Source organism: Labrus bergylta, chromosome 10 (assembly GCF_963930695.1).
Source record: "Labrus bergylta chromosome 10, fLabBer1.1, whole genome shotgun sequence".
Classification (NCBI taxonomy): domain Eukaryota; kingdom Metazoa; phylum Chordata; class Actinopteri; order Labriformes; family Labridae; genus Labrus; species Labrus bergylta.
In genome coordinates, this window is record NC_089204.1 from 1,724,757 (window position 1) to 1,868,289 (window position 143,533).

At 39.6% G+C, this 143,533-nt stretch overlaps 8 protein-coding genes across 14 annotated transcripts in view; 5 read left to right on the forward strand and 3 right to left on the reverse strand.

Moving 5' to 3' along the window:
- Positions 1-202: 202 nt before the first annotated feature.
- LOC109994480 (calcium homeostasis modulator family member 2) lies at positions 203-3,868 on the forward strand. The gene is made up of 3 exons (XM_020647835.3): positions 203-458; positions 621-1,230; positions 2,133-3,868. Exons 2-3 carry the CDS (start codon positions 679-681, stop codon positions 2,544-2,546), a joined length of 966 nt encoding a protein of 321 aa, XP_020503491.1. The 5' UTR covers positions 203-458; positions 621-678; the 3' UTR covers positions 2,547-3,868.
- A 1,297-nt stretch (positions 3,869-5,165) lies between these two features.
- ncapd3 (non-SMC condensin II complex, subunit D3) lies at positions 5,166-33,327 on the forward strand. The gene is made up of 35 exons (XM_020647817.3): positions 5,166-5,278; positions 6,620-6,792; positions 7,463-7,625; positions 7,766-7,932; positions 8,339-8,503; positions 8,592-8,653; positions 8,733-8,820; positions 9,089-9,222; positions 9,354-9,426; positions 9,780-9,905; positions 12,397-12,649; positions 15,839-15,877; positions 16,786-16,878; positions 17,026-17,099; positions 17,284-17,418; positions 17,779-17,999; positions 18,132-18,323; positions 18,440-18,537; positions 20,244-20,353; positions 21,996-22,103; positions 22,906-23,020; positions 24,022-24,117; positions 24,209-24,447; positions 25,310-25,389; positions 26,291-26,428; positions 26,554-26,687; positions 26,942-27,150; positions 28,142-28,252; positions 28,878-29,045; positions 29,218-29,327; positions 30,035-30,099; positions 31,288-31,335; positions 32,653-32,715; positions 32,886-32,934; positions 33,070-33,327. Exons 1-35 carry the CDS (start codon positions 5,227-5,229, stop codon positions 33,137-33,139), a joined length of 4,221 nt encoding a protein of 1,406 aa, XP_020503473.2. The 5' UTR covers positions 5,166-5,226; the 3' UTR covers positions 33,140-33,327.
- A 2,956-nt stretch (positions 33,328-36,283) lies between these two features.
- calhm3 (calcium homeostasis modulator 3) lies at positions 36,284-41,627 on the reverse strand. The gene is made up of 4 exons (XM_065959713.1): positions 40,753-41,627; positions 39,704-39,831; positions 39,475-39,602; positions 36,284-38,442 (listed from the first exon to the last, which is right to left on the reverse strand). Exons 1-4 carry the CDS (start codon positions 41,037-41,039, stop codon positions 37,993-37,995), a joined length of 993 nt encoding a protein of 330 aa, XP_065815785.1. The 5' UTR covers positions 41,040-41,627; the 3' UTR covers positions 36,284-37,992.
- Positions 41,628-47,407: 5,780 nt separating this feature from the next.
- edaradd (EDAR-associated death domain) lies at positions 47,408-63,936 on the forward strand. The gene is made up of 6 exons (XM_020647838.3): positions 47,408-47,585; positions 55,884-55,942; positions 56,328-56,370; positions 58,065-58,135; positions 61,244-61,292; positions 61,713-63,936. Exons 1-6 carry the CDS (start codon positions 47,552-47,554, stop codon positions 62,099-62,101), a joined length of 645 nt encoding a protein of 214 aa, XP_020503494.1. The 5' UTR covers positions 47,408-47,551; the 3' UTR covers positions 62,102-63,936.
- si:ch211-125o16.4 (neuroblast differentiation-associated protein AHNAK) lies at positions 63,679-70,898 on the reverse strand. Its single transcript, XM_065959682.1, has 5 exons — positions 70,784-70,898; positions 68,492-68,570; positions 68,222-68,342; positions 67,936-68,111; positions 63,679-67,459 (listed from the first exon to the last, which is right to left on the reverse strand). Exons 2-5 carry the CDS (start codon positions 68,495-68,497, stop codon positions 64,094-64,096), a joined length of 3,669 nt encoding a protein of 1,222 aa, XP_065815754.1. The 5' UTR covers positions 68,498-68,570; positions 70,784-70,898; the 3' UTR covers positions 63,679-64,093.
- Positions 70,899-83,449: 12,551 nt separating this feature from the next.
- exo1 (exonuclease 1) lies at positions 83,450-96,616 on the reverse strand. Of its 2 annotated transcripts, none has more exons than XM_020647837.3 (14): positions 96,509-96,616; positions 94,446-94,620; positions 94,226-94,345; positions 93,033-93,156; positions 92,673-92,810; positions 92,324-92,536; positions 91,859-92,046; positions 91,619-91,721; positions 91,316-91,532; positions 90,579-90,765; positions 88,565-89,114; positions 88,285-88,374; positions 85,752-85,930; positions 83,450-83,705 (listed from the first exon to the last, which is right to left on the reverse strand). In XM_020647837.3, exons 2-14 carry the CDS (start codon positions 94,604-94,606, stop codon positions 83,594-83,596), a joined length of 2,382 nt encoding a protein of 793 aa, XP_020503493.2. In that variant the 5' UTR covers positions 94,607-94,620; positions 96,509-96,616; the 3' UTR covers positions 83,450-83,593. The 2 variants fall into 2 exon arrangements, with proteins under 2 accessions (XP_020503493.2, XP_065815908.1); XM_065959836.1 differs by having other exon boundaries at positions 94,446-94,636; positions 96,509-96,559.
- Positions 96,617-97,658: 1,042 nt separating this feature from the next.
- On the forward strand, positions 97,659-105,768 carry yipf4 (Yip1 domain family, member 4). Its single transcript, XM_020647839.3, has 6 exons — positions 97,659-97,886; positions 98,859-99,012; positions 102,007-102,178; positions 103,660-103,737; positions 103,858-103,971; positions 104,845-105,768. Exons 1-6 carry the CDS (start codon positions 97,829-97,831, stop codon positions 104,980-104,982), a joined length of 714 nt encoding a protein of 237 aa, XP_020503495.1. The 5' UTR covers positions 97,659-97,828; the 3' UTR covers positions 104,983-105,768.
- A 21,897-nt stretch (positions 105,769-127,665) lies between these two features.
- The window catches only part of birc6 (baculoviral IAP repeat containing 6), a 116,927-nt gene continuing 101,059 nt past the window's right edge, over positions 127,666-143,533 (forward strand). For 4 of the 6 annotated variants that reach the window (XM_065959846.1, XM_065959850.1, XM_065959848.1 and 1 more), the window contains exons 1-10: positions 127,666-128,045; positions 132,254-132,435; positions 136,099-136,236; positions 138,605-138,798; positions 139,231-139,342; positions 139,633-139,715; positions 139,800-140,025; positions 140,146-140,315; positions 141,355-141,413; positions 141,544-143,226. In XM_065959846.1, coding sequence (XP_065815918.1) covers positions 127,835-128,045; positions 132,254-132,435; positions 136,099-136,236; positions 138,605-138,798; positions 139,231-139,342; positions 139,633-139,715; positions 139,800-140,025; positions 140,146-140,315; positions 141,355-141,413; positions 141,544-143,226 — 3,058 coding nt within the window. In that variant the 5' untranslated portion in view covers positions 127,666-127,834. The remainder of the gene's footprint in view (positions 128,046-132,253; positions 132,436-136,098; positions 136,237-138,604; positions 138,799-139,230; positions 139,343-139,632; positions 139,716-139,799; positions 140,026-140,145; positions 140,316-141,354; positions 141,414-141,543; positions 143,227-143,533) is intronic. The other 2 variants (XM_065959849.1, XM_020647827.3) reach the window with 1 other exon arrangement.

The following is a 143,533-nucleotide window of genomic DNA, read 5'->3' on the forward strand; positions in this document are numbered from 1 at the left end:
ACGAAAACAAACAAACAAAAGTCTAATGCAAAAATAAACTTTCTTGTTTACCTCTAACTGTACAAGCAAGGCTACTCAACATGTCCCTAAAGGATGTCAGGCATGGTATGTGTGTGTCTGTAAGTGAGACTCATTTGTCTGACTTGTCGGTGCTGCCCCTTTTGGTCGCCATATTGCTCTGTGATCTACAACACATGTTTTCACTTAGACTTTTTTTCTCCACTGGGGAGGAAACATGCGGGTAGTTCCTGACTGTGAGTCATCACTGGTGCCCAGACTGACAGACTCAAAGTTGTTTCTAGAGCGAGGGATTTCTTTTTTTTCAGTCTCTTTTCCACCTTTTGGACTCAACATATATATACATTGCCGTTTTTTTCTCGAGATATCACTTCACACGATGTCTGTTATGGAATATCAGGGCTGAGTCACATCCTCGCCCCAGGACACTACCAGAGAGCGTGAGTTTGTATGACTGCATACAACAGTCACTCTTTGTTTCAAATGAAAGGATTTATTTTTAGTTCTAGCTTTAATAATCAAAAGCCATATGTTTGTCTCAAACAGTTTGTTTCCTCAAACTCTTTCTGTGTTTAACATTTCCCTTTTTATTCTCTCTGCAGCCTGAATTTTCTTTAAATCAAACACACTGCACTTCAGTCACACTTTCACCATCAAAACATGGCAGCTACTGCTCTTGTTACAGAGAACTTTAAGTTTGTGTCCCTCTTCTTCAAGAGTAAAGATGTGATGATCTTTAACGGTCTGATCGCTCTGGGAACTGTAGCCAGCCAGACTGCATACAACGTGTTTGCTTTTAACTGTCCCTGTTCCTCTGGGAGAAACTACCGCTATGGCCTGGCTGCCATCGGCGTTCCTGCACTGGTACTTTTCCTCGTAGGAATAATGATGAACAAGAGCACCTGGGATGTGGTGTCTGAATGTCGGCTCAGAAGGTGCCGGAAGTTATCTGGAGCTGCAGGTTTTGCACTACTGGGAACCATCATCGGTCAAGCTGTGGTCGCTCCATTAACCTGGGTGGTCATCTCTTTGCTGCAGGGTCAAGCGTACACATGTGCCCTCAGTGAGTTTGTAGACCCCACTACAGTGGAGGGCTTCCCCTCAGATAAAGGGTCAGAGGTCATGGCAAAATTATCATGCAAAGGAAGTGTTTCGGAGGAGCTGCAAGGCTTCTGGGCTGAAATTGAGCGAGGACTGAAATACGAATCTCAGGTATAGTGGATTCCTTATCTTTTGTTTTGGCTTGACTTGGTTAGTTAATCTATTGGTGTTGTCAATAATGCTGCGTATCATAACTGTGCTCTGATAGAAATTGTTGAAGGAGGATAGTTTTATTCATATTACTGTAGGTCAGTGCATTCAGAACATTACAAATAAATAAAAAATGTCTACAGTACATAATATTAAAAGAATCTGAGAATTGAAAGAAATCTGTGAATGCAGGGGACAAGGCCAAAATACAATATATTGGGTTGTTGTGATTCTCTCAGACGGCCCTGCATTAACAACAGAAATGATACTGTAGTGGACAGGAACACTTCTAAAAACCATTGTCTGGTAACACAATCCATCACTGTCTTCTCAAAACCAAGTTCAATCTCTACCATGCACCTGGGCTAAAGCGGAGAGAAACCATTTGGCTTGTTATCAATACACAATTCAAAAGCCATCATCCCTGATGCTGTGGGGATGCATTAGTGCACATGGCATTGGTAATTTGCACATTTGCAAAGGCTCCATTAAATCTGAACCATGTATACAAGTTTTGGAGCAACATATGCTGCTGAACAGACAACTTCTATTTCAGGGAAGGCCCTGCAAGACAATGTCAAATTCAGCATGACACTGTAGTAAAAAAAATAAAAAAATTCTGGGTGATAAACTGGACTCCTGGGGTCACTAATTGACTTGTGTGATGTCTTATCTATTAAAAAAACATTCCACTTTCTTTTCATTCAAATTACAGAAATGGATCTCCTCATTTCCTAAAATAAAAAAATAAAAACTTTAATTGATATAAAGACATGAAGATCAGACAAAGGAAACAAATAGCAAGCATCCAAGACTAATGCATCTGACCCAGTGCCTTAACCCACAACTGTCCTTGTTTTCAGCTGTTAGGCTGGCTGCTGGTGGCCGGACTGTCTCTAGCAGTATTCCTGATGCTGTGTATGAAGCGGTGCTCTTCTCCACTTGGCTACCAGCAGGAGGACTACTGGTCTCAGTTCCGATCTCAAGAAAAGACCCTCTTCCAACGCACAGCAGCTGTCCACGCCCGCCTTCTGGCTGCAGAGAACATTAAGAGCTTCTTTGGCTTTGTAGTTTTAGATAAGGAAGAGAAAGAGCAGCTGGCTGAGCACCAGAGTGCCAGTCCTGTCTGCAGCACTAAATGGAACAGAGTAACTGGAGTCTACCTTTACAGGGAGAAGAATGGACTGCCTCTGTACAGCAGGCTCAACAAATGGGCCACGTACAGCCTGGAGAATAATGTGGAGGCCATGGACAAAGAGATGGAGTTGTTCAGCTGACAGACTTTGTTGTGTACGGAGGAGAAGAGCTGCCAAAATCTAAAATAAATAGTTATGTGCCTTAATGATTTAAATGTACCAAAAATTTCATTTTTAATTGTGTTGGCATTATTCTGTTTATAAATCACAACATATTATTAGTTTGACCTTGGTCCTTAGGACAATCCCTTTTGAAATGTATATTTTCTAGTTCATTTCCTCTTTTAACTATTATTCAATCATTTTAAAGTATTTTTAAATTTATCTTGAATGTATTTTAAGTTTATCTCTTGAAACCTAATGTTTTTAGAATGGAAGTATGTTAGTAGGGGTGCTGAGGTTGTGCCCCCTTCAATCAGGCAAAATGAAAACCATCAGCTTATGAAAACATTTAAACTCAGCAGTTATGAGCTTTGAAATCCTTTTTCATTGTAACCAAATTCTGATTCTAAGCTTTGAACAGTTCAGAGCTCACGTCCACGTCGATGTGAACTTTGGATGTTGAGTTTGTTGTACGTTGAAGTGTAAAATAGTCTATTGCTCAATTTTTTAAAATTAATACCATATGACTATTTGCAGCAGGAACTATTTTGTCATCATATAGGCCAAGAAGGACTTCTAACTATGACTGACTTTTAGCACCCCTGATATATCAAAATAAAAATAGTAAAAAACAAAAATGAATTCTGTAAAAGGGGTATGGGAAAGACAATTAATTATTTTATTTTAGGGAACATTTAAACTTTCCCAACTGCCCCATTTTATAAAGATTGTAAAGGTAAGAAGTTATAAAATAAGAAAACGTCAAGTAGAAATGTATCTATAAATGTATGCCTACATTTATTTTTAATGCGATTATAGTACACTTGATGTCAAATCACTTATTTAGTTATTTTGACATGTAGCTTTTGTCCTCAGTGTGACTCTGATCAGAAAAGAATGGTGGGATCATCATTTTTAGGAAATATTTCTATGAGGGGACAAGCAGATTTATTTCTTTATTTTCATATGTTTTTTAGGTTTTACTTTTAAATCTTAAATGTTTTGAGTATCTTAGTATTTTCCTGATCACATTTATATTCTCTGAAAATAATATTCCAAACTGTACCCAAGTGTTTTAAGTGTGATACAGAATATAAAATGTATACGGAGAATAAGTGTGGCAGGTTGTGTTTCAGCACGTCCCCATTCATGGAAAAATGTTACATGGATCTCCTTTACACCTGTTTTCTTTCTTTACAGGTGAACTCATCATGAAAGGAAACTAAGGTCAAGCTTATTGGTACCAAATGTAAATGGAAAAAATAGATTTTAATAAAATCACATAAGATTCTTCATCAGAAGTGGGACATCTGTTTAATATTTTCATTTGACTTACTGTCTGATAAAATGTTTTACTCCAAGTTTACACACATCTTTTATTACAGGACATAAAACTATAATGTTGTCTTTTTGTAGGATAAAATATTGAATTAAAAAATATTTTGTTTTAGCATGTAAGCTGTGGATAAATACACTACAAGACCAAATACAACCTGTTTGGTGGTGCATTAAGTACAGATTATGTTTGCATGTTGAAGAAACACTGATAGAGTCTGACACAACAAGTTTGATACATATTGTAATATTATATTAGAAGTTTAAACTAAAAAGAAACCTAACTGTGTATTGTTTGATTTTAATGAACTATGACTTCCATCAATTGTTTTTCTCTGTTCTTCCTTGAAAGGTGACATGACACGCCTCCAAATAAAACAGTATATCAAAAACACTTCCCACCTTGATAATGTTTAAAATTTGGACACTCTCAAGACATTTTCCATGCTTTCCCTGCCACAGCACTAGACAATCAAAGGAAACAAGATAATGTCATCCCACTGTTGTCCCACAGTAACCTTAGCAATAAGTGAAGCCAGTGTCTCTTTGCTGCAGCTTTTCCTAAGTCCTTGAGAATTCTCTGACACATCTTTAGTCAACACGACCATATTGTATTTTCTGTTGATGCCATGTAAAAGTGTTTGACCCAGCCCTTTGTTTGGCCCTCTATTCATATGTATTCCTCTAACAGCATATGTATAAAAGCAGACTAGTACCTCTCATTCTGAGCTAAAACAGTTATGAAGTCTTTTTGCTATTGTTACTATATAGCAGAAAAGGAAGTGAAGCTCTCGTGTGGGACCCATAAAGGAAGTGGTACAGCTCAGGCGTATGGGACCTTCCTCACTTCTCACTCTTTAGCAGAACTGGGGTCCCTATGCGTCATAAAAATCTCCCTGTTCTAGTGTGGAAAATTTTATGATATAACTTCACTCTGCATTGTTTCAATCTTTCATGCAGGTTGACTTTCAAAGTATAATATTTGCAGTTTCTTTTGTTAGTGGTAGTTTAAAATGACTTTTCTTGGTAAAGGGCAGCAATGTAATGTTTTCTTAGTGATTCATTCTCCTAAAATGAAAGTTACAGATCATATGGAAATATGGAGCTAAAGCTTAATCTATTCTATTCAGTACAATGATGACCAGAATAGTTCTGCTTATTCTGCTGTTTTACACTTCCCTCCAGTTGGTGGCAGTAATGCGCCTCTCAGCTGGTTCATAAACCGCAAATAAAAACTGAAGAAGATTTCTTTCTCTGCGCAAGCGCACTCGAACAAGTCTGTAGCTCCAGGCGGGCGGGCTGATTCAAAATATAACCACACAACATGGATTTAATATCTGCGCTGCAGTTCTTGAGATTAAATGAAATCCCAAAAGGTAAAATTATGTATTTTGTGTACGATATAAATGAGAGTTTCGTTATAAACTGAATGAATCGAGATATTTTAGGCTGGCTGTTTATTCTCTATTTCGCGGGTTTTGTGCTCTGCCCTGATGTACAGGGGAAAACTCTGCATTTTAAAAGAAAACTTTTGTTGGAGCTACAATCTATGTTACATTTCCGAGGCCTTCAACCCTTAAAATGACACGTTTGTTGCAAAAACTCACAAGAAATACTATGCAGAAAATCTATGCTCTGCTATCCACTGTATGTTGTTACTGTATGTTGTTTATAACGTTTATTTTATTTATTATTTATTTATTTGTTAGGGACAGTGCATATTCATGAACAGCTGTAACAATTACAGCTGTAGTTTCCATCTGTTGTCCCTAGGCAGGTAACATAGAAAGACAAATTACAAATAAAATACAAAGGCACAAGTGACACAAGACAATAATAGAGGTTAAAGGTGGTCACAGACTTGGTTTTCTTTTATCCACTGTTTGAGGTGTGTTTTGAAGGTTGCATATGTTTGTGAGTCTCTTATTGTGAGTAATATTTAGTTCCTTTGACTCACAGAACAGTTTGTCTGAATGTAGTGCGTCTGTATGGGACCTCACAGTCTCCTCGGGCTGTGGCCCTGGTGCCGATCCCATTGGCAGACTTCAGCTTTATAAAGTCCTTCAAAGGAGGAGGAGCAAAAGTCAATTATCTTTTTCTAAAACTGTGCAATGGTGAAACGAAAATGGCTTTTGTCAAAGATTTTTATGGCCTTTTTAAAAAGAGATTGTATTGTTGGGCTTCGCCAAATACAAAAAAAACCCCAAATCCTTAATTTGAGTTGTCATACTACGGATTGATTGTGTAGAGCTAATAACGTGATTTATCGATAAATGAATCAACTCATAATATTGTTTATTAATGTTAAAATCATTTTTCAAGCAAAATGCGTATAGTCTAGCGATATGACTGTATTCTTGTTCATATTTGACAGTTAAGTAAATAACCAGACATTTGAAGTCAGCCTTTGAGACAGATGGATTCAGTCACATGCTATTGCCAAATAATGTACAAGGAAATCTGACAGGGGAAAAAAAGAGAAATGATGAAAGCAAACACTAGTTGCAGACTGAACTATGCATCAATAACAACATTTAAACCTCACCGGACTGCTGATGCAGCTTCTGAAATGTTGCCTGGTCTTTCTACAACTATTGGGTAGTATAACTTAAAAGGGTCCGTGTGTCATTGTTCGGAGTGAAATGATGTTCTCAAGCTCCACAACATTATCAGTTACCTCAGGTAATGTGATGACTGATCACTGTTGTGATTTCCAGCCTGGGTGGATGAAGTGTGGGACTTGGAGTTCACCGAGAGGAAACAACTTGATGACACCATTGGAGAGGAACTTGTAGTGATTGGAGACAGGGACTTCAATAACCTGTACCAGTGTTTATTGGCCCATGCTGCTGATCAACAGCAGTCTGCAGGCAGTGATGGAGCTTCACAGGTAAGACTGATTCAGCACAGATTCCATATTTACTCTGTTTATTTAATTTAATTTATTTCAAATACTCTATGGGTCTTGTCATTTGAGTGGTCTTGTGCTGCTATCTTTTAAAGTATATGTGTAAAATACAATTTTGAATTGACTCTAATGCTTAATATTAACATGAAATAGCATACACACTGTTTTCTATTTACATCTTGAATGTTGAATGCCGTGCTGACTGCTAACAAAAGTGGCCTGTAAATCAAAGCATTCTCACATAAAGATCTATGTAGAACAAGCACTATACTTTAAGCAGATGATAAACAAGTTCAAAATGATTATATCATGTTTGAGTTAAAAGTTTATAAAAGTGTCATAACAGTTTGCATTTTACACCTGCTGTGCAGAATTTAGTTTACTTACATCTCACCCCTCTTGATGTTTATGAAGGATTGAGTGTTTTATTATTATTATATTTGTAATAGTTGCCTTTCAAAAGTGCAAACAAGTAGAATCACAATTAATGATACTTGTTTATTGAAACTAGTGGCTACCTCAAAGGTAGGTTATGAACCTGAAAACTTGATGATGGCTCCAATATTAATTAAAAACACAAGCCTGTAGGTATCTGTTTTCTTGTATTTGGTAGCAGCAGTAAGAACAGGTTGTCTCCCATGTTGTGCTGCAGAGTGTCTGGGCTACTCTGGGGGAAAACGGGGTGTCTGTTAAGACCTTGGTGGCTGTTTTGTCTCTCTTTGTCCTGGCCGGGAAAGTGAAGGCAGCCAACGTCCAGCAGAGAGTGAGCGGTCTGCGTGCTGCTGCCCTCTACCTGCTGCTGCTGGGCATCCCAGGTGAGTCAATCAGCTTCACTTCTTTTTGAGTTTAGGTCGCTTGCTGGGGGCCTTAGTGCAGTACACTCATGTAATGTTTAGTTTATTTCTTATATTAATAGTTCACAGTGATATATAAAGGTATGCCTTTCTGCATCCAGGGAGCATCGCCAACAAAGTTTTCCATGAGGTTTTAATGGACATGTGTTCAGACATAACCTCTCAATGCTGGCCTCAGGACTCTGGAAAGAAGCGCAAGAAAGATGTCCCAAAGAGTTCTCAGGCAGAGGGCAAGCGCTCCAAACCCCAGAGGAAAGACACTCCAGAGGTACAGATCACTCAAAGCACAGGACCGTTATAAGATATACTGCATTAAATATGGAGGTACAGAGCTTTAAACATCGACTGCACATCTAGACACATCAGGTAGGATGTTTTTTTTTCTTTTTAGTTACATTTTTAATGTCTTAGATTTTCCTTTAATGTTCATTCATGGAGGAGTTTTCACAATAACCCTGGTTTTGCATTCTAAAGCAGAGTAAATAAATATCTCTAGAATTAATTATTTATCAACACTGGACCAAAACACATTGGGATTGGTTAGGTTAGGTTTATATTTTATGTAACACAAATGGAGATGTGTGAAATAGTGTATCATCAAAATGAGTTTTGGTAGAATAAATCGGGTGTAAAGGGTGTTTGAAAATAATGTCTAATATCACTGTTACCCTCAGATGGAAGTAGATGAAGAAGGGGAGGAGGATGAGGAGCTTCACTTCTCTGGCCAGGATTTGATGAAGATCAGAGATGCTGTGGTTTACTTGGTTCAAAGCCTCCTCAGACTCCTGCAGACTTTTCCTCTCAAAGACAGACCACAGAGCGCCAGTAACTGCACACAGGTACCGCTAACTAAATAAACATGTCTGCCCACTTTACAGCACTCTGCAGTGTCTCCAGTGTTTGAACCTGTTTCCTTTTTCAATGCAGATCTTCAGTAAGCTGCTTTCCTTTGAGCCAGTTGTTGGAGAGGCAACCTTTGCTGCTGTGCAGTGAGTTGTCTTATTTCTCTCTAAGAGTGTTTTTCCAGGTTGTAAAACAAAGCTGACAGTTGATGTTGTTTCTGCACAGAGATATCACCAAGCTGAGGAGTGTTCCTGAGATGGCTTACTACGGCCTGCGGCTGCTCTGCTCTCCGAAACATGGAGACCAGAAAGAAGTGAGATCCTTGAGTAGTACTCTATGATTTAAATACAGGAAAAAAATGTAAAAGCTTTCATCGTTACAGTTTTCCTTCAAGCATCAATGATTGTGGTTTTTGTGCCTTTGGAGCAGAAGAAATCCCAGAGGAGGATGAAGCTTTAGAAATCTATTTGTCTGACCAAATGATAAAACAGCAGTGGTTCAAAACCCCCTGAGATTAACGGTATTGTTAGTTCAAATGCCACAAGAGAAGCATGTTTCTAATCCAAACTGTTTTTTTCCAGTCCCTCCGGAGGGTTTTCCACCGACTTCTCTATGTCATCCTGATGATGAATAAAAACAACACAGGGAAGCCTTCCCTCCTCATACCCAGCCAGTCTGTCCTCTCCACCCGCAACCAGGCCATCAGTTTTGTTTGGTAAATGTCATTTCTATCATTTCTTTTTATGTTGAACAGTCCCTTCTTTGTTATTAGTTATCGGGGATCTATTAGCCATTTAAGAATGGCATGTTACATCATGCTTAATTTCTCTGTTTGTGTGATTTCAGTCACCTTGTGGAGGAGCTGAAGGAGCTGGCGCTGCCTTTCCTGCAAATCCTCCTGCAGCATATCTGCTATCAGGTGAATCTCTCAGCAAATCTTCCATGCAAAAATATAAACGTATACTTACTATCTGTGTAAAGTTCAAAGACTCTGTGACAACTGTTGTGCCTAAAAGTTATGAAGGAAGTATTATTCGAAGCTATTAGCTGAAAATTACATGGGAGGGTTTTATGATGAGAATCAAACAAAGGACCAAGGAGCTCCCGTTTAAAGGATTAAGCGGATTCTGTTTGCTCCTTTTTAGCTAAGTTTTTTTTTTGATCCAGCAAATTCTTAGGAGTGTCCTTGTATTTTTTAGGATCACTTATACTTTGTTACAAGTTGATTCACTGGTTAAGTAGTGAAACAGTGTTTCTTCTGCTGACGTTTAGATGGTGGAGAAGAGTGATTTTCGTAGCCACGGAGCCCAGGCTGTGGGTATGTTGACGTCACAGATGGCAAGTCAAGACTACGCCCGCTTCATCAAGTGGCTGTTTAACTTCTCGAGACACTCAAAGGTAAGACACCCCCAATTTCACAGGACTCCTTCCTTTAATGTAAGATCCAAACATGATGATCTAAAGTTCAATCATTTATAACAACACATTTTCACAAGATTGATTTTTACCACCTGATTTAAAAAGCTCACAATCATAACCAAATCTTAAATGTTTTATTCAAACTCTACAGCAAATAAGCAATCTGTCTTACATGCCATGCCACAAAATAAAATATTATACTGGGTTGCTGAAGACACTTTTCTGGAGAGCTATCACAAAAGTGATTTTCCACCTCTGACCTTGAAATATTGGTTAAACCTGATGTGAGCAGTTTTCAACTTGATAAACAAAATATGATCAATACTAGGGGTGTAATGGTACACAAAAATGTAGGTTCGGTACGGTTCCAAGTTTTGAAGCTTCTTTTCGGTACAGTAAAGGGACCTGATGCAACACTTTTTTTTTCTCTTTATTAGGAACATTTAGAATTTACCATTTACACATTGGGCTAAGTGCAGCATTGACTGTTCACACTTGTACACCTGCTCAGGTTACTTTTTTGAATGCCCTTTGAGCACATAAATAAATAAAATAAACCTAATCACATCTGGGACAGTATAGTTTCATTGCAGAACTATTCATATTTCCCTCTGTCGATATAAGAACTTCAGCAGCATTTGTTATGGCTTTGGCCCGTTCAGAATTACTAGCAAAAGTCTGTCTGTTGCGGAGGGAGGGTGTTCATTCTATCATGCTGCAGGTTATGCTTCCACACTTTCATGCAGCAGCGCTGTTGGAGCGGGACCATCGCTGAAAATGAAAACAAAACTTGAGAGTCAGGCCGTAAAAAGAACTCCATCCTGGTTATATGCAACTGTCCAAACCGACAGGGCTCGAGGAACTAGTAATCTGCACAGTTTATGTTTGAACTTTTTAACAATAACAGCAGCCTTCCTTCACACTGAGGTGTGCTGCCGCTTTGCAGTCCGTGTGGGAACACAGATTAAAGCACTTCTGTTCTGTGCGTACTCGGATCGGTCCGTGTGCGGATAATTAGGAAAAGGTTGATCATTTCCGCTAAGTGCTTTGAAGTGCCTGTAAGTGCTTCTAAGGGGTTGGTGTCAAACTGAGTTGCAGCACACAGGCTGAAGTGCCTTTGTTTCCACAGAACTGATTCACAGTGAAGGATTGGTGAGACAGTTACAAAGAAGCAGGGGGGGAGACTTTTCATCAGAAAACACAAATGCATGTAAAGGATAGGACCAGCAGATAAGACATACCACCGATATCGACACAAACCAAAAGTTCCTCCACAGCAGCTCTAAAGACGAAACACTTTTAAAAACAAAACAAAAGACGAAAATATAATCATTAAGTGGTTGAGAAAAGATAGGAGAAACTGAAACAGAAACAAAAACTCTGCTCAGAGATTTTGTTCTTCTTGATTTCCTCCAGTACGTAGGCAATAATCTTCAAGACATTCAGACTTGCAGGAGCAGACAACATGTTCATATTGAGCAGGTTTCATTTTTAAAAGCAAGACCTACCTTTTTAGTAGAGCTTTTAACTGAATCTCATTTCATCTAGTTTTATTACATTTTGAACCTCCTGTGTTTCCTCATTCAGAATAAATGATAGCGTTTCCTCAGTACATGTTCTTATCTAGTTATTTTTACCTTAGTTTTTGGATTGTGGGATAGGGGCGGGGGAGGGAGTCATGTTGTTGTTGTTTGATTAAATGTTGATGCAAAGCACTTTGGGATACATTTGTTGTGTGAAAAGTGCTATACAAATAAAGTTTGATTGATTGATTTTCTCAGCACTCTTCATGACATGAAGGGACACAAATTAAGAAGAAAGCTTCCCAAGTTGCTACCCCTAGTGCGATAAACAAAATGGGGAAACTAAAAAGACTTAGATCTTTGAGTGGGTCCCTGTGTGACATCCTCCTGAAGCTCTTTCTGCAGCTTCTTGCCCCCTTAAATCTTTTTTTCAAATATCAGTATCAGAATCGGGGCTTATTGCCAAGTACATTTACACATACAAGGAATTTCACTTGGTGTATTGGTGCTAAACAATTAACAAGGAAATAAAGCAGAGCTAGCAACAACTTAAATAATACAGTATAAGAAGATATTACAATATATAAAATAGAATTAAAAAATGTAAAATATAAAACATAATAATAAAAAACACAAAATGTACAAAAGGTGAAATGTAGGAGCTGTGCAGTGGACTATGAGAAAAAAATCTTAGTGTGTGTAACTACTCACAGAGTGCATGTAAGGAAGATACATCTTTAATGTCCAGTGGGCGTTAATGTAACGCATAAAGAACAGTTCAGTTCATATTACTTATACTTCAGCCTTTAGAACAGATGAACAATCAACATTTGACTGTTTAATCTCTATGAAATGGTTGCAGATGTTGGATATAGTCTGAGTATCATTCTGGCTTCATTCTCTGTAAGTTGCTGTAATCCCAATGTCTTTTGTTGTGCTTTCTGCAGATGGTGCACCGGCTCTTCTCTGTGGACGTGGTGATGGTTTTACTGGAGCAGCCAGAAAGGAGCTCTGAGGATTGTCAGGATCCAGAGCTTGCTAACTTCCTACCACACAAGTTCCTGATCCAGAATCTGCTTTTCACTCGGCGGATGGACGACTCCCCGACTGTCCAAGGCCACGCCCTCTCCTGCCTGGCCCAGTGTTTGGAGCTGCCTTCATTTAACGTCACCAAGGCCGTCCACAACCTCTTCTCGCCCAGTGAGAAAACATTCCTTCACACTAGTGGGGAGCAACTGAGTTTGAAAAACAGTTTTTCATTTGTGCTTATTTTGGAGGAGACACTGGGACTACTTTTAGGAGAATATTTACTCTTAAAGGTCCCATATTCTTCTTTTTCTGGTTTTATATGCCCTTTAGTGTGTTTTCCATGTGTCCTGTGCATGTTTAGGCACATCTATTTGTGTCAGGAAAACAGGAAAGTGGGACACAGGTGCGGACCCAGGGGTGTCTTAGTTATCCAAGAAGGATAACCACAAAAATCGCAAGCGATAGATTGGAGGGGGGGTAGGGAACAATGAAAATAGTATAGAGCCAAAACACCGCTCTAATTAATGCACCGAAAATTATCCACTAAACCACTGCTGCCAAGCAGCTGACTCAAAACTAAATTGTCAGGGAGACCCAGAAACAATTCACGAAAGTAAAGGCTGCTAGGGAGGCCTTAAACTCAACACAAAAGGCTGGGGTATATCAACTACCCAGCACCCCAAGTTATTTTGGCAATAGACACAAATACACAAAAAGTTATTTGTTTGTGTTTATGAACACACAGACAACAAGAGACAACACAGGGAGAACCTCTCACTACCTCTGAAGGTGAGATAATGACTCAGCACAGAGCACTGAATTCCAGCAGTATATATAAGCTCCCCACACCTGGTTTTAATCAAGGCCAATCAGCCACAAACACACTTGACTCTGCACTTAGTTGATTCATTCACCAACCCCAGTGAGAAGCCAGAGTGTGTGTCCTTACAATTTGCAAAAATTCAAAGTCCTCGTAAACGCAGCTTCTCCTACCTCCTCCTGTTAGCTGCAGCATTAGCTGCATGTAACGCTCGGTTCTAGCCCCCCTCGATAAAAATTTGTCAGTCCGACGTCAGTGTGAGATCACTGACCTAAGCCCATTGGCTCGTTGTGGCAAGCCCAGCAGCTCATGTTGCACGCCCATTAACTTCTGTAGCACGCACACGATATGCCGTAACCTGCGGTAGCACATTAGTGCTAAGGTGCTAATGTTTATGTTCTCTTCGGACGGAGCCAGTGGCTGCATTCCCAATATGGTAAAAGAGGCGGGACATTTCCGAGAACCGTGCTGAGCGACTGACCAATTACGGCAGAGCCAACAGGCCGACCAATCAGATCAGACTTGACACACGTGGGGACTCTGAAGGTGGGCACTTCAGAGCCTTAGAGAGAGTCAGAAGTGAGCCGGTGCATGGAGCGGCAGTTCATGAAAACAGACACTTTTTAGAACTTTAGCTATTGTGAACATACTTTAGTAGGTACATAGATTAAATATATGAACCCCAAAAAGGGCATAATATGGGCTCTTTAAAGCTAGGGGAATAAAAACATGTCGAATCACTGGAGAATCTCAATCTTAAATGAGCAAAATGAAAGGATAAACGCTCATCCCAATTATTCCCATATGATTTATCAGTAAGTTACATAACTGCCACATGGCCCGTAGTTGCTACTTCAACCCAAACAGCCACCTTCAACAGACCCATGCTCCGTTAATGCAAGCTAGCTAGGCAGTGAAACTCGATGCTACCTACCCTACCACATTGCTTTAAAGGGATACTTCACCCATTTGCATTAAGCTTTGTATCATTAGAAAACTGGTAGTATTTTTGAATGGTCGTGCATCCCGCCCTCATTTTCAGGGATATCTTTGTATTTCTATTACTATTCTATTTCTATTACTTTCTAAGTATGAAAAGGAACTTACGATGACGCAAAAAATTTCATTTTGCGTCACTGGAAGCTGTTGCGGTTAGCGGGGTGAAACTACAACGCTAGTTCCTCATATTTTTGACCACTGAAGCTACAGACCAATCACAGATCAGTGGGTAGGATCTCACTCCCAGAATCAAAACTTAACGTCCGCCATATTGCTTGGAAGTTATGCTAACAGGCTCTATGGAGAAAGCGAAAATAATAATGGCGAAAAAATAAACATATAGCGGTGAGACAGTTGCTGCCGACAGGCCGGACTGTTTTGGCTGCTGCGTCCGCTGGGTCACCTCCAGGTCCACCGCTGGCCGCAGCAGCAGAGTCACAAGACCGGCCTGTCGGCAGCAACCGGCGGCCACTGCCAGCTCAGCAGTCGAGACATAAGGCCTGTGTGTCGGCGGCGGTGAGGACAAGGAGCCGGGGCCGGCTCGAGCTGGGGCGGACTGGTAGTGTCGGTGCTCTCACTGTTTGCCTATGGACACAGACATAGAGTCTGTTTTCTGCTAGGAATTTCCAAGATCAATTCTGGAAGAAATCTCTGAATCAGTTGAGGAAATGGTCTTATGTGTTGAAGTAGGCCTAAATATGTCTGTCTCCCTTAGTGGGATTGGCCTGTGCTGTGTACTTTGGTGTCTTTCATCCACATGAGCCAAAAAGACACTTTCTGCCTTTTCTCAACCAAGAAGGCACGCACTTCAAAATGTATATCACATTTCTACTATGACCCAATGTCAATACAGATTCATGTTTCAATGGGTGAAGTATCCCTTTAATGACCTCCACAACCAATATGGAAATCTTCCTAGTGAAAACATCACACGTAGAAAAGAAAGACTAAAAGAATACTATCTAGAGAGAATACTCAACTCAGCTTTATTTACAGTTTATAGCACCTTTCATTCATAAAAACATACAGCCCAACAAAGGCACAGACAGAAGAGAACAGAAGTTGAAAGGAAGAGATATAAACCAGAATTAAATAAAAGGAGAAAAAAAGATCTATACAACATCGGGAACAGATATCGGTAAATTAATAACACATGGTAAGAAGGTGACTTAGATGAAATAAAAGACATGTAAAAACAATGATAAAGAGAAACGTAAAAGCTATAAATCCACTCCTTATTAAAAACAGAAAGCTCTCTCCCCGGTGCTTGTGTGGGCTGGAACATAAAAGGAAATAAGATGAGGTAATAAGGTGATATATTGAGGAGCAATGCCATGTAAAGCTTTAAAAACGATGACTATCTGTTCAACTTTGAAATAGAAAGACAGATAATTCTGACGAGAGAGCTCGGAAAGAGGATGGGTGAAGTAAAAATTTGAGTGAGGGGAATAAAAATATAATGTTGATAGCACTGTGTTTGTATCATAAACTGCTTATGGACACATTTCTACTAACTTGACCTTTCTACTGTCTCTGTTTAGCTGCAACCCAGACAGTGTTGGAGAGTGAAATCACAGAAGGTAACCTTTTTCTTTCCCTTCATTAGGAATCTTGATGTTGACTAACCACAGAGACAAATGATGACAAATGTACCAGATGTTGTTCACAACAGTAGGAGGCCATAGGGGCTTCAAGAGTTACATTTTCACAGACAAATAAGATGTGCCCTTTTATTTCTTGTTCTGGTTTATTTTTTGGTATCATTCCTAATGGTTATAAACACCTTGTAGTCAACATGAAAATGTGGGGGAAATGGAGGTCTGACCAGTCAAGAAACACTTTAAAAAGATCAACAGAAAAAAGATTCCTCAAACTGACTGTTGTAAATGTATCTTACAGTGTACATGCCCACTTCTATTTTCATCTTTGACATACTTAATCTCCAGTTAAGCTTAGTTTTTCTTTCCCATGAGGAGTTATTAGAAGTATTGTTAAAAATGTGCTCACTTTCATTTTTACAGAAGAAGGTGTAGTAGATGGTAGGGCTGGGAAATATGGACCAAAACTCATATCTTGATATTGTTTAGCTGAATGGCGATACTCGATATATATCGATATGTATTTTATTAACAGTGAAAACACATGGAAAAATAAACTACCTGTTTGTGAATTTAAAAAGTAATATTATAAAATAAAAATGTTCCTTAAATACAATAAAAGAGAGAGAGAGAGGAGGAGGAGCAGGGTTAAGAGGGACAGACAGTCAGTCATCATCAGTGAGATGAGAAATAGGTGAACTGGCACCTCCGTAACATTATTTTAATGCAACATGAACTATATCCATATTAACGATATTGTTTTACCCTATATCTTGTTTGAAAATATATCCATATATCTTAAAAACTCAATATATTTCCCAGCCCTAGTTGACAGTAGAGCATGCTGTATCAAGTGTTGGTGTTTCAATAGACTTGCCTGTGTGTTTCAGAGAGTCACAGTTCCCAGCACACTCAGAAAACCTACCGCACTCTGCCCTTCAGGACCGTGGAGATCAGCAGCACTGACAGCTCCAGCCTTGATGGTAAGACATAACAGCATCGCCGTGTTACTCAAATCATTTTAATTGCATGCATTTGGGACTTGGAAATAGATGTGCAAGTTCACACATTTGCACTATTTTCATGATAGATTGACTGGATATGTGAGTTATTTTATATTGTTGATGCAGCAAAAGAGAACGTGGCTCTTCTCTTGCGGCGTGTGAAAGACTCCAAGGCCAATGTGAGGAAATCAGCCCTGCAGGTATTTTGAACTCAACTTGAAAAAGATATTGTCATGGTCCAAATTTTAATTTTAAAAAGTGTATAGAAACTGATCAGTCAACACTTCATGGGTTTTATCCTAGATTTTTCTCACTGCATGTTTTCTGGTGAATTATTGATGCACAGATGACCTTCCACCTCTGTACTTTGCCGTCACTCCGCAGGCTCTCATTGGTCTTCTGAAACACGATGTGATCCCAGCCAGCTGGGAGAACTTGTCCACGCTGTCAGAACGCTGCAGAGACCCCGCTGTGTCTGTAAAGAAGAAGGCCCTGCAGTGTTTAGGAGAGCTGCTTGCTGTGAGTCTCAAAAATCAGCTCAGTGAGGCTGGACATCAGCAGAACATAGAGAGCTTGAGTATTGAAAAAACACTAATAGGATGTTTAATACCAATAAATATCAATATCAAAGGGAGTTATTTTTCTCCTGCATTAACAGTCACACCTTCTCCAAAAAAATATACAGCTGACTTAATCTCTAAAAATAAGAAGAGAAAGAAATGGCCACACAATTTTGGATACATTTTATTTTATATTTCAAAAGTTGTGATTTTTTTTCTTTTCAGAAAAACAAACATACACTTTAAATTTAGCCTAAAAACATACATTCCCATCTGTCCCCCAAACCTCCTCACATCAATAATTGATTTTCTCCACCAGGCTAAACCTGAGTGCAGTGCGGTGCAGAAGGCGTGGCTGCAGGGTGTGGTACCAGCAGTGGTGGACTCTGAGAGCTCAGTGCAGGTAAAGGCCCTTGAGGCTCTGGATCAGGTGCTGCTTAGCCGGATCAAACCTTACTCTGCCGACCGCTATATGGATGCCAGTCAGAGTCTGACCTGGGCGCTGTTGGACCTGCTCTGCCAGGAATGCCAGAACCTCAGGTATAAATAACTACATTCAGTCCAGAATGTGTTCTGTACAAAATACTACAAAACAATGTTTTACTTATTGATCTTTAAAAGGCATTGTTTCTAAATCATAATCACCTCACCAATGTTGTTCTCTCTCTCTAGCCGATATTTCAGCAGGGCTTTCACCATCTGGTCCAAACAGAACATGTTCACCCCGACATTCATCACCAACCTGATCTCACACACTGAGGCTGATCACGCCGCTGGGGCCTGGCTGCTGCTCTCCAAGGTGGTCACTTCGTCCTCAAAACTTCCTTATGGAAAGATCCTGGATGCCTGGAACAACATGATCACGTGAGATGGACACATTCATATCGAGCATTTACATTGAGATTATATTTTATTTTCAGATAAATAAGTGTTACCTAGATGATTTTTCACTTTTTTTATTTTTTATTTTTTGCTCTCAGATCAAAGGGCGTACCAGTGACAACCTGCTGTCACATCCTGTGTGTAATGGGAGACATCGCCGCTCATTTGAATGAAGACACCAAAGACAGGATAGTTAGTAAGTGATTGTGGAAGGATTAAAAGGGGGGCAAACTTGTCACCTTTTGGCGAAATTTGCCGTTTTGGATCCCAAATAGGTCATTTGTGTGATTCATTTATATCTGCAATAAAAATATTTGGAGGTCTATGACGTGAGCTGTCACGCTTCTTGCGGCTGGCGAGCACGGTCCCTGCAAACGTTAAGTTGTTTCTGATTGCGGTCAGAGCGGTCTGATTGCTCAACACGGCACGAAGAAAGTACTTCCGGGCCCTGTAGCCAATTATTGCAACGCGGTCGGCACTGTTACAAAATCTTGGAGGTGCGCGGCTGGGCGCTCAGATCCTCCGTGGACCATTCTCGCACCGACCGCGATTGCGCAATATCGCCGCGCAAGAAGCATGAAACCTGATTCAATGAGTCGCAATGTGCCACATGGCTAATTTAAATAACGTTATTTTTCCGTGAAAACACTGTGGAAAGATTTGAAGTCTGGCTAGCAAGCCAGCCTTTCTGTTCAACATGCTGTCTGATCAAATTTACTGTTTGGTAGACATAGGTAAAGATGTTGAGAGAAATGTGCTTGAAGGTAACTTCATTCAGCTTTCTGGTTCTTTATTATCTCAGGCAACATTAAAGTGACAGCTGGTCAACACAGCAAAACATCAGGTTAATATATTGATAATGTTACATATATTATAGAAAAGATGGGAAAGTATTGTCATACTTGATGACTGCATTATGATGCTTTCTCAGACTCTGCTCTGAGAGCTACTTGCATAATGACTGCCCTTCACATCAGCCCTTAGTAGAACATGGTAAGCTCTGTTCTGCAAATTCATCCCATTTATAAAAAGGGACTGAAGGTTAGGAGCATGTGTTTTTCATGTTTCACTGAAGCTTTATCAAAAAGTTAGAACAGAACATAGATATAGACAAGCAGTTGTGTTTTTCTTATTGTTTGCGCTGCTTCTTTTGTCTGAATGCTAAAATTGTCTGTAAATTCACATTTTAAAGCTGATATTTAAAAAAAAAAAAAAAAAGCCTTGAACTGTCAATCTTTCTCTCTCCCTCTCTGTCTTTATCGGATTGGCAGGGAAGCATGGCTGCTGCTTGGCTGGGAAGCTTTGCTGTTTAGGCTTCTGGGGGTGCATTGGGCAGCTTTTCTATTTCATGAAAATTTAATGTGTATTTGTGTATTCCTGGCATGTGTGATTGAAGCATGTCCAAACCAATAACAGCGTAAAGTAAAACAGGATCAATAAGCTGATTAAAAAAGCTGGCCCTGTGATTGGCATTACCCCAGACTCACTTGAGATCACTGTTCATAAGAGAATGAGGACCAAACTTAAAACTGTTTTGATCTTTGAAGGCGATCCTCTAAACTGTGTTTTTAACGGACTCCGAAGCTCCTTCAGTGAGCAAATAGTGATGCCACAATGTTCCACTGAACGGCTGAGGAGCTCCTTTGTTCCTGCAGCAGTCCGATATTTTAATGAACATTTTTACTTGTGTTTCTGACTCATGGCTGTACATGATTATTCAAATGGTTTCAGTGGTGTTTGTTATTTATTTATCTGTTTACTGTGTACTGTCAATATTGTTCGTTGTGTGTATGAACTGACCAGGTGACAAATGAGTTACCCCGCTGAGGATCAATAAAGTTTTCTAATCTAATCGAAGTATGTCTTCTTCCTCTGTTCCTCTCTCCCTTTCCTTCTCTCCAGGTGATCTGATGTCTTGGTTAAAGACCTTCACTTTGTCTCTGGAGGTGATCAGTGCTGCTGTTGAGACTCTTCATCAACTTGGCCACAGTGAGGATGTCAAACAGACCCAGGTTGGAGGCCCCGGTTTCTCACTATACAACCTACTGATATGCAGTGTCTTTCTTCCACATACTTTTGTGATTAGACATACGGTACTAGTGTGCTGATAATAAATCAGTGGTAAATCTCTCTTAAAGGCTTTATATGCGATTTTTCACACTTAAATGTAATAGAAAAGATGAGTTAAAGTGAACTCTAGCCATGCTGTGTCGGTTGATGTTTCACCCGGACATTTGATGGAAGTTTCCCCCCTGTCCTTATTAACTTTAAAGGCTTTCTATGTGATTTTTCACACTTAAATATAATAGAAATCAAATATATCCTCTGAAAATAACTCTGTGAGTCATGACTGTCTACAATGGGTGTAACACCCGAGTCCCACTGTCTGTGATGTTTTCAGAGTTTTCAGAGTCCTATCTTCAGTTTGTTTACATCGCCAGGACAGCCGGCTGACTCCTCCCCTTGAGTATAAAAGTTGTTTAATTGAGGGACTAGAGAAAAGAAGAATAACATACTGTACTCACTGTTTAACTGTGTTTCTAGATCACGCTCATTTCAGGTAAATTTAAATGCAGTGTGAAGATACGAGCATAATAAAGATCGCTAGCATTAGCATGCTAACACAACAATGCACCGCGAGTTGTTTTGGTTTCATGCTGGTGCTCAAGGGCGACATCTGCTGGATCAAAAAATCGCATATAAAGCCTTTAAAGTAAAAAAAAGTGGTAGAACTGAAACAGATAACTAAATAACTATATTTCATGTATACTAGTGATATTTGCCTGAGTAGCACATAGTTGAACCCATGTTTTTTTTTTCCCTCGGGATAAATAAAGTATCCATCTATCTACCATCTGATTGATTGGCCAGCCGATAATAACGGCCGAAATTAGCTTATCAAGTGACTATCAGTATCAGCTAATTTTTAGGTGTCAATATTACTAGATTTATTCACAAGTCGAGTATCATTGTATTAAACTAGCAGTTCTCTTTCACCAGCAGAGGGCCCTATATGGATTACAACAATTATTATCGCTCTCCAGAGTGTGAAGTGGTGATGCATGTGTACATCTTGTCTTCATTATACTGTAAATCTTTTCCACAAGTTTTTTTTTAGCTGCATTTGAGGGATCAATGCACTAAGTGTTTGTATCTATAGCTATCTATCTCTACAGATCAAAGGTGGATATAAGAAATATATCGGTTGATATGTCGATATCAGATTCTTTTTCTCTTCCTAAAATTGATGTCAGTATGGCCAACAAATTCCATATTGGTCAGGCCCTTGTACATAGAGTGCTAGTCTTAAATGTTAACTAGAAAGCAGATGTGTATACAAAATCAAGTAAAGTGAGATGTGGGGGTGTTTCTAATGACAGTTTGGGCCTTTTTTTAGAAAAAAAGCTGAACACGGCAGTCTTAAACATTCATGGTCTGTGACTTGACTAGAGGTCATTATGATGACTACATTTTTAAGTTATTGCTCAGTGGTGGTGACATTATCAAGTTCAAAGCTCCCTAAAAAAGGAATCCTGTTAGTTTTAGGGAGCAGTCAGAAACTGTAAAATATGTTCTCCCATTGTGATCACACACCATCATCAAAATCTGTCATTTCTTTCTTATTGAATTGAACTTCTTTTGTTGTTTTTTCAGGCTTTTCTGAACCAGCACTGTGGTGAGCTGGTGTCTGTGTGTGAAGCTTATCTAGCTGCCATCATCCTGAGTGAAAAGGGAAACGAGAACTTGAATGAAGAGCTTATGGTGAGAGCTGACCTTCAGCCGGAACATGTTCACAGTTTGTTGTTCGATAAACTTCTGCCTGAAAAAGTCTTCACCAGTTATGTGTCACTAATTTGACATCAACAACATCATGCAGAGACATGCCGTGTACAGCAGGTGATACCTAATTTACAACCATCTGTTGCTCAGAAACATTATTTACCCTCTTCTTTAAGTCATAACACAACAAAACACCATCACAACAAACGTCCGATACAGACAGCTGTAGATTAAATCATTCTTTTTTGGTTGTCTTGTCACTGACAGAGAATCAGCTTTGCCAATTTGCTTTGATGTACAGTAAAAGTAATTTTAGAGATGTGAAATATGTCCATTTAAAATTGAAAAGAACAATGTTTCAAATAAAGAAAAGAAACAAAATCTAAATATTGACCACAGAATGGGAAATATTAACAAGATTCAGATTCTTTATTGTCCCACAAAGGGAAATTAGTTTTGCAGCAGGAGCACAAAGAAGAGAACATATACAGGGACAACAGTAACAGTGAACAGTAAACAGTTTTTAGGTTGTTTTGGCGAAACTCATTTTTTTGTCCAGAAACAGGCTATTTGAGGCATCTATTTAAATGGCTGTATTTGTCACATTACCCTTTAGTTGACCGAGACATGAACCCATAGGTCTACACTGTCCCAGTGCTTGAAAGCTGCTCTTGTAGTGTACTGTGATTGTGTATGAATTGAACAGTTGGCAAATGAGTTTCCCCGCTGGGGATTATTAAAGTTTTCTAATCTAATCTTGATCTAAAGATGACCTCTGTTCCAGATAAAACACCTCCACACTCTGGGTGTGGCATCACTCCACTGTCCTTTAAAGGTTGGCAAGAGGACGGTGCTGCTTGTGGAATCAGTCCTGACAACACAATCTGACAGAGTGGCAGGTAGGAGGGATGAACAACGACCAGACAGAGCTACTGTGTCCTGCCTGTACAAAACATCTAAGAATGTCTTTCGCCTGACATACAGACTGAATGCTCACAGAGACTGAGTATGACAGAGTTATGTTGGCTTCTAGTTTTTGTTTATTTGTATAATTTTATATCTGAACAACAAATGATGAAGCCATTTAAAAGACTCTTTTAAGTACACACTGTTTCTAATTAACCCTCAGACCTAGTTTAGCGTATGTACCACAATTTCTAGCAGCTTCTTGCTCTTGACTTTTACTCAGATACCAGTGTATCAAGAAAAAAGCTCAGTTGAGCTCTTATAAAAACTTGATCTTTAACATTTCAAAGTCTCTTAAATGTTTCTGTATAGTGTTAACTCATCTTCACTGGCACAAAAACGACTTGAATAATATTTAAGTCAAAACATATGAATCCTACAACTACAGACTAAATTATTCAAGATTTTACCTTTGTGAATGTATATTCTGTATTTGATGGTATATTGTCCAAACGTTGTTTGATTATAGAGAGGATAAATATCTGTTGATGTCTGGTAGTGTATGAAGAAATATTGGAGTTTGTTAAAAAATAAGTTATAAATACATGAGAAAATTCTAGTTATGAAACATTTTAGGGCTTTATTAATTTATATTAAGATTCTGATTATTAAACATGATTTTACAACATCTGCATCCCATGCTTTTATAAAACTTAAACACTCAACACTTTAACAATCTGAACACTTTGAAAAAGAAGCAAGAAATGAAAAAAAGTTACCAAAATATAACACTTATAACACATATCACAACACGGCATGTGGCACAGTAATCGTTTAATCTCCATGATCTTGTTGTCATGATCGTGGGAAGCCAAAGTCATAACTGAAATCGAAACAATTAATTGTCCAGCACGAGGACATTATTACAGTAGAGATACATTTTTGATATATACCGTATTTGTAGCTATTTATGTTTTTTGTTTCTTCCTGACAGAGTTACAGGGAGAGTTACCGGCCTCACAGCCTCTGTCTCAGTTCAGAGCAAACTCTCTGCCCACCAGAGTTAGAGCGCACGGAGTCATCACCTTAGGTAAACTTTCTGTCTGCCTTTATGAGTCCTTTTCTAATAATGTTTGTCATCTTCCAGACCCTCCATTCATTTCTGCATCTGTCTGCATCAGGTAAACTCTGTCTGCAGCATGAGGAACTAGTCCAGAAGTACCTGCCGGTGTTTGCCAGAGAGCTGGAGGTTGGCACAGAGGTTGCCGTGCGCAACAATGTGGTGGTGATCATGTGTGATTTGTGTGTTCGATACACCAACATCGTGGATCACTACATCCCAAACATCTCCGCCTGTCTGCAAGATAATGAAGCTGTAATCAGGGAACAGACCCTCATCATGCTGACCAACCTGCTTCAGGTGAGAGTTCTTCTAACTACATTCTTCTCTAGGCTTCTTTCTTTGTTTTTTATATATGTACTCTATCCTCTGTAGATAGGGCATGTGATATAACCTATATTCAAGCTATCCAGTGCCCTCTTTAGGTAACAGTTTGAAAATGTTGGTAAATATCTATTTTGGGTGAACTTAAATCGAATAAATTAGGTAATTCAACATATTTAATTGGTAAAGGTCACACATGATCCTCCTTTTCAATCAGTTTAAATAAGTCTCAGAGCTCCCTAAAACGTGTGTGAAGTTTCTTGTTCTAAATCCACTCTGATCCTGTATTTGATCATGTCTATACACCCCTCTATTTTAGCCCCGCTCAGAACAGGCTGTTTCTGTGTCTGTACCTTTAAATATGTAAATGAGCTGTGTCTGACCACGCCCCCTCTCTGGAAGGGGATGTGGTGCAAGCTTTCTCGCTCCATGTCCTATTGTTTACGGTGAGAAGGCAGACTCAGGGCAGAACAAACACCTAGCTGTGGGAGTGTCACCCACCTGGGGGAGGGGCTACTGCGGAGCGTCACTGAAGAATTTGTTGGAATCATAAATTCATGAACTCTGGTGTTCCTTGAACTCATCAGCAGGTGCTTCAGTGAATTAGAGATACTAAAAGTCATCGGCTTCAGTACATTTAGGTAAAAATCGCTGTGTGTGTTTCCATGTTCGCTTTAATAAAGATATAAACTGCTATGCATCACTTTTTGTGTGACTTTTAACACTTTTTCAAATAGTTATTATCTTCACTCAGGCTTTTTATTAGCAGTTTAGAACTCCACATGATTTCAGGTGGATGGACTTCTACCTTTTACTAATAGCTTTTTTTATATTCAAGGAGGAGTTTGTGAAATGGAAGGGGTCTCTCTTCTTTCGCTTCATGGTGGCCTTGGTCGACCCAATCCCTGCCATTGCCAGGTAAAAGACAGTGTGCATTTCTAGGAAGACCAGACCAAGTAAATAATTATAGAATCAAAAACATATCTGAATATATGATCTGTTTCTCATTTTTTTTATTTAACCAGGGCTGCATGATGCAGGATTTTTAAAAGTAGGCAGTAAAGGGTGCTAATATTACATTTAAATAACCGTGCGTGACATGATGAAAGGAAATGCACATTTGAGTTGTCATTTGGGTTTATGTGTCATATACAAAGACATGGTGACATACATTCAAATCTTTGTACTGCCATTATCATTTTCAAGGCAAATGTCATATATCATAGTATACCTACAAGAAAACGTGTATACTATAATACGATGACACAGTTTCACATCGTACATAAACAAACTGAAATCTAATATTGCTTTAAAGGATTTCTATGTGAGTTTTCACACTTAAATATAATAGAAATCAAATATATCCTCTGAAAATAACTCTGTGAGTCATGACTGTCTACAATGGGTGTAACACCCGAGTCCCACTGTCTGTGATGTTTTCAGAGTTTTCAGAGTCCTATCTTCAGTTTGTTTACATCGACGGGACGGCCGGCTGACTCCTCCCCTCATGTATAAAAGTTGTTTAATTGAGGGACTAGAGAAAAGAACTCTACTGTACTCACTGTTTAACTGTGTTTCTAGATCACGCTCATTTCAGGTAAATTTACATGTAGTGTGAAGATACGAGCATAATAAAGATCGCTAGCATTAGCATGCTAACACAACAATGCAGCACAAGTTGTTTTGGTTTCATGCTGGTGCTCAAGGGCGACATCTGCTGGATCAAAAAATCACATATAAAGTCTTTAACCAGTAAAATTTTTAAAAAAATCACAATTATTATATCAAGTTTTGTACCTCCTGTTTCTCTTTTTCACAGTTTGTGTGAATACTGCCTGCTCCACCTGCTGCTAAAGAAGAACCCAGAAATGTTCAGCATGCATTTCATCGAGTGCATCTTCCACTTCAACTCCTATGACCAACACAAGACCTACAACAAGTTCACTCAAAGTGAGAGGTAGGACGCAGGGGAAAACTATTTCTGACGTCTAGTTCATGTTTTGCTTAACATTTTATTTTTATTTTTTTTAACAAAAATGACTTTTTTCAATAAATATGAGTTATTTCTTTAACTTTTTTCAGAGAAAGGGTTAAGTTTTCACTGAAAGGAGCACAGCACCGTGAGAAGCGTTTTAGGATCTACCGCTTCCTGTTGGAGCACTTCACAGACGCCCAGCGCTTCAACATTGTCAACAAAATCAACCAGTCTGTCCTGGGTAAGCATGCGTGTGGATTTAGAATCAGAGCTTTGCGAGAAATCTATCATACTGCATATAGAACAATAATTTAATTTTCCATCTCTGTCTGACATGAATAATAAAATCAGCCAGGGGTCTCTATAATTATAAAGTTTTTTATGAACAGGAAACATCTTCAGGCATCTTGACTCATTGTCTTTGTGGATTCTGAACTATTAGCCATCACTTTTCTTTGCCTAGGAATAAACTTCTTAAACCTTTCCCTTTTCCAGCATGCTTTGCAGACGAGGAGCTGCCACTGGATGCAGACAGTGTTGAAATTCTTTCAGAGACCTTTAAAATTCTGAGTCTGAAGGAGATGAAGCTGCAGGCTGTATCTGTTCCAGCAGGAGGCCCAGCAGAGGAGGAACCAGAGGAGGAGAACATGGCTAACATGGCCAAAGCTGTCCTGCAGGCTGCACAGAAGAAGGTGGTATCACAGGTGAGCTACATGAAAATAACTACAGGTAGGTGAAATATGGTACAACTGTTTTTAAACAGCAGTCAGTGAGGTCAGTGTTTTGGGCTTGATCAACGTCACTCTGCTGCTGAAGTAAGGTAGGCTGGAAATAGCGGCTGCAGGGCAATATTTCAAATCTGAGGATGCATATTTATGTTTCAAATCAGATGTTAGGCAGAGGAATGGCTTCCACCATAAAGTGTGCAAATAATGGAGAGACTTACAAACTGCAGAAAAAGAATGCAAATATAATAAATTACTCAAAACAGCACCATTACGAGAAGCTGTTTACACCACAGCAGACTAAGCCAAGTTGAAAATATGTTTTTGCAGCTTCTTCTATCCCCAGTTTCTTTCCTTCACAGCTGCTTTATCATAGCCGATTTATTTGGCTGTTTCTCTGGTGGCTGCTAGCAAGCAACAAAAAGCTAATTCAATAACTGTGGCTGAATATGTTGCAGTAATATTGCATAATACAGATTATTTTTTACTCACCACAGCTAACACAAAACATCTCCTTCACAATCATTGTACATGAACCTGAGCTCATCTGGACACTCGTTGACTTCTTTAACAACCCATGGAGAATACCATGTTTTCTTTCATATTTGACTCATTTCCTATAACAAACCAGCCTAACTACTTCACATACATATGAACCAATAGGGCCACTTCCTTTATTGGGAGGCCAGGTCAGTAACCCTGGGATAGGTCTTACAGACACTCAGTCAAAGGATAAGATTCATATTTAGGTTTAAGGTGTTTGTAGTACTGAAACTAGAAAAGTTGGTTGACTCCCATTATGGACAGACATCTGGTTGTTTACTAGGGTTGCACCCCTAAATGACTGTTGGATGTAACAAAGTATCGTAGTCCTGCAGAAACAATAGGAGTTGACATTTTGTTTCCTACTTTCCTAAAACAGCAGTTCAGTATGATTGGGTAATGATTGGCTTTATGCTTCGGTCCACAGGTCCAGAAGAAGGCCTTCATAGAGAACACAGTTCCTCTCATCATCGGCCTGAAGAGTCTGCTTGAGCAGAAACGCTCTCCTGTCCTCAGAGACCTTATGGCATACCTCCAGGTGAGAACACAGCTTGGAAATGTGCATCTGCATCTCTATGCAGTCATGATTTCTGTAGTTAGTGGTGTGCAGTTGAATGACTTTCATCATTTGAAAAATAAGAAACAAAGATCTTCCATTGATGTATTTATAATAGCGCTGTCAAGCAATAACAATTTTAATCGCTTAATTTAACTACATTTATAATCCCATGTTTGGAATTCCATTATTTCACATTTAAAAATCTAAATACTTAGGCTTTTATTTTTTACTACCTTAAGCTAAGAGTACTTTACTTGCTGTTTGAATTCAACCCTAATATTATTTTGAAATAAAGTAAGAACTTTGTGGTAGATTGAAGGCTAGGACATTAAAAGCTAAATAGAAACAGGTCAAAGGAACGGTAAAAAGTGAAATGTTTGACTTGGCAGGACTGCCTGAATGTCATTAGATTCTATGGATTTAATTTATTAACATCATATAATCATCTATCTCTAGAAGTAGCTAAGGCAGGTGGAGTGCTAAAATGGAGAGAAAGTCCTAGGAAAGAAAGTCATGGCCCAGAATGAACAGCCTTTTTGAGGCTACATCACATTCTTAGTGTGACTCTAACTCATGTTCCAGTTGAACCCCTTGTTTCCATCAGGTGACGATGCAGGATTACCGTAACGAGGTGAAGGAGTTTTTCTCTGGAGATGAGCAGCTGGCGGCCGAGCTGGAGTTTGCTTTGAAGACAGCTGAGAGGGAGAGAGAGGTAGAGCAACAAATAGACATCTGCAGTCTGGAAGGAGATGCCAGAACTCCCACTGCACAGGTACGATCACACCAGAGATACTCTAAATCTTTTGGATTAAAACTCGCTTCTTCTCAAATGTATTCATCAAAAAAAAAAAAAGATTTTAGATTCACTTTTTTATTATGTTATGGACAAAAACAGGCCAGTGCCTGTGACTCATTGAATGTGTGATGGTATCTGCTCTCGTCAGGCTCCAGTCCTCGGCTCTTCCAAGTCCAAGCCCCTCCTCCCATTTACTTTTGCTACTCCACAGCCACGGCGGCCAAATGTCCTGTCTGCTAGACTGGCTCACACTGACAGGTAGGCTTCCCTCACTGCGGCTGATCAGTAAAGGGTGTGGATTTTTCTTTTCTTGGCTGATTTGTTTTTCACAAGTTGGTTTGAGATGTTGCAGCTCCTGATTATGTCCTGCTGTGTTCTCACATCAGCTCACTCGGACTATGTGCAGAAAATTACTAGGGGGCTGCCAGGCCTGTTTGCATTCACACTGAAAACTTGTGGAGTTTTGTGAACAAGACTAGTCTCAGTTTGAAGACCCTTGTGAAGTATAAATGCTCCAACAGCTATGGCCCCAGGAAGCAGTGAAAAAACAGGTATATGTATAAATCTGGTTTAAGTAGCTGGCTTTGAGACCCATCCCCTTTTATTGAGACTCATTGAGGTTTGACCTCTTGACTACAAATACTCCAGATCCTACCAATATTCTGAGTTGATATAATCACTTTAGTATAGAGGCACTGCCATGCAGTTTTCAAAAATTTAATTATTAAAAGGACAGTGCAGTTCATTCAGTGCGATTCATGTGGCTGTTACAGACCAGTAACATGTCAAGAGGGTAAAAAAAAGTAATCTTCTTGCAGGATGCTTCAGGTAGGCATGTCCACAGTCATTCAGTCAATGTGCCTTTCTTTCAGCACAGGCTGCATACACACTTACATGCATGTGGCATCAGTGTGAAAATAAAAGACAATCATTTGTGTATGTTTCTGTGTGTTTCTGTTTCTCAGGCGTGCTCAAAGATCCAGGCAGGAGGAAGGTGTCCAGTCTAAGTCAATCACTCTGGAAAGAACAGGTAGGACAATAAGTAAAATCAGCAAAATGTCTTGTGAACTTGAAGGAGAATACTTTTTACAGTCTGTACGTGCATCAATGGGTACGATCCTTCTCTGGTTTTTTTTGTTTGTTTTTTTCACAACAAGCAAAATATTCATTTAAAAAAACACAGTGAAACTTTCAGAATTCACATTGTTTATGTCTTGTGAAATAAATACATTTGGCCATTGGTGGCACATTCACCAACCGTTCTTAAGAATTAATTAAGAAGTTTTGAAGAAGATTCTGTGATTCATCAATGTTTTCTTTTTTATGAGGGGTTAGTTCTTTGGTAAGAATAGAATTTACGAACACTCAAGAGCCCTCTTACTAACATTTGAGTGCTGACCAGCTCGGGCAAAATGACTGGTTATTGCATTTCTTTTATACCTACAGTTGTCTAACAGCCTGTCCTAACAACACACGACGTGAGCGAGCGTCAGTGACAAAATCAGCCTGATTCTATAGTTTCCACTTGGAGTTTCCTAACTGCCTTCTGACCTCCTGCAGTACTTCCTCCACTTCACAACTGATACTTTTCTCTTCCGTTAGGATTCAAGTGCTCCACCAGCGCAACCTTCAACCCTCCATATAGATTTCTCATCAACCTTATTTTTTTCTATCAGCATTTCTGCGTGTCTGTAGGGCCCTGTACTCATGCCCTTTTATGGGCATTAGAGGGTGGTTACCTAATATGCTAATTGGGAACAACAGGCACACGCTTTCAGCTTACCAACACAAGAACACAGCTGCAAACAATTCAGTCATTTAAGAAGAGATTTAATGAAACAGAATTTAATGATGAGTTAATTGACATGTTTTGCTGATAAATTAATGTTATTTTTTGTATTTTGTTACTGCATCAGAGCACTGTGAAGTCCAAGGCAAACTTCCCACTGGGACAATAAAGTTCATCTTATCTTTTTTTCTGAAATCCTTCAAAATGCATTTGAGAAATGACTTGGGAAGATTACTGTACCAATAGAGTAATTATTTAGTTACAGGAGCTGTATAAACCTGAGTTCAAGTGTAACTGAATTATCTGATGTATTATTGCTAATTTAATTTATATGTAATCAAATCTGATGGTTTCTATATGCAAGACATTACCATAAAGATATCTATTTCCTGATCAGCTGTTGACTGTCTTTTGTGACTTTGTTCTTAGTGATGCCTAAAGGAGTCGTGAATGACCGAGCCATCAGCACACCAAAGGGTAAGAGACCATTTCTCTGTATTGGCCTTTCCTCTACTTAGCACATCACAAACACCTGATCAGGTATATTTCAGATCGATCTGGAGACTTGACACGTCCTATCAGTTGTCAAATAAAAAAGCATACAAGCATCCGTCAGTATTAACTAACCACTTATACTCATTCACACACCGCTGAAGCTGCAGGGGGAGCAATTTGGGGTACATTTTCTTTTTGGGGTAAAGGACACATCGAGGTTGGTGGAGGTAGCTGGAGATACATCAACATGTGACTGCAGGAGCCGGGGATCAAACCCCAAACCTTCTGGACGAGAGACAATCGACTTTTTCCTACATCCTCAAGCTTAAATAGACTGAAGAGCCCATACTTTAACGCCCCTTGACCTCCTGAGGCAGGGTTTACATCTCTGGCAACTTTTTTCCTCTGATAAATGTGCTTCCTGGTGTGATATAAACTGCATGATGTAATGCTCATAATCATCTAGAACAGAAAGTGTGTATTAGTGGTGTGGTTGCTTATTATTGGAGATGTATTAAAGGTTACATATCATAGACGTTTCCACCTTTTAACACAGTCTCCTGTGGTCTAAATGAAACGTCTGTGTCATGCTTTGGTCAAACTATAATGTGCATCAAGCACCAGAGGAGGTTTCTGACTTTGTTTAAACCAGCTCTAAATAGCATTTCTCAGACAATTTCGATTTGATTTGTGTCTCTTTAAATGCAAAGAGCTCCCTTTTGACCTTGCCCCCTCTCTTCTGCAAAGTGTGCCTCAACGATAACAGCTGCGCAACTTGTCGGTGTGCCTCTAGGGGGCACAAAAGTGTTTCTGTCTGCCGATGTAGAGACAGAGGAAGAGCAAAACATGCTAACATTGCTAACCCTACTACATGAATGAAACAAAACAACAATAACCTTGTTACAGACCAAAGGCTAATGTTGCTAACCAGACCGCATATATGAAACAAATTTGTATGGAGGCCAGCTGCTCACGTTGTAAGCTTTAACTTACCATACAGAGTAACACAAAACATAATGCTATTTAAAATACTTACATTTCCCTTTGATTAGATTTGCCACACACAGTCAGTACATAGGCAGCTTCAATCAAAGTGGTTTTGTTTATTATACATTTGGTAAATGCATTAGGGGGGCCTAAATTTATGTTTGTGTTTACAAACAGCACTTGACAAATACCTTTCATTCTGTTTTTATGTCATAAATGGTGTGCAAATTTAGTCAATTTAGTAATCTTAGATAAAATGTACGTCTTCCCCTCACACCATGAACTCAATCCGTCCTCCTCCCTGTTATCCAGGTGTCAACATTAACCTAACATTTGATGAAGGACTGAGTGCCATCTTCAGTGACCAAGGAAGAAGTAAGCTATCAAGATTTACTAAATGCCATTCACATGGTGTTCAGGCTGCAGTTTATGATTATGAGAGCCTTGTTTCAATAAGAAACCAGCTTTAAGTCAATCAAAAAGTGCTCAATCTTTGATGTACTCAGCATTAGATTTCCATTCATCAGTCTACTGTGTCCTCACAGCTCCTGTCGGGGAAACCAGTGTTCTACATGTGAGGTCAAATGAGCAGCAGTAAGTCCATGTTCCAGTCACAGTTGTGCTCCTGCAGGCACTTTCACATGTTGTCTGGAGGATGGTGTGTAAAATCTGTTAGAGAGACGGTGTCTGCAGGGACGCTTTGATTTGAATCTCTTTTCTGTGTTTTAGAGCTCCTGGACTGAGGCAGTGGAATGTGCAGTCTCCTCTCCGCCAGAAGAGACAATCATCTAAACATTAGTCGACATACTGTTTCATTTCTTTTGATTCAGGTATTTGTCTTCAAAACAACTTATTCTCTTCCTACTAACTACAGTTTAACTTCCATCCCCCTATTGTATGTTGGTGTGTCTTTGTCTTCATCTCTGATATGTCTGTGTCACTGCTTGTCTTTTGTATTTCTGGGTAATAAATTGACATGTCATATGATGTGAGCTCTATGGGAAATTTCTATTTGAGATGAGTAAATATAACAACTGAAGGGGTGTCGATGGCCTAGTGGTTAGGTCTCACGACCCATGTATGGAGGCTAAAGTCCTCATCGCAGCGATGATATGATGTATATATATATATATATACAGTGGGTATGGAAAGTATTCAGACCCCTTTACATTTTTCACTCTGTTTCATTGCAGCCATTTGCTAAAATCAAAAAAGTTCATTTTATTTCTCATTAATGTACACTCAGCACCCCATCTTGACAGAAAAAAAACAGAAATGTAGAAATTTTTGCAAATTTATTAAAAAAGAAAAACTGAAATATCACATGGTCATAAGTATTCAGACCCTTTGCTGTGACACTCATATTGAACTCACATGCTGTCCATTTCTTCTGATCCTCCTTGAGATGGTTCTGCTCCTTCATTGGAGTCCAGCTGTGTTTAATTAAACTGATTGGACTTGATTAGGAAAGGCACACACCTGTCTATATAAGACCTTACAGCTCACAGTGCATGTCAGAGCAAATGAGAATCATGAGGTCGAAGGAACTGCCCAAGGAGCTCAGAGACAGAATTGTGGCAAGGCACAGATCTGGCCAAGGTTACAAAAGAATTTCTGCAGCACTCAAGGTTCCTAAGAGCACAGCTCCATACACAGCTCCATAATCCTTAAATGGAAGAAGTTTGGGACGACCAGAACTCTTCCTAGACCTGGCCGTCCAGCCAAACTGAGCAATCGTGGGAGAAGAGCCTTGGTGAGAGAGGTAAAGAAGAACCCAAAGAGCACTGTGGCTGAGCTCCAGAGATGCAGTAGGGAGATGGGAGAAAGTTCCACAAAGTCAACTATCACTGCAGCCCTCCACCAGTCGGGGCTTTATGGCAGAGTGGCCCGACGGAAGCCTCTCCTCAGTGCAAGACATATGAAAGCCTTCATAGAGTTTGCCAAAAAACACATGAAGGACTCCCAGACTATGAGAAAGAAGATTCTCTGGTCTGATGAGACCAAGATTGAACTTTTTGGCTTTAATTCTAAGCGGTATGTGTGGAAAAAACCAGGCACTGCTCATCACCTGCCCAATACAATCCCAACAGTGAAACATGGTGGTGGCAGCATCATGCTATGGGGGTGTTTTTCAGCTGCAGGGACAGGACGACTGGTTGCAATTGAAGGAAAAATGAATGCGGCCAAGTACAGAGATATCCTGGAAGAAAGCTTCTTCCAGAGTGCTCAGGACCTCAGACTGGGCCGAAGGTTCACCTTCCAACAAGACAATGACCCTAAGCACACAGCTAAAATAACAAAGGAGTGGCTTCGGAACAACTCTGTGACCATTCTTGACTGGCCCAGCCAGAGCCCTGACCTAAACCCAATTGAGCATCTCTGGAGAGACCTGAAAATGGCTCTCCATCAACGTTCATCATCCAACCTGACAGAACTGGAGAGGATCTGCAAGGAAGAATGGCAGAGGATCCCCAAATCCAGGTGTGAAAAACTTGTTGCATCATTCCCAAGAAGACTCATGGCTGTACTAGCTCAAAAGGGTGCTTCTACTCAATACTGAGCAAAGGGTCTGAATACTTATGACCATGTGATATTTCAGTTTTTCTTTTTTAATAAATTTGCAAAAATTTCTACATTTCTGTTTTTTTTCTGTCCAGATGGGGTGCTGAGTGTACATTAATGAGAAATAAAATGAACTTTTTTGATTTTAGCAAATGGTTGCAATTGAAACAAAGAGTGAAAAATGTAAAGGGGTCTGAATACTTTCCGTACCCACTGTATATGTATGTCACTGCTGAGGTATGAAACTTTCGCAGCAGGATTGAATCTTAATATTGCATTTAACATAAACTTCAGATCAAATAAAATGTGATTGCTTTGCGTACAGTATATTAACATAGAAATCCCATAGCTAGAAAGAGAGTATACATCACATTATACAAACATCAATAAGAAAACATGTGCCTTTAAAAAAACATGACAGAATATAAGATGGAAATGTTGGATGCTCTTGTGTAACAATCAGGAGTACGTGTTCCTCTGTTGCAAGGACAGTTCAGAAAAGTAATATTATAATGGAAACCGCTGAAATCCAGTTCAATAAGTGATGAAGTTGAAGGCTTGGGGAAAAAAAAGCAGTCTAGACACCATTGGGTGATGCGATGGTGGCGACTTCCACTTGTCTGATTAAATGGAACCAATACAAGAGTTCATATACAGATGGGGATATGGGATACATAGGGATGCACTTACTCCAAACAACTAGGCTTTAAAGTTGAATTAGGATACATTTAAATGTTATCTTACACTGATGTGTAAAGTAGTATCTTTGTGTTAATCTGTAAATTCATTTGGTTCCAAAAGTACAGTGGCTTTGAAGTGCAAACCAAAATTACAGTGTGAAACACTTTAAGCTTGAGAAAAAAAACACAAAAAAAAAAACTACCAAGGACAAAACAGATGTGCATAATGCAAAAAACTTTTATGAGTGCTGACACAAATTTTCAAGTGGCAGACATTAACCAGTCATACAGCCAATTTACAAAAGCAGAATCTTGCCAGGTCCGGAAGTACAAATACCGGAAGTGATTGAGTGAGCGGTTAATGAGTTTGTTTTGATGGAAAGACTGTGTGATATCTGTCTCTGGTGGCTTGAACAAAACAGACACCATAAACTCTGTATAACACATTTCACTCAGTCTTTTTAAAACATTCATTTGTTTTTGCTTTTGTTAATTTGTTTTAGAAAATGTTTTTCAAAATGTAAATTTGTCTCAAGTTTTGTAAAAGTGTGTCACACTTTGTAATTTAGTTCTGCACTTCCCGACCACCATACAAATGTACATTTTGCATGTTTCCATCAGTCAGTGTGGTTAGAGCTCCATGTCAACAACCTGTATGCAAAACTACCAGCCCAAACCCTCACAGTCAAATGACCCTCTGCTCCAAAGAAAAACTTTATTCCAATAGTCCAGACATCACAATTAAAAAATCAAATGTATTAGATACAAAAGTATATGAGCACAATATGTATGTATTGAAACAAAAACATATCCATGAATATGTGACTGAACAATAGACTACATACTTTGTTAGAGTATGTAGTGTTCTAAGCATCAATTATTGCTGTTGTAGTCACGGCCAGAACTTACTGTACCTGTGTTCCCTCTCCTGTTAGGTTACCTCTAACTTATTTCCAGTCCTATATGATGTAGCTGGGGGGCACTCTAAGTTAAAAGTCATACAGATCGAATCTTTAAAGTCCTTATAGATTTGAATTTATTGTGAGTATTAGATTGAGATGTTTTTATCAAGTTTTTAAAACATGGCATTCAGTTACAACCAGCCAGTTTCCTATCTTCACACTTAAAGAGAGGGGCATCAAGCTACAAGGAACCCCTCAGAATCCATGTGTTTTGGTTTATTACACACCTCTCAATTTAAGTCTGATAAACTCATTCATGTTCTGACGATTAGCCTTTGCAGCCCACGAAGGCTGGGTCCTTTGAAGAATGTTTCCCCTTGAATTGAGGCGGTTCAGATGGTTTCTGAAGAGACGTTTCGATTCTTACCCATGGCAGGTCGCCATATTGGAAATACTATCTTCTAAATTTGGCTGTGTCCAAACACCATACTAACATACTGCCTACTACACACTCAGTTTATACTGCATACTAATCCTCTAGTATGCTATTGGCATCATACTTAACCAAGGGTCACATGGCGTATTTCCGATTCGAGCTACGATGGATAATCTAGCATCAAGCTATCGTTACGGTCAGTCCGTAAAATAATTCAGCAATTTGCATCCATTTATTACTAAAAACAGCTTGGTATCAACATGTAAAACATATTGCAACACGATTACTCTGCTATTGGAAAGTCTGAGAGCCGCAATGCATTGTGGGGTGGTTTAGTATGACCACTGTGCTCCCATTTCATACTTAAAACTTCTGGCCCGTCGAGTAGACATTCATCGCATACACAAAACTGCATGCTTTGATTTTGGATCGTACCACATACTCCATGTGACGTAGTTTCAGACACAGCCTTTGATCAAACTAACAGACAAGCAGGTGGAGTTGAGGCGGGCCTTGAGCCTCCTGGCTAAGACATGGCCATCCTAAAGTGGACACTTAAAGGAACTGCAGCATTTTCCATCACCTTAGTTTGCCACTTGTGCTGTACATAACCTCATCTGGGACCGGTACATCTCCCCAATATCAACTTTGAGTTGCATAAAAGTTGATTGAACACTACTTGAGTAAAGTAGAAACAGACCGAATGAACACTGGAAAAAGCTAACCCTAAACACCTCTTGCAGCATCAAACAGGAAGAGTTCAAAAGTCTGTGAACAGCTACATGAAGGACACCCAAAGAACAGTGACGGGGGTTACCGCCTCTTCCCAAACAGATGTTGTACCAAAAGCTCATGATAGGGTCCTGTGATAAAACCTTTGGCATCTCCATTTGCTTGACGAACACCCTGAGATGCAGCTGAAAGCTTTAACTGATTGGGAAGTGAAAATTGGTTTTATGACCTTACTGCTACCTCTGAGGAAAAGGAAATCTAACATGCTGTAGTAGATTAATTTTTGTGAAATGATCTCCATGTCATGATTCATCCAGCAGATAAACACCACTGATTGTGTTCAGACATCAGAAAATAAAGGCTTCCCATCACGGTCCTCCCAAGTGACACACGTCCGGGGTCTGTGTGCTATCCTAGTGACGTCCAGTTCAGGTTTACTGTAGTACCACTTGTTGAGCAGCCGGTCCATCTGCTCCTGCTTCGAAATCCCATGAAGTCTCTCCTCCTCTTCATCCTCCCACTCGTCTTTGGTGTTTGTAATTAAGGCTGGGTAGGGAAGGCGAATCACAGCGTCCTCCCTCATGTCCTCAAAGAATTGCACTACACATTTACGGGCAAAGTCTCGAGCGTGCAGGACGCAGGTTTCGTCAAAGAGCTTCTGCTCCACGTCCAGGTAGTTGCTCCAGTAGCGTGTTTGCAGAAAGGTCCCGTGGTCATCAATGCAGGGCTTGACGAGGCGACCAACTGCTCCTAGTACAATGAGGAAGAGGAGGGTGGACCAGCCTATTGCCTTTACAGGAAGAGGAAAGTCAGAATTAGTCATTCTGTGTAACCTCAGCGAGGAGCCAAAATGGAGTTGTCAGCCAGTGACACCAATTGTTCCCAACGCTCCCACATGAAAAGATAAGTTAACGTGAACTCTAGCCATGCTGTGTCAGTTGACTCAAATGTTTCACCCAGACATTTGATGGAAGTTGCCCCCCTCTCCTTATTAACTTTAAAGGCTTTCTATATGATTTTTCACACTTAAATATGATAGAAATCAAATATATCCTCTGAAAATAACTCTGTGAGTCATGACTGTCTACAATGGGTGTAACACCTGAGTCTCACTGTCTGTGATGTTTTCAGAGTCCTATCTTCACTTTGTTTACATCGTTAGGACGGCCGGCTGACTCCTCCCCTCGAGTATAAAAGTTGTTTAATTGAGGGACTAGAGAAAAGAAGAATAACATACTGTACTCACTGCTTAACTGTGTTTCTAGATCACGCTCATTTCAGGTAAATTTACATGCAGTGTGAAGATACCAGCATAATAAAGATCGCTAGCATTAGCATGCTAACACAACAATGCAGCACGAGTTGTTTTGGTTTCATGCTGGTGCTCAAGGGCGACATCTGCTGGATCAAGAAATCGCATATAAAGCCTTTAAGGAAATCAGCTTCCAAAGGGATTCCAATGTAAGTGAAGGGGTTCAAAATCCCCCTCCTGATTGTATGTGAAATATTTGGAAACTATTTCATGCCTCACAAATGTCAAGGAGAAACGTGTCAACAGTGACAACCACACGGCTTGCTTTGGTAACACTTCAACCATCATCAATAAAGGTTAAACTGATAGTTAATGAACTTTAGTTAATCGTTATTTTACTGTTAACAAATAAAGTGATAGTTAATAATGTTTGCTAATTATTTGTAAAGCACAAGTATTATGTTTACTGTTTATCATTGCACACATTATAACATTTTACACAGGATATAAAGTGTTTGTTAGTGCATGCCTGTTTGTGTGGTAATGCAAGGTAATGATGTTGCAGCTTACTTGTGAATAGCAGCGAACATAACGTGAGACTGCTTTTGGAAAAGAGCTGTTCCTGAAGATAACATCCTCCTTGCAGGGGACTTTGGCCATGATTTTGATCACATCCAGACCTGTGTTGTTGGGCAACCCTAAGGAAACAAACCTCATAATACATTGTCTGATTTGACTGTAGTAATGATACTCCTTGAATTTGTATTTCTCTATGCAGCTATAACATGTTTGCAGGTACCTGAAAAAAGTGTAGGGTCGACAGTCAAACTGAAGGCACAGATGAAGATTTTCCCATCTAGTAAAGTGACCAGGATCCACACCATCGGAGCCAGCAGGGCCCTCTGGAGCATGGCTGAGAACAGGTACCTGCAGAGAGACGTAACACCAGTTTTCAGGGAGACTGTTATGAGATAAAAACAGGTCAACTACCAGGTTTGATTCCTGGCGTCTCTAATCATCTTAGTACCTTGGTGCAGATACTAAACCCAATAAACGCTCCTGAACGCTCTTCCTTCTCTGTGACAATGTGTGTGTCACTGTTGCGATGTGGTATGAATCACTCTTTGAGTGTTTGGATGGCTTCTAAAGTGCCATCAAAAAACGATTTATCTCTGTATTTTCTGCAGCTGGACCCTTATTTTTCACATTTAAGTTTCAGTAATTTTAAATGTTGGTATTTCAGGCCACTTGTAGATCAAAGTGAATGTGCCCTGAGAAGGATGAAGTTCAAGCATTTTTGAACATAATAACTGAAATTTGAGTGGCTTGAAGAGTTATATTTGTTTTGTCTGTAAATTAATGTTGGCTGTCTTTGCTGGCCGATGTTCCAAATGCTGAGGCCAGCATCAGTGTGACTGTGGCTCAGTGGTAGAGTCTGTCGTCTCTCAACTGGAAGGTCAAGGGTTTGATCCCCAGCTCCTGAAGCCATATGCCAATGTGTCCTTTGGCAAGACACTTAACCCCACATTATTCCCGCTGCTGCGTTAGCGGTAGGTGAATATGTATGGATTGATTAGTTAATACTGATGGACACATTCAGCCTCTGCCGCCAGTTTGTGAATGGGTAGGTGTGACCTGCGGTGTAAATAGCGCTTTGAGTAGTCCATTGCTGGGAACCATTTTTTGGTCATTTGATGTATAGTTCAGTAAGATACAGAACATGGTTGTGAATGTGTGTGGTTAAGTTCTCATTTAAATGTGCAGTTTTTCCATATCACAAGAACACTAAACTTTATATATGTGTGACTCAGTGTTGGTGAAGTAAAATTGCAAACGTCTTTGACTCACTTAACGGCAGCAGGGTTTTTGGTTCTGTGTCCAACGGGTCTCATCCACTCGTCCATCATGATGCCTGTATGTCTGTTGACCAGGACCCCCAGGAAGAAGAGTATGATGGGCGGGACGATCATCACTCCCAGAGAGTACAGTTTGTTGTACTGAGGCAGGCACGGGCAGTTAAAGTCAAAGCTGGTGTACAGCTTGACACTGACCAGGGCCAGGATGACACAGATAACATTGGAGATGGACTCAGAGTTGGACTGGAAGTACTGCAGGACTAACTTCAGACGCTCCATAGCTTAATATATCCTGCTGCCGTGGTGTTGTTGTGTCACTGTTGACCTGTGGTTTAAACAGAAATAGTTCCTGAAGTTATTTATAGTGTAACAAGATAATTTAGCTCATGAATTAGAAATGATTCAATTTCAATCCTTAGTACATTAGTACTTTACCTTAGTACATTACCTTACCCCTTATCCTCTCTGAAGTAAGAATCTAGAAGCAGTTTAACAGTCCTGTGATGAAGCCTGGTCTTTGGAGGGAAAACTGCACAAACAGAATGAGTCCTGTAGTGATCCAGGGAGAGTCTGAGAATGCATAAACACACCTGAGCAGGTGACAGGGCTGCATGGCCACACCCTGCCCACTGTCAAAGCAGCGTTCACATCAAAGGTTTACAGAGAGAAAAGGCAGTAGGTGGGGCTGTACTGTAGTCAAGACATGAACTAAAACTCAACTTCAAAGCATGGTACAGATGATCCTCCACTACTGCTGTGTCACAGAGAAATGTAATGTCATTTAAAGATGCAGCCTTGATGTGATTTGGTTCAGATCCTATAAGGTCAAGAGTTACAAGCAGTCGGACACCTTAGGTTTGTGGATCAAACGGAAAGTGAGAGCACGTGAAATGTGACAGGTGGTTCTGCAATTGTTTATACTTTCAACTTTATTTTCTGCTCTGAATAAAATTTAATGAACCTTTTGGATTAGTCTGATCCTTTAAGATCAAACTGAATTGAGGTGATGTTACACCACCAAGATGTCTCATATTCATTACATAATACATTATAACTAAATGAAAAACAAAACTTGAAAAATCATATCCTAATTTGTAAAAATAGTTGTTTTATAAGAATAGTAAAGAAATAAAATAATCATATTTATTCATAAAGTGACTTCAGTTTTATTGGCTGGTGGCACAGTGGTTAGTGTGTGCGCCCCATGTATGGAAGCTGTTGTCTTCCAAGTGGGCGGCCCGGGTTCAAATCCAACCTGTGGCTCTTTTCCTGCATGTCATTCCCCACTCTCTCTCTCCCTGATTTCTGAATCTATCCACTGTCCTATCTCTTAAGTAAAGGCACAAAGCCCAAAAATAAATCTTTAAGAATTGGACAATTGTGTTAAAACCATATCATGGTAATTATCATATTGTGATTTAAGATAAGATGAGATAAGGTAAAACTTTATTTACATCACTACAGAGAATTTTAGTGTATCAGCAAAAACACGGAAGGCCAGAAAATAGGGTTAGGGTTGCACAATAAAATAAAATAATTGTGGAACTAAAACACAGCTGGGGTTGTTACAAATGTAGTCTGAACATTCATAGTTATACGAATACAGTGCACATAGTTGATCATGTCATTGCACCAAGTAAGTTCTTGCATATTAATCCATATAAGTATCAGAGGATATTGTAAGTTAGCTGAGAGAATTTATACATCCCTACAAAAAGGTTTTTTTAAATCCACCTACACATGGAACCTCTTCTAAAAGCTCCTCCTCTCTGCTGCACTCAGCCTGCTTAAACAAAGCAGGAACATTTCCCTCAGCAATTTAACTGCTGTCACATTTTCTGAGTGAGGACCCAAAGTACTTTATATATTCATAAAACTTCAGCCACCATATTTACTTTGATGAAAGAGCAAACTGGCAGCTATTTAATACAAGTCATTGCACAAGTGAACATTGCTATTTTAAAAGACCATGTTCTTCCCACTGCTTTTGCCAGATTTCTTTAAGCTTCATTGTGCTCTGTATTTCATTTATACTTTGGGATAATAAGTATACATGTTAAATACACACCTGTAGCTGACTGCAAAATATTTATGATTAGGATTTTTTCTAATTTAAATAAGGCGTGAGGTGACACCAAGGAAAGCATCAGTCAGTGTTGACATCACAAACTCTGACATTAATGTAAAGCAGCTGCACAGCCAAGAGAGGCACCACATGCTGATGTAATACAGAATTATATTCAACAACCATGTTGACTATAATTTAGAGATACATAATTTTGATCTATTCTGTATGATCATTTTCACATTTATAGAGTGTGTCAGTCATCATCGTTTGTAGATTGCTCTGTTGAGTTCCTGGACTCCAGTGCATCATATAAGCTGAAGAGATCTAAGTCTCAAACCTGCACTGAGTCCACATTCCTCTCTCAAAAAGGAAACCTCCTCGCATCTTCTCCCAGCTAGCAGCCTCTGTTTGTGACCTGGGACTTCATACAAAGTGGCAGGCGTCTTTGTGGACGAGGAGCTCTCTGCTCCTTCCTGCAACAAGTGGAAGGCTTCTGTGCCGCACCAGAGCAGGCTAATGATCTGGGATATTGAAACAGGTGAGGAAACAACCGGTGAGAAAAGAGCCAACACCTCTGAGCTCCATCACTCACAACATCATCTTCAAACTCCTCCTGTACACCTTCAAGGCCATCCACAACCTCGCCCCTCCATATCTGTCTGACCTCCTTCACATCGCCACTTCAGCCCGCTCCCTCAGATCCCCCTCCTCCATCCACCTCACCATGCCCTTTGCCCGCCTCAGCACCATGGGGGGGCAGAGCTTTCAGCTGCTCTGCTCCCCAGCTCTGGAATTCTCTGCCACCTGACATTCGTAATATTGACTCTCTCCCCATCTTCAAATCCAGACTCAAAACCCATCTGTTCAAGATCGCCTACTCACTCTGACACTTTAAACTGCAATTCCACTGTCCTACATTTCATTTCTTTATTGTATGCTGTTTTTTTTTTTTATCCATCGCTGTTTTTAAAATGTTGATTGTTGTACAGTGTCCTTGTGTGTCTTGAAAGGCGCTTATAAATAAAATGTATTATTATTATTATTATTATCATTATTATTATTATTATTATTAAAGATCAGTCTGTAGATTAGTCAAATCCTACCAAGCCACCCGGGGGGGGGGGGGGGGGGGGAGAGAGAGTCAGCTGTCTCTCTTCTTCCCTGAGAACATCAAGAAGGAAATATTGGAGGTGTGTGGATCCTGTTTAAGACAAATAAGGTCTAAGGTGAAACTATTCACCATCATATGTGTTCTTGTGGGGTTTTCCAGGGTCAGAACTTCAAAAGAGCCAGGCTTTTGGAAAACACAGGGGGAGTATTTCCAAATGCTGCTGACAAAATTAGTAAATTAATCTGAGAAAAATGGTATTTCTCAAATACCCACAGCAAGAACTCTGAGCCGGGAAATGGGTAAACCTTTATATGACAGGCTGGATGAGATTCTGCTGGAAAGAGAGGGCCTGATTCAGGATCCTCTGGTGGCCTTGTTGGCCTTATAGCGACATTATAGGCACAGGGATCACAAACCAACTCAGTGGGCTTGGCCACCAGCACTTGAGACAGAGACTTCAAACAGCCACCAAGGGAGAGTTGACCTGGCTGGGGCAGAGAGCAGAGGCCAGGGAAGGATCATTACTGCCAAGATCATTGCAAAGAAAACCAAGAAAGGGAAAACACTTCTCTCTTTGTTCTGTACACTGTTTAGACGGCTTTCAAAATCAAAAGCACATTACTATAAAGGCATCCATAGTTTGGTTTTAAAACCCCCAAAAATTATGTTTTTCATTCTCATTCCACAGAAGGATTTGAGTGATCCTAGTGGAAAATGAAATTCATTTTTTGTTCTATTGTCCTTTGTACCACACTCAGCTTTTCTGTCAAATGTCTGAAGCTTGTCCAGATTTGTTTTCTATGTCTGATGAAGACAGACTCAAGAACCTGTTTACACACACGTCTTTAAAATTGCTCAATTTTTGTTAAATGACTTCCAACAGCCCAAAAGGACACTTTATGTTAGATATATGAGTTGCTTAACAAGGACTAAAGTCTAAGTGAGCAGCAATGGGTTAACAACTACTATGTCATTGTTTAAAAATAACTGCAATGTCCTATTTTTCTCTCATAATGTTATTGCTCATTTTTTTGTTTTGTTTCTCAGTGTCTTGTGATTCCGTGTGGGCTGCTCTTCTCTTTTGGTCAATGACATGATGAATAATAAACTACTACTACAGCTTTTTCTATAAATATACCTGCATTCAAACTCAGAATCTATTTGTGTCATTTAACTGTTTTATTATTTTTATTTTTTTTATTAAAATGTGTCTGTCCTTATGTATTGATAAAGTGCAGGACCTTTAAGGTTGTTGCTACTCTAAAAGGACTTGACAGAATTAATATAACAGTGTTTCCCCTACCATTATATTGTAGGTCACTACAATTACCACTCACAGCCTGGCATAAGTTCAATAGGTGTGTGGGTTTCAGATGGTTGTGTCTGTGCAACACTTTCATTCATTTGTGAGGGGTTTCACCTGCATGCACGAGAGAGAAGAGAGAGCCCCTGCACACTCTCCGTTCATCACAGTGAACTTTATTAGAGATGAAACGTTTTAGCTCTTCTGACTTGATTGTGTAATGTGGAGAAACAAAGAACAATACAGACATGCTGCCAACACCTCCTCAATCAATCAATCTTTATTTACATTTAACAAAGTTGCAGTGGCAAGAAAAGACTTCCAACGTTCTCAGGGGAGGCCAACTAGAGAATCATGGGACGTCAGGTAATCATTCCTACAGTCTGTGTGCTCTTACACCAATAAGACAGGTGACTAAAGGGGCGCTTGTGGCGCAGTGGTTAGTGCACACGCTCAATGTGTGGAGGATGTAGTCCTCAACATGGGCAGCCCAGGTTCAAATCCAGCCTGTGGCTCCCCTCCCACATGTCATTCCCCACTCTCTCTCTCCCTGATTTCTGACTCTATCCACTGTCCTATCTCTACAATAAAGACACAAAAAGCCCAAAAATAAATCTTTAAAAAATAAAAGGGTGACTATAGAAAACTAAACAATCACACACTTGGAATATATCAACAGTCTTGTGTAAAAGTTTGCAGTCTGACTTATTTTGTACATAAACTATAAACATGCTTGATGGTGAAATATAACAAGTCTTTTGATAAAGTTATATGGAATACAATGTGTTAATATACAAACTGGAAACACTAATGGCAAATGGATTTGATTGTACATATGCCTGAAAGATAGATTTCTCTGAAACTATGAGAATGAATTATATGTATATACAGTACCAGTCAAAAGTGTGGACACACCAGATTGAAATATTATATTATATTATTATAATAATAATATAACACAAAGTGCAATATTCAAACAAACTGTGCAATAATCTTGAAAATGGGTATATATTCCATACGGTCCTCACCCTCTGCGCTTTTGTACAGCACAAACTGATATTAAGATGCACTTGGTACTAAGTTGTATTCTTACTTTTACTCTTATTCGTGAACATTGTTCTTGTGCTTATTGCTTGATATCTTATTTACATTCCTATTCTATTTTATTATTATTTGATTTGATGTTTTTTGCAAATGTGACTCAAAGAGGATTTGTTTTATTCAGGACTATTTTCTATGAAGGAGTAATCCACACTAGAAAGTTAAGTAGTTCTGTCAGAGTGACAGTGAAAGTTGTTTTTAATTCAAAATAAACTACGGTGTGTATGTTTATGTTTTTTTGTGACAATAGATCTCTGAGAGCAGAAGGATATGAGATCTTTGATGAATTGATGCGTTCATTGTTGGTGTGGGTCTATTTGATTTTTATCATAAAAACATATAGAATATCAACAGACCAGTCTTTAAATCAAAAAAACAAAAAAACATGATAAATATCAAAAAATCAAAAATAGTAAAGCTGCAACAATTATTATTTAATCAATTAATTTGCAATTGACCATTCAGTTGAACTCTTAATGGTTTGGTCTGACATTTAAAAATGAAAAATGTTTTTTACACTTACAAAAGGTGATAGAACTATCACAAAGCCCAATATATTCAATGTGCTCTGCAATGTAGAAAAGCCATAGACTATAATGTTTGACAACTGGAATCAAATGGGATCCTTTTTTAGAGGTTGATTTTTTTATGGTGCAGCTTTTTCCTGTAGTCTATCTCAAGTACACCTTACTGGTGAGTAAACTGTACAAGTAATATCAGTATGGAGTGCTGCTGCATCTACTGGAAATATGAATGGAGCAAAATAAGGAAGCTCAAAAGCACTACACTTTTTAAGAGGAAGTCGAATACAGTAAAAGCCCCGTTAACTCAGAGTAAATACGATACATTAAAAGTTTAATAATCATAGAAATTACAGAATTAAAACATATATTTACATTAACACATGAACTATTTTTTTTAAAGGAGTTCAACCAACTTGGTAAAGAACTATGTTTGGTCATCTTCCAAAATGAAAACGCTATTCTTGGATTTACGAGCTGACCTTGAAGGCAGCATGGATCCTAGTAGCCCTGCATGACTGAGGTGTGTGATCAGTCTGAGCCGCCGCTGCTGGGCTGGCTGTAGCGCTTTGTTTCACCTCACGTTGAAGGATACCTGTCTGTGTTTTCTTTTTCACCTGTTAACATTCACAGCTTCTATCCTATCCGGATCAAATTCACAGTTTGGGGGACGTTACAACTTCAACAATGAGCACTTTGACTGCGTGTAAGAAACCTTTCGGTAAGTCAAATACTGTATTAGTCTGTCTTCATTTAATTTGACAAACTTAGGTTGTTCACATATAATAAATTACAGCGTAATGACTTCCTTAAGAACTGCCTTTTATTCATTTTTTTGGCCTACTCTTACACAAACTATAGTTCAAACTTAACTCCTACATTATTATAGCCTATATACTGTATACACTATGGGTTATTTTATTTAACAGCCTACCTTTTCATAACAGTTAAGTCTCAAAAGTTTTATTGAATCTTAATGAGCATAATTGTCACTTTCAGATCATTATCAGTTGCTTGTCACTGGTTTTGTCTCCGTTAGTTTAAGGGGAAACAAATGTTTCCTTTCCGTTTGAAACTAGCCTACGATACCAAAGTTCCCCTCAATTTATAGATCCCGAACACATTAAAGGCCTTTGGAAAGTCCCATCACCTTTGACCAAGTGATATTTGTTTCCAAATGAATTTATAATGAAGTGATCTTCGTTTGGAAATGAAGACAGTTAATTATAGTTAGTTAAATGTCTGTTAAACAAACAGACCTTTACAGATCAACATGCAATAAATAATAAACCAATAGAATGAAGTATATGTAGCCTACTTTGATTCATTTTTTAAGTTAGCTGTTAAGTGTAGGTTACTTTAACATGGTCTGTGCTGTTGTTGTTGTCAAATATTGTAGGTACAGAAGAGAAAAAATGTTTCCAATGTAAGTTGGATTTTGAGTGAAAGGTGGATTATTGCTCTCTAACCTCTGACACTTTGTTTATTAAAACTTATATAGGATCAAATTATTTATTATTTGAACAAAAATGCTATTTCTATTTTTATATCATGCATTATAACACAGAGCCTTACTTTGGGTTGGCTGTGGTTCAGCTGTTAGAGTCAATCGGTGTCTCAACCGGAAGGTTGGGGGTTTGATCCCCATCTCCTACAGCCACATGTTTGATATTTCCTTGGGCACTTAACCCCAAGTTGCTTCCACTGCTTTCTGGACGGCGTATGAATGTGATTAGTTCTGATGGTCTCTTTACATATCTCTGCCATCAGTGTGAATGGGTGTGATCTACTTATACATCTATCTATCAAAAGACTAGAAAGTGCTACACAAGCTCAAGTCCATTTATGAATCAAGGTTGTCATAACAGGAACTGTTGATGGTGCTACATCAATGTGTTTGAAAAACCCCAATGTCATTCTATTGACACCATGGAAGTGCTCATTTCTTTGGAACCCATCCAGTATCTCTATACACGATGCTGTGTTTTAATTTGTCATGAACGCTGCGTTCAGTTTTTTTCATTGTATACATTCAACCGGCCTACTTACCAAAACCTATAACATCGTCCTTAAATAAACAGTATGGAACTTCTCAAATTAAAAAAAGTCATTTTTAAGGCACAGATAACTTCCAACAGAGAGAATGGTGTCTCCCCCCATGTCCACAGCACAAACCTGGCAGTCAACATGATTATTTGAGTCTTTGTCAGCTTTACATTTGCCAAAGGAGGCAAGTTGTCAAAGGGGTGGGGGACGTGAAACAGCGTTGTTTCACAACAGTGCAGTTGCACAAAGATACTTTTGTAGGGTGCTAGAGCACACACCAAACAAAATTCCTATTGTTACATTTTTTTTTTAAGTGAGTCTTGAATCATGAGTATGGAGGGTATTTACAGGGATTTTAATCAAGATGGCAAATGTGCAGTAGTCAGGATGTATTAATATTGATTCTGCTCCACAATAACCATCAGGCACAAAAACTGCTGTCTCACATCATGATTTCATGGCATGTGCCTTTGTCACAGTCACCCGTCTAGATCATTTTCTTCTGTCCCAAAACCGCCTGTTGTTCCTGCCTATAGGTGCAAAACCCCACCACACACACTCTCTCTGTCTCTGTGATACTGGAGGATAGACATGTGTTCTGTCATATTGTAGTTAAATGACTGTCTGAAACCCTGCAAGTTTACGCTGTAGTTCCCTTCACCCATCACTGAACTCTAATTTATTTTGAGTGTTTTTGTAAGCTTTACAAGGATGTTGAGTTGAAGTTAAAAAGAGGTTGATGCAAAGTTTGAACCAGAGATACAAATTTTCAATTTTAACTTAGATTTATAAATCTTATACTGACATCATATGAAAGGTGAATGCAGCTATGCATAGTAAATTAAATGGAAAGTCTTGTGAATCCTAGATCAGTTGCACCTCACTTGTTCTCAACCTCTTGTACCACATGTGAGCAATAAGAAAAACCACAGCTGCAAAGCTTTGCACACTGACATCTTCACACACATGGGACTTTTTTTTTTTTGAATCTGTGATAGTCATGCTAACGTGCACCTAATGTAATACCTTTGGATTTTAGAAAATGTGTTAACCGTGATACATTTGTATGCTTGTCTTTGGCTGGTAGTAAAGATGTGTTTGGTTTAAAGTTGGTCTTTTATGAATATTGTTCTGGGCTGCACAATGGTTAGCGCTGTCACCTTAAAACACGATGGTTCCTGGTTTAAATTTCCAGTTGGATGGTAGCCTTTCAGTGAGGAGTTTGCATCTTGTCCCAATGCATGCTTCCATGTTCTCTGGCTTAAGCTGGCTACACACTACAAGTTTAAAATTATAACTCATTTAAAAGAGAGACCGTTGGAGACCATATCCATAAGGACAGTTTTAACTGATTTTTAACATTATAGTACTCCAAACACACACACTAGACGATTCAGCCCGGCTGTGGAACCACACACCTGCCGTTTATACTACGATTTCACTTAAACTTACATAATCAGACATGACTTCAAAAGCAAACCAGCTGTGGAGGACGATCAACGAGGTCAGAGGGCTGTCCTGCCATGTATTCAGATTTGCCTGAATACAAAAAAAACAATATGCATGAAATCCCATCTGAGTCATGTTTAGGTGCAGCAATTTACAACGTTTCAGGGTTTTATTCATCTGTAAACACCAGGAACTGTCTCAGCCTGGTCTGAACTACACACCATTTCTTTGATAGAAAGTAGGTCCAATTTAAGTTCTTGAAGCTTGTTTTTGGGAATATCTGGATAACAGATGTAGAAATGTTGCTGAAACAAAGAAAAAAATAAAAGTTGAAACTTTTTTTTTTGATGAACAACAATTTGTCCATCAGTTCTGTAGAACGTCTTCAACTGTTAAGTCTGAATTTAAGTGAATTTATAAAGCACATTTCATACGACAATCATAGACTCAATGTGATTCAAGGTAAAAGATGAACCGAAGCAAGTGTGGCCAGATATAATCGAGTCAACCAGGGTTTGGGATCTTATTGTGACTGGAAGCACAATCACTTCAACCTGGGATTGTTCATCATGGATAATTTATCAATTCAGAGCAATACATGGCAGTCCAATTAAATTAATACTCAATAATAGCAGCAGTCAATGAAAAAACAGCCTTTTAAGGAGTTCCTACCATAAATCTGATTTCATAATGAGGAAACACAAGAGACAGAATAAGAAATAGATTTAAGATTGGTCTTTATATGTAGCTACAAGTATACCAAGAGATTAATTGTATCTGTACATTTAAACTCAATTAAAGGCCAAAAATGAAAGTTATCACTCCACAAATAAACAAACAGATCAACTCCATGGAAGTCAGCCTTTAACCTCACATCTGGATAATGACAGTTCTCTTTGTGTACAGATAAAACAAACTAGAAGCAACTTTTAGAAACTGCCAGGATAGCTCAATCTGCTACTGTTGGTCTTTATGCTAGGCTAAACGAGACACACAGTGATACAATTTGAATAAAGTGTTTTTTAAATTCCAGAAAAATGTGTGTAGTGTACTTCACAAAATGTTGAATCGGGTCAAATAGGATTTTCAGTAAAGAATCCCAAATGCTCTGAGATACTTTATAGTACACTATCATGTAAAAAACTGCATGTCAGGTGTCTGCAGAATGTTTTTTGTAAGGCGTCCATTTTTTGACTTTTACTCTACCAGTCTAATCTTGTACAGCTCACCCACAGTAAAATAGACACTTACCACCCACCCTCAGCTATGTGACACATGTAGCAGAGAGAGTTTGTAAAAGGTGGGTGCTTAATGCTGCTCACACAGTCTAGACTTCACTGCGGTCTGGCTCAGGTAATGTCTTCCATTCACCTCCATTCATGTGCGGAAAGAAGCTCACGATAAGCAAACTGCCCAATGTACAGGCTGCTCAAGAACTGGGCTTTATCCCTCAGGAGACATGGGTGGTCAAAATGCAAAAAAGGTGGGTTCACCTGTGTGGAATTATGGCCCTAAGCTATGTATTATGATGTGGTTTATATTTCTTCTCTTGAACTTTATCCAGAGCATGCAGTTACACGCCCCTGCATTCCCAGAGAGGGAGAAACAATGCTCAACTGATCTGGGCTTCGACTTACACATGATAATTTGGTGACTTGCTGTAGGTCTCAATACTGTATGCACGACAAAAAGAGGGGAATACCACCAAGGTCACAATTTTATTGACTTTTCTGTTTTTCTATATTTCATGTTATTCACTTGTTTTATTAATTGCTCAATTGACTTGATGATGTAAAAGCCATTTGATACTTTTCTTTTCTTTAATTCATTAATTTTGTGAAAAATGCACACACAAAAAACTGGTTTCAACTTTGAATTGTGCTGCTCTCCTTTGTCTCACATACTGTAGGAAACTCAATAGATTTGTGCTTTGGGCTGGTGCTCAAACAAAACAACATAATTAAGAAATCTCTGTGACATTAAAGTGGGTATGTTTGCCATTTTCACCTCAACCATTACTAAAGATAATAACTAGATATTAGTAATAACGATATATGTTATTTCCTGCCCTGAAGTCGTTGTCTTTGCTTGGTTGTACCATTCAACTATTACTGATTTGTCTCCTGAAGAATCATTAGTTGGGATGTTACTATGCACAATTTATATAAAATAGTCTGTCGGTGGGGCAATAGTGGCAGTGGGGCAATAGTGATGCTCACTTTACATAGCAACCTCTGCCATCAGTGTGTGAATGTGTAGGTGTGGCATGTGGTGTAAAGCGCTTTGAGTAATCAGAAGACTAGAAAAGCACTTTACAAGCGGGCCACTTTTGGTAAGCAGATCTGGCGCTGCGGTCCATTTACCATTTACTGGGCTGTAAACATGAATTGTTCTGCTGTTAAAATGGGCATTTCAACACGGTTGTGTATGAGACTTTTGGGCTTTTAGGAACCACAATCAAGTGGACACTCGAGGAACTGCAGTATTTTTGCATTTCCCCATTGGCTTCATTTTCAACACAGGAGGTTGTCCTGCTATAAATAATGGTACTGTCATAGATGAGAAGCAAATATATTTATATTTTAATAATAAGACAAATTAAAAAAGAATAGTAATGCAAAGTTTAAATATGGATATGTCAGTGATGATGTTTTATTCTTCTATTATTGGGTCATTGTGACAAAGTGGACTCCATATGTCACTTTTGTTGTATTTATTTCCAATTATTATAACAGTATAAACCCCCAGTGCAGAAAGGGCCCCCCCCCCTTGTTTCCCCGCCTATTCAGCAATACCACCAAGTCATACAATACCAAGTCACCACAACGTCTGGGGAGAAGCTGCTGACAGTATTACTATATGTATTTCCTTCATATGTGATCTGTATGCCGAGAATACCGCATGGTGTGATGCATTCAAGTACCATGGGAAATTTTGATTTTTTTTCCTGAAATTGGTTCTGTTTCAGTATTATTTTCCTATTTTATGATGATATGTGTACACAACCTGTAGGGAGGATGGTAAGAGATAGATGCTGGTTATCGGGGAGGTCTGCCTCTGTAAATTGAGTTGTCTATGTGCAGTGAGCGAGGAAGGTCAGGAGTAGACCCCAGGTTTTATGCTGTCATGAGTTTATTTATCCTTTTTTTCTTTAAGTTAACAGTTTTCTGTCCACATTTTGTTTTGCATGATGCATCTTGTTGCAGTTGTAAGTAAATGTCCACCAATGGGACACAGAATCATGAGTTTGCCTCCTACTTCACCATGAACCCTCTGACACTACCTCACTGTCAATCTTTCTTTTTATATTGTTTGCTGAAGCCTTGTCCTCAAAACCAGGAACAACTTTGGTAAAAGTGCTAACCTTGATGACCTATAAGCTGTTTGTTTGCACTTAATGACGTTGTTTCCTCTGATGCATGCTGCTTTGGACAAAAGCACAATTGTCTCGGCATGAATCAGTCCTTCCATCCCAGGTCCAATGCTTTCATTAATGCTTATAGGTTTAGTCTCTGAAAGCATTGCACTATTGGATAAATACTCTCCTGTACGCCATCTGCTCTCGGCTTTTTCTACAAATGTATACTCCAGATTTGCTATTTCTTCTTTTTCCATGTCTTTTGGTGACATTTGGAGATATTGATCTTGCTCTGTGTTTTTGTATTATGTGTTTTTAAATGAGTTGGACTAAACTACATTTTGTAAGGCAAATTGGCCCTACTCTGAGGAAATAGTCCACATGGGCACTTCATAGTGCTAAAATAATCAGAAGCTCTGAAAGAAAGTTAGAAAGGAAAAGCTGCATGAAAAGCCATGAAGGACTGATAAAGATGATGTTTCCAGTCAATTAGAATATGCAGATTAAGAGACTGAAAGACCCTTTTATATCTAGTAAACAGTGTGATGTGAAAGATGAAGAAGAAATTGTTCCAGAACAAAATTACCAATAAAATGTCATATTTTATTTTCTGGTAATTCTTGCTTAAAATATGATTTATTCCTCAAGCTGATTTTTATACTTTTTTTATCAGTATTAAATACAATCTCTTTATCCTAACCAGAGTGAAATTAGAAAAAGTCGGCATTATTGTCACCTTAAGGCATTTTTTGTAAATTGTCTGACAATGCCATTGATCTCAATGCAAGTTAGTGTGCCCCAATTTTTTTTTTTACATTTGTGAGGATAATTTAAATTATTACAGAAACAGAAAGATGAAAAATAAAGCTGTCATGTAATATGATTTCAGTATAGGTTTTCCTTTTGATTTCAAACTCATGTTTCTGAGAACTAATGACTGTGTACGATAAAGATGAAACATGGACATTAATTGCATCATATCATGTGCTTCATTTCCCAGTAGTCTTTCATTTCCCTTTTAAATGGATTTCACTGTCTGTTGCCTTATATGATCTCTGCTGTTTAATATAAAAAGTTATTTATACAAATACACATTTTTGTTATGTACAATATCTTATGAAGTGTAGTTATGAATATCCTTGTGGAATTGAATACATAAGTGATATAAATATGTATGTTTTATCATAACTTTAAGAATTACATATGTGTGCCAGTAACCATGAAATATATATTAATTAATGTAATGTAGAAATGTAAAAATCTCCATTTTGCATTGAACATTGGGGTTACAGTATACCGCTGCTAAGTAGTAAGATAAGATACACTTGCTAAGATTTAAGTTTTTTTTTACAGTGTTGGCGTTTTTTCTCTAACCAAACAGTTATAATATATTGCACAATTCAGTGACAAAATACAGTACAGTTTTTTTTTAAGTTATCTTTTAGGACTTTCTCCCTCTATTGGATAGGACAGCTGAAGAGAGACAGGAACATGCTGGGAGGAGAGAGTAGGGGATGACATGCAGCAAAGGGTCGAGGTCAGATTAAAACCCAAAGCCGCAGTGACATTGAATAAAGCCTCTTTACATGGGGCACGCGACATAACCACGAGGCTATCAGCGCTCTCATTGGTTTGTTGCTAATAGTTTTCAACAACAGTGGAGCTCTATTGCACGTAGGGAGATTATATATCAGATCCTTAATAAAACTTTAAATCACAAACATAGGCCGAAATACACAGACATGCACAAACAGGATCCTGTGAACATGCATTAATGGAGAGGTCTCAGAGTGAGGGGGCTGCACACAGTGGGTGCTCCTGAGCTGATGGGGGGGGGGGTTAGGTGCCTCTCTCTCTCTCTCTCTCTCTCTCTCTCTCTCTCTCTCTCTCTCTCTCTCTCTCTCTCTCTCTCTCTCTCTTAAGCTCATTGAATATATTGGCTTCACAGTGACACAGTCTGCAGAGGGTCTGCCTATGATGTGTTGTTACCACCCATGCCCAAACTGCGTCATACTCAGTTGCACGTAGCAGAATATTCTTGTTGGCTGGAGGATGTGGCTTTTCTGTGCCTCTCTGCGGCTGACACTCTGTCCATATATAGAGAGTGGATGACATGAGCATAAAGTCACGACCATGTTACAAACTTCTCCTTTTTTATTGTAACAGACAGACCCAGATCTGAACCCGTGGAGGACACAGACACCACCAGCTTTGTGGCAGAATTTGTAAGTAACTTTTCTTTATTCATTTCTGTTATGTGTTAGTTTAACCATCCAATTGCCTTGACTTGTTTTCAATCCAGTTTGCTTTGTGCTGATTTCTCATTGTTCTTCCTTGGAAAGCAGAGTCTTACAGTAATCTGCTCAGAAATGTACCATAACTGAACACACTATGCTATGATTGCTAGTGCCCAGAGGGCTCATTCAGGAACAGGTTGCGGCAAGCTTTTCCCTGTCTTTGCACACAAGAGAGTCATTTACTTCCATAGCTACAGACTACATCTTAAATGTTGTCTCAGGCTCAAGAACAAAGTGACAGTAAAGCTTTCTTTTTGGCTTTATTCATTTTCCTTTCTAATATGATCTTGTCTACCATATTTCTCGTCCACAGTCTCTGGAGGCCAATTATCCAGTGCAGGTGACAGATCCACATGGTAAATACACAAGCATAACCATAATGGTCCTTTTTTTACAAAGCACATATTGACAAACTGCCACTGGTAAGTTAGTCTATTGGAAAAGACTGAATATCGAATATATTATAATATTGAAGTAGTACACCAGGTTTGGTGTACTATGAAGCAGGATTTGCGATGAATAGGGTAACAACAGGGTTAACTCTTGGTTTACATGGTGCGTTTCAATTCATCTTGGAAATCGGAAATTTAGGGTTGCCGGCCACCCTGAAGTCAGAATTCCGACTTGGCAACTCGAAGAACCTTCAGTTGGCCCGAGTTAAAATCCAACATGGCTGCTACACTGTACACTCTTTTTGTGTAATTAAATCAATCACATCGATTAAAACAAAGGTTCTCCTGAAAGCGTCCATGTTGCTTTTCCAACTTGTTGCTAGCTTGCAACTGGAATGCGGTTAACTCAGGTGTGATGGCATTCCCAGCTCTGAGATCCGAGTTCAAAGGTAAATGGAATGCACCATCAGTACCATGAAGGTAGTGCACTTCGTACTTGGGTAGATCGCCACGGTAACGTATCCTGGACGTCAAGCGGTATTAAACTCTGCCTGCTGGCCCATCAGACTCCTGCTCACAAAGGTGTGAAAGTTCATTTTGAGAGGGGAGGAGGAAGAGAGACAGCAGACACGTCGTCTTCCTCTAATGATATTTTATATAAAATATATGATCAAGAAAGATCTTATTAATGCTTTTCGTTAAAGATATAAGGCAAAGCACAGTACTGACCTACATACAACTTTGAATGGTTTTATTTTTATGTTTTTTTTGTTTGTAAAGCCTGGGAAAAAAGACATAACACGTTGTTTAAGACTGACCTGTGACAGGAGCCAGCAACTTTGTAATGCTATGATATGTAAATGTAAACCACTCCAACTGAATTCTTTGGTGTCTTATAAGCCCATGACGGTTGGGCACTTTGTGTGCATGAAACACAAAATAAATTAAATCATCAAATCATCATATATACAGTTGTATACTGAAGGTCTGGGCTGCAGCTGAAGTATAAAGTCTTAAACTGTCATACACAGGACAAGCAAACATTTAAGAAAGGAAGAAACCAGAGGAGCTATCTCCAGATCTGTTGTGCACTCATGATCATAAAGTTGGGTTCTTCCTGCTGCTGTGGTGATTTTAGTGTGGATTAAGTGTTTAACTAAGATTTTCTATTTCGCTCTGAGGTTGTAAAATATGCAGTCTGCTGACAGCAGATCTTGTTAATGATGGTGATATGAAGGTTATATAAAGCTAACAACGCCCCTTCTATGTGAATACACTCAATGAAACTCTGGGTTTACTTACCAGATTGATAACCACTTAATGTGATCTCCTTTGTTAGGGTAAGTGAAGCCTGATAACCAAAAGATACTCTGTTGAACTCGCTGTGTACTACAGGCCATATGGAGGAAGTAAAATAGAAAAATGCTCATAAGATGGACAGATATTAGATATAGTTTTAATTCAATTTTATTGAAATGTTGCTTTAGTGTATATCCTTTATGTATATAAAGGTCACAGAAATTAGGGCCTGTCTATATTTATATCATGAATTCACCCTAACCCTAACGGACCTAGTTCTCTTTTGTAAATAATTTTTTTTCAAGCATTTCTGTAAATGATGAATGTCAAGGTTTTCATGAGTAATGTGTCTCCAACAGATGCCGTGACTCTTCACTTGAGCTCGATGCCCTCTGGATTCCTGAGCCCCTCGTCAGACAGAATAAGACAGGTCAGTATTAATCAAGTGGAAACATCTGCTGTTGTTGAAAAAAGTTTCTCGAGTGACCACTTGAGGCTGGCTACAAAAGCCACCTGTCAGTCAACTCGTTGAGTTGACTGACAGGTGGGCACATTGAGGCTGTAGTCCTGGAAGGAGCGCCACCTCTTTACCTGCTGCCAGACTGATCAGAAGTGAGGTTGAGATACCACACCAGCGTTGGGCTTCACAATGCTTCTTCAGACACAAGTTGGTGTTGTGGACTACGTCTGTATATTAATGCATTTGGTGCATGTGCGCACATGCAACATGTCTTTGACTGATTTTCACTTCTAACCACCTTTGTCACAGTTCCACCACAAAGACTAACAGAATGTTGTTAAATACGTAGGTGCCTAGAAGTTTAGGTTCAGTTCCACATCTGTCCACAGTCTACCTCACCTACTCATTCTACCTCTGTCTGACACAAGTCACCTAGGTAAATGTTCAATCTTTAACCACAAACTGTTCCATATGCAGGATGCAAGCTCGATAAACTTTAACCAACTTTCATTTGGAAACTATGGGACAACAGTAAACGCTGAAATGTAGTTTATCAATATAACATATGGAGGGAAGTCATACACCTGGTATACTGAAGCATGATTGTTAGCTGTGTCGTTATATTTATCCAAAGTCTGCACAAGATCTTACAGTGAAATCAGCTAAAGGTAATTCCAGAATAAGTTAGGCTGTAAAGTGTATTGATGTAAGCAGTAGGGCTCCTTCTAACTTGAGTGACTATTGAAGAAAAATGAGGGGAAGAAGGCGGCTATTAGTTAAAAGCAGAATCCAAAGAAATGTACCTTAGTACACCTGTGTAGCTCATTAGAAGAAGAAAAATAAAATAGGACAAACCCTTGTTTAACTCATTTATCAAAACGACCTGTGTCCAATAACAACATTTACAACCACACTTTCAGGGTACTTCTCACTACCACTTAGCGTGCCAGCATTTGTTTCTCCTCCACTATTGTTTTTGACGAAGATGATATCAGACAATCCTGCCCCTTCTTGATTTCAAAGGTCATAGTTCAGTTTAAAATGATGCACATCCCTTTACAAATATTCATGGGCAGCATTTTAGTAATCTACCAAAAATATGACGTTACAATTGAATCAGCCGTCACTTTCATTACTAAATGTACCCTGTTACAGATCTGGATCCAGGTGATTATTAAAGAAATTATTGAAACTGCCTCAATCGTACTATTATACTTTGGCAGAGATACACAGAGAGTACTTTCCAATTCTAGCTATGAATCAACAGGATGTGGTTTTGCCCCACTGAACTGAAAGATGCAGCTAATAACAGAGCAGGAACACAGACAGCAGTAAGAGCGCTCATGTCACTCCCTGTCAATGAGCAAATGAGACAACACTTTACTAAGCAATTAACAATTAACAATAAAAGAGCTAGATGTGGGAATTAAAAAATGATAATTTGCCCTTTCCAGCCAAAGTGATCATCACTGGAAAAATGAATTCATCCCTCCAGGGGTAGGGTCTTGATCTCTGTCTGGCCTTGATGTGCTGCTGTCTGCAATGTTGCTTTTGTTGAAACATGTTCAATTTGCATGCATCCAGATTTTTAGGTTGCAACTCTCATAAGAGATAACGTACACCTGCAACAGTTATACTAAAAGTCAGACAAGTAGAAGAGAAGAAAAGTGAAGGAAGTGAACGGCAAAGAGGAAAATAGATGGGTATGTTTTTTGTTTTTTTTAAAGGCTAGATTAGAAAGAATTTAGAAATAAAGATAGATTTCTGAATATTGTGCTCTATATGTTGTGGTAATACCACCATATAACAATACAATAAACAAATATACATAAACTCATGTCAAATATTTTATGTAATATTTTTTACATGACATGTTCTCAATCTCAATCAGTTAGAGTAAAACCCATCAAGTCAGTACAATTAACTGAACACAATTGGATACACTAAAATGTAAATTGTAATCTTAGTTACATTCTTTGTGATGTTTATTAAACATGCAATAATAAATAAATACTGCATAACCCTTTAGTGCATGCATTCACTGTTGGGAGCCATGCTTTAGATGACAGCTGATATAAATTCATGAGTAACTTTTATTCTGTTGCTGTGCTACAATTACGGCTCCAATGGTAGCTATTTGGCTCCGTCATTCCAACACTTCTGTCAAGACTGAAAACCGATATTACTTAGATTGCTAAAGATGTTCTCATAAGCCTTGGCAGTAATTGACTTTTACCGCTTATGATTTTAATTGTAAGGATTCTAACACTGAAACAAGAGATTGTAAAATAGTAAACATAATAATGGATTTGAAGTGTCTAAAGTGTTTTGTTTGATAACGACGACTTATAAGATGGTTTCTATACTGATTAGAGCTCTCAAGAACTGCCCTCAATGTTGTGCTTTGCCTCTGGTCACTTCCTGTCAGCACCTGTGTGTCCAATCAGACTCAAAGCTGATCGTTTGCTCTTATTGACATTGTTCCCTATTTTTTAGATCCTTGCTTGTGTTGTACTTACTCTCTGATGTACGTCGCTTTGGATAAAAGCGTATGATAAGTGAATTGTAGAATTGTAGAATTGTAAAAATGTCAATTCTGGTTCATGTTTTTTTTTGGGGGGGTGAAAAAAAAAAAAACAGATAATCGAAAAAGACCAAGAACTTAGAGTTTTCTGTTGTATCTTTCATCACTAGAAGTTCACTGATTGACAGTGTGAAGTTTTAAAGGTAGAGCAGGCGCCCCACGAACAGAAGCACGTTTCTTGTTCGACTGAACTCTGGCTCAACTCCTGACCTGGACCTCTAGGTGCATGTTATCCACCATCCCTCCTTCCCACATTTACCATCTCTTCAGCTGTCCAATAAAGGAAAAATGACTCTTACACAAAAAATATGATTGATTTATAATCAACCTAATTTGGGTGTAAATCATGAATCGTGGTGGAGAGTGGTGACTGTTTATTACTGACTGATCCTGACTCCATATTACAGGCATGTTTGTGGAGTTTTGGCATTTAAATGAAAATGACTGACATAGAGGGATTCTGTAAGTAATAGTTGTGTTTTTCTGTGTTAAAGCCAGTTGAAGATGTCGAAGAATGCACCTGCCCAACTTCAATTTCACCAGGTATGTCAATTCTTCCAGCAGTATATAAAATGCCTTTGTAATGATAATCAGTGTTTCCCTTACCATTATATTAGGGGGGCAGCCGCCACCCCCCTTGAAGGTCAAGGTAATAAAAAAATAATAAAAAAATTATAGACTTATTTTTGGGCTTTTTGTGCCTTTATTGTAGAGATGGGATCGTGGATAGAGTCGGAAATCAGGTAAAGAAGTCATTTAGGATACCTTTCCGATAGAAAAGGACAGCTGTCATTAAAAAAAACCCATGAACACCAAGATTAGTGTTTATGTCGGCGTCCCTCTGCCTGCACCGCACTGATTTACTTTCTAAAAGCCTAAAAGATATACTGTCATTTGCAATGTACTCATTGTCTTGAGCAAACTTCTTCTTTGTCCATCTTCTTTGTCCATATCTGAGCTCAGACTTCCCCAAAGAACTGCAGATGCTAAACAGCCCGTGTGAAAAGTGCTGCTGCCCAGCACCTCCTCCGAAGATCAGCGACCTCATGAATGACAAAGACCTCCTGGACTTACTGCGGCTCAAACTGGATCCAAACCACTGCACCGTCAAAAACTGGAAGAACTTTGCAAGTCGATGGGGAATGAGCTATGATGAACTGACTCTGCTGGAGCACCGGACGCAGGGCTCCTTGTCCCACAGCCCCACCCAGGAGTTCCTGCTGCGCTACAACCAGAAAACAGTCACTGAGCTCACTGAACTTTGCCGTATTTACCAACGCATTGACGTGCTGCGACTGCTACAGAGCTGGATAGAGAAGGTGTGGCCATCACGCTGGCAAGAGACTCATTAACCAGTTTGACTTTTTACATATTTATCCAGTCTCTGTTTTTTATATTGTCAGGGTTGTACTTGTTAGGGGTATTTTCTTCTTCAAAACGTAGATATTCTTTTATAGATTTGTCTAGTAGAAACTGTAGAAATTCATCTTTAGGATAACTTCCTGAAATGAACGTCAGCATCACTGAGTTTCAGGTACCAGTGATATTACAGACTTTAGAGCACTTACATGACTTACAACTTATGAATAGTAGGGCGTCTTTAAGATTTAAAGCCACGCTAACAGTGTGATTTTAAGTTGAGGAGTGTTGATTCTTTTTTGAGTTCTATCTTTGTGGTGGTCTGATTGTTGGTCCATCACACTGGTTGAATGGAAATGTCTTAACAACCAGTTGATAGTTTGCCCTGAAATTTTTGACACATTCATGGTTCATGCTCGCCAGTCTCTACAAACAATAATGGTTTCTGGACATTTCTTCTAGCTGGACTTAACATTTGTGGTTTTAAGGGAAATATCTCAACAGACGTTTAATAAATTACCAAACATTTGGTTGTAAAAAAAAAAGTAAACTCAGTGATTCTCTGATTTGTTTTCATCAGGGCCATGAACTGGTCCAAATTACGACACATACATTGAATATTTCCCTATTTATCCTCAGCCGCACTTTAATTACTAATAAGCAATGTTAGAATGACACATAATAACATGCTTATGATGGGGAATATCACTGACATTCAGCATGCTAAGCATGCGCAGGTTAGCATTGATGACGTTCACATTCTTGTACGCTAATGTTACAATTTAACCTCAAAAAGCCACTCACTTTACCATAGTCTAGTTTTGTGAATTTGCTTTCAACTGTATACATCTGCAAAACAAGTAAAGCACAAATGAATGGGGGAAAAAAATCGTTTTCATAAATATTTGGTTTATTTCTTTAAAAATACTCATGGTCAGCAGGATTTATGTCCCCGCCTTTGAGTAATTATTGCATGGCTTTTTCATTTACTGTTGCTCTTGTATCTTTGTGATAAATATCAGAGCAGGGAGAGTTAGACCAAGAAGAGAAACAATCATGTCATTCATTGATTTCCCTTTTATATGTCAAACCAAATATCATATTTCTTGAATTTTGAAAACAAAACATTTGAACAGTTGATTTTTACTGCTCCCATCAATGTTATTTGGGAAACCTTGATGATACGTTTTTGGTAACGTTTGTATTATATTTTTTATTGTACTTGTTTTCTAATTATGAAATAAACACATTGAACTGTGCAAAAATTGTAATTTTTAAAGGAAATTCAGGGTCAACATTAGCGTTAAGGACCTCAATCTGTCATACACTTTGACAAAAAGCTGTTTTTTGGTCAGGACTCTTATGAAATGTTCACCATATTTATTTAATTTATTGGAAAAACATAACCTTATGCTATGAATTTAAATAATTATGGATCTGTAAGTTAAAGTGTTGTTAAGCCTCTCATTCCGTTTAATTTAGTCATTAAAGTTAGACACAAACAACCAGTTATTATTTGAATACCTCGCTTTTATAGTTGTAAAGAAAGACAAGTGTATTTAAGATTCCATTATATTATTAGATATTTATTGAACAAAAACACTCACTCACACAGTTCACTTATCTTACAAAATGTTTAGGTAAATAGAAGCTTTTCTGGGAATCCTTTACAGCTCAGTGTTATCACAATCAATACTGAGGCAGGTATTTAAAAAGTAACATACTTGCAAATCATACATTTTCAGAAAGAAATCTTGTATAAATAACAGGAATATACACATGGTTTATAAAACAAGTATCATTGTTAGGCTACTGAAAATTATTACACGAAAGATACTGTAGCTGGCATTGTCTGCAGAAAATAAATTGGCAAGTGTAAATGAACAGTAAACGTTTCTCCTAATGTTCACAAACCAATGTTTAGTTACATGTATTTACAATGATTCTTTACTCAAGCTTTACATGTCAAGTAAGCCTTGCAGGAATCAGTCAGCACCTGAATCCTTGATATTTAGGCCGAGCATATTGGAGAGACTCAATGACAATTTGTCATTTTCATCAGATGTCGAAATTTGAGGGGATACAGCGTCTGGCTTTTCTACTTTGAAAGTGCCTCCCCTCACCAAAGAGGAATCTGTTCCTTCTGTGGAGGCCTTGACATCAAGACTTGGGGCAGTAAACTTCAGATCAACAGTATTCTTTGCTTCAGTTGGTGAGACGTTAGTGGATGGTAATTTTTCCTTCGCCATTTTTAATCTCTCCAGAATGTCAATTTTCTCTCCCGATTTTGATGTTGTGTTTAGTATTGGCAGGCGGACTCCTTTGCTGAGGACATAATCCTTTGGCTCTGTCTCAAGTTTTGGTAAGCCTAGGGTTTCACCAATATCTAAAGTGTCGTCAATGCTGTTTCTGGGCAGTTTGTGGAATTTGAATGCAGGAATTTCTACGTCAGCATTTGAGGCGCCAGTTTCAAATTCAACATCATTTCCCTCCTCATCACCTGAAACAGACTTTCGTCCAAATTTAAAGGGCCATTTCAGCTTACTTTTTGGAGATTCCTTAATAGCAGCATCTGCTTCAGCTGTGATACCCAGGTTAGGTTTGTTGAGGTTAGCATCCACTTCCAGACCAGAGACACTGACATCAGGTGGACTGATTCCTCCTTCAACACTGGGAGCTTTGAGCTTCAAATCAGGAGAGAGGTCAAGGTTTCCAGTTGCATCAATCTCTGGAGCCTTTACATTGTTTCCTGGAAAGTTAATCTTGGGAAACTTGAAATGTGGAAATTTGGACTTTTCAATGTTGGCATCTACATTTGGAGCTTTCACATCTAATTTGGCTCCTCCGAAATCACCATCTAGCTTTGGTCCACTTAGGTCAACTGTAGGAGCCAAGTCGACATTAGCTGTAGGAGTGTCAATGTTTACCTGTGGTGCCCCTACTCCCGACTTGACTGAAGTATCTGATAGTCCGAATTTTGGAAGCTTCAAATTTGGCATTTTAAAGTCTCCAAGACCGGAATCAACATCCAGATCTGGTGTTTTCAACTGTGCATCAGGTCCTTTAAGGTCTACTTTAGGCATGGTGATGTCACCCTTTGGTAAAGTGATATTAGAGTTGGGGGCCTTAAGGTCTGTGTTGAGATCAGCATTCAGATTTAAATTTGGAGCACTGAGATCTCCTTTAATTGTGGGGGCTGAAAGATTGAAATCAGGTGCTTTGACATCAGCTTTTGGCAATTTAAAATTAGGATCAGAAACAGAGACATTGGGAGTCTTTAGTTCTGCATTAGGTAATTCAGCCTTTGGTCCTCCTATGTTAAATTTTGGCAGGTCAATGCCAAAATCAGGGGCATCAAAACCGCCTTTGATTTTTGGCTTAGACAGGGAGAGATCTGGTGTCTTTAGGTCTACATTTGGTGCATCCAGGTCAATTTTAGGCGAGTCAAGATTAATGTTGGGTGTGTCTAAATTTGCATCCAACTCAGGACCCTTGACTTTGGGTCCTTTAAATTTTGGTAGTTTCATTTTAGGAAACTTTAGTTTACCATCTGGCGAGTCAAGTTTGAGATCTGGACTATCAACTTCCATATTTGGACCTTTAATACCGGCTTTGGGTAGGGTGACATCAAAGTCTGGTCCCTCAAATCCACCGTCAACTTTTGGTGCTGAAAGGTTGATATCTGGTGCCTTGAGGTCTAAATTTGGTGCACTCATATCAGCATCAATGTCAGCCTTTGGACCCCTCAGTGTGCCAAATGTAGGTTTTTTGAACCATTTAAATAATCCAGACGGAGCTTCAACATCTGGAGCATCGATCTTTGGGGCTTCTAGGTCAGCACTTGGTAACTTTAGATTTAAATCTGGAGCATTTATCTCACCATCAATCTTTGGAGCTTGGAGACTCAAGTCAGGAGCAGAGATATCAGCATCCAGATCCACATCTGGACCATTAACCTTAGGACCTGACAGTCCCCACTTTGGCTTTTTGAGACTGAACCATTTGGGGGTCCCGGACGGAGTGTCAATATCTACATTTGGTGCGTTAACATCAACGTTCGGTCCATCAAGGGACAAAGGAGGGACACTGAGGTCTGGTGCTTTCGCATCATAATCAATATCAACGTCTGGGGTTTTTACCTTTGGCCCAGAGAGCAAAAACTTGGGCCTTTTGAGTGTTGGGAACTTGATTTTGCCTGAGGGAGCATCAAGGTCAGCGTCTGGTACATTAACGTCAACATCAGCTTTGGGCAAATTCAGACCAACACCTGGTGTGCTAAACTCACCATCAAGTTTTGGAACAGAGAGATCACCATCTGCACCAAGATTCAGATCTGCTTTTGGACCGTGAAGTCTGGGTTTCTTTAACTTATGAAACCAGTTGAATTTGCCGGATGGAGCCTCTACATCTAGATCAGCACCTTTGAGGTCAGCATCAGGCATATTAATATCTGGGGTACTAATTCCCCCCTTCATTTTTGGAGCCAAGAGATCAACATCTGGTGCATTGACATTTGCATCTAAGTCCAGATCAGGTTTTGAACCATGCCATTTGGGTTTCTTAAATTTCCAAGTCCTGAATTTACCTGACGGAGCGTCAATGTCAAGATTAGGGGTTTGAACATTCACATCAGGGCCTTTAATGTCCGCTTTGGGCAGGTTAACATTTACATCTGGTGGACTCAAATCCCCATCGATCTTTGGTGTTGAGAGGCTGGCACTAGGTGTGTGCAGTTCAGCATTTAAGTCAGCATCTGGACCTTTAAGCTTGGGGAATTTCCAGTTTTGATGAGGCCATTTAATTTTTCCTGAGGGTGCATCGAGATCAGCATTTGGGGCTTTCAGATTTATATCAGGGGTTTTCAGATCCACTTCTGGGCCTGAAAGAGAGAGGTCAGGTGCCTCTAGATTTCCATTGATTGTCCCTCCTGGAAGATCTGCCTCTGCTTTTGGGGTTTTGAACCTCGGCATATTGAAGTGTGGCATTGTGAATTTTGGGGGCTTGTATTTCGCATTGCCTGTTTTGATGTCTGGTTTTTCAATGTCAATAGAGGGACTGGTAGTGTCTATCTTGGGGGTTGAGACACTGAAATCAGGTGCTTTTAGAGTGCCATCTAGGTCTCCTTTTACATCTGGTCCAGTCAGACCTAGGGAGGGCATGGAGAACTTGGTCCCAGCATTGGCTGAAGGCTTGTTTAGACTGAAACTGGGGATGTCTCCATTGAGAGTGGGACCACTCATATCACCCCCCAAACCCTGCCCAGAATTTACATTTCCACTCAGGCCATTAAGGGAAAAAGCAGGTGCCTCAGAATTTGCATTCAGTGACAGATCCTTCTTTAGGTTGAGCATCTGTTGGTGATAAATTCATAAAAAAAGTAGGTTAACATCTATTAGCGAAGATCTCGTCTCGATCTTTTATAACTTGCTTATTATCAACACTGTGAAAGATGATTGTTGTTTCTATTCATATGATTTTTGACAATGAAATATATTAATACAATTTGATTTGGTAACATTTTGATAAATAAAGCCAGGCAACTAGCTTTTATTTTGTATGCCTGATCTGAAACCGTCTGTGAGCCCTAGCAGGTTAAGGACTAGAACTCACTTAGAATGAAGAAATGTACCCCATAAAAACTGTTCACTGCACAAATTCAATGACAAATTCAAATTGACCTCCATGTCACTGGAAGGTAGACAGGAATCTAATCTCAAAGCATTTTAAACTCCAATCTCAAAACAATTTCATTTATAAACACATCAATCTGCATAGAAATAAAGATGCCCCGGAAAGTTTTTAAAATTGTCTGAACCACCCCCTGTACCTCTGAAGGGTCTCCAAGACCTAATCCCAAGGAGCCAAGGCCAGCACTTGTGTTCAGATCCTTCTTTGTGAGAACTTTCATGTTTTTATCATATGGCTCCAGGACCTTCAGGATGTTCAGCACTTCATCTTTGTTGAGGTGATCTAGGTGAATAGTGGCTGCAACAATCTCATCACCTAAAAAAGTAGAAACCACTCTTCAGAAGTAATATATTGTGCATCTTTTCCATAAATGCAACATGGGTAATGTAACATTAGTGATTTAATTTTCACTGTTCTTTCTTTACCTGTTTGCAGGCCACTCTTTGCTGCAACCCTGTCATCTGTGATTCCTTTAATGACAACTCCCTCTCCGGTGTCGTCCAGGATGAGGCTGTCTGATATACTTCTTCTCTGCATGTCCAGGCTCTGTTAATTATTTGCAATGGTTAAAAAAAAACATAATTGTTCCACCTTCCCTTTTGCACTTTGCTCTTGTGTTTCATTCCATATTTCAAACTCATATATGGATCATAAAGCTTCACACATCATTTGTACGTTTATTTTTTTATATTTACCATCATTTCTCAGTTTGATTTACATCCACATATCCAGCAGTAAAAAAAAGCCTGGAAACTCGAATCACCACAAAGATATCTGCAAAACATCAGAGAAAGGCAACATTAGTCATACATGATAATGATAAACAGTATCTTAAACTATTTTAATACAAACATTTTGTACCTATTGAAGATAGGAACTTAACACATTATTTAATGTTTAGTTGTTTTTTTTAATAAGGCAATTCCTTATTGACCCCAGATGAGCACACACCCTCGGACATGTTGGCATGAGGGAAAAGTAGAATAAGCACCGTCAGAAGTTAGAGTTTAAAACAGTATCACCTGAAGATCTTGATGATAGATACTAGAATAATTTGCATCAGCTGTCTAAAGACCTAACGGGGATGGGGTCAATGTATCCCTGCCTGTCCTTGGAGTTCTTCACCTGCCTTCAGCAACCCTTTCATTTTCTATGGGAGAAACAACGGCGCCCACGCACCGTATGACATCACACCTTAGGAATTCAAAGCTTCTGCCAGGTTTGTTCAGGGGAATGCATGCATCTAAACCAGTTGGTTTGGATGCATTCTGACAGACATACTAGCAAGCACAGCACCCTCACTCATACGCAGCCCTTCCCTCAACCACACCCCAACATCATCACATGTTCACAAAATGTAATACACTTGCAGAAAAGTTGCAAAAGTAATGACAGAGCAGGCCACAAGTTTAGCGATGCAACGTTGCAAATAAAAAGTTCTCAAGAAAAGTAAGTCAGGGAAATCTGAACTGTCCACTTATGTAATGAAAACATGATGCTACAAGCTAACACCCAGTAGTGTTAATGCAACAGTCATAAATAGGCGCTGCCTTTGAAGCTAATTAGGTTTTTAAGTAGACAAGCAACCCAGCAGTCCTAACTTTTTTTAAATGGTTGTGACTAAGAGATTGACAACTTGGCACATGTAAAGTGTTAAGTAACATGGTGTATGCTTTTTTTCAGGGGATATGGAGAGTAAGATCTTAAAAAACTCAAACCACTGTGGGTGTCCAATTACTATTGTTACATATTGTACATATGTGTTATGTGAACATGTATGTGTGTGTATTGTATATATGTATATATATATGTGTGTGTGTGTGTGTGTGTGTGTATATATATACATATATATGTGTGTGTCTGTATATATATATATATATATATATATATGTGTGTGTGTGTGTGTGTGTGTGTGTATGTGTTTATGTAGGCCTATGTGTGTAATTGTTATCGCTTTGTTTGTTCTCTTAAGGTCCCTTGTGTAAGCCTGTTGGCTTCTTGACCTCTCCTGACACACCTTTTAAATGTTTGTAATCCTACATGATGTATTCTTACATAAATAAATAAAAGGTAATTACGCCGATGTTCTTAACGGGTGTACCCTCTTAAGTAGGGCGGCAGCATCAGCAGGGCGTGAGCCAGATGACAGCAGAGATTGGTATGTCCCAGTTAGGACAACACCAAATCCCAATGACAACCATATTTATTAGTAATAATAGGCGTAAAATAAATACACAGTACATTTATTAACCTACAGTTTGTTTAGTGTTTTTTTAATCGCTCGTCCTCAATGCAATAAGGAGGAATCCATTTCTGATTAATGAGATTTTCTGCTTTGCAACTGGGACATGACGCATCAAAACTCCATGTTCAGAACCTCACCTCGTGATCAACATTGGCAATCACTACAAGACAATATGATATTATTATACATTTCAAGCATGTCAACTTGGAACTTTAAACTTTAAAACTAAAGGATCCCTTAAAATCTGGTGTACAACTTTGCACAACATCTCAGGTTATTTATTTATTATTTATTTACGACACTCATCAGGTTTCTTTGATCCTCAAAACAAGGTTTTCTGAAGAAATGCCACAACCTCAACAAAATACCAGTATATGTATAAATTGTATCACATTATATTCATAATGCACAAGCTTTCTTCATGTGGGCTAAATTTGCTGAACATTCCTGTTTAAAAAAAACTCCCTTTTGCACTATTTAAGACGAGAGAAAAATATGAATTCAGGCTGTGCAATATGTCGCATTGAAGGCAGCGAGCAGGGTTGAACTGCTAGTCTTAAGAACGATGATTTTAAATGTATTTTAAATATGTAAAATAAATAATTTTTTGCTTTATGTGGGCTGAATTGTATGACAACCTAGTTTTCAACAACACATTTTTAGTATTTTCCTCCCATATAATCTTATGATACCGTTTCTTATTAAGCAAAAAGAGGCTTTAGATAAAGTGTGGTGGACTCACCGTTTGCTCCTGCTGGTGACACCTCCAGCTAACCAAGCAGAGATGTTTCCTCTTCACTGTATCACTGCTGCTCTGTCAGGCACAACGTGTTGTCTTAGCCAGTTAAATGCCTATATCTCAAAGCTAGCCTGGAAAACAGGTTAGGCCGCATCAGCACCGCCTCTCATAGCGCCCCCTTTTTCCCTTAGAAGACACCCACACATACGCACACACACACACACACACACACACACACCTACACACACGCCTTGACTTAGAACTATGTCGCAGAGAGTGACTTGGAGGCCTTTCGGCAGCCGAAACCTGACTAGAGAGCATGAGAGAGTTATACACCACTCCTTAACTGGACAAACCAGGTTTACAAAGAAACAAACTCGTAGCAACAATGTCTCACACATAAACACTTCACACTTCATTCCTCTTCCATTTTGACATTGTTCTGTTCAGTTTAGTGATCATGACACTGTTTTTGCATTATTTTAGGCCTTTAAATTAGATGTTGTTTTAATGTACACCATAAGAAAATGATTTTTTACTGGTGTTTTTAAAGAATATATTGAGGTACTTGTTCATATTCATTTTAGTACATGTTGAAAATGAAGTTGCAGAGTTTCTTGTCTGTTTTACTGATTTGATCATTGTTGTTAAAGTAGACTTCGACTCTTATTACCACACTACTATTTAACAACAATAAAAGCAGACATAGTAATCATGTTTTATGTGTCTAACCCCTCATATTCATACCATTGTGACATTGATGTCACCCAAATGTTGCACTCTACATTTTCAGTATCTGTTGAAATAGTAAGAAATGTGATAATCCTGCTTTCTATTCATTGCTGGAGTTGTAGAGGTCGGTGATTTGGTACTGAAGTGTGTTATAGTAATAGTTGTTCTTAATATTTTTGCTCCCTTGTGTTTGTTAAATGACCAATTAAAAGGGAGTTGAAGTAGAAGAGTTAGTAGAACTGCTCTAATGGATTGCATAATGTTATGGCTGACTTTTGTATCTCACATTGAGAAGCTGTGATTTAATAAAAAATGCAAACATTTAGGGTTAAAACTGAGTGTTGCAAACGTAATGATTGGTAAATTTATATTTTTTATTTACATTTTTAATTATGTATGATCCATTCTATCACGGTGTGGAATCTTAAAGAATGCTACTCAGTGTTTGAATTGGTGTCTCTTAAAATGATCTAAATAAACTTAAACAAAGTCCTTGGGCAAGACACTGAACCCCAAATTGCTCCCTCTGCTCGCCAGCGGTGTGATTGGATTAATCAATACTGATGGGCACTTTACATAGTAGCCTCTGCCATGTAGTATGAATAGGTGAATGTGACATGTTGTGTCAAAGTGCTTTGAGTAGTCACAAGACTAGATAAGCACCTTACAAGTCCAAGTGCATTTACCATTTAATGTACTGTGCACATAATCATAATGATCGAGTTATAGGAAATGCTTCTCTAACCTGCATTAAACTTTAAATAAAACTTTTTAATGTAGTATTTTTGTATTAAAGTATTGCTACTCAAGACGTGGGAGTAAGTCACACATTACATGTCACAAGCAAATCTCAAGTCTGAACTGACAAGTCTCATTCATTTGTCAAGATACTGTGAAGAGATTTAGGCAAATCACAGATCAAAGAATTAGATGATCATCCACCCAAGTGTCTGTTTTGATTCCTTAAAAGAGTCTCTGAGGATATGAAAAGTTCATTTTTAACTAAAAGTTTGGTTTCATCTCTATTTTTTCTGCTTTGTCATTTTTCGGACTAAGAAGCAATCTTTAATGAACAAAATGGAGAGGAGGGCTCTGAAATTACAAAACAAGAATGTTCTTCAACATGTACATCTTGTTGATCAAAGTATTTTTTTCCTACTATCCTAAGCATCAAAATAATAATATCTGTATTATTGTTGGAATGATTGTCAACATGACAGTTGCCTCATGCCCATTCTGGTGTGTTGTGAAGGTTGCCAGGTTTGCTTACAATACAAAAGTTACTTGTGGAGTTCCCCAAGGTTCCATCCTGGGGCCTCTTTTGCTTAACGTCTACATGCTCCCACTAGCTCAGATTATAAAAAGCAATAAAATAAGTTATCATAACTACGCAGACGACACACAAATATATATCACAATGTCGCCAGGCAACCATGGTCCCATAAAAGCACTGGGTAAATGCATAGAGTGAATGTGCAAAAAATTTCTCCAGCTAAACAAAGACAAAACTGAGGTTGTTGTTTTTGGAGCAAAGGAGGAGCGACTAAGAGTCAGCAATCAGCTTCAGTCAGTAAGATTTAAAACCACAGACCAGGCAAGAAATCTGGGCATAGTGATGGACTCAGACCTCAATGTTAAAAGCCACATTAAGACAATTACAAAGTCAGCCTACTATCACCTGAAGAACATATCAAGAATTAGAGGACTTATGTCCCAGCAGGACCTGGAAAAACTTGTCCATGCTTTTATCTTCAGTCATCTTGATTACTACAACAGTGTCTTTACAGGTCTGTCTATAACATCAGTCAGACAACTGCAGCTGATCCAGAATGCTGCTGCTAGAGTCCTCACCAAGACCAAGAAAATGGTTCACATCAGTCCAGTTCTGAGGTCCTTACACTGGCTCCCAGTCTGTCAGAGAATAGACTTTAAAATCCTGCTGCTGGTTTATAAAGCACTTAAAGGTTTAGGGCCAAAATACATTAATGACCTTCTGATTAATTATGAACCATCCAGATCACAGGTTGTCTGGGACAGGTCTGCTCTCTGTCCCCAGAGTCTGAACCAAACATGGAGAAGCAGCATTCAGTTTCTATGCTCCCTATATCTGGAACAAAGTTGGGGGTTCGAAAACCCAGCTCTCGAGCCACATGTCCGATGTGTCCTTTGGCAAGACACTTAACCCCAAGTTTCTCCCTCTGCTTCATCAGCGGAGTATGAATGTGTATCCATGTGACTAGTTATTTCTGATGATCCCTTTACAAAGCAGCCTCTGCCATCAGTGTGTGAATGGGTGTGAATATATAGGTGTGACCAGAAGTGTAAAAGCTCTGAGGAGCCTGAAGACTAGAAAATTGATATCCAAGTTCAAATCCATTTACCATTTACAAGACAGCTTTGTCTTGTGGGACAGACAGCTGCACACACATTGTTTCTGCTTCAACATAATGTGTTTCCCTTGTTATAAATGTAGAACAGAATGAAAAATAATCTCTGAAGGAATCAAGTTGAAGTCTTTCAAAAAGCGACCTTGTAAGATTCCAAGTTTTTGCAACAACTTACAGTCTTCGACTTAAAATCTTCAGATGTGAGAGAGTGTCAGACTTAAGTCTTGTGATTAATAGACATAAATGCATTTTCTCAATTGTCGCTCTACAACACAAATTAAAGATACCTAAGTATTATTACTTTACACCCTTATTTTATTCTTCACTCTGTTTTTAATTTCAGGGAGATATTAAAGTGCTCATTACAACAGTATTCATGTGACAGCTGTATGTGTGGCTGTACATGTTAATAAGTAGATTACAATTTTAAATTTTAATTATAACAAATCGAGAACCAGAATTACCAGAATATACATAGGAGGGAGAAAACAGCGCACATACATTACAGATTCAAAAAAAGGACTGTGAAGGAATAAATACTACTCCCCTTTTATTAATGAGATACTCGCATTCTGACGTAAGGCATTTCAGTCATTTCGTCGATAATGTCGCTTCAACATTCTTGTTACCAGGATACTTACCAAGATATGCAGCATGACTCACTACCCAACCCATCAGACCAATTAATACAATGTGATGACTGTGCGCAGGACAGATTGAGAAGGGTGTTACCTGTGTGAGGTGATAGCTTAACGATGAGCTATTGAAACTGTTGAAGAGATGATGGGAGTTGGCCTCCTGCATTAGTGTAAGATTCCTTCTAAGGCACAAACTTTCAAAATGAGGGGTGTGTTTGTCCTTAGAAACGTTATTTACTTACATCATACCACATTTCTAATTAAAGACACAGAAAATTACAAATGTGGTGAGTAAACAAAGTGATGTTACTTCTGCTACATTGATTGATTGATTGATTGATTCATTCATTACAATTTATTGTCAGGCAAGTTTGGAAATGTGTCTTGCATCACAGCGACTCATGGGACCCTGTCTCTCAGGTTTGATGGTACATTTTAAAATCCACTGTTCAGAGTGAGTTCAGGTCAGAAACAATGCTGTTAGCCAGCCTTAACATGTTATTATAGTAGGCTGATTCGTAGAGTCTCTGGAGTGGTTGGCCTACAAACTTTGAGACACATGGACCACAGTGGCTCAGTTGGTAGAGTCATCGCCTCTCAACCAGAGGGTTCGATCCCCAGCTAGGCAACATGTCCGATGTGTCCTTGGGCAAGACACTTAACCCCGAATTGCTCCCACTGCTTCGGTGGTGGTGTATGAATGGCATTAGTTACTTCTGATGGATGATACTACATAGCAACCACTACCATCAGTGTGTGAAAGGGTGTGAATGGGTGGGTGTGACATCATGTGTAAAAGCGCCTTGAGTAGTCGGAAGACTAGCAAAGCGCTATATAAGCTCAAGTCCATTTACCATTTACCTAAATATAATTAAGATAACACTTGCTCAATGTTTTCATTATGATTAAGGATTGGGGCTTTGTGATGCTTTGTGCTTTACATCAGATTGTAAACCAAACACAAAACACTATAATGGGATTATTTGTCTTTATATCAATGCTATGTATAGTTTTAAAGAATCAAAATATGAACAAAAAAACGGAGATGACTTCACTGGCAAACAAAAAATGAAATGCACCCGTTTAACCACATGCACAGAGATCGGACTACGCATGCATATAACCCTCTGTCGTACATCGATCACAGGGAGTAATAAATGAACACTCCTGCTGCGTTCTTACATCAGCTCAATCCAAATTTCTGCAGAAAAACTACTAGGGGGCTGGCAGGAGAATCTCCAGAAGTTAGACTGCAAAATGTGGCTGTTTGCATTCACACATACAGGTCCTCCTGCAAATATCAGGAGTTTACTAGGAGTTTTTTGCAAGTGTCAAAGTACTAATATTGGGACATTATACCAGAGAGCGTCTCTGTAATTGTAAATGGATTGGACTTTTAAAGAGGATGCTTGTATGAAACTTGAAGGTATTCCCTCTGAGTGTTTGAAATATCACTCTGGGTTGCAATGATGAATATGAAGGTGTTTTTTTTTCAAGTTTAAAAAGATCCAAGCGAAGTTGACCATTGACCTTTTAAGTTAAAATTTGTCATCAAATTGTAATTTTTTTTTTTTTTTATAATGTCATAATTACAGAAAGTTCTGTACTGTAACTCTGCCATTGGGGGGGACAAAGGGGAAAGCTTTCTGGGGCCCCTGTAGCATGGGAAGAGCCCAAAAATGGTGGTTGGCAAAAAAAAACATGGCCCATCCTAATTTTAAGCGACAATGACCAAATGTTATTATACACCTAAATACTCACCATGACCTCTTAAAGCACACCTTTTGTTTAGTGTTGCTTCAGTAAAATTTGGCTATGATATGAGCCCTTTTAATTTGTAATGTTACCGACCTAAGCAGGCCCAGTAAACTTAACTGGTATGCCAGTTATTTCGCAGTCAGAAAAGCCATTCCAGGACTTGCACTAAGTCAGGATGCCAGAAGAGAAAGAAGAAGAAACTGAGGAGCTGGCTAGGGCATTTGACCCCAACAAGAACATATTTCAGTCAGCTCCAAAGGTTGATGGGAGCCAGGCAGAGAGAGCTAATGTTAGCCTATAGGCTAGCGCTAACCATACTGATCAAATGTGCATACATTGACTTAAATCATATCCTGTGAGGGCCCAGACATTTCTGCAGACGGGCCTGCACTCAAGTACTGTATCTCTATACACTTTTGACTTTCTTGTAAGTTTTTTTAGTGAATCCGATAAATATTTGCTACATTACGTTGCAGAGCTTTATATTTTCTTTTTAGATTTTTACGACATCTATAACTTTGCACACACTCTCCACTCTAATTGTCTCCATATATCCCCTTCTATCTGATCTCCACTCAGCCCCACATTTCCAAAACTTCCTGACATTTCCCTCTGGATTCGATTAGTAGTCTGTCGTGTTTCTTTATTATGAATATTTCAGACTATAAGTGTCAAAAAGTGATTAAATTCATGCGTTTGCATTCACCCCAGCAAAGACCTGAAATCAATGATGTCGTCTCCAGTAGTATGAGTGCCAGTTTCCACCTCACTTAATCAAACTTTGGACGTATATTCTTATGAATTCAGATTTATTTGACCATATTGGCAAATGTCTCTTAAGACTGAGGTATCAGAAGTATTTGAAATGACCCTGTTAAACAAGCAAAACCAAATGTGGAAAAATATCCAAGGGCTATATTAAACAGCTGCACTTGCCTGTTTCAGTGTTTAAGCCTTCATAACTGTTCATAGAAGTTCACTGTAATTACTTTCAATAGTTTCTCTTCTTGTGGTTGATTCCCAACAGATGAATCTGCCCACTTAAATACCACTTTAGCTCTGCATTCAGCCTAACCTGAAATGTGTGACATGTAGGTTTAAAGACATTTCTGATGAAAGTGTTCAAGCATCAATGGAGGAAAATGGCTGGTTACTCGTATACCATTTGAATCTAACATTCTTGACTTTGGTACAGTACAGGACGAGATTTGCTCACATAAGCTGTCAAATGACCCAAAAGTTACAGTGTAGGTAGTGAGGGGGTTAGCCGTGATTTTGTTCATACACGCCTGGTAGCTGAGGGCTGCTTTTTCTAGAAAGAGAGAAAAAAAAGTCTCCTTGATTCATGTTTCATCCGCTGCCTCAAAATCAGGTCTAAACTTGTGTCTTTTAATGAATACCTTTGGAAGAGTGTGGAGCAGGCGGGGGACTGTGAAACAAAGATGTACACATAAACACACAGATGCCCCACACCTCCTTCACTGTTACAACAGCTCAAATGTTGTGTTTGCATCAGTCGTCTTAACTACTTTGTTGTAGGCTTTGCTGCAGAAGTTTTAGTTCTCTAGTCAGTCAGCAGCATTCCCTTCATAGCTGGCTTTCCTCTCGTTTCAAAGCAAAATTCTTAATTTAGTCTTTCTGCAGCCTCTCTTTAGTTGTAGCATGCATGAGGGGTGGAGGGATGTAGTAAATATGTGTAGGGGAGTAGACATTGTCATTCTGGTTATTGCATAGCAGTGTTATCTGCTAAGAGCTACCCATAGTGAGGAAAGGCATGTGAAGCATGTGGAGCGGGAGCTTTCTGAAGCTCTAGATGCAGCTTCCAAGCTAGCACTGAAACTAACAGTGCATGCTCATTCATTTACAACCCTGAAATGTGCCAAGGGTTACATACCTCATGTTTGGTTCATCAGTTGATTCTGAAAAAAAAAACGTGGGCTGAATGAGCCACTGCATCCATCACTTCTCTAAACTGTCCTTTCTCAAACAAAGAATATCTGGGACATTGTGTTTTTTATTTACTGTTAACATACAGAGTAGCATAATTGGAGGAAGTAGCCAACATATCCCATTCATTTATTTCTGTTGACAGTGGAACATGTCTAATGAATGGAGCACTTTTACATCTTGGATTGACATAAAACTTCCCATTTTAATCGTTATGAAGAAAAAAAGGACCTAATCAGAAAACATTTAGTGCTTTGAAAAAATATTCTACATGATTGTGCGCGTAAAACTACAACATATCCCCATTTAACAGATTCTATATATTGATAAAATGCATACATTAAATACAAAAGGTACATTTTCTTCTCATATAGACACACAAAGTAACAAAAAATTCTCCATCAATTTCAAGTTTCCTGTTTCAAATGTTTAAAAACACTCTTTCAAATCTGCTTCAAGGTACTCTTGAGAGTCTTTTTAGAGTAACCATTCCTTGTCTGCTTCAATGTTCTTCTTGTGTTTCAAGGCATCTTTGTTGCCTGGTTTTAGGAACCCTATAGCATTTGTTTCCAAAGCCTCCCTCTTTATTCTGTCTCTTTTCCTTTCTTTTTTACAAATGCATTACTAATGTGAAACTTCTCATTTTAATTTGAGAGAATAGATCAGCTTGTTTGTGAAAGATAATAACTCATGATGTCTGATGTCCATACAGGACTAGAACCCCACCAGGCAAACTGAACACAATCTTTCTGCAACCTCAACTGACTTCCCATAAGCTGAGCAGCTGGAGGGGGTGGAGGGGGTGGAGGGGGTGGGGTGGTTCTCTGAGGGTCTAATACTTCTGTAGATGGGTTCAAATCGCTGTACAATCATACAAGCATGGATGTAATCACAAATTATAGTGGATTAGTTTTTGCTGGTCTAAGGCCAAACACTAAAAGATTTAGTATGACTCTCAAGTTTAAAATCAACAAGAAACATCAACCACAAAGCTTAAAGGCTTTATATGTGATTTTTTGATCCAGCAGATGTCGTCCTTGAGCACCAGCATGCAACCAAAACAACTCATGGTGTATTGTTGTGTTAGCATGCTAATGCTAGCGATCTTTATTATGCTTGTATCTTCACACTGCATGTAAATTTAGCTGAAATGAGCGTGATCTAGAAACACAGTTAAACAGTGAGTACAGTATGTTATTCTTCTTTTCTCTAGTCCCTCAATTAAAAAACTTTTATACGTGAGGGGAGGAGTCAGCCGGCCGTCCTGGTGATGTAAACAAACTGAAGATAGGACTCTGAAAACTCTGAAAACATCACAGACAGTGGGACTCGGGTGTTACACTCATTGTAGACAGTCATGACTCACAGAGTTATTTTCAGAGGATATACTTGATTTATATTACATTTAAGTGGGAAAAATCGCACATAAAGACTTTAAGAGTGTTTTTAATGTGCCATGGTATAATTACAATTTAAAAAACATGAAATAATAAAGATGAAATAATTTAGAGAAACATTGTTATTGAATCCTTTATCCTATTTATGACAAAACCGTTCAGGATTCTGAAAAACCATTAAATATAACTTTTTTTTAAGTACTTACAACTCACCGACACTCCCTGCAAATAGAGAGGTCATCCAGTGAATCACTTAACTAAATATGTCCTATGGTGAGGACATATTTAGTATTTAGTGAGGATACAATTACCAAACACAACACTCATTTCTAAACAGTGAATCATTTGATCAAACAGGACTAGTGAAGGTTTGACACCATGTCCCTGATATGGTGATTTAAGGTGAAAAACAAACATCAAGTCTGCCTTGTTTTGTATAGCGACAGGCAACTGTAATAAAGCCAGTGCATACGTTTGACCAAAACTATAATACTGTATGACCTTATAATGACACATTTGTGCAACCCCTCCCCCCATCTGACTATGAGGATGTGGTAAAGATAACTTCCTTCCACGAGGGTGTCATTAGAAGATGGAAAGAATGTCACATATTCGTTTTACTTGAGAAGTAAAATGATTCAATACATTCTTTAACACTTTTTTTGTGGACTTCAGATTAACAAACCTGTGCTCAAGACAGACTCCGTATGAGCAGACCATATTAGACTTTACTCAACATGACATTGGTACATTTGTAATAACCAAACACAAGGCCTGAATGACACAAACTGGATGCAAGCAAGTTTATGATAAGCTGGCATGTGAGAGCTCCAATCAACCCACATGTTCAGCATTCAGGACAGTAATATAAATTTAAAAATGTGATCCCTTGTGAATATAAGAGTTTGTTTCTTACAGTCTGAAGAAGCATTAAAGTAAGTTTAGGGCAGGCCTTGTCATTATTGGAGCCGTCAACCAACCTACAACAGCTTACAGCTTGCATCATACTGATCAGATTTTAAGTGTACAGAGTAGCTCTCAAGAAAACACATTTCTTGCAGGCAGCTGTGATTCCCACAGATCTGTGCACCTTGATTTGAGTTTTCACCAAAGAATTGAAAAAATATAGCAAAAAAAAACTGCCTTGGGGAAATGTGTCATGTGTTGTCCTTTTCAGCCTGTAAATGTTATATAATGATGTACTTATGGCTGTATTACAGATTGTGCATTGTTTGACTTAGATTTAGTTGTACCAACAGTGTGTCAGGCAGAGATACGAGTCTTGATACAGTCTCTGCTCGTGTAATGTGTTCAACAGAGAATGCGGTGAAAGACCATGTGTAAAGGATGAACAAATATGTTTTTTTTAAATACATTTTTAAATGTATAGGTTCCAACAGGAGAACCCGTGATCTGCTTTTTTATAGTTTTTAGTTTTTGTGCATAATACAAATAATACAAGAACAGACAAGAATTCAAACAAACAAATGTGGCTCAAACATGTACATTAAAGAATAATGATGATAAAATATATGGAAAGTCAATTGAATTTTCTTAGATAGCTTCCAGTCATTCAGTACACTCAAATATGCTTTATATTGAGTTTCTAAGAAGAGGTCTGTGGAGGTAACAAGGTGAGTTTTCACCCCATGTCAGCTTTGTCCAAGTGGGCAAGAAATGGGGTCCCAGATGGCCAAGAATTTCTTCATTGAACTTGTCACCTGTGACCGGTTTTTAAATGCATGTTCCTTTTTCAGTTTCACACCTGCTGACTGTCTACCTGCGGCCTAATGCCCGTCCCAACAATTATCACTCCTATTCTAATTGCAGCCACACAATTTTAGGTGGAGCTCATCAAGTTGATAACCTCAAATAACTGAGCAGAATCAAAAATGTTTTGATGTGTTCTCGAAGCTTTGAATTACGACCAAAAGAAAGTTAAATCTCCTTGTGAATACTGTTCACAAGGAGTTACTGTTCATTCACTCACTTCTTGTGCCCTGTATTTTTATGTCGTGATCATTTGTTTACAGGCAGAATGCTGAAACAAAATTGTACTCTTAAAGCTCATTTGTCTCTTGTCCTTAAAAAGTTTGGTGTTGTAGATAGTGTCTTAACTTGAAAGCGTATCAAGGTTAAGGCAGTCATTAGCTCTTGTGCAATAAATCAGCCCAGCTGAAATTTTGACTGAAGCATGCCAGGTATCCGGATTATCTGAGGTATTCAGCCCCACAGCAACATGCTGGAATGACTAATGTAATAAAACTCACTTTGTAGACATCCGTCTTCTTTGATAACATCTCTACACTACAGCAACCATTACTGAAATAAAAGACAAAGCTCGGTTTATTATAGTGGTTGTAAGGTTATTTGAAATGGTAGGCTAATAAACACGACTAACACTAGCACAGCAAGTATCCAAAATACATGTGGACCACGGGAAAGTGAAGCTGGAAAACAATGTAGTTTATTTTCTTACACAAATGATCGAAGGCCACCTTTAATAACACCACAACTACATTCAGCTGCTCTTCATTAGCTACTCATTATCCATGTATCTATAGTTTATCTGAATCACTTGTACATAGTTATTAGTAGTATTTTTGCTCTGGTTTCTCTACATGTGTTAAAACAGATCTCACACACACACACTCACATTGACAAACATGTTCTGCTCTTGGTTTGTTTGTCATTGTTACTGCTTTACAGTTTAATCATTTATTTCTTACATATTTGTTATATAATTTTCTGTCTTATGTGTTTTTTTTAATTTAGTGATATTTTAACATTATTTAGGGTAGCTCCTTCTGCACTGTATCTTGTTAAAATATTTTGTAAATGTTTTTTTTCCTCTGCATTTGTCAGTGTCCCCTAGAAAAGCTTGTGTTATAATCACAGACAATATAAAACATGGACACAGTATCAGGGACGTCACCCATTGGTTTCTGAAGAGGTATGATGAAACCATATTTTGGTGGTTGTCATATTGAAAACAGTCTCAGGTGCGCCGATGGCCTAGTGTTTGGTTTGTATGTTCAAAGACTGTCATCCTACAAGCGGGCTGTTTCCTTCACATGAACACTCCTTGTGTTGAACAGTCAGAATCGGAGGTGATTCAGGAATATTTAGACACTTTATGTTTAAATGCTTAAATAAAAATAAATTGATCATATGTGTAACATTCCTCTCCAAAAATGTATTCTTGTCTGTGTGCAGAATGCTGGTGAACAACAGTTAAACATTAAGTCATATGGAGAAACTAGAATTATAAACAGTAGAACTAAAAGTTATTCTCCATTTCATTGCAAGAGCAGCTTTGTTATCAGAGTGGTAGGAGGACTATTTACAGAATTGGAGAGAAGCTGCAAAAAAGTATTAAAGAAAAAAAAGTATATTTTCATTTTGGAGAGGTAGATAAACAGAAACTACAAACAGATTGCAAAGAAACGACCTGAGGAGATATTTATCTTAATAAAAAACACAAGAACACAATCAGTCTGATGTTGGTAAAATGAAAGAACGGATCCTTTCCTGACAAGAAGCGTTCACTCAGGCTGACAGGTGTAAAAACTCAACACTGTTCTGGAGACAGAGGGAAGCTAGCCGTCTTATCTCCACATTCCTCAGCATGCATGCAGGTCGAGCATTTTCAGTAAACACTCAAGTATGCATTGTGCATTTTTACTAGGTGACACATTCTTTGACTGCAGCGTTGAAGCAACAGACAAAAGAAAGAAGATGTGACGCAACCTCACTTTAAATAACTTGAGTTCAGTTCAGAAACTCACAAACAACACAAACAGGATTGGCTCAACTCAGAGTATCTTTATTTAAAACTACACAAAAAAAAATACATACACGTTAGCGAGAAATCCTGGACATACATGGTATGTTTAAAAGCTTCAGTCCCACACAGGGCGTACTCAGCACTGTGGGAGACATTCAGAATATGGATCAGAAGCTGGTTATTACGTTTATGTCCGTCTGAGGGGAGCTGGCCAGCAGGTTATCTTTGACTGGAGACATGGGCTTTCCTTTTGACAAGGGAGTCATCTTTTGAGAATCTCTGAAAAACACAAAAGAAGTGGTATGATAGCAGTTCTATTACAAACCGTGTCACTCCCAGCAATCACAGCCAGATGTCTGAGGCCTAAACCGATTTCTCCTCCCTGCTTCGACAATGTTTTTTGTTTTTTTTAACAATGTGAACAATCCTGTTTCTGCTTCAGCTAAGCTTTTAATTCTTCTGGTGTGATTAACAGGTTGAATAAGGTGACAAGAAATGTATTTATTTGTTTCTACCTAAGAGAAAATACTGGAACTGAAAATGTCGGTGACCACCGAAACAACACATCTTGCAGAGGACATAATAGAAATTAGTTAAAAGAAATTATTGGAAAAAAAAACAGATGTCTCACTTTGTCAACTGTACAAAAAAGCAAGCCAGCTTTTCTTATAAATCTAAGTAGTTGGTCATTTGATTTTGTTCTAGGCCACCTAACAGTTAGAAGGTCAGAGGTCAAACAGTTAATTGGAGCACTTGACCCTGTGCACTTAAAATCTAAACAAAATAAAAGACAAAGGAAATGTCAAAGAGAAGGGCCTTCCAGTATTTAAGGTTTTTAACTGCTCTATAGATCTTTTTTAAACTGATGGTTGAATACTAGATTGAGATTGGGCAATAACAGTGCTGCTGTCACAGATGCAGCTCTACACTGGGTTGCACAAGTTACAGGATCTACTGGATCTACTAAGAGTGAGAAGTGTGAGTCAGAGTCCTGCCAGATGTATTGTTGTCTGAATCGTGTTTACATCGTGTTTACATCGTGTTTACATCGTGTTTACATGGACAGGACGGCCTTGTGTGTGTAACATACTCAGTGCTTATTTGGATGTCACCTAAGTGTATTTAGATCACGGTCATTCTGTGTCAATCGAGGTGCAATATGAGGCTGAGTTAACCAAAGTGTGCTAACATTAGCGTGCTAACACAACAATGCAGGACACAGGCAGTTTGAATTACCCCCCGGGGACAAATAAAGTTTTTTGAATTGATGAATTGAATTGAGTTTAAGCTCGAGCAAAGTACAATTTTGTACACAGTTTGCTCTTAATGGAGCTTAATTATGGTGCTTTACAATTCATAACTCCTTCATGTGAACGCGAGTGGAGAGGGGTTGGAGGTGTGTCACTGTAGGAGAGCGGAGGCTTCAGTATGGAGGAGGTGTCGCCAAACAGCAGTTTGTTTTGGTTTAGTGCTGTTGCTCAAGGGCGATATCTCCTGGATCAAAGAGTCGCACATTCTTCCTTTAAGCTTTACAAACATTTAAAATGTTGAGATAATTCCAAGATGAGATAATTCCAATTTAGACAGAAGTAACAACTTAAATCTTACACCTTGTAGGTTTAACACCCTCAGGAAAATATGACCCTCTATGATTTGTTTTGAACGGCTGGATAACTTGGAGGATGAGGAGGAGCAGATGTTTTTACCTGGTGCTAAGTGAGTTCTCTGGAATAGAGATTACATCTCTTAGAAATGTATGATGACTTTGTTTTGTACCAATAACAGAGTGCTGTTAAATTACCTTATGTTGGGATTAATGATTTCACCAATTGATGTCACTTGATGATATTTTACACTAGCTGTAGATTAAAGGTGTTGGCTTTAGTTATCACCTACCGGTAATGGTAAAGCTTATTTTCTTCACTGTGTGTCACAGCTGTTTTATGTAGGTTATTTTCAACTGTTAGTCTGTTCAGAGACGATCAGACACGAGAGGTAACACTGTAACAAACACTGCTTTGAGAATGTGCTTTCACTGATTGGTCAGATTAAGTTTAAATGTCAATTCTGCCACAATATTTTGGTTTGTTATGCTCTACTAGGTAAGATGACTCTTAAGTCTCTGTGGTGCAACCAACAATGACACCACTTAAGTTACAAACTAACTAGATTTAATGTGGGAACCTGAGAGTCACTATCCTGTCATTTCATCCACAGAGAACAGAAATGTATACATGTGACACTTTACCACTGCAATCAAAGGGATTAGAATTACATTCAAATATTGTATCATTTACAAAGTAGCTTAAGTACTTTTCTTTTTACTTTTTGAAGCTGAAATTCTTCCACAGGCTGCTGATTGTGGCCTGGACACCAGGGCTGTTCTCATTGTTGGTGGAGGAGTTTTTCTTCTTCCTCAGACCGCTGGCCCTGGCTGGGCCCAACATCCCCACTTTGGCTGCTTGACCCTGGCTGCTGGACTTTGGTTTGGACAGACCTGAAACCTGGAAAGAGAAAGAACATGTATAAAAGAGATTTAAACACTGAAGACAGTGAACACCTGCTGCTATTAAAAGTGGCAAGATATTTTATTATCGTTTGGTTTCATGGGAAAGAAAAAAACCCTCATGAAGCATTAAATATCCCATGCTGTCAAGAACTAAACTAAAGGAAATTATCTAGGGTGTTTGTGGCTCTTCAAGACAGACAGACAACAGCCTGCTCTACTCACTCAAAAAACAATCTGGGATGCCTTGCTCCATTTAAAACAGGAATATTGAACTAACAGCCTGTGGGACACACGTTTTTCATCTTTCCATGACCCATGCGATGCTGCCTGCATCAGGCTGAAGTGTTTGCAAGATGAACATCCAGTGTTCCCCACACAGACTGTTAACAGGTGCTCAAGTATATTTGGTGTCCCAATTCAGCATTTAATTATTATTTCTGCACAGTCGCACATATCACATCTGCTAAATGAAAGGTGTGTGTGCCTCATGTTCAACATTGTCACAGCTCATACAAGAAAACGATTCCAGTAAACGTGTTATCACAAAATGATTTCTGTTTTGTCTTTGTAATTAATGAATGAAGCAATCTTTATTTATATAGCGCCAATTCATAACAAACATTATCTCAAGTCACTTTTTAAAATAGCCGGTCTAGACCGTACTCTTTGCTGTATTATTTTCAAAGACCTAACATGAATCCATGATGCAACATTTGTCAAAGTTACAGTGGCAATGAAAAAACGTCCTTTAAACACGCAGAAACCTCGAGCAGAAGCAGACTCATGATGAGCAGACATGTGTCAGGGTTGTGAGGGGATAGAGGGAGATGCAGAAAGATGCAGACAGATAGAGATGAAGAAATGCTGATGACTTAGTTGGAGGTAACAATAACTGTTGTTGAAACAATGCAGCATTTTTTATAGAACAGCCTGATTTTTTTTAAAAGCACAGTCTAAATAAATAAATAGACATAAACAAATAAATAAACAAATAGGGACTCCAGGTTTATGTGAATGTGTATAACTATTGGCATTGTAGCAATGAGTATATAGAGGATGCTGTACACTACTTGAGATGCATTGTGGTTATAATCATGACTGACTGAGGAGTAAATCATGCATAAATATCATGCACAATATAAACAACTGAGAAAATAATGAGTAAACAGCGGAGTTCATGCCACAGATACTTTGACATCGTGGGAGTGTTAGAGTCAAAGAGACTTGTAGTAGTTAGACCTTCACACATGTCCATATATATTTAGTGACGACCGGACAAAGAAGGAGGCATGTTGGAGAGGAAGTGATGAACAGCTCACAGATGTCACTGTTATTTTGATGATTGTGTATAAAAGCAGACACATGAAAAACTGGAGCACACTCTGTGTCAGATGGATGTTGACAGTTCACTTCTAATTTAAACTCAAATTCCATCTGCAATATGGTGTGTTCAACCTGAAAAACGTCAATCTGTTTGTTGTCACTTTTCCACCAGTTTCAAGTTTGTGTTACAGAAATGACCACAACATTATTTTATAAAAGGCCTTTTTTTTGGGGACCAAATCGAAAAACAACCAAATCCCTGACACAAAATCTGTGATCTGAGCCGTGAGATTTGTGATCTCTAAACGCCACCTAAACAAAATCAGGCCTTTTACAGTCAGGCTCAGCAGAATTCAAACCCAAGTTGTGTTTTAGGTGATTCAATGAAACCTGCTGTTGATGGAGGCAGTGGCTGAAAGAGTTGGGTGGGGCCAGCTGGTGTGTGGTGTCAAGAGATGGCAAACAGATGTGTGGTGTGTGGGTAGAAGTGGAGCAATCAGAGCTGATCAAAGTTTGATGAGGAAAATACATAAAAACTAGATGATAAAGTAGGAGTAATAGTGTGATATAAAAATACTGTGATTTTAAAAAAAGTGCCAAACTTTTGCCACAAAAGTGTCTTCTGGGGGCACCGGATAGCCTAGCGGTTAGGTTGCACGTCCCATGTATAGAGACTACAGTCCTCACTGCAGCTGCTGTGGGTTTGAATCCTACCTCGGCCTTTTGCTGCATGTCATCCCCCACTCTCTCCTCCCTACATTCCCTGTCTCATCTAATAAAGGCAAAAGACCCAAAACAATATTTAAGGTTAATGTCAGTTAATATTTATTAATTTTATTTTTGTTAACTTTATTTTCTTGATCTTTTAACATTTTACTTCAAGTGTTCGCGCTTTGTAGTCGCTAATTGACTAAATGTTCTGAGTGGCTTGTGTGTGGTTTTTCATTGTGGCACTCTCTTGCCATTGAAGTTGAATAGCCCTACAATAAAAAGCAGAATTAAAACGCTGCAAAGGAAACATCTCACCTTTGATCTCATCATGCTGGGTTTCATTTCTACTACTGGTGAGTGTGTGGGACTTTGTTCACTCTCTGGATCTTTGCTTGAATTCATATCCTGGGGAAGGACAAGAGAGACACATAAAAGATCAAAAAGCCATATAACCAGAAATAGCTCTCATCACACCTACTAGTGATCCAGGAAACTCTGATGATGATGATAATGATGATGTATGTGTGACTGGCAACCCAACCACAAGATGTGCAGAGAAAAATATGAGGGTGTTGGAGATCAGTAAAGAACCTACACATGCAGCATCCTCCTGGTGGGAGGTGGGGAAGCTGTAGGTGGGGACCTCCTCTTTGGGACAGGAAGTGATGTGAGGCTGGGACTGTGAGAAGTATGCACTGTCCTGGGAAGGGGGGGAGTCTGTGAGGTCATCATTGTTCTTTTGGTTTTCCTCAGTGGATGACAGGCGCGGTGGTGGATCTGCAATAGAGCTGCGTGTCTTTGTGGACGACATAAACGTCTCCTTTTTATACTGAAACTGCTGCAGGGCACCCAGGCCTGAGGTGGACTTAGGTGTTCTCGATCTTTCTGTCGAGGGGGAGCTGCTTGTCCAGTTAAACAACCTGAGGCCCTGACTGGCTGAACTGGGAGACGTGGTGTTTGGTGACTGAGGGGGACTGGGGGTGTCAACAGATGAAACATCAGGGGCATCGCTATCATCGGCCTTGGTGCCGGGAGACTCGTCCTGAGTAGGACTCAAAGATCTGGGCTCCACATCCTGATGTGAATCCTGCTGAGTGGACTTCTTAGTGCTCACACAGTCTGCTGAAGTCGAACTGCTGAAGAATCTACAAGTTGTAATAAATAAACACATTAGAACACAGCATTAACCTTATTGTGTTCTACAGGTGCTGGACTATTGCAAAAAAAAGCTAATACAAAAAATATACCAAAATAAGGATGCAATGATACACTAAACTCATGCAAGAAATGAGACTGAAGTAAATTTACGATTACTTTCATTCAACTGTCTGGAAAAATGCCAAAGCATCTTCCTCCTTCACCAATAGCAGTTCTACTTAATTTATTTTGATCTTGTATGGTTACTCATTAAACATTGCATCTCTTTTTCTTATTAAAAGCCACACATGATGTATTTTTTGTCACCTAATATAAGTTCAAAGTTTGATTCAAAGGCAACTGGACTTGTTGAAGATCTTGAAGACGATGTATAATGGCAGCGATGGCATTAGAGGGAGAGAAGATCTCTAAAGCCTCAAACAGAGGAGACTACTGAGGATTATTAATTATGTTGTACCATCTGCTGGATTTTGGTTTAGCCGTTTAGATTTAGTATTTTGGCAGCATCAAGAGTACTCACTAGAACACACGTCTTCAAAATATTTACATCATGTTTATTTTTCACACTGCGGGCAGCGCCAGGCTCGCTTTTATGTGATTCCAGTCTTTTTGCTAAACTAGGCAAACCATGACTTGACTTCACCTCATGACTAAAGCTTTATTTAACTTGTTAAATGTTGTTGTTGATGTTTTTTATTTGATTATTTCAAAATGTTTTATTTAGTTTTCCTCTATTACTGTCCTTTATTTTCTCTGTACCTTGTCCTTGCAGCTTATTTCTTCCTGCTCTAAATTAAAGGCAGGGTTGGTAATTTTCAAACACTAGCATGATTTTGAAATTAGCATTCCCTCAGTGCTATAAAAAATATATTTCTTGAAACATTATCAAAATGATTTCATCTACTGCAACTGCTGCGTCACATTTTCACTCTTTTTTGGGGAGGAGTATTTATAATGAGCGGTAGTTACAGAATCTTATTTTGACTCTTGCTGTCCTTTTTGAAAGCATTAAATGAACAATACATTTCTACTTTCTTTTAATCGAAGTGTAGTTACAAACTGTCAGCTTTTTTTAATTACAGAATCTTCAATTACCTGCGGATGGACTCCAGATTCTGCATCAGGCATCGTGTCATTTCCCTCCCGAGTCAAACAAGTTATCATTGTGATACTTTATTTTCCCTTTTGTTCTGTCTGCCTTATTATGAAATTACATTTTTTATCCTGAGCTTATTTAAATAAACCAAAATTGGAATCGACAACAATTCAGTCAGATAATAACTGAATGTAGTCTTAGACATTAAGGTCTGTGAGTTTGTTAAACATTATACGGTAAATGTTTGTGTTGTTTGCTTGACAGTGCTTCATAGTGAACATTTGTCTCCAGATTTGACAAAAACGTGTCTGATAAGAAGCTGACAAGCAGAAGAGACTGATTTCTGTGATGTTACCTGCTGCATGTGCCGTCTCCATCCTCCTCAGTTTCCTGGTTTCTCCTCTGCAGCAGGGTGGCAAAGCGGTTGCGTGGACGGGGCTGACTGGTCGATGTCGGCTTGTCTGGCTGCTTTTCTGACCTGGATCTCTTGGGACTGAAGGCAGAGTACTGCTGAAGCACATCCTGGTCTGATATACCAGAGTCTATGGACGACAAACAGAAAGGACGCTCTGATTGATATTAAAGCCTGCTATCACTGCTTTGAACTTTATTTTTCATTCGGCTTGGTGATATAATAAATATTGATTGGTAGCGACTCATAAAGTAGATAAAGATAAAGTACCTGAGGAGGATCTGTTTCTTCTACAGAAGAGGACATGATGTTTAAAACCTTCTGATGTGTTTACCTGTTTCGCTTCAAATCTAAAACCAATTCTTTCTTCTTCAAAACTGAAGCTGCAGCACAGTTTAAATCTAGTTTATCTTTACACTTCACTAAAACTGTAAATAACTTTATACTGCATCTTTTCAAGATGAGAAACTGAAAAAAACAAAAACAAAGAAAAAAACACTCATACACAGGGAGATCTCTAAATCTAGATTTGGAAACCTTGTTAGTAAACAGTTCCATAGCACAACCCTTTCTTATCATGAGGTCTGTGCAGTGGAGGATCTGTTTACTGACAGGGTAACATAGATGCATTTGTAGTATAAAATAAGAAGAGATCCAAACGTTGTATGTAAACAGCGCACCTTCCCGTGGTCTCTTCACCTGCAGCTCTCTGCAGGGCAGCCTCAGACCGTCCAGGCTGACGACTCTCTCCTTCCCCCTGGTGGAGGGAGGCGTGTCAGGGGAGGCAGCAGCAGACTGTGGTGGGGCAGCAGATCCAGGCTTGAAGCCTTTGCTCCAGATACTTGACCTGGTGGAAGCTGGTGATCTGTTCCAGCTGTGACTGCGGGGCTTAGAAGCCTGAAACAACATTTTAAAAGTTTTTCATCTAAAATTTGACACTCGACTTTGCTCATCAGAACTCTGTTAATCTTTTGATCAGATACCTGTTGCATAGGTTTGTCTGGGTTGAAGTCGTCTATTTTCTTCAATGTGTTGATGTCAACGTTGCCCATGGCCATCTGCAAGCCTTTTTCATCTCCTAGGTTACTGAATTTAATAAACTCAAGGATAAAATAGTGTGCAAGTCATTAAGAGGAACTTCTTTAACATAAATCAACCAAGGGTGACACTTCATGTTTACAAAGGTGACACTTTGACAGGTGTGTTTCAGGACAGGAGGATACACTCCAGCGTAGCTGAGGGTTGCTGGGTCGATGTGCTCTGGGTACGGGTTTAGGGGGATGACTTTCCTCCCGACTGGATCAAACACCAGCTGGTAGAGGAAGGTGTTGTTGGCTCTGATGAATCCCTCAATGTACTCGTCAGGGACAACAAGACTCATCTTCAGGTACTGGCCCATCTTTCTGATCACCTGACAGGACAACAAGTGCATCTTGTCAAAAAATACTAGTGATTGTGTCAAAAAAAGTTTGTACTTGTTATGAACTGTGTGTACTTTAATTGATTACCTACACTAAATATAACACTTTGGTTTGTTTTCCTGCATGAAGCCCTATTCGAACATGACTGCTCTAGCATGAGGATCTATAAAAATTACAAATAACTGTGGAGCTCATCAAGGGGTAGCTGTGACTCAGTGGTAAAAATTGGTCGTCTCTCAGCCTCACACATCAACTTAACAGTCTAACCTTGAGGATATCAGGGTCTTTGGCCAGCCGCAGCAGCTTGCAGGCCTTGCCCAGGCCGATGCCGTGCAGTGAGGCCAGATAATCGCAGCCAGAGAGGATGCACATGTGACGAAACTTCTCTTCTGTGAAAATGTTCCCCAGAGGGCGGCAGCGGCCCAGGTTACCTTGGTCTATCTCCAGGCCGTTACCCTCCTTGTCCATTTTGAGGATTACCTACAAGGTTGTAACAAAAGAGTGTAGAACATTCAAATGGGTTTAAAAACATGACTAACCATCTTCATAGAACAATCAGGGCTCCTGCAGGTGTTATACATGTACGCAGGTGGACAGGAAAGTTTTGACTTGGTACCTTTTTGCAGCCAAAAGCCAGCAGGTCAGAGTCTTCTGTAATGACAGCCTGGGCCAGACCGGACTTAGTGAGGTAAGCTAACTGAGCATCCGCTTCATATGGAGCCACGACGCAGTCCACCCCTCGTGCCCTGGCAACCTGGCTCAATATAAAACATGAATTACTGAAACACAAAACATTTTCACCAGTACTCTAGAATGTAATCAGAAATAAACTAACACAGAACAAACAAACAGAACAAAATGATCTGTGTTTTTAAATTGAAAGCGTATTATTAATTGTGTACAATGGTTACTCTTTGGGAGAAGCCTCAGAATTAAGGCTCTCCTATACATCTGGCAGGAGAAAATAAGTCTTCACCTTTATTAGGTTATGAGCCATGGCTGGGGTAATGTTAACACAGCGGGTAAAACAGTCTCTGGCCTCAGACAGTTTTCCTTCCCGCAGCAGCTGTCGGCCTTTCTGAAGGTTGGTTTCTCTGCGTCTGCAGAGCACATAAAAGAAACCACCGATTAGATTCATTACAAATGATCATTAGAAGATAAGCTAAAGTCCCATTTTAAAACAAAGTGAGAAACAAAACGGAGGCTCATAACACAGATACAGCTCAGCTTCCTTGCTGATGATAGCAAGCTCTGTTGTCTTCTGTCTACAGGTGGATGCATTCCTGTTTGCACCTTCACACATAAACAGTGAGTCAATGTTGCTGTTTTGGAATGCAGTCCTTCAGAGGAACAAAGCTTTGTCTGAGCCTGTTTGTTACTGAGAAACACTGGATTGTTGTGTTTGGCACAGTGTCATTATCTCTGTGGGAGATAAGGTAACATTAATTAATTCTGTTATGGAACCATTTTCTGCACAGAGATTTGTTTTCCTGTTTGAGTGATCTTGTAGTCAATAATTGCTTTACCCTCTTGTTATCCCAACTTCAGTCTTAGTATTGTTGTGTCCAGGAATTGTGTCCTTGAATGAGACATCATTCCTGATACGTTGTGTGAAACTCAATCGACATTCACCCACATCTTCCAACACGTTACTTCAGATAGCAGCTGAAAACAGGTGATGCTACTTATATTACAACTCAATCCTTTATAGTATCTTCTCTCCAAAATGTCAGATAAACATGTCTAGCACAGCTTCCATGGCAACGCCATGAAATTCTCTGTAATATCAAACCTACAGTTCAGATTCCAAAGAGATTTGTTGAATGCATGCAGGAAAAAAGGTCATATATAATCTATAATGACAAACCGGCCAGCGTGAAGCCTCTGTGTAACTTTTATCTGTCATGAGTGTTTATGCGTGAAATGCAAAAGTACATCAAGCTCTGGAGCAGTAACTGCATGTCACCAAAGCACTGATCACAGTTTGTCACAGCCTGATGAAGGTGCAGACTGCTTCTTTGGAGGAAAATGTCTGAAAGACAAACCTGTTCTTATTTTATTGTATCATAGACGTCCCTTTAAAGCATTTGGTAACTTGTGAGGTCGTAGACAATATGCTTTTATGGATGCTGCGTATCATATACAATCAAGGTCAAGGTAAATACTCACTCTCTGCGCGATTTTTCCACTTCATGTTTGGAAGGTAAATTACGTCCATCAAACACCAATATGGGTTTGACACTGAAGTTCAACAGCATGTCCACAAATTTCATGCAGTACCACACGTACCTAGGATGGGACGAATTAAAATGTCAATATAAATATTGAACTTTCAATCAAAGAAACTTATTTAAACATATTTCTTTTTTTGAAAACCATAAATGCTTACTGGTCAGTTGGTTCTCCTTTAGCGAGCTTCTCAGCACATGAAAATGCTCCTTTATGCAGCCAGCAGTACGTGTCCACAGCCACAGTCTGGCCTTTGTATTTCTTTACACTGATGGGCTCTCCTGCATCTTTGATGAACTGCAGCAGTCCAGTGATTCCCATTTTGAGCAGCTGATCTGAGTCACACAGATTCTTTAATTGTACAAAAAAAAACAGGAAAGCAATCGGCCATTCTTCAAACTCATTGCTATGACTTGTTAAATATTTTGACAGAGTAAATCAAATAATTATTTCTGGTGTTATGCCCTTCTGAGCAAACAATGAGATCCATGTTTGAGTCACTACTTTTTAAGTAAGACACTCTGTCTCTTCAAATAGATCGGACACCTTCCTTCAAAACTGCTGAAGTCACAAAACGACTAAAAGATCTTCATTACTACACATGCTATGCAGTAGAGATTCTAGAGTTTGTTTGGACCCAAGGCAAAAATCACAAGGGGCCCCTCGAAACAGTGTTCATCCCTATTATGTTATAAATAACACGAAAACAACATTTTTAGTGGAAGTTATGTTATTAAAGTGTCTCTAGACGTGCATCCTTCAGTTATTTCCTATTATATAAGTGAGTGCTGTCAGATAGGGGCCCCTTAGGGAGGTTTCCTACTGTAATTTCAAACTTTGCACATTTAAAGTCACTGCTGTGGTTTAAAGATTATCAGCCCTCGGGGGCCCCCTACTGGCCTGGTGCATTATTTCTATTGATAATAAGCTTGTCATCTGTCAACTTATGGTGCTTCCTCTTTCTGATATAGAAGGTAATGTATGCCTTTTATGACTTTGCATCCCTTGTTCTCTTGACTTAATTGTCACTTATTTGACAGTCTTCATTTTCCTCTCTCCTTACCCCACATCTTTGGATTGTGTTGCTTTAATTGATTACTTCTGCAAATGTTGATGCTAATAAAACTGAAGAACTATATTTTTTTATGATAACTGACTATTTTATAGTATGCATTTGTTAGACTGGAAACAGTTTTCAAGACTGATTTGAATAAAGACTGGTTTAAGCATTGTTATAATGCTAAGAAGGGTAAGATATGCTGGATAAATACTTATTAATCTTTACTTGAATATATGTTCATATATCTTTCATTAAACTGACCCATTGGTTGAGTTGACAATGTAACAGATACGCTGAGCATCTTTTGATCTGTCTGATTTTCCTCAGCATCATTACAGTATCTATCCATCTGTCTGTCTACATCTCTTTTGCACACACAAGCTCTTTGCGTGAAGATGTGCAGATTACTCTTCCACCTGGATTACTAACATGGGCCAAGATCTGGTCTTACAGCTTTCTACCTGACCCTGTATGTAGACTATAATATCAGATAGCCATGCTGCTGCAAACTAAACATCAAGTAAACTGGTTTCAGGTTTACGTCAACAAATACGTAAGAAAAGGCTTAGGGTAGCTAATGCTAGCTAACACAATACAAAAGTCGCATTTGAGATTTCTGGTGAATGAAGACTTGCTTGGCCATCAGCAGTCGGCAGAATTTAACGTTAAACAAAAGTATAAGAAAAACAAATGTGGTCAGGTCAGTTATACAGTAGGAGCCGTGTCTGTTTGTCCATAAACAAGGTGACGTTCATTTGGATGTTTGTGGAAAGCACTAGTAATCTCTACATACAATACAGACAGTATATGATGATATGATGATAATATCGTGTTTTCTTTTGAATACAGTGCAGAAAGTTTTTATCAACCAATGTGAGAAGTAAGATAGACACACATCCCAGTAGACGGACACACATCCCAGTAGACGGACACACATCCCAGTAGACAGACACAGATCCCAGTAGACGGACACACATCCCAGTAGACAGACACAGATCCCAGTAGACAGACACACATCCCAGTAGACAGACACACATCCCAGTAGACACTTTCCTCACTAACATAACGCTTACTAACGGTGGCTGCAGCCGTTGTTCGTGTCTGTGTATAACATAAACACACTGGTCGAGACAGAAAAACAGAAAATGTATGTTTACACTTACTTCTTTCCTGAAGCTTTCATCCACAGCCTAGCAGCTTGTCAGTGTAGCAGCCGAAGCGAGTTTGGTTTTAGCGGCAAAAGACGTGATTCAGTATGAGCTGCTGTGATTGGCCAGCTGGATCGAGAGACTGCGGAGTTTCCGGAAGAACAGAGGGAGCGCTCCTAAACATATTCTGGACATCCGTTCACATGTTTACATTGCTGCTGTTCCCCTCCCTCGCCTCTCTATGAAACGCGACACTCCGGTTCTTATTCCGGCGTCTGCCAGCAAACTCGTATCCCAAATAAATATGTGAATTAAATTATCACTTTAACTGTGAAAGTATCGATACGTGGCATCAAGTATGCATCAAGTATAACCTATTTATGAGTCAAGTTTGGGCTGTCTCATTTTGTAGTAGGGCCAATTCCTTAAAATATATAGATTTTGAATTGGTGTTCACTAGCTGTGAATTGAAGTTAACACATCATTATTACAAAATGATGTTTTCAAGTGCGTTCTACTTTTACTAAATTTACACTTTGTTAGATTTCGCAAACATTATGAGAAATGTGTTATTTCTGCTCAACACTATGGCTGTAGGTGATAGTGAAAGTGCAGATCAGTCACTGTTGGAAAAAAAACCAGAGCCACTAGCCAGAAACATTAGGAACTCTTGTATTCAAAATATTAACAAACCCTGAAAGTGAAAACCCATATGCTTGTTCAATATAAAAATATCCACCTTTATTTGAAATCCTAATCTGGCTGTTACAATTAGGAAAACGTTTTTTTGTTTTTTTTGGATTTTTTTTAAACACACACACATTACAGACGGAATGACTTAAAGAAAACATACCAAATTAAATAGAAAGGAAAACACAAAAGAACAATCAGAGCTCTCATCTGGAATCAAAATCTGTAAATTGGTGTTTATTTCTAAAGCTTTTTTAGATATATTTTGTTTGTTAATTCATTAATGGAAATTTAAAAAAGGTGGTTTAACTTTCAGAAGTCGTAAGTAATTTGTGGACAAAACAATTAGCGTGTTCAAAGAATAAATCACATTTCTGTTGAGCGGACTTGTCTTGGGAGCAAGTGTATTTTCCAGGGTTTATGACTTCACATGAACGCATCATTATACGTGTCTCATTTCCCAGCTTCCCCTGCACTTCCTGCTTTAGCTGCAGAAGTGTCAGACGGAACGAAAACAAGATGCAACTTTGTGGATGAGCTGTGATCTATGACAGCGATATTAACGCTTTCCGACACATCTCTAAACACTTTTTTAAATGTCATCTGTCTGTACTCCACGGGAATTGCATTAAAATACAACCAACCATGCAGTTTCCTCCCACTAACGGGGATTTCACGTTCGTCTCTTCGACAGAGGCTGAAGGTAAGATAGTGCTAACACAGGCTACAAAGCTACAGCTAGCAGGCCTTGATACCCGTTGACGTGCCATATTAAATCTGCCTTAAAGTACCGCTGTCACCACGGTAAATTACTTATTGATCTTGAACGTGGCTTGAGTGTGGGCCTTTTTTAATAGTTTATTTTCATTGTTATATGCATGCTATCTTTAGCTAACAGTAAACAGTACCGTTTACGTGTCGCCCAGAAAAGCAGCCAAAACATTCTCTTAAGTTTTTTCCCCCTTCAATTTACCGTTTAAGTTACGTAGCTATTAAAACAAGTCTTGTGTATATATTGTTTTAGTCATTTAGCTCTGACAAAACACAGTTGTAACTTAAGTTATCTTCCGATGTAGCCTACACCCTATTGTAAACAGTATAGATTTCAGCTGCTGGTTAGTTTCATCATGTACATTGATGTCACAATTGTAATGAGATGATTATGAATATCTCAAGAACATTTCAATAATATTTACTTTAATATTAATATAATACTATATAATATATTTTATTATTTACAATGGCTTGGCCTTGTTTGACTCTAAACCACATTCTCCGGGCTATCTGGTGAAGTCTTGTGATTGTGTTTTGGGTTTCACATACTCTGAAAAAGTTCGTTTTTAAAACAGAGATTGCCGAAGTTTCTCCCCTCTGTTTTTTATGTCTACCAGCATACTTGTCCAAAGAGCACCTCTAAGTAACTCATTATTAGCCGATGACGTGTTCTTGTGCTTACTTTTTTTTAAGTATATCATTATTTCCCTTGAATGAAAAGGGCTAACATAGTAAAACTTGAGCAGAATGGTTTTCCAGCAGGTTTTGATGCAGTGTGTCAAAACGACGATTTATTGTCGCTTGTCTTATTTTGTAACACACACTGTTAACGTAAGTATAACCTGTGCCACATCAGTCTGTGACCCAACACTGTACTCAAAAGCAAACATTTCTTCCACAGAGCTCAGTGGCACCATCAGTGCCCCGGACATTAAACTAAACATGGGCAGTGAGAATGTCAAAGATCCTTATGCCACCACCTTCCTGAGGCAGCGAGGCTACGGCTGGCTGCTGGAGGTGGAGGAGGATAACAGTGAAGAAAGCAAACCTCTTCTGTGAGTATATGGTTGTTATTGTTTTTTTTCTCAGTTTTTCAACCTTGGTCATTTTTTCATTACATCATTATATTTCTCCAATAGAAACTGCAAGCAAAAGTGTACGCAGTAAAAGGACGAGCCTTGGTGCAACCAATACCAGCCAAATTAATTTGATGCACCCCAACAGAGTGCATCTCCAAGACATAGTTATGGTCCACTCCCATCTACAGACATGCATGTGAGCTGTTAATCTTTAAAGGGGATTGTGATATTTTTAAACTGGTTTGGTTGGACTCTAAATAATCTCAAATTGGTACACATCATTTTTGACTGCTCTTATAGATAACTTCAGCTGGAAACAGTTGAAAGGAGTGTAATAACTGAATCGTAGTCTCACTGGGGGTAAATGTGCCTGATCAAGTATGTCCAGTAAAGTTTTTGATTGTTATTTGATGTGTCAGACGAGTTTCTCTACAGAAAAAAAACGTCTTTTTTTAAGGTAAACAACTTTTAAAACCAGAAACTGCCTTAAAATTTCCTCCCCAAAGCCACATGCTCGTTTGTCCATGCTCTTGGGTTAATTTGGTGGTTTAAACGGTTACTTCATGTCCAACCCAGTAGTATGTTAATTTGTATTACACAGTTGTGTGGTTATACAAAAACAAACTGCAGTAGATCAGTAACTCCTGTGACCTGAATCGTAAAATTGCTGTACTGTATTCCAATAGGCAAGTGTTTCTAAAAGGATCTATTCTGTAATTTCTTTGGGACCTTAAAATGCCAATCTGAACATTCATTAACAAAAACAAAGAACCTTTACAGAACCACTCTGATCAGGCATGTTTGACCCCAAGAATACAGCTGCTGCAGATTGAGGCAACCTACTGTAGGGCTTCCACACATGCAGAAGACTCCTGATTCCAATGTGTGAACGGCTGGTGACGTTTTTATCCTATGACTGGTGCACGGTGCATAGACTCCATGCAGAAGACCGCTACTAAGGCAAATATTCACATTATAGCATCGTTTAGGAGACTCTGTTTACCTGTGGCTCATGTCTAGCCTCAAGAGACCCCCGCCACCTCTTCTGTCTGAAAAAGATAGTCTCCAGCTCTTTGGTGCATATGTGAACAACCAGGACAGGAGAATCTCCGGATCAGTAGTACTGAAATTGTCTTTATATTTTCAGGAGTGCATGTCTAAAAGCAGCTCTGGAGAACATCCAGAGTTTTAAACCAAGAAATACATGAAAATGACTGCAACACCCGTTGATTACGAGCAGACACAGTGTTGCATGATACTACTTAAATCCTTTTTGTAACACTTCATCAACTTAATTCAAACATTTAGGAATATTTAGGACATTTCTTTTGATAAATTGTAATACAGGTTAGGACAAGGCAAGAAGTCTAAAAGTGATCAAGCCCAGGATAACAAAAAGTCTAACTCTACTAAGGACGTGCTTACTGGAGAAGTTGGTTGTGCCATCATAGTTGAGGCAGATTAACAGTGCTTTCTGTATTTAAATTTTGAAAATGAATGTTAGTGGTCCTCAAGGATTAAGCCTGAGGTTTTATTTTCAACAGCTTAAGATACTAATTGAGGGTTTAGCCAGAATACATCTTGACTCTGGAGCAGAAAAGTCTTCTCTGTGTTACCCCCACAGTGTGGAGGCTGCTCATGGTTGTTTCAGATGTAGCGCTTTGTGACGGAAAAAGTGTCAAGCGGCGCCGGTAGGCTAGCATTTAGCATGCGCGCCCCATGTACAGAGGCTGTGGTCCTCCAAGAGGGGTCCAGGGTTGAAATCTGGCCTGTGGCTCCTTTAGCATGTCTTTTCCCAAACGTCTCTCCCCCCCTATTTCTGACGCTAACCACTGTCCTGTCTCTAAAAATAAAACCATAGAAACCCCAAAATAAACCTTAAAGTGTTAAAATGGTATAAAATAATAATGAGCGGAAAAAATGTCTTTAAATAAATGCTGACTTCTCGTAATATTGTTTATTTTGAAAGTGATCAATTGTCAACAAAATAAAATTAATTTTAATATTCTTGTTTCAGCTTTACTACTGTACACTAACACTAATGATAATGAAGCTTAACCTGTCCATAACATTTCTAAAGCTGTATTATTAAGTTAAAAAAGGGTAAAACAACTGGTAAAATCTGCAAGCCCAGTAAGGACAGAGACTCCTTTTCACAAGTCTTTTAGTCAAAAATGAAGTCAAAGTACCCCCAGACGGGCGCTGACATAATGTGCCACCAGAGTCTAAGACGTAGAGATTGGCTGGAAGAGCTGCCGTATGTGTTATGAGGCTTCTTGCACAGCTTTCATTTACTAAAAAAATCCCCATTAAAGATCCCTTGGGAGTGGGACAGTACAGTCCCCAGGAAAACACATTCTTGTGTCAGTTTGAAGCAGACATTCATAGTTATGGAAAATCCAATGACTTTTGTGTTAGTGTTTGTAACATTTCCTCTTGCTGTCGTTGCTGTACTCTGCTAATCTGGTGCACACAGCGTCACAGGAACCTAATGCATCAACAGAGCTGCCAATCATAGCATTTTATTCCTCTTATAGTGAAAGAAACTTCTCAAAAACACAATGACTTGAACCTGCGTAATAATAACTACCATAACAAAACCAGGTGTGAGGAAAATAGAGTTGATGTTTATTTTCATTTTATAGTCGTCGTCCCCCACCCATGTCCAATCTGTTAACATGAGGGAGGCAGGGTTTACGATCTATACTAATATCAGAGACAAGTTTTTGGCTTCTCTTGAGGCGAGATATAACACTGTCCATTCTTAATACAGTCTAGATTTGGCACCAAGCTGAATGTGACATTTTTAATATTGATTTTTGAGGGATTTTACTTTATATGGCATTAAGGAAAACCCAATTTGTAGAATCACAAAGGCAGAAAATTGTCCAAATGATGTGTCACTGTTGTTAAAGTACAATATGAAGAGAAGGATGATTAAGACTTATGTTGTCTTGTCTGTGTGAGCAGGGAGGAGCTGGACATCGACCTGAAGGACATCTATTACAAGATCCGATGTGTGTTGATGCCAATGCCATCGCTGGGTTATAACCGCCAAGTGGTCAGAGACAACCCGGACTTCTGGGGCCCTCTAGCCGTGGTGCTGCTCTTCTCAATGATCTCCATCTACGGCCAGTTCAGGGTAAGCAGAAACACAGTAAAACATCACCCTAATATTATCAGCCTTCATGAATTCAGGCATGTTTCCCACGCTGCTTAAGGGTTTGTCTTTAAGCCCTCTCAACTGCACAATGTCAGGGGGCTGGGGCTTCCCATAACCTCATCTTTTAAGAACTCAGTGAGGCCTTTCTTGAATTTCCACTATTGAGAATCAGAATCGTTTTTATTGCCAAGTACATTTACACATACAAGGAATTATTCTTTGTGTATTGGTGCAAAAACAGTTAACAAAGGAAATAAAGCAAAATAGCAAGAACTTAAATAAAATAAAATATAAGAAGTAATTACAAATATATGTTTATATATATTATATATTATATATTTGCAGCATCCTTTACATTTGTATAATCATGATAGCCTACATCAAAACCAGCCACAATGTTTCATTTTTAAGGACTGTTTGGTACGTCACTTTGATAACCGGTTTAACCTGTTTGGCTTTCTGTCGTACTCCAGTTAAAATGCAGCACAATCCTTTCTGTCGTGTCTTACATAGATTCTAATGTGGACAATGGGGTTTGTCAATACATGTGTGAACACTTTAAATCAGATGGCCTCGCAGTGAGGTCACGCCCCCATTTACAGAGGCTATAGTACTCAAAGCAGGCGCCCGGGTTCAAGTTCGAACTGTGGCTCCTTTCTGGCATGTCTTTCCCCACTTTCTGCCCCTGGTTCCCTACTCAAGGCACTCCCCCCCCCCTTAAAAAAAAAAAAAAAAAAAAAAAGCACCAACAACTTGAAACAGCGTATTGTTCTGAGTCCTGCACTACAAACCTAGTTCAACATACAAAGGATAACACTTGACTATCTAGCTCTATTAGCCTCACATCATGTGAGCAGTCACACCATGCTGATAATCAGCTTGTTAAGTAAACCCAGGGATTCCATGAGTGTGTACACAAAAAAAGTGGGTGTCTTGAATTTTATCCCATCTCTCCCCCATCCCCTTCCAAACCCGGGGCAGTCTAGGCCTGTGAAGGCTGATTCGTCATGACCCGGGGATCCAGTCTGAAGATTTCTGCCTTTTTAATAAGACAGTTTTTTCTTACCACTGTAACTTTTGCTGCTTTGCTAAAGTGCTCATGATGGATAGGCCGGGTCTTTGTAATATAGCAATAAGTAAGGTCTTTTACCTGCTTTTTGTAACATAACAATGAGTAAGGTCTTTTACCTGCTTTTTGTAACATAACAATGAGTAAGGTATTTTACCTGCTCTTTTGTAAAGTGTCTCAAGATAACACTTGTTATGAGTTGACGCTATACAAATAAAAATTGATTGATTGATTGATGAGCAGGAGATAACATATCACAAACATTGACTGGTCCACTTGCAGCAGCTAGCATATTTTACAAATAAAAAGCTATATTTATTATGATACAAATACAAAGCAGTCAAAAAAGTAATTTAGGTTAAAAGTACAACAGACTGTTTTTATTTCGCAGGTTGTGTCTTGGATCATCACCATCTGGATATTTGGATCACTAACGATCTTCCTGCTGGCCCGTGTTCTCGGTGGTGAGGTAAGCGCTTTGGACACTTTTGCAGAAAGTCAGAATACTGTCAGACATGACTTTAACGTGTCCTTGTAAAATCAAATATAAACATGTTCTGAGGGGATCTGTTGTTGTTCTTTTGTGCAGGTTTCTTTTGGACAGGTTCTTGGTGTAATTGGATATTCCCTACTTCCTCTCATCGTTATAGCCCCATTGCTCTTAGTAATCGGGGGGTTCGAGGTGGTGTCAACACTAATCAAAGTAAGTCAAAGACCATTCGCTAATAAACAGACATGTTGTTAAATGGATAGATTACAGGTCTTTCGTAAAATACCCCCTACACCCTCTCTACTTTACGTTCTTGGGCTTGTCTACCTGCTTGCATCGAGGGTCTGTCAAAAACTACCAATTATAGTAGTTTTTGACAGGGAGAGGGTTGTTGTATCCTTTTGTTTTGTTTGTATTGAGCTGAATTACTGCTTAAATGGTAAATGGACTTGAGCATTCACACACTGATGGCAGAGGCTGCTGTGTAAAGTGACCATCAGAAGTAACTAATCCCATTTGGGGCGGCAGTAGCTCAGTCTGTAAGGACTTTGTCCCAGTGCGGACCAAAATCTGGAAGTTGGTCTGGTAGCTGGAGAGGTGCCAGGTCACTTTCCGAGTACTGCTGAGGTGCCCTTGAGCAAGGGACCGAACCTCACCGCTCTGGTGTGCACCCTGCATAGCGGTGTGTAGCAGCCTCACTCTGACATCTCTCCAATAATGCATAGGTCCTGTTGGTGCATGTGTGTGTGAGAAGCATGTCTCTAAATAACAGAGTGTAAACCAGAAGTTTCCTCAGGAAAATAAAGTATATCAAATTCAAAATTTCCAATTCATTCATACGCCTCTGACGAAGCAGCAGAGGAAATTCAGTGTGTGAGCAGTGCGAACATTGTCGACATGATTTAAAACACAGCAAAATGAAACTCATGTAAAACAAAATATTAGCGGAAAATCCTAACAATGTTATTTTGATAGAAATCCATACCCTTCTTCTTGCTTCCTTCAATAATCTGTTTTATGATGCTTCTCAATGAGACATGTTGATGGATAAAGATAATGAAACTGTGGTCTCCTCTGATCTTTCAGCTGTTCGGGGTGTTCTGGGCTGCTTACAGTGCTGCTTCGCTGCTCGTCGGGGATGAATTCAAGACAAAGAAACCCCTACTCATATATCCCATATTCCTTTTGTATATTTACTTCCTGTCACTATATACTGGTGTGTGACTGGTTGAGTGGAAACTGGACCTTTTCATGGACAGTGACCCTGGATCATGGGGTTAAAAAAAAAAAGTCAAAGTTTGGACCCAGGATTTTTTTTTTTTTTTTTTAAAGGTGTTTATTTCTTTTAAACTCTGTTACATTGTAGAAGGTGGGGATGTTGGGAATATATATCCGTGTATATAGTTGTGTCCCTCATGTCTTATCAATGATCAATAAAATCCTTTCTGCTTTTACAGCTTAAAGCTTTCAGTATGCAGACTTGTTTACAAATGCAATACAGTTCCTATAGTGCTGCATTTTCTTGTACTTTATGAAGTTGGAAATAATCACAGGGTTATTTATTTAATGATTTGTTTCCCCCTCTCTCTATCCTACTGAAAATGTGTTGCCAAATAAATGTGTGTATATGTCAAAGGACTAATTTTACAAAAGAGACGGCACCACAGAAGGAAAGGGCATACTGGAAAGTGTCCATTTATGCTTTCACATTTTGTCCTACAGACTTACTTTCTCTTAATTATGGATTTGAGCAGCAGAAACACGTTGACTGGGTATTAAGATTGATATAAACTATTGTATTCAAAATGTGGTGCCTTGTTTTCCCAGCCCTGTTTCCTGTCAGTCAACAGTTCCATAAAGGACTATAATCATTTGATCGATCATTTCAGTAAATCAGTAGTTATTTATCACTTTAAAATCTGTTATTTAATGACTGTTTGTGCATTACACATAGTTAACTTTCATACATTGTTCTACATTCATTTATTAAACTTTTCTTTGTAAATTGGACTTTTTGAAGTGATCATAACAGGTTTTCCTTTCCTCTCATAACAGTTGTTTGTCATCCTTAAGTTATACAGTGCTGGATCCTTGTTTAAAAAAGAGACAGAAATGATGTCCTACTCTGAAGAGTTCAACATAACAGACGGTAACAAACAACTGAGACATTAACATAATCCCTGACGCTGGTTTAAAAACCAAGATATTATCATGTCAAGTAACCAGTGCTGAGAAATGTTTTTCTACGACAAAAATCCAAATGCCAAACTGGTATTGCTCAGTGCCAATGCTAAGGAATAAGAGATAGTTCACTCACATTTTTTTAATTATGATGTCGTCTCAGCCTATGTTCTGTGGGCCAGTGTTGATTTCAAAATCTGCTCTTGTTGGTGGCTATTCTTAAATTCATAATGATTCTTACTTTCTGAAGCCAAGCCTCAGAAGTTATGTGACTGTGGAAATACTAGGCCCTAAATATGCAAGAGTAGTTCATGTCACAGCCATTTTAACCATTTAAGTATTACTTTTATGTTCCCAACATCATGATATGGTTAAGACAGGTGTAGTGCAGGGTATATGCAGGTATATGGAGTATACCCACTTATTTTTCAGTCTCGGGTATACCCATTACTAAATCTCTTCTGATTCACACCATTGATTGGTTGATTGACAATTTTCAGAAGTTTGCTGCAATTTTTTCCTAGGATGGTGAAGGGATGACCTTCCTACTCTGTCTCTAATTGACTAGTACATAGGAACTGAATACCCCCTGAAAGGATCTAATAAAGAGGTTGCTCACAAGTGACGATTATCAATACGTCATTATTTGTCATTTGTCATGCGCCCGTTTGTAGTTCTTATCGCCGGCCGTTTACTTTATTGATTGCATTTTCTGGTATTAATCTAATTCATCAGGATTATTTTGTTAAATAAATGTATGAAATCATATAAATCACACAAACTGTACAGTATTGTCTTTATGTATTGTTACATTTTACAGTTTATAATGTTGCTAATATGCATCGATCTGTTCCAATCGTTTTATTAAATTTGGTTGTAATGTAAGACATCCATAAAAATGTAACAGAAATCATTATTTATTGCATAGGAGCGTAGTTTGATGTCTAGGGTCTGATGTAAACCATTTTAAGAGCCGCGAACCGAACGTCCACTTCATTGTTAATAGCGTCCATAGCTATCACTGCTAACTGTGGATGTTTTTGTTATTTCCGAGACTCCAACAATGACCCTCTTCCTACATCCATATCCACCAGGCAGCTCAGACGATGAAATGAGCTTGTACTGCGCAGATCACGTTTTTATTCGTGAAGCAGGGAAAAGTCTACCCCTTTTAGTGGAGAGCCAAACTACAGATGGGGGACAAGCAGGCTCAGGGGAGACGTCTGAAGACAAGGCAGATGTAGTGTGGGCTGCTAGTTATGGAAGACTCCTCTGACTCTGAAACATGAGAGTGGAAAAGAATAGTGCCGGGAATAATTGGGAAAATTTTAATGAAGAAATGAAAACACTGTTCATCATGTCCCTCGGGTTCCCCAACCTCAGCCCCTGCCCAAGGTTTTGCTAAGGTGCTAGCGTCTTCACCTGTCATTGTACCTGCTGAGTCAATGTGCCTTGTTTCAGCCACAGGTTTCTGAGGGTAACGCAGTTCTGGTAGAGGCCTTAGGGGTGGAGGAAGGGGTTTTACCTAATCATTTCCTGGTGTCCATGTCTTAATTCTGGGTTGAGGGAGGGGAACTAATGGTCCCCATTGTCAACTTGGGCAGCACAGATGTTCGCGCACTCGCCTGGCGATGATGAGGTTAAGCCCCACATAAGGCAGCTGTTGCAGCAGATGGTAATTAGGGAGAGCTGCAGCCCTTACTCCTCACCTCTGGTGATTGTGCGGAAGAAGGACAGGACCCTGAGGATGTGCATGGATTATCGACAGCTCAACGCAAAGACCCAGTAGGACGCATACCCTCTGCCCGTGATTGAAGAATCCCTGGATGTGCTGGGAGGTGTTCAGTGGTTTTCAACGCTTGACTTGGCTAGTGGTTGGCCTGAAGGGTAAATAGAGAAAATGTTCTCTTTTTCGAAGGGAGGTGTCATACCTGGGCTATGTCATTTCTGCAGTGGGCTATGCAATGGACCCTAAAAAGATACTCAAATTAATCAAACTAATCAAACTCTCCATGACCTCTTGATAACACTGCTCAGTCCCTCCAGGAAGTTGCGATTTAACAATTAGCGCAAATTCAACCAATCCCTGTGAATTTTGGGAACCTTACAATTTTATCCAATCACCGCAACCTTTCTGCAACTTTGACCAATCAAAACAGTTTCCGCCATACGTCAACAAAGTTTACTCACTTCCTTGTTTACATGCAGATGCAGACATGTCCGACACAAATGTTGCACATTTACCGACAAAAACTACAGCTAAGGACCGTGCAAGGCAATTCCCCGATGTTCTGCACGGAAGCAGGGGTAAACTTTTTTGCACCCCATGCAATGTTGTGGTGGGACACAAATGAAAGTCATCGATCTACCACAAAACACACCAGGAGAATGACTGAAACACACGGACAACATACAAGACAAATCACAGTGACAGACGCTGTTGCATCCGGATCGATTGTAAGTGCTGAAAGAAGCAAGGCGAGTTAAATAAAGCACGGGTAGAGCTTGTCTGATTGTGAAAGGTGTGTTTGTGTGTGTGCTTGCATGCATGTGTGTATTAATGAAAATAAATCAGATGAAGAGTGCGAGTGTGTTTGAGAGAGAGAGAGAGAGACGTCACTGAGTGAGGCAGAGGAATATGTAACTTCACAAAGCTAATGGCTCTCCCCAGGTTAAAAATCTAGGCATCACTCAATCACATCAAAGCCTGTGTAAGAAAATAAGCTTAATAATATAAAGTCTCAATGAAGAACAATAGAGTTGCTGGTCTACTTGGACCATGATTAGCTAGTTTTTGTGTTATTGTGTAACTTTAGAGTTAACATTGAAGTAAGACACAAGATGGCATACAAACTAACTGATTGAAGCAGTGGTAGACCAGCCACTCCTCTGTTTTGCAAGGTAAAATGATAATTTTCTTCCAATGCAGTCTGGTAGCTTTGATGAGAGCAATGTTTAAGCTATTTCTAGATTCTTTAAAAAAGCATCACCCCTTGAAAAAAGGTCTTTCTCTGCTTGGGTCCTTTACATCCGCTTACTCCCTCCGTTAGCCTAACACGGTCACTGCAGATGAATATTCGACATGAGTCTGGTTCTGCTTTCGGTTTCTGCCGGTTAGGAGGACGTTTTTCCTTACCTAATGTTGTCAGGTTCTTGCTCATGTTTGATTTGAAATAAAATGACAAAGAGAATGTTCTAGACTTGCTCTTCTGTAAAGTCTTTTTTGAGCTTCTGTTTTGATTTAGTGCTATGCATAAGTGGATTGATTGATAATTAGTTTAAAACTGCAGAGCCAGTTCTTTATTTACATGAAGCCGTTTTGAGCATGTCGACGTTTGAAAGGCTCAGAGGTCCTTTTAAGATTTCGAACTGGAATCGATGATTTTGATGGCTTCTTCTTGGTGCTGTCCTCATCGGAGGGTAAAACCTGCCGTCAAAGTTCTCATAGTAAACAGAGAGGCGTCTGGGTCCAGTGTAAAAGTCACACAGGAATGCATGTCCACATCCTCCTATTTTCTGAGATGTATGAAAATAAAACACATCCCCATCTTCATTAAAATGCTGACAACAGTGAGTGAAAATCAAACATTGAAAGAGTGGATTTTCAGAAGTGTAAGCTACCTGGACGCTTACGACACATCCAAAAAGGCGAGGACACATGGAGCAGATCCTCGGCAGTGAATTCAACGTCTGGGTACGGAAACAATTTGATCATCTGTGAGGGGAAAACATTGTTAATGATCATCGTTAAGACATAATGATCAGAGTGAAGTGAGTACACAAACTTACCTTTGAAGCAATGATCTGTGTTTGTTTGTTTTATATTATAAAGTTAACAGTGTCCAGGTCTGTCCTGTATTTAGATCTGTGTACTTTACAAACATCTGATATTAAACACCACAAAGTGCATTATCCCAGAATAAACACAAAGAGTGTTTTTACATGCAACTACTTTGTAACCATGGTAATACGGGCTAGGTGCTGATGTAGAAAAGATAGACGCCTGCATGTCTCAGAGTCATAAATGTCCATCCTAAGGGGATGTTCACACTTGACTTCTTTTTTCAACTGCCAGCGCCTTTTTTACATACAAGCCTATGAAAAAATGATGACGCCTTTTCAAAAAGCGCTGTGCCCGACGCCTTTTTCAGTTGAATTATTTCAACTTTTCAGAAAAGCACTGGGTGACGTCAAGCGCCTTTCTGACAGCTGACCAATCAGGACGGGTAGTAATTATGTATAAAATACAACATTAGAGAGCATTAAATATGTACTGTATGTATAAAATACAACATTAGAGAGTATTAAATATGTACTGTATGTATAAAATACAACATTAGAGAGCATTAAATATGTACTGTATGTATAAAATACAACATTAGAGTATGAAATATGTACTGTATGTATAAAATACAACATTAGAGTATTAAATATGTACTGTATGTATAAAACACAACATTAGAGTATTAAATATGTATTGTATGTATAAAGCTCAACATTAGAGTATTAAATATGTACTGTATGTATAAAACACAACATTAGAGAGAATTAAATATGTACTGTATGTATAAAACACAACATTAGAGTATTAAATATGTATTGTATGTATAAAGCTCAACATTAGCGTATGAAATATGTACTGTATGTATAAAACACAACATTAGAGTATTAAATATGTATTGTATGTATAAAGCTCAACATTAGCGTATGAAATATGTACTGTATGTATAAAATACAACAATAGAATATTAAATATGTACTGTACGTATAAAACACAACATTAGAGAGTATTAAATTTGTACTGTACGTATAAAACACAACATTAGAGAGAATTAAATATGTACTGTATGTATAAAATACAACATTAGAGAGTATTAAATATGTACTGTAAGTATAAAATACAACATTAGAGTATGAAATATGTACTGTATGTATAAAATACAACATTAGAGTATTAAATATACTGTTTGCAATTAGAAGTTACTCTTTAAGTTGGTGAACATGCAGAAGAGTTGTGTTTTAAATGTAGACTTTGTAAATGCACTTTATGAAGTTTATTAGCAGACACATGTTTCCAAGTGCTACAGGGTTTCCCTTGTGTTTATCTGCTAACAGGGGACTGGAGACCCGCGTGTGTGAGAGAGACTGCATGTTACTGAGACTTTTGTATTTCTTTTTGACTTGTATGTGCATTTTATGTGTGTTTTATATGTTCACTGTTTGCATAAATAATTATGCTGGTTGTAGTTCATGTGCTGCAAATGCATTTAGCATTGAAATCATTTAATTTCATTTAGTGTTACATTTTATTTAAAAACATTAATGCTGTTTAAAATAGAATTTGACCTTTGTTAAAAATGCATTATTTGCATGTATACATTTAAATGCAGTCCGCGCTAAGCTCACTGAGAGAAGGGGACTGGAGACCCGCGTGTGTGAGAGAGACTGCATGTTACTGAGACTTTTGTATTTCTTTTTGACTTGTGCAGATGTAGCAGCCAGCACGGTTCACAATAAATGAGTAACCAGTAGCAGTTAGTGGTCCGAGTACTTCTTTCAACGCAAGAACAGAACACAGCGCAGATATCACGACCAGTAACAGATGTGCATCCAGTGACGTTTAGAACTTCAGCAGGACAGGCACACCCGTTACATTTGCATTGCGATTCATGTCTGCTTTTCTAATATATTTAAGTGAACAGTAAATCAATTGTTTTTGTATCTTCATTTAGGCAAAGAAGAGATAAAAGCAGCTGGTCTGACATCTTCCACAGAGGCCAAGCGTAAGTTAAAATCATCTGTTAAAAGTTATATATCCTGTGATTTTCATAAGAGGATTGTCAAAACAAGCTATTAACAATACAGTCTTCAAATTAAAAATCACACTGAGTCATACACCAGCTAAATGTTAAATAGAAAGGTGATGTTTTCTTTTCCATTTTACAATCAACAGAACCTAAAAATGACTCATTTCAACCTTTGTCTGCACATCTGTTACAGAGGTCAGGCTGGGGTCACATAGTTTGAAGGAACCTCCTCCTTTTTTCACCTGTGCCAGATGCCCTGCTCATCCACTGTGGTAGAAATAACCTTACACCAGCAGCTCTCCCAGATGAAGAGTCCTCTCTGCCATCACCCAGAGGAGCTGATCGACGTCTGAAGAAGGTGGACAGAGTCTGGTGCTTTGTAACAGTGAACAGTGAGAAGGCTACCATAGTCATCCTCAGATAAAACACAGAGATCCTGGTCAATATTCAATGGTGCTATTTTCTTTACATGATGTTGCCCTGTGTTTGAAAGGCCAGATGCTGGAGAGTTGTGTTGGATTTGCTTTTCCATCATATTTTAACAGTCAAACAATCATCCAGGATCTTTATAATTTATTTGATTTTTGTTTGGATTAATTTGTTAAATTATTTTTTATACTTTCTCCTATGTCCCAGCAATTGGACCTGATTGTCTCCCATACTTATTTTCCACATGGTTAATGAGGCCAGGGGTTGTTTATTGAAGATTTCTTTTCATAAAATGTTTAAATAAACTTTTTTTTAAATCTGATATGACTGTCTCTGATTAACTGGAGCACTACGAAGTGTTGGTCACAGTAAAATAATTTAGCAGTTAAGTTTAAAGCTCACATTTGAAAAGGCCTTGAACTGACATTAATTTCTTGACCAACAACAGCTAAGACAACAGCAAAGCTAACAGACGAGCTCAGCTTGTCACAGCCGGTCTCGTCTGAGATAAATGGCCTTCAATCTTATTTAATATTAAACATTTAAAGCCAATAAGCATAGCAAGATACGCATGAGATTCCATTTCCATTTATTCAATCACAGACTTGTCAAACAGTCTGGCATGTTGTGCTGCTGTTTTCGAGAGTTAATGACTAAAGAGAAGAACTCCATCGAGAGACGACAGGAAACACTCAGGGGACGAGTCCTCCATGTTGTCAGGGGTTGTTGATGGATCTGAATCTGAGAGCATCTTCTGTAATAAAGAAAAACAATCATGGAGTTAAATGTAAAGTATAATGAATTTTACTGTGATGTTTATGCCTCAGACCTGAAATCAGATCTGTCCTCAGGTTCTGCTAAACTTCAGGTTCTAAAGTTTGTTTTTAAGACAGGAGAATTATTTAAGAGGAAAAACAAAATATATAATAAGACATGATGAATCCAATAATATGATCAGCTTTATGAATTTATGTTTTAAGACAAAAGTGTTCCTGCCACTTTCTATTGAAGATTATGTTAAACTGTCATCACATGGGCCAGCCTGACAAATTCAACTAATGTTAAATATTCTCATATAAGCATGACATAAACATGGTTACAATAATTAACTTTTGCCTATGACTTAGTAGCCAGGGATGTGAGCTAACAGGTGAAAACTGAAACAGCAGAATCAACATGAGCGGTAGAAATCAGAAGCTTGTATAATTTAATATACTATATATATATATAATATAATATATTAACTCAGTGTTAGAAAGGACTGTGGCTCACTTAGTATGATTCTGTAATACTCCATCTTCTTATATCACTTTAAAGTGAGACAGCTCTTTACCTGATAGAGTGATTCAATCTGGGACTTGTGTGTCTCGCATATGGAAGCCGAGTGTCCTCTCTCTTCAAGTTAGTGAGCCTATGGACAGGGACAGACAGATGAACTGGGTTATACTGGTTTTATCAGTGAGCCTATGGACAGGGACAGACAGATGAGCAGAACCGGTTTATGCTGGTTTTTGTTATCCATCAAAACATTTTTTTTGATGTGCAAACACATCAACACCTTTAGTTTAGACAAAACTCACTTTAGACACTAGGTGGCGGTATTTGCTGTTGTTTAAGTTATTGATCAGTATTTGAGTCAGTTGCTGTATGCCCTGAAGCAAGTTCAACATATCCAGGCTTTCTTTAAGAAAGCTGGTTCAACAAAGCCAGAATCCCCAGATAAAGATATCTGATAGTATGAGCTGATTATGAACTTTGTCTGTTAACTCAGGCGTTCTGCTTCAGGCTCTCAGCGCGTCACAGAAAGGAGGCGTGTGAAACGTCTTTTGACCATTCTTATTCACAAAAGCCCAGAGTGCAGGCGGTCCAATATATGAGGTGAGATGATGAAGTTAAAGTGGTAAAATAGGATACTAGGGTTTTTCCTGCATAGAGAATTCTCCTCCCAAAGAGGTTTTACCCAGCGCCAAAAGAAAAAAAAGAGGATTCAAATTGCAAATCAAATCCTCTCTGAATGTGTTAAAAATATCAATACATCAAACGACTGTTAAACAAGCAGACATAAACTTAAATATGACGTCTCTGACTTCTAGCAGTCATCTCCACTCTCATCCGTTTATGCATGTGGCTCACGCTGGATAGCTAGCTGATTGACAAACACAAGCACTGAGGTGGATAAGAAATCGATGACGATGAAGGAATATGAAAGATAAACTGAGATCATGTTGACCCTCTGAGATTTCCACCTCTTACTCCACCAGGGTCTCTGTGCAGCAACTGGCTCCCCATGTTTTATTAACTTGTGTCTAATTTAAAAACTGTTTTTGTGTTTTTGTTCAGCTTCATGGGGACCATCATCACCCAGGACCTCAAGTGGGAGCTGAACGTCACCTCCCTCATCAAGAAAGGACAGCAGAGGATGTACTTCCTGCTGCAGCTGAAGAAGTTCAACCTGCCAAAGACCATGATGGTTCACTTCTACACTGCCATCATAGAGTCCATCCTCCCCTCCTCCTTGACAGTCTGGTACGCCTCAGCCACAGCAAAGCAATAGATCTGGCTTATATCTCATTCTAAACAATTCAACTTCAAATATATAGTCATTTAAACATCTGAACTTTCTCGTGTACCTGAAGTGGAAGCCTTACATATCATAAAGATGTTTCCTCATGCTCGTCCCATTTCTAATCCCTCTCCTTTTTTTGTTCTTTGATTTTCAGAAAAGTCCAACTGGTGGTTCACATTTTTCATCCCAAACAAGGAGAAGTGGAGTTTGTGAGGAAACGACTACTGCTGGAGAAGTTGCTGCAAATGTTCTTGTGTGACTGTTTGATTCATCGTCACAAGAAGGGGTCGGGGGTTTGAAGAGGAGTGGCTTTTTATTTCAGATGATCAAATAGTCTCCTTAGATATGAAAATTTGCAAATTCATGATTTTGAATTCAAGTCCAGGCCAACGAGCTTGTGTCAGTGCAGTGAAAAAGACAGATTGCATAAAATAGAAGACACGCAACCAACAGCATATTCATTTGTCACTAAGGGTCAGCAGCATTTTGTTGGTGAATACAACATTCATCACGTCAACATTTCACATGAAATGAGACCAAAGTGGGTCGAACCACTTTTTAGGACTATCTAATGGTAAAGCGTTGTTGAAATAAAGGTTGAACCTTTGGAAAGTTCTTTAGTTTGGGTCGGCAGATATGGAAAATGATTCCGGTCAGAGAATCAGGACAGCAGAGAGGATTCACAGCTCAAGGGTTTTATTCCGTGACAGACACGTAGATTTACAGAGGCCACTTTGAACAAAGGAGATTGGCATATCTTGTGTCTCGTGTCTCATTCGTGGTTCCGTGTAGTTATGAGGATCAATCTACGTATCTTCGTGTGTGTATGTATGTGTGTGTGGTTCTAAATAAAGGAAAGAAGGAAAAAATATATATATGTAGGTAACACAAATGTGCATCATAGCATATACAATATATGATGTCCCTTTTGCAATAACAACCAATCTTGAAAAATGTATCAAAGAAAGACTTGATGCAATTTAACTGGAATAGAATGAAGATAATAACTTTAGTAAGTACATATATGAAACTAGATCAAGTAAATATGAACAAACTTACTCTTTTCTGCATTAACGCACAAACATATAACTTAAATGTCCAGGCTGCTCCTGCAGCTGCTCTGCTCCTCCTACACTCCGCTCTGCAGCATGTAAGCCACGTGCTTTATACGGTCCGAGCTCGTTACGTGTCTGAGCAGGCTCGTTAACTCTAGTCAGGCTTTCTCACACAGCCGCCCCCAAATGTCGCAACTGGACATTTGAACATGTCGAGAAAGACTCCTACCCTTGCTGGCTATCGTCTGTAAGTTCAGGCAGCGGTACCAACCTCGCAACTGGTCGCACATAACTCTGATCCTTCACTTGCACTGATGCAGATCGAATGCGTCCATCCACTCCCGGATAAATGTGGGTCACTTTCCCCACGGGCCAAAGGGCTCGTGGAAGCTGAGGATCCACTATCAGTACTATCTGATTGATGGCCAGTCCATTCTTGTCGGTTCTCCATTTTTGTCGCTCTTGCAGAGTGGGCAAGTAGTAGCGGATGAAGGCTGACCAGAAGTGGTCTGCTATCACTTGGCTATGTCTCCACCGTCTTCTGGTCAGAAGATTGCTGGTGTCGTAGAGAGCTTGAGGAAGGGAGGAGTCGTGTCTGCCCATGAGAAGGAGACTAGGGGTAATCGGATCTGGATCAGATACGTCAGAGGATAGGTAGCCTAGAGGCTTAGCATTTAGCATTCCTTCCACTTCGATCAAGACAGTGAGTAGTACAGATTCTGGTACCACCTGCTCTTTGAGGATTGCTTGGAGGGCTGTCTTTACCGACTTCACTTCTCTCTCCCAAGTACCACCAAAATGAGGGGCACTTGGCGGATTGAATCGGAAAAGTATCTGTTGCTCAGCAAGCTGTTGCTGGAGGTTAGGCTCCATGGATGTGAAAGCCTCCTTGATTTCCCTCGCACCACCCACAAAGTTTGTGCCATTATCACACAGGATTTCGTAGGGCTTACCGCGACGAGAAATAAATCTACGTAGAGACATCAGAAAGGCATCACTATCCAAGCTCTCCAAGAGGTCCAGATGTATACAACGGGTTGTCATACATTTGTAGACAATCCCCCACCGCTTCTCGTGCCGTCTCCCTATTCTCACAGTGAATGGCCCAAAGCAGTCCACTCCCGTTGAGTAGAACGGTGGCTTGAAGAGGCGAAGACGAGAGGGGGGAAGGTCTGCCATTTTTGGAATTTCAGGTTTAGCCTTCCACCGACGACACTCTTGGCAGGAATGTTGGTGCTTACGAATTGCTTCTCTACCACGTAAGATCCAATACTTACGGCGAAGTTCTGCCAGGACCTTCTCTAGTCCGGCGTGGGCAAGCTTCTGGTCATAGTCAGCTATCAGTAGCTTGGTTATTGGGTGCTTAGAATCCAAAACGATAGGATGAATGCTACCCAACTCCAAATTCTCTGCTCGTCTCAGTCGGCCACCTACACGTAAGAGACCTGTAGCTCCATCGTATTCAGGTGCAAGTGAAGCAAGTCGACTGTCGGTTGGTATAAACTTGTTGTCCTTGAGGGCCTGCACCTCATCAGGGAAAGATTCCAATTGCGCCTGGACCAGTACCAATTTCTCTGCAGCAATGTAATCCCCAACATTGACAACAATGTCACTTGTGGGATGGGCCGCCCCGTGAAGGACCTCAGCTGTAGCATGAACAAGCTCCTTCCAGGTAGTGAACTTGCTAGCCGAGGGAATGGAAGGTCCTGGATTGACTGACACAGTGGCAACTATGGTGGCCTTCTTGAGCTCAGCTTTCTCAGGCTCTAAGTCTCCAGATGGCATGACAGGCCATTTGTCAGTTGACTCATAGAGGAAGTCAGGGCCGCGCAGCCACCTGTGTGGTCTGGCGATGGTCTCCAAGGTCAACGCACGGGTGATGTCATCTGCCGAATTCTTGACTGACTCGACGTATCTCCAACAGTTAACATTGGTCAAGTTTTGTATTTCTGAGACACGTGTTCCCACAAACACCTTGTACCTGCAGGATTCTGAATGGAGCCAATGGAGGACAGTGGTTGAATCTGACCACAGTATTACTCGTTGAATTGGCACTGTGAGCTCTTTCTGGAGAAGATGGGCAAGCTGAGCTCCAGTAAGCCCAGCACACAGCTCCAAACGAGGCATGGACAGCTGCTTCCTGGGTGCAACTCTGGATCTTGCCAGGACAAATGACATATTTATTTTGCCATGTTTGCCCACAGTCCGCATGTATGCGACAGAGCCATATGCCCTCTCTGAGGCATCACAGAATATGTGAAGTTCCCTGGCTACTTCAGACGTGTTGGATGATGGAGGAATGTAGGTGCGTGGGATCTCAAGTTGAGAAAGAGCAGGAAGCTCTTGCTCCCAAGATAACCATTGTTCTCGCAGAATTGGTTGTTCAATGTGGTCATCCCATCCCATGTTCTCCTTCCACAGATCCTGAATGAGGACCTTGGCTCGGGTTGTGAATGGTATTATCATCCCGAGTGGGTCAAACTGAGAGGCGAGAACCTTGTAGATGTATCGCAGTGTAGGCTCAGCAGTCTGTAGGGATCTGTGTTTGTAGCCAATGGTGTCGCGGATGCAGTTCCACTGCAGACCAAGAGTGGGCTCCTGTATGTCTGTGCTGCATTTGGAGAGCCACAGCTCACTGCTTTCAGAGCGAGCATCAGAGGGGAGATGTTCGATGACTGCTGGGTCATTACTCGCCCACTGCCGGATCTCGAAGCCACCTGAACACAGAAGCTGGCGGAGTCCATCCAACATAGCCTTTGCTTCCTTTTTGCTGCGTGTGCTGTGAAGACAGTTGTCTACATAGAATGACTGCTCTACTGCCTCTACCAGTTCAGGATTGTTGCTCCCGTTATCCTGGGAGTGGCGCTGCATGGCATATATGGCGCAACAGGGGCTGCAAGTTGTCCCAAAAGGCAACACCTGCCACTCATATATTTCTGGCTCTGAATCTCGCTGCATATCCCTCCAGATAAATCTCAGCACATGCTTATCAGCTGGTAGTAGGCGGATCTGATGGAACATGCCTTTGATGTCTCCACTGATTGCCACTGGATGCTCCCTGAATCTCAAAAGGACTCCGAGCAATGATGGTCCAAGTTGGGGCCCTGGGAGGAGCAAATCATTCAAGGACTGTCCCTGATGCTGAAAGGAGCAGTTAAACACTATCCTGTCCTTTCCGTTGTGTCTCACCATATGGTGGGGAACAAACCAGGATTCGGTGGACTTAGTTGCTTCCTCTGGAGAAATCTTTGCCACATATCCAGCTTGCTGGAGTTTCTGGATCTCCTTGCAGTACTTGTCAGCACGGACAGGGTCCTTCAACAGTTTGCGCTCCATGTTTTGCAAGCTGGGTACCACGGCCTCCTTGGGTGCCTTCAGTAGGAATGATGGCGTGCGTCGTATCAGAGGTGTAGCATATCGCTGAATGCCCTCAACCTGTACTCTGATTGTGGAGGCCTGGAGCTGGACAATGGCCTGTTGATCCTGTTTTGAGCGTTCAACAGTCTTCTCACTCATGAATGGAAGGGTGTCCACCTGCCAGAGGCGTTCTACATGATGATGAAGCTCATGTAGTTGTGGCATGGTGGAGATGTGGAAACACTGAGACACTTGGAATTGTGCTGGTATATTATTAGTTGGACCCTGAAGCGCCCAACCAAGTCTGGTGCAGACAGCAGTGGGCCCACCAATAGGTCCTTCCTTCACTGGTCGGATCGAGGTGAGCAGGTGAGGCAGGTCCGAGCCGATGAGAAGGAGTGGCTTAGCCTTTTCTATTGGAGGGAGTGGCAGACTCTTCAAGTGTGGATACCGCTTCTGTAAGGCTCCAACAGGGTATGAGTGATCAGTGAGACACAGACCCTCAGCAGTGAATGCATTTGTGACCTTGTACCTCTTTTCTGGCTTGAACAACGGGGATATGTCAAAAGAGACTGAAGCTCCCTGGAGAATCTCCACATCTTGACGAACGGTCCGCAAGGTTAGGGTCTCAGGTGACCGCTTGAGGTTCAGCTGCTGGACAGCTTGGGGAAGGACAATAGTCCGTTCAGAGCCATCATCGAGCACAGCATATGTCTCCATGGCAAGCCCTCCATTGTGCAGGATGACCTTTACCACCTTGAGCATTACCTTCCTTGAGCGGTTTGGTCGGTCCAAATAGATGGAAGTAGGAGCTGGTACACTGACCATTAACACTGACCCTTGATGGTCTTGAATAACATCATGAAGGACAGTAAGGTGCAGCTCTTTGCAAGTCCTACATGGCCTTTTGAGGGTGCAGGCATCAGGTGAGTGACTCCGTCCACATTTCCAACACTGTTTCCCATCCTTTAGCCATCTCAACATCTGGCTGCGGCTGAGTTTCTTGTACTCAGTACAAGAGTTAAGGAAATGCTCCTTGTTGTCACAATAAGGGCAGTAAGGTACTGGTTTTACCTTTGGCTTGACCGAGACAGGGTCTCTTGTGCTTGCAGAGTCATCCTTATTGAAGAAAATGGACGTTGATTTCTCTTTGGAACGTGTGGGCCCTTGCTCCCTCTTTAGCCCTTTAGGTGTTTCAACCTGATACAAGGCTGCAGCCCGACTGGCTATCCGCTTTGCTTGGAATTTTAGATTAAGCCAATTCGCTAAATCAGGCAGAGTGTATGTTAGGTCAGTTCCAGTCCGAAGAATGCCACGATTGATGCAATACTCAACGAATCCATCTCTGTAGCTTGGTGGTAATTTGCTCAGAAGCCGGTCAACATGTGAACCGCAGCAGAGTTCATAACCGTTCTGCCCCTCCAGTGTTCGTAACATACCTACGAGTGAATGGACAGACAGAGCAAAGGAGTCAAATGCTTCTGCATCACCCATCCTCATTGCAGGAGTGTTCAGGATAGCCCCAAGTTCACTCTGAACTAGTTGCCTGGGCTGACCATACTTCTCCTGCAATGCCTGAAGTGCTGCAGTGTATGGCCTCGGATCGTGCATGTAAGCTTTGGCCAGCCGTAGAGCACCAGACAGCTTCAAGTGGTCTAAAAGCACCTGGAACTTGTACTGTTCACTCAGATGTTGATGAGGGCTCAGTAGATTGTCCAGTGCCATCTTGAGTAGGGCGAAGTCACTCTCCCGGCCGCTGTCAAACACTGGCAAAGAGGGTCTTGGGATGCCATAGCTGGAAGCTATCAAAAGTTCCATCCCTGGAAGCATGGCATAAGCTGGTGGATTCGCTAAGATAGGCGGAGAACCATAGTGAACTGGTACAGGTTGGTAAGGCATGCTCGGGGGAGGTACAGCATGAGGAGTACCGGCGTATGTGGACCTCGAAGGAGGATGGTCAGGCGAAGGCTGGACTGGCTGGTCATATGCTGCACCCGGATCACGCTTTGCAGGTGGCAGCACAGACGAATGCTGGAAGAGACCTGGGACCGGTGCTGGAGGAGGTAGTTTAGGGCGTTGCCGAACATCAGAGGTGGGAGCTGTTGTAGACTGAGAACCTGCTGAGGGAAAAGTCTGTCTTTCTCCGTAGGGGGCAATGACTGGGTAAGGCTCTGTCTTCAAGGGTCGCATAGATTCTGACATTGGCAATGCAATGGTTTGAAAATCCGTGGGTTGGCCAGTAACTGGCGTGTTGGATTGAGAGGTTGCAGATGCTGCAGCGTTTGTCTGAGGTGCAATCAATGGTCCAAAGGCAGGAGTAGATGTCAGACCAAGAGCTGGTGGTCTGGTTGACTGGTCATGAGTTGAGGGGAAAACAGCTGCTCCATCCGCTGGTAAAACATGTGGCGAAGGATTATCACCTGCGATGTTTGTCACATCAGGGGCCTCAAGGTTGTCCTCTAATACCATAGAAGAGACTAGTTTTGCGAGCTTCCATTCATTCTCAGCTTTAATGAGGCGACGGTTTCTATCTAGCCGTTTGACCAGAGCCTCACGAGCAGTGTGACACCTGCTTGATCGACTGCTGAAATGGCTATCACTGGTAGATGAAGATATCCTTGCTTTACCACTACTATGGCTCTGTGGGCGAGTAGGAGGCTGAACAGGCTGATCCTCATTGTGGCGATATCCAACTTCGTAATCAGCAAGGTGGGAAGGAAGACGATGAGTCCTGTGTGGACGCCCTGCGCTCTCCGGTACATCTGCAGCTGTATCCATATCGTCTGGTGAATCCAAATCCGGCTCGAAGGACCATGAAATAAAGGTTGAACCTTTGGAAAGTTCTTTAGTTTGGGTCGGCAGATATGGAAAATGATTCCGGTCAGAGAATCAGGACAGCAGAGAGGATTCACAGCTCAAGGGTTTTATTCCGTGACAGACACATAGATTTACAGAGGCCACTTTGAACAAAGGAGATTGGCATATCTTGTGTCCCGTGTCTCATTCGTGGTTCCGTGTAGTTATGAGGATCAATCTACGTATCTTCGTGTGTGTATGTATGTGTGTGTGGTTCTAAAGGAAAGAAGGAAAAAATATATATATGTAGGTAACACAAATGTGCATCATAGCATATACAATATATGATGTCCCTTTTGCAATAACAACCAATCTTGAAAAATGTATCAAAGAAAGACTTGATGCAATTTAACTGGAATAGAATGAAGATAATAACTTTAGTAAGTACATATATGAAACTAGATCAAGTAAATATGAACAAACTTACTCTTTTCTGCATTAACGCACAAACATATAACTTAAATGTCCAGGCTGCTCCTGCAGCTGCTCTGCTCCTCCTACACTCCGCTCTGCAGCATGTGCTTTATACGGTCCGTGCTCGTTACGTGTCTGAGCAGGCTCGTTAACTCTAGTCAGGCTTTCTCACAGTTGTACATGTGAAACTGAGAGTGTACAGGTGAAGGCTATTAAAGCAGTACAGGTGAACCTGTACACACATAGCCCCGTTGTATTCAATGTAGTGATGACGAGGTTACCAATAGACTCTCTCAGAAGCACTCTTCAAAGGGCTTCATGTGTAGAATTGAGTTTGGAAAAATGGTAAAGGTTGACTGAAGTCCCTGAGCTCCTCCTGTTCAATGATATGGAGCCACACTCCCACTCCTCAAAGGATGTATCCATTAGGTCCAATGTTTGGGGGAGTATTTATGAACAACACGATGACATCTGTACTCTTTTGTAAACACCTTTCCTTTCTGATGTAACGTCAAAAAGACTTTTCCCAAAGCCTATAGGTGAACTTCCATTGTTTGCTGGTAGAAATGACCGTGGAACTTTTTGTGGTGGGAAATCATGTTGTTGGCCCAGTTTGAAAAGGCCTAACGACCGTCGTCAGCTATGGGAGCACATCCCCCCCACAGTGTTTACAGGAAGAATGCAGAAGCTAAGAGTTTGAATGGGACAGGATCACACCTCCACCCCCTCTGGGTCCATCACTTCTCAGAGGAAACACTCTGACCAATTCAGCCTCAGAGGTTCCCTTCTCCACAGGCTTGTAAGCTAAGATGACATTTGACATGAAAGAAATGAGCTTGACTTAGATAGTTGTTGAAAAGGATCTCCATTAGTTTTCTGTTGACCCACGACGATTCAGTCAGTCCAGCTGTTTGAGTACTGTTTGCTTTCTGTAAGGTACAGAGATACCATGAATTCAAGATCAACAGGATTTGTCTTTTTATCTTCTCACCTTATGACAAAATAGGTAAAGAAGTTCAAAGCAGTAAACACACCAAATACAGAATGAACAACCTGGGTAATCACTCATTAAAGGCTTCAACTCTCAGCATCCCCAGCAGTCTGTTATATAATTAGCAGTATATTGATCAAGTTCTGGGCCTCAACAGGCTAAATATTCACTTCTTCTACAAGTGATACTTTGACATTGTGAATGTTGTTGTACGTAATGTGTCTCTGCACAGTGATTGGATGAGAAATGAACATTGTGATTGGTCTTCAGTTAAAACCACCTCTTAACCGAGGTGGTCCGAGACACCATCTTTCACCTAAAAAGTGTGAAAATGTTCCAAAACACAGGGGGTCATTCTCCACTATATGCTGTATGCTTTGGGAACAAGACTGATGTTAAAAACTTCTTTTAAGGTGCTTAAAAGAGCTAATTTGACCATTTGAGGCCTAGCAGAGACATGAAGCCTTTTGACCTGTTTAACCCTGTTGCTCCATGAAAGACATTAAACTGAATATTAAAACAATGACTGATGACAAATTAGATTAACTCTTCTATAAGGAAAGAAGGATTAAAAAAAAGTACTAGGATGAATTAATATGGACAAGAGCACAAGAGATTTTTACTTTTAGCCATAATTCTAAACCAAGCACAACATGCTGTCCTCCAAGCATATAGTTCCCCAGATTTTATGATATACTTACACCAAAACAAACAAAATAAAATAAAACATTTCATGTGCTCTTTGAAAGAGCTCTATGAAAGTATGACAGCAAGACCCCTATGAAATGAGAATATTTAAGTTTTTGGCTTAGAGCTGAACGACATACATCGTCGGAAAGGTCTCATCCTGGAGAGTAACATATGTGAAGATGAGGTTTCAACATGACCCCTGTTTTGAAATAATGCCCTTTGAACCTTGACCCAAGGGCATGTTTGAAGGCTTATACCTCAGCAACAAAAGGGGCTACAGACATGGGAATAACTATTGGGTTGTAGAGAGGTCTTGGAACAAAGTACCATGTGAGGGTAGTCAACTCACCAAAACAACAGGGGGAGCTGCTATATATGGTTAAAATACATTTTAACAAATGTATCAATTATTTTTTAAATATCTGATAACATAAATTTGTTAACCATCCAATTATACTCCCCTGTGTACCCTCAATTAAATATATATTACTTCTTAGGTAAGGGAAACACTGAGATTTGTCTAAAAGACTACAATTCCTCAGAGTCAAGTCATACAGCTTGATACTGAATGGCGCCATGATTGTAGTCTTTTCAGTTTCCAAAAAAAGGTTGTAACTAGGGTTATACAAGGCTTACAAAATATGTATTCACTGAATATGTCACGTATCTTGTGTGGCCGAAGTATTTATTGCATAGTACATATATGATCTATGTTAAAATAAAGTACATATATCGGTTCATTTCAGATATTTTGACTGTTATTCTAGAAACGGGAATTTGGTAGTTATGTCTGGCGTTGTGAAAAGCGGGAACATAATTAGGGTTGTAAAAAATGTCTACCCACTATATCAAATATTTACTAAGGCCGAATGGGTTTTGTAAAATAATCTAGACTATATATATTGTAAAAAGTGATGGTGCTGGTTTATTTCACACAATTTAGCGATTTTTGTGGAAATCGCGTTTTGTTTTGGGAATTCTTCCGGTTTCAACTTTTCATACATAAATATACATTTATCTTTTAAATATATCATATTTATACTACAGCCGAAGTAGTAGTAACGTGGAATATCTGCGAAAATCGTTAAGAGACAGTAAAGTTGATTTTTTTATTTCATATAATTTAGACAAAGGAGGAGTCCAATATGTCGTGCATTACAGCTTCCGCATTACGTCATTGACTCACAGATGGGGAGATGCACAAGATTTACATAGTGTAAATGTATATTAATAGCTATTTTTATGGTGCTTATCTGTGACTAGGGCAATTCTCTACAATCAAGGCACATACCATATGGTTGTGAGCTTACGTTTGTTGGTTGTCCAGTTTTTTTTTTCTTTTAGCAGCAGAAAATATATTTATGGTTGTAGATTGTATTAATTACTCAGTTGACATTCAAATTTGAAAATGCTACTTTTTTCAGTCACCTAAATGTTCGGTGCACAAAGGATATGCAATGCCATGTACAATGTACATTATCTGCTCTAAAAAAAAGTTTTTGAAATCTCTCCTAAATACAGGTTATTTGTTGTGGATATCTTTAAATTTGCACACTTTGAGGGGAAGCATTTCTAATTTAATTGTACAGTTATATACTGACCATAAAAGCTTTCTATTACAATCTTATTGAGATACATAAGACAAGTCCACAATTCTCATACAAATTTTTAAAAGACAAAAAAAAAACGACACCTCTGCATAATTGACAGTTTATGGAAACCCACGTGCAGTTTTAACTGAACCCAGCAGAATAGAACCACTTATTCGCAAGTTGATCTTCAAGACGATCAACCAAGGGGAGAAGGAGATCAAGAGAGAAGAAATACTCAGTGAGCAAGAGACAGAAAAGAGAGAGAGAGTAGACTTCTTTTGGGGGAAGTCAAAGTTCTTCATCAGAGGAGGGGCTATTTTCCAAGTTTTCTTCTTCATCAGCGGACGAGTAATCCATAGGCACCGTTTGCAGTCCCAAAACATTTTGGTATATTGTACATGCTGCACCCTGCTGCGCTTGAACTACGGACAATCTTCTCTTTAGCATACAGAGTAGCCCCTCACGTCCTCTCTCCGTCAACTCCTCGGTGCTGCCTGACAATAGGACATTAAATTGAATTAAAAAAAAAAAAAAAAAAAAAAAGCTCCAAGCAATTTCCCAAAACTATTTATTGTACTTACTTTGCTGGGTGATGCCTTCAGAAAGCTGGGATGAAAGCTCTTCAATCATACTCCTCATGTACTCCCAGTGCTGCTTGACTTCACGAACCACAATAACCTCCTCTTCTTTCAGTCTGGTCAGCAGCATTACCTTGTCATGAACGCTTTTTTTCTTTGCCATATCGCCATGATCTGCAATTCATCACATTAAAGTGTTATCAATAATCTAACGTTTCTCTCAAGGCATGTGCATCACCCTGGATGAAGACCAGATGAAGCAGCAGACACTCTGGATGAAGACCAGATGAAGCAGCAGACACCTTGGATGAGGACCAGACAGCAGATACCCTTGTTGAGGACCAGGCAGCAGACACAGAAGGTGAAAGGAGCCCCCACAAAGAGGAAGAGACAGGTATGTTTTGATGAGGTGCTGGTTGCATCCTCTCCATCTCCTCCCAACACATTAGGGGGGATATACCCGCTTCTTCTGGCACTTCTACACCACTGGGTACTTCAATTCTTAAATCACACAATCTCACATCTTAAAGTCTACATGCATTGTGTAACCCATTCTATTACTGCGGTGTTAAAATACATTGCATGAATACCTAACTTATCGACATGTGTGAAAAGTCATAAAAGTCAACAATTCATGCATGAAACGAGGGTTGATTCTAAATTTCAGATTGTGATCACGTTTGACGTTTCAATTCAATTCAATTCAAAAAACTTTATTTGTCCCCGGGGGGGAAATTCAAAGGCACACAGAGCAGTAAATTAACAACAGTGCAAGTAAACGAAACATTTTAACCTAAATATAAAGTGTCAATTTAAATACAACTTAAAGCTTAAACTTAAATACGAAATATAAAAGTGTAGATATAAGTGGACAGTGATCGGACTAACAGATGTAAACAGATGTAACCATAACTATGCGCAGTAAACGAGAAATAAATATATATATACAGAGCTATGTGCAAGTTTGTTATGTTAAGACGTGCAGTTTGTTATGTTATTTTGACAGTGTTAACTATAGAGGACGAGATCTGACAGAAGTATAAACAAATAAATAAATGTATAAATAAATACTGGAATAAATAAATAAAATAATGAATAAATAAATACATAATTAAATGCGTGAATAAATAAATAAAAACTGGTAAATAAATGGGACATAATCCATAGTTAACAGTGTACACAACTGCTTTAAGAAAACTTAAGAGTGCCGTTGCAGAATGTAATTATTTTTTGTTGCAAAACACTTATTTTGGTGTTCCTGTCATTTTGTCCATCCGTAGCTCTCGTTCAACGTCGGAGTTATCGCGGGACTTGACATAGAGATACGCTAGCGCCGTGCAACCAACGTCCAACTGACAGAAAGCAGAGCCTGGAGTTCCTCAGCGCTGATGGTGAATAGCCACTGTTGCGGTAACGGGCGGAGGAGAAGAAGCCGCAGAAGGAGTCAGCAGTGGCAGGGAGAGATAGTTCGGAGTCAGTCTTATAGATTTAGCAGTATTACGTGTATCGTCTGATCTTTAGAAACCTCAGAAGGGAAAGGAAGGGAGAAAATAAGGAAAGATGGCGGCCGCGGCCTCGCCGGCCTCCGGCTCGTCCACCTCCTCGGACTGGATTGTACTGAGAGACGGCTGCCTGCGCTGTGACGAGGAGGGCCTGCGAAGCCTTTCCTACCACCCGGCCCTCAACGCTATCCTGGCCGTTACCAGTCGCGGCAGTATCAAAGTAATTGACGGCACTTCGGGGGCTATTCTCCAGGCTTCAGCGTTGCACGGTAAACAAGCACTGACACCAAACCAGCCTCTGATTGTCAACAGACACAAACACGACACAGGATGAGATGTAACCTCAGCTCGCTAACGTTAGCATGTGGGCCTGCTTAAATCATTTGGCTACATGCTTCCTTTTACGTTTAAGTACACGGTCTTTGGAGCAGGATCTTTTATGGTGAAATGTTAACTTACATAAGTGCTTCTTGAACACAAATCTTTGCCACTGTTTCACACCATTTGCAACATGACATATCTACCATGCAAGCTAGTCGCTGGCTAGTCAACTTAGCACAAGGCTAGTTAGCGGGGCAGCCTTCCCTGTCAGTTTCTGTCACTCGAGTGGTCAGTCACGATGTGTCGTTAGATGGGTAGCTCATATTTGACAACATGGAGTAGCAAATCCATTTTGATCTAGGAACTTAAGGTAGTAACAGTGTCATTTTGAATTACTTACTTAATAGCATGTAAGCTAGCTTGCGGTTCTTTAGCTGCTTAACTTTACAGCCTATAGTGCGCACTGTCAGTTAGTGAGGGACATTGGTGTAATGCTGACAGTAAACTGAATTGATGCTGTTCAGTTGGTGGATTGGAAATATGGAAGGGGGGTTTGGGGTAATTTGGCTATTTCACTGTAGTAACAATTCTAAGTTACCACTTGTCTTGTTGGTGTTGCATTTCAGCACACAATGTCCTGTTACAATGTGCTGACAGGACATGCAAGTGTCCGCAATATTTACAAATGAGTTTGTCAGACTGTACTCCACAGTCACTTGGATACCACAACACTGAACATTGCTCTCTGCTGTGTTTACATCCGAAACTCATGGACACAGTTGATGTGATTGTACTCTGAAGAATGGTCTACACTACAGCTACCATTTGTTTACATCTTACATCATGCCAATCCACTGTAGGATGTTAATGTTTATGGAGGAGAAATATTGTAAAGAGAATAGTATCTCCAGAGCTGGCTCTATAGACATTTTTTGGGGGGCTTTTTTGCCCTTATTTACATAAGAAAGTGGATAGACTAGGGAATTGGGAGAGAAGAGAATTACACATGGAAAAGAAGCGACTGGTCAGACTTGAACCCAGGCTGCCCCTTTGGAGGACTATAGCCTCCTTACATGAGGTGTGACCTAACCGCTAGGTCATCTGCGCCCTAGTGATAGTCATAGTTTTTTAATGTTGAATGTACACAATAGTCTTACACAAGGGTAGCTCTTATAAACACTCAACTATTGAACTTTTGTTTGGACTGGTCAAAGTGTTTAAAAGTCTGCAGCTTATGAAGAACTGTTTTAGATTACTTTGTTTATGCTGCCAATTTTTGACTTTGAAAACAGAAAGCAACCATGGGAGGCATATGTTATCAAAGTGATTATTAAAGTGAAACTATACCATGTGTACTCAAAAGGGATATTCAGTCTCACCGAGCTGTTGGATCCTCAGTTTGCTTGCTTCATGTTTACTTTAAATTTCAGATATTTTTTAGTAGAGGCTTTTGTTTTCAAGTTATGGTTATGTCTATTAGGTTTGTTCGTCAGACAGATGTCAGTTGATAATAATGGATACATATATTTTTTGCAGCCTAGTCTTATATTCTTGACTTGGACGGGTATGTCATATCCAGATCTGTCCAGATCCAAAAGAGTGTGAAGTTTGGCACATTGCTGCCTATTACTGCCCACTGTGCTGGGCCTCTTAAAGAAAGACCGAACTAAAGAAAGAATGTAAAAGTCTGACATAATGTTAGGATGGTTAAAAGATTTGTATGGTAAAATATATTTTAGTATTTTGAAGACTTTTCCCTGTGAAAAAAAATAATATGTATTTTACTCCTCACTACACTTAACCTTGTTCCTGCTCCAAAATCAACTGACAGATGGAAAGCTTTCACAAGTCGAAAGTTTGACTCTTAAAGGGGGTAAAGGGAAACCAGTTTATCAGTTTTCCACTCAAACAACTATTAAATGCAGAGAAATTGTCAATCATTGTAATTTCAACATAAAGAACACATTGTTATTGTCTCACTAACAACAATTACATACATGTAATTTTAAGACCAATAAACTAAGTTTTGCATATTTAGTTGTTGGACTGTATGGCCTTGTGTAATTTGCCATGTGGATGAGGCACAGATGCTGACTTAATAAACACACATTGTAATTTAAAGGCAATCCTCTAGATGAAACATGTATCGTCAAATATACCTTTTTAAATCTGTATTGAACCAACATAGTGAATATAAAGACAGGTTACATAGATTTCCTCTAATAAGATCACTGTTTGCTGTAAAGTAAATCATAATAAGGGCAGTGTGACCATCCCCAAGCTTTTCAGGGACATTGCTACTACTACTAAGAAATCTGACGTCATATATGCAGAGTATCTTTTTTTTGGCTGACCATGTGAGGTTTTGAGAGCCATGAAGTGCAGTTTACATTCAATAACTGACTGTTGCATTTATATAGTGAATTTCCATTAAAATTGTTTGAATAGTGTTTTATGGGAACACCTTTTTAAAAAAAAAACAAACAAAAAAAAAAACAGTTTTCACACAACTCTCAAAGTTTAGCCTCATGCTATACAGTACAGACACATTATTGTATCGCTGTGTATTGAAAAGAAACTGGCCATAGTGTGCTTATCACAGTCCAGGGGTTACAAAATAATATATTATGTAGTGAGATACAGCAAGCAGTAATATAGTTTATTCCAATGTTTAAAAAAAATCCAGATATCTGACAACATCCCAGGATGAAGAACACTAACAAAGACTGACTTGCCAGGATCGACACACCCCTTGCTGCATCAGTGTACCATGAAAGGTTTAAAGGGTTCTCGAGTGAGAATGTCAGGAGATTGTTTTTGTGCTCAACTGGTAAAATAGATTCTTGGAAGATTTGTGTTGAGAACAGAATTATAGAAATTAATTATAGTGATTCTAACATGCATGATGTTTTCCCACACCACAATTAAATAAATTATTTGACTTTATACTTAATAAAATAGAAAAAGTAAGAATATAAAACTAAGTGAGTTTTGGCCAGAAAAATCAGGAAAACTTTATATAAAATATAGAATTTAAGACTTCTGTAAGGTTGTCACAATACCTGATATTTAAACTTCATTACATTTCTAGTAAAAATCAAGTGATAGTGGCAGCTTTTCTGACACCACGGCAACAGGAATACTAGTCCTATGCAGGCAGTATGTGATTATTTCTTGTTTTTAATTTGAATAAAATGCTTCTCATGAAAACTTATGCACTTTATATATATATTGAACAAATATTTTTCGAAGGTATTTCTGTGTTTGAGACAGTGCTCTGTTTCGCTTGCAGCAGCTTTTGGTTAAAAATATGACTACAGATCTTCACTTTTTTAAAGCTTTGGTACTTTTCCATACTATCACACTTTAGAATTAGAGTGATTGCATAGATTTAAAACAGGTGTCAGCGATTAATGATAAACACATATAGGTACATCTTTAAAAGAAAGACAAAAGAAGATCCTTCTCCTGCAATTCAAACAAGGAACCACAACTACACACGAAAAAAGTTTTTTTTGTTGAACTTAAGTATGGGGTTAAATTCAGCCTCACCTGTTGTGTGGGCTGAGGGACATGTGACCCATATAATGACTTTATCAAGCCCTGCTTAAAATAACTTAAGTGTGCACATACAACAAACAACCCAAAATATGCAAAAATTGGTTTGCATTATGTTGTCTGATCACCTGCAAGGTGTGACACACATTCCTTTGATTCAAACACTGCAGTTAAGAAGCATACAGCCAGTTTTAAATGGTTACAGTCTTTAATCAAGTAATTAAGAAGTGTTTAAAACACTGTTTCAGAACTTATCTACATCCTAACATGCCTGAAACACAGCAAAAGGAACATCTACTTCTGTTAAATATATCTGTTCTAGTTCTGCTTTAGAAAAAGAGCAGTATCTCTTGACTTTCTTTTCATCATGAAGTAATAAGTCTGACCAGCTTTCTAGTTTGAAGAGTAACTGATGTTTATCCACGTAAATGGTGGCAAGTCAGACTTATTTGAAGAAATGTTGGACTAAAAGAGGTTTTCCTTTGTTGTACTTACACTCTACCAGAGAAAATTCCAGGTATTACCTTTAAACATGGCTTCCAGCATTTCTCCTTCAAATTCCCCTGACCCTGTGTGCTGTCCTCTGTTTTTGTAACAGCCAAACCTGGAGGCCGTGTCAGGTGTCAGTACTTTCCCGCAGTGGACAAGGTGCTTTTTGTGGATGACTATGCAGTGGGATGCCGGAAGGACCTGAACGGCATCCTGCTCCTGGACACAGCCCTGCAGCCTCCAGTGGCCAAGCCTGAGGACATGGTTCAGCTGGAGCTGCCGGTCACAGAGGTAAGTCAGGCCTGCACATTTTCTTTACTATTCAGAGAGGAACCAGGAGGCATCTTTCAGAGATTGTTGCTGTCACCTGATATCTGATGCCAGTTGTTGTTTAGCCTTGATAGGTGTGTGTACACTGAGCCTTTTGTTCCACAGTCAGAATATTAACCCTTGGTCGGAATAACTAGCTCAGTCAGAGCATATGAAATCCTGGTTAAATCCTTCGACCATAGTCATTGAGCAGGTGTCAATCCTTTGTTTAACTTTTCCCTTGTAATTTAAGAATCACACTAGCTTTTTCTACTCTTTACAATTTCAAACTGATGACTAGAGGAGTAATATTAAGATTATGAAATGACAGTGCTCAGCAGAAGTTCCTTTTTAACAGAAAGAGACAATCAGATACACACAAATGCAGACATTCATAAAGAGAGATGTTCAAAAGTACAGAGGATAATCATCTATCATCATCATTACCATGTGACGAGTAAAGAACAGTCACAGCTCCATTGCTTTCTTGGTCAAATTTGAGTTTATTTAGTTTTAGTATTTTCACTGAAACTTACATTTGGTAGCACCTCCACATTACCTGAAAATTGGGAATTTGCAATTTTAAACATCCATCCATTCCAAAAGGAATGTGCTTAATTAGTGAACTCAATAATTGAATGTCATCACCCACGTTAGTCTGCACATGAATTACCGGTCGGTCAAACACATTTTGAGTTTTCTCTTGAGTGTTTTCTTACTTTTAGAAAAGTCATGTAGTCTGAATTTAAAATTCATTTTAATTCGACACTAACGCAGTGTTCTAGTACTTGAGTCCCAGACTTGCACTCTAGTCCTACTAGAGCCCGGATTTTTTAGAACTTGTTACTTGACTTGAAATGTGCACTGTTGACTGGGACTTGTAATATAGCATTTACTACATGTGGACTTGGAAGATGGAGAGGAGGACTCCAACTAATTCATAAATAAATAAATACTATTATTAGTTATTATTTTTATTTATGAAAGAAAATACGTAAAGGCTGTAACTTGCATTCACCTGCATACTTGTTCACCTGCCGCCTCGATGAGTTTGTGTGTCGTCATGAAGCACGGATTGCAGTCATATCACTGTGTAAAATTAAAAACTCTGATTAATAACAGGTGGGTTGCAGCAGGTATTTTGGAGTGTATTAGACACCTGCAGTGATCTAACCACAGTAGCAATCAGTGTGAGGTGCACATATAAGTGACACACAGTGCTGTAACTTGTTTAGCCAAACAGCATTCAATGCAAATTTGCAGAGATCAGCCGCCCTGAGAAAGAATCTCACAATCAGCTCTTGAATTTGGCTATAGTGGTAAGTAAGGATCGATCATATATTCATTCTATAAGTGCTTATCTTGTCTAAGTGAAGAAAGCTGCTGAGTCAGCCAGGGTCAGTGGGAGGAGACTTATTAATCATCCTGTCTGGGGTTAATTATTTAATTCAGTGGCTTTGTTTCTTTTGTTGCCATTAATCACTTTGCACAATTATGTTTTCCTTCCATTTGACCTGACTGTATTAAGCTGAGCGTCTTTTAGCACAGCAGATCAGTTGGAAGCATAATTTTCTTCCTTGCCCTTCATCATCACTGCTCTCTGTGACCTTGCTCCAGGATCTGTCCTCACATTATCACAGGCTTTTACTTTGGATAGAATACGTTTTTCAATTTGACTCTGTACAATTATATGGTTTTCCTTAGGGCAATATCCATAAAGCATAGTGTGTAGTAGTGACATGAAAGTCCCCACCTCCAGTATAATCATGTTTTTATTTCTTCAAATCATTTCCTGACAATGTTGATTAGCCACACAGTTTGCTTTTGCTTTTTAACTCCATGCACAGATCCCTAATCATATAGTATAGCAGGCAAGGTTGCCATGGTTACATGGAATTCAAATCGGGTTGCCTGAAATGTATATTTAATGATTAAGACAAATGATATTGTATATTGAAATATGTTAAACACAGACCAAAACAAGAAACTTGCAGAGTTTCTGTCGTTTGCCATCCATTGTGCAGAAATGTCATCCCACAATAATTTACACAATGTAGCCGAGATGTGCTACATTAAAAACCATTACATGATTTAAATCAAATACATTTGAGCTAGAAGCTGTATGTGTTTTGGATGCCTGGGGTCACCAGAGTTTTGTAAAGTCAAAGTGGGGTAACAAGCCAAAAAAGTTTGGGAACCACAATAAAGACTTTAGTATAAAGTAAGCAAAGAGGGACTGGCTCAGTTTGTTATGTGCTGGATTCAATGGCTAATAAAACAAACAACATTTACTTTGCATATTTTACAATTTCAATATTTATCTCAATTTCTGTTTTTATTGTGCCGCCAGTTTGAATAATATCCTGTTTGTTATGAAAGCATGGGGATGATAGCATATGTTTTTATAATTAATAATTGTAAAGTGTAACCCTAACCTTCACACTTTTGTTAGATATGAAACAAAGATTTTCAAAGCTTACTGTTGAAATCGTAAATATGAACGTACCTTCGTTTGTTAACAGAAAAGACAGGTTGCTGGGTGGGGCTGACCTTCTGGCATTTGCTGTCTTGATTTTGTGGTTACATGATCACATGCAGATACACTCTTTCAGTACTGCTTGTATGTTTCACAACAACAATCTTAATTAGATATTTACCTAATAGTGACTGGATTTTAAATTATATATACACTTTTCAAAACAAACCCAACTGAATGTAAAACCAAAATTCTTCCATTATTTCTTTATAAACCAAACAGAAATAAAAAGTGCAACTGACCCTAATGCTGTAATGAATAATGAAAATCTAATTCAAGTGTAGGAACAGCTAGCAGAACCTCCATGGCCAGACAACTTATTAAATCATGTAAAATATTTAAATTGAAAAAGCTGAACTTCAATTTGGGACAATAGTTGTTTAGGCTGGGACAATGAGGAAAAAGTGAATTTGGAGTTCTGGATCAAAGACTTATTCCTTGTGTCTCACATCCAAACACTACAGGTGAATTAATACAATAGATCATTTGGAGTAGGGGTAGACCAATTTTGTTTTTTCAGTGCTGAGACAGATACAGATTATGACTAGTTTGTGAGACAGATAATATGCATTTATAGTAAAATTGAAAATCTTTCTGTCAAAATGTAGAATTTGGAATTGTACAAATCCAACACAAGACTTAATTTAAATATTTAACCGGATACTCTCCTCCTACTCCAGGCTGCTCTCCTCTTAGTGCATGTCAGTGGCACCCAGGCTTCAGCGTTGTTTGGCTATTACTCATGTGACCTCTCATCAATCAGACTGTGTTGTGGGCGGGGCATTTGGTGAGACAAAGTGTGGAGTGAAAACAGACCCAGCAGCGGAGCCAAAGTAGAGCATTTTTTAATTCATTAATTTTATCAGTGATTGGTAAAATCCAACTCTGATGCAGATAATTGGCTAAATGCCAAATATCAGCCAGACTGATAATCAGTCGACCCTTAATTTGGAGTGAAGGGAGATGCCTCTTATGAAGTTAATGAGTGGCTGGACTCATAGTATTCTGCATCCACCTACTATTTTGAAACCATTTTGCATGAGCATCTTACCAACACCTGACTCTGGAAGTTATAAATATATCTAATATGTGTATGTGTTTGTTTCCAGGCCCAACAGATGTTGTCAGCCTGTCAGGAAAAGATCGATGTGTCCAACACAGAGGGCTATGAACTCTTCATCAACCAGCTCAAAGAAGGCCTGAAGAATACCTCACACGAGACGGCAGCCAATCACAAAGTGGCCAAGGTTAGTCTTACATCCTTGCTTAATAAAGGCCTGATCTTTGTGTTCAGACAGTGTGACAGTGGCATTAAAGGGTTTTTGGCCATTTGCTGAATAATAGTAATGACTTATGTTTCAGCACGTGGAATATCATGAGTGAGGATAACGTGAGAGAAGCCAGTCAAAAAAGAGAATGCGCCACGGCTCCAGGGCAATTCACAGAACGTCAGAGTAATTTGTAGTAATTAAGAGTCGCGTTTGTGTTCTCCTTCAGTTCTGCAGCTTTTCTCAAAGGAAAAGAAGAGCAGAATTCATTGTATGGTCTTTTGCTGAGGAGCTTTGTTAGACCTAAAGCTTCTTAGAGAAGCTAATAAGCCAATAAAATGAACACCTTCATAATCTGTTGCAATCCAGTGCACCAACCGCCAGAAATTAGATGTTTTGTAATGCTTATGTTTTAATTATTTTTGACTCTGAACTGCTGATTTAGCTTTATTGTAATTTCCAGGCTGTTTGACATGGTGTTTGTTCAGGTTCATGTTGGGGTCTGCTGTTTGACTAACCGGTGTTTTAACATAAAATATTTCTTAATCAGTTTTACCACTGTGTTTTAGAAGGCCTAATGCTACTCTACCTTTTTTTTGTTAAATTAAAAACATTTGTCAATTAAATAACAGGGAAACATATATATTCTCAAAACCTTTTACCATTAAATTGTAGCATTCCTAGGTCATAACTGACTTTTCTATACTCTTACAATCAGTCTGTATTTGGAAAATCATGCAACTCCGGATCAGCATCACATCCCATCAGCCTCTTATTACCTTTGCTAGTAACTATGGAAAGTTCATGTCAGGGAGTCTGGCGGTGGTTCCTTTTGAATTTAGCAGATAATCGTGCCAGTACAACCAAACTAGGTACTAGGGGAATCTGTTTTGTTGGAACATTAGTATGTAGTGAAGAGTACATTTAAATGGCAAAGTATCCAATGAAATAACACCACACAACTTCACAAAATGTATAAAAAGTAAGGCTGCCGGTTATCGGCCTGACTTAATGGTGAATGAACATACTCAGTTCTCATTATATATAGACTGTATATAACAAGGAAGGAGTGATGACAACCATTGATATTTTAATCCCAGTTTTGAATGGACTTCAAGGGCTTTTGCAACCACCCTTAAGTGTACACTTGTAGAAATACATTATGTTGCTGCTCCACATTGGCTCAATTTTTAAAGACCAGAGGTTGCCGCTTAGCAGTAGGCTAACTATGAGGCTTACTTAACTGAAACATTTACATGCAGACAGCACAAGTAGAACATAACTGTCTATAAACAGCCATCAATGGCTGGCGTTTACACCCAGTCTACATTCTGTGAGTCAGATACATTTTCATTAAATTTTTGTGTAGCCAAGTAACTGTCAAGCCTTGCTTAGAACAAACAATGGAAAAAAAGGGGGAAAATGTTCTATCTAAAGGAGTAGTTATCCCTTTGAGTGAGAGAGAGTGGGGAATGACATGCGGGTAAGGAGCCTCCATACATGGGGCACATGCCCTAACCACTGCGCCATCAGTGCCCCCCTTTGAGTGATTTCTTTACAATCAGAAGACGTATGTCTTCATTCTGTAAGGAGGGAGGAGTCCCTGTCTTCCCGCTGGCATTGCTATCTAGCACTGTTACCTCTGCAACAAAACTCCTTCAATACCACCTTGCCTCTTAGGGCGCGGTCACACTGGCCATCCGTACTGTGCCCAAGCACGCTGCAACCCTAAAGTCCAGTTCGTTTGGCCAGTGTGACCGCTCCGTGCCGTGCTCAGGAACGGTACATTTCCTTGGCTTGGTGTGCTTGCGTGGGACGAAACTCTGCTGTCCACGACACAGAGAGCAGAGGAGAATTGTAAACGCGCGACCATGTAGAGACAGAAATTACATGCCGTCGTGTAAATAACATGTATAACATAAGGCCATTTAGTTTGTTAAATGAAAGGACACGAGGTATAGACTTGTTCTATAGGAAAGGTATCCTTATGACTTCTGTTGTGATCTGGCTATATACAAAATAACATGAACTTGACCAGCAAGGGGGGTGGGGCTTGCCCCTAATATAATGGTAGGGGAATCACTGCCATTGCACCTTTTGTCTTTATGACAAAAAAAAAAAAAAACTTCAGTGATAGTGTCTGGCTTTGTCATTTTATCCACTAGCAACTCAGGAGGATTACAGGACCAGCCTATCTTCACATTTTTTTGTATTCTTTTCAGGAGTGCATGTTTGAAAATTGCTTAACCTGCTGCAGAAAGTAGACTGTTGAAATGTGGTACTCTCTCTTTCAAATCTACTTTTTTCTTTCTCTCTGTGACCCTTTACTTTTGCTTTCTTTTTTCAGTGGGCAACGGTAACCTTCCATCTTCCCCACCAAGTGCTGAAGCTGGTGGCCAGCGCCATTGTCAATGAGCTGAAGAAGATCAACCAGAACGTAGCTGCCTTGTCTGTGGCCTCATCCATCATGGACAGGCTCTCCTACCTCTTGTCAAGCGCACGGCCTGAGCTTGGGGTGGGACCTGGTCGCTCCGTAGATAGGTGAGCAAGAAGGGAAACAAATTCTACTGTATCCTAATCATACTTGGGAGGTTGTACATAGGTTACATGTTTACACGTGTGAATGCTATGTCATGTTGGGGGCAGATGTGGCCTGTGGGCCGCCAGTTGCTGATCTGCGATGTATTTCTTTACAGCTGTCGGTCCAGATAAAATATGTAAATCATTCAATCTTTATTAGTATAGTGCCAATTCATAACAAATGTCATATCAAGACCCTTTACAAAAGAGCAGGTAAAAGATTTTACTCTTTGTTATATTATTTACTCCCAACATGAAATACTGCAGATGCATTTAAATAACTTACCAGGATTATGGTTTTGGAAATATATTTAAAAATGTGATAAAAGTTTAATGCAAAAAAACACAGCTTACATGTTTCAGGCATGTTTCTAAATGTGGATTTCTCTGCAGGTCTTTAATGTACAGTGAGGCCAATAGGAGGGAGACATTCACATCGTGGCCACATGCTGGGTACAGGTGGGCTCAGCCTGATCCCATGGCTCAAGCAGGCTTTTACCATCAGGTAGGTTCTGCAAGGATAAACTGTTTACTATCTAAAACACTTTTTAATGTTTGCATGAGGTCAAAGATGTATTTGCCTGTGTGGTAGAGCAATCTGATTTGCTGTATTAGTGCAAGATTTTCATTTAAAAAATAACGTTAATAATGCAGCTTAAGGTGTAATATTGATGCTTTTATTTGTGGTATTTTTCAATTTGCTACTGAAACTCCAGGATTCTTTAGGTCAAAACTAGACTAGAGATCGAAGCTGTGTCAATGTTTGCCTTATAGATCATGTCTCTTTTTTCACAGCCCGCCTCCACAGGAGACGACAGAGCCATGTGTTTCACCTGCAGCGTGTGCCTGGTCTGTTGGGAACCTACAGATGAACCGTGGTGAGTTCAGATCATTTTCTATGTAAATGTTTTACAAGAATGTCATATCACTGATACCAAACCTTTCTCAATCACCTCCTCCAGGTCCGAACACGAGCGACATTCTCCCAACTGTCCATTCGTGAAGGGAGAGCACACACAGAATGTGCCCCTGTCAGTGACGCTGGCAACCAGTCCCGCCCAGTTTCCCAACAGCCCCGACAGTTCGGACAAGATTGCCTGCTATGGTTTCGGCAGTTGCCCGCAGTTCCTGGCTGCTGCCACAAAGAGGGGCAAGATCTGCATATGGGATGTCTCCAAAATGATGAAGGTCAAAGAATCAAAATCTGAATGCATGAGACACTATTTTGTCTTGTGTTTCAATCTAAAAGATGCAGTCAATTTTAGCATTGAACACATATTTAATAGTATGTCATTGTGTACCCAACAGGTGCATTTAAAGTTTGACATCAATCCGTACGACCCGGCCATCCTGAGGCAGCTGATCCTGTGCGGGGGTGTGCAGAGCCAGCAGGCGCTGACAGAATCTCGGAGACCAACTCTAGCTTGGCTTGAGGAGACATCCTCCTGCTCGGACCTGCCCAAGTTGGAGGGAGACAGGTGAAAACAAACACAGCTGAGCACACGCATGCATTTACATAGAGCATATACATGTAAAGGATAATGTACAGGGAACAGGTCATTGTGTCAGTGAGTAGGAGTGTAGGGGTTTTGTTGTTGCCATAAAAATATTGTTGTTGCTCACTGCATATTAGGCCAATTTCATGGCGTTTGCAGAATAAATGATCAATTTGACACATTCTGTTAATATGAAAATGATTCTTTTGTTTCATAATGATTGAATTGTTTCGCGTGTCAGCCTTAGAACAAAGGTTTGTTTGTTTGAGTTTTTCGCTTCCTCTACTCATACATACAGTAAATCATTAAATACTTGATGTTTTTTATGCAGTATCTTCATGCTGGGGTAACCTGAAGCTGTAACTGTAACACAGACTATTAGAGATGAACTCTCTTGCTCTTACTAACACTGTTCCCTTTTTTCTAGATCCTTGCTTGTGTTGTACTTACTCTCTGATGTATGTCGCTTTGGATAAAAGCGTCTGCTAAGTGAATTGTAGAACTCATAACCAAGTCATGTTTTGCTGTCATCGCTGCATGAAAATTTTAGACACGTTGCTTCTGTTGCACCTAATCACAGCCAACAGTGATGACATGATACCTGATAAATGCAGTGTGTATTTTACATACATATTAGGCCTGCATGCCATCAGAAAAATGTAGAATGTGTGAATCCTTTGTTCAATATTTGGATAACAAAATGAAGAAAAAAGACAGTTAATTACAAAATTGGTGCCAGTTAATCTAGTAGTTGATATTGCTGATAATAACAGCTGATAATCTGTACTGCTCCAAAACCTGCTTACAAAATATGTTCTTCTATCACATCATTATGACACGTGATGTTGACACAAGAAAAACAAAAACAGTCTGGATGAGTGGAAAGTGTGGGTGGTGGCATACTGTGACACTGACACTCAGTCCCTGTTACTCCTTAGGCCTCATGTGTGTTGTTGAGTGAGTGAGTCACAGCTCAATGTATGATTGTAGTCACAGTTTATAACCACTTCTTTTCTTCTAGTGATGACCAGTTGGAGGATTCCGACAGTGATGAGCATTCCCGATCAGAGTCAGTAACAGGTAGGACTACCATATTTCGGTCATGTTGACAATATCTTTTTCTCTCTATGTTGAGCTTCCAGGCTCATTGCATTATTCATCATTGGACAGGAAAAAAAACCTCAGACCTTTTCCTTTGCTTCTGTTCCAGGCCAGCAGTCCCAGTGGGAGAGCATGGATGTGAACCTCGGGGTGACGGCATTGAGTGTTCTTCAACAACCAGAGAAGCTCCAGTGGGAGGTGGTGGCCAGCGTGCTGGAGGACACAGTCAAGGACCTGGAGGAGCTGGGGGCTAACCCCCCAATGAACCAAGCAAAGTCTCACAGTCAAGCAAAAGCAAAGGACAAGGTCACTGACCACCACAACATTCCCTTCCCCTGCCTACTGGCTGGAGGCCTGCTTAGCTACCGCTCACCATCCAGCACCCCCATGGCTGGACCCCCACCCACAGCCCCTGCTACAGCACGCAGGACTGCAGATGGCCCCCTCAGAACTCATGGCCCTGAGCCCTTTCATCCTGGTCCTCTGCATGACCAAGGTCCCATGGAAATAGAATCCTGTAACCCCCAGACTGCAACCCAGGAGCAGGGCTTCTCTAACCTAACAGGTTCCCATCCTCCAAGCCCCTCCTCTCTGCCAGCGGTGCGCAGGACTATACCTGTCCTTCTGTTGTACAGTATAAGAGAGGTGGATGACAAGTCCTCTGGACAAGTGTTTGCTCAAATGAACAACCTCATGAGCAAGGGGCTCCATGAGGAGGGCTTTACTGTACCGCAGATTATAGAGATGGAGTTTGACACACATGAGCAGCTCCTTCTTCAGGATCCTCCAATCACTTATATTCAGCAGTTTGCTGATGCAGCAACTAATCTTGCAGGGTTAGATGGACACGTGGACAAATGGAGCACGCTGGCTGCTTCTACTGTCTCTTCCCCGCCCCGTCCTGGAGCGCTTGTGCAGTGCTTGAGGATGCCAAAACAGCTTGAAGAGGAGAATCTATATGTGGACTCCATCACACCCTGCTCGGATGGTGTGCACCTCCTTGTTGGCCTTCAGCCCTGTGGCGCTGAATCTCTCAGCGCTACAAACCAAGTGGAAGCTCTCAACAATCTCAACCGCCTGCACTCTGCCCTGTGTAGCCAGCGAAAAGGAGACCCCCTACATCCAGTGGCAAATGGGGTGGAAGGCCACCACCCAGGGGGGTCACCACCTCAGACGCCCCTCATTCTGCCCCCAGGAGACCAGCAGCAGCAGCAGCAGCAGCAGCAGCAGCAGCAGCAGAGGACCCCAAGTGGGGGGAGCGGAGGCTTTCTTGCCCTCTACAAGCTCAACTACTCCACCCGTATAGTCACCTTGGACGAAGAGCCAATCAAAGTGCTGCAGATCTGGGACCCCTCTGATGCAATTACTTCTCTTATTTTGCTTCCTCCAGATGTGCTTGATAGCAGGGAGGATGATGGCGAGGAGGCTTCTGAGGAGACTCTCCCCTCTGTGTCAAAGAACGGCTCCTCTGTGTTTGGAATACGTCCAGTAGGCTCTGTTGGAACTGAAATTGGGACTGCGTGTGGTGCAGCCACAACCAGCAGTAGTGCTAACGCCACCAGTCCCTCCACCTCTGCCTCAGGCCACAAAGAGAGCAAACGGGTAGAGGTAACTGGTCTGGGACACCTGGTGGTGACCACAAGGGCAGGGTTTATTATGATACTGGACCTGTCCACGTTGGAGGTCATGGCTAAAGTGGAGCCACCTAAAAAGGAGGGTTCCGATGAGATGGACCCCTTTGTCTCAGTAACTTATTGCTCTGGGACTGACCGCCTTTGTGCCTGTACCAAAGGTGAGTGCATCCTTGACAAAACCAGTATTGTAGGACTGTAACATAGGTTTTCAGTTATTGTTAATGCTCCGAACTCATGTTTAGCTGGGCCCACTCACCTCCGTTCAAAATATGTGGCAAGTCTTATTTTATGTTGCATCTGTAAAGCTGTGCCCAGCTATGCTGAGTAGATGAGCAGAAGACAGGCTAAAATAAACACATGATATTTTCTTAGTATCAACTCTTCAAAGATTTGTTGACAATAAGAAATTCAAAGAATATATCTCCAGTGTTTCTATTCAAACATATTAAGAAATTTGCTAAAGAA

Excerpts from the sequence above, each read along its gene's own strand:
- LOC109994480 (XM_020647835.3), top strand. The coding sequence starts at position 679 with ATGGCAGCTACTGCTCTTGTTACAGAGAACTTTAAGTTTGTGTCCCTC. Across the intron at positions 1,231-2,132 it reads GACTGAAATACGAATCTCAG|CTGTTAGGCTGGCTGCTGGT; the intron begins GTATAGTGGATT and ends CCTTGTTTTCAG.
- ncapd3 (XM_020647817.3), top strand. The coding sequence starts at position 5,227 with ATGGATTTAATATCTGCGCTGCAGTTCTTGAGATTAAATGAAATCCCA. Across the intron at positions 12,650-15,838 it reads CCACAACCTCTTCTCGCCCA|CTGCAACCCAGACAGTGTTG; the intron begins GTGAGAAAACAT and ends GTCTCTGTTTAG. Across the intron at positions 29,046-29,217 it reads CCAGAACTCCCACTGCACAG|GCTCCAGTCCTCGGCTCTTC; the intron begins GTACGATCACAC and ends TGCTCTCGTCAG.
- calhm3 (XM_065959713.1), bottom strand. The coding sequence starts at position 41,039 with ATGGAGCGTCTGAAGTTAGTCCTGCAGTACTTCCAGTCCAACTCTGAG. Across the intron at positions 39,832-40,752 it reads AAAAACCCTGCTGCCGTTAA|GTACCTGTTCTCAGCCATGC; the intron begins GTGAGTCAAAGA and ends GTCTCTCTGCAG. Across the intron at positions 39,603-39,703 it reads CGACCCTACACTTTTTTCAG|GGTTGCCCAACAACACAGGT; the intron begins GTACCTGCAAAC and ends TTGTTTCCTTAG.
- edaradd (XM_020647838.3), top strand. The coding sequence starts at position 47,552 with ATGAGCACTTTGACTGCGTGTAAGAAACCTTTCG. Across the intron at positions 56,371-58,064 it reads GCAGGTGACAGATCCACATG|ATGCCGTGACTCTTCACTTG; the intron begins GTAAATACACAA and ends TGTCTCCAACAG. Across the intron at positions 58,136-61,243 it reads CGTCAGACAGAATAAGACAG|CCAGTTGAAGATGTCGAAGA; the intron begins GTCAGTATTAAT and ends TCTGTGTTAAAG.
- si:ch211-125o16.4 (XM_065959682.1), bottom strand. Across the intron at positions 68,112-68,221 it reads AAAGAGTGGCCTGCAAACAG|GTGATGAGATTGTTGCAGCC; the intron begins GTAAAGAAAGAA and ends CTACTTTTTTAG. Across the intron at positions 67,460-67,935 it reads GTCTTGGAGACCCTTCAGAG|ATGCTCAACCTAAAGAAGGA; the intron begins GTACAGGGGGTG and ends TATCACCAACAG.
- exo1 (XM_020647837.3), bottom strand. The coding sequence starts at position 94,606 with ATGGGAATCACTGGACTGCTGCAGTTCATCAAAGATGCAGGAGAGCCC. Across the intron at positions 92,047-92,323 it reads AAGACCCTGATATCCTCAAG|GTGATCAGAAAGATGGGCCA; the intron begins GTTAGACTGTTA and ends TTGTCCTGTCAG. Across the intron at positions 83,706-85,751 it reads AAGAATTTCAGCTTCAAAAA|AGATTCTCAAAAGATGACTC; the intron begins GTAAAAAGAAAA and ends TGTGTTTTTCAG.
- yipf4 (XM_020647839.3), top strand. The coding sequence starts at position 97,829 with ATGCAGTTTCCTCCCACTAACGGGGATTTCACGTTCGTCTCTTCGACA. Across the intron at positions 99,013-102,006 it reads GAAGAAAGCAAACCTCTTCT|GGAGGAGCTGGACATCGACC; the intron begins GTGAGTATATGG and ends CTGTGTGAGCAG. Across the intron at positions 103,738-103,857 it reads CCCGTGTTCTCGGTGGTGAG|GTTTCTTTTGGACAGGTTCT; the intron begins GTAAGCGCTTTG and ends TCTTTTGTGCAG.